The sequence below is a fragment of the Falco biarmicus genome, chromosome 4 (assembly GCF_023638135.1).
Source record: "Falco biarmicus isolate bFalBia1 chromosome 4, bFalBia1.pri, whole genome shotgun sequence".
Lineage (NCBI taxonomy): Eukaryota > Metazoa > Chordata > Aves > Falconiformes > Falconidae > Falco > Falco biarmicus.
The window spans coordinates 23,114,479-23,255,092 of record NC_079291.1 but is presented as its reverse complement, the minus strand read 5'-3'; the positions used below and the strand labels follow the sequence as shown (position 1 = coordinate 23,255,092).

The 140,614-nt window shown below is 48.5% G+C and overlaps 4 protein-coding genes and 4 gene segments (V, D, J or C); all 8 read left to right on the top strand.

Annotated features, from left to right (window-relative positions):
• The first annotated feature begins 8,630 nt into the window (after positions 1-8,630).
• Positions 8,631-11,143, top strand: LOC130149283 (uncharacterized). Its single transcript, XM_056338745.1, is given in 3 exon segments — positions 8,631-8,818; positions 10,138-10,567; positions 10,569-11,143. Coding segments are annotated over 3 exon segments (1,131 nt in total). The 3' UTR covers positions 11,082-11,143.
• Positions 11,144-15,944: 4,801 nt separating this feature from the next.
• Positions 15,945-17,473, top strand: LOC130149114 (T cell receptor alpha variable 13-1-like). The segment is given in 2 exon segments: positions 15,945-16,118; positions 16,911-17,473. Coding segments are annotated over 2 exon segments (438 nt in total).
• A 7,415-nt stretch (positions 17,474-24,888) lies between these two features.
• On the top strand, positions 24,889-26,325 carry LOC130149111 (collagen alpha-1(I) chain-like). The gene is made up of 2 exons (XM_056338417.1): positions 24,889-25,113; positions 25,651-26,325. Exons 1-2 carry the CDS (start codon positions 25,062-25,064, stop codon positions 26,241-26,243), a joined length of 645 nt encoding a protein of 214 aa, XP_056194392.1. The 5' UTR covers positions 24,889-25,061; the 3' UTR covers positions 26,244-26,325.
• Positions 26,326-31,328: 5,003 nt separating this feature from the next.
• Positions 31,329-32,842, top strand: LOC130149113 (T cell receptor alpha variable 13-1-like). The segment is given in 2 exon segments: positions 31,329-31,487; positions 32,280-32,842. Coding segments are annotated over 2 exon segments (438 nt in total).
• A 7,573-nt stretch (positions 32,843-40,415) lies between these two features.
• On the top strand, positions 40,416-136,351 carry LOC130149110 (T cell receptor alpha chain MC.7.G5-like). 4 transcript variants are annotated; one of them, XM_056338413.1, is made up of 7 exons: positions 40,416-40,482; positions 41,020-41,303; positions 119,573-119,648; positions 133,493-133,750; positions 134,195-134,242; positions 135,430-135,535; positions 136,010-136,351. In XM_056338413.1, exons 1-7 carry the CDS (start codon positions 40,431-40,433, stop codon positions 136,038-136,040), a joined length of 855 nt encoding a protein of 284 aa, XP_056194388.1. In that variant the 5' UTR covers positions 40,416-40,430; the 3' UTR covers positions 136,041-136,351. The 4 variants fall into 4 exon arrangements, with proteins under 4 accessions (XP_056194388.1, XP_056194389.1, XP_056194390.1 ...); XM_056338414.1 differs by lacking the exon at positions 119,573-119,648 and adding an exon at positions 117,545-117,620; XM_056338415.1 differs by lacking the exon at positions 119,573-119,648 and adding an exon at positions 115,902-115,968.
• Positions 52,779-56,234, top strand: LOC130149112 (Ig heavy chain V region C3-like). The segment is given in 2 exon segments: positions 52,779-52,913; positions 53,407-56,234. Coding segments are annotated over 2 exon segments (453 nt in total).
• LOC130149115 (Ig kappa chain V region K-25-like) lies at positions 60,403-62,188 on the top strand. The segment is given in 2 exon segments: positions 60,403-60,539; positions 61,780-62,188. Coding segments are annotated over 2 exon segments (375 nt in total).
• Positions 73,792-91,107, top strand: LOC130149116 (Ig heavy chain Mem5-like). Its single transcript, XM_056338419.1, has 8 exons — positions 73,792-73,873; positions 74,381-74,682; positions 75,731-75,738; positions 83,293-83,351; positions 88,388-88,669; positions 89,309-89,362; positions 89,696-89,812; positions 90,444-91,107. Exons 1-7 carry the CDS (start codon positions 73,816-73,818, stop codon positions 89,809-89,811), a joined length of 879 nt encoding a protein of 292 aa, XP_056194394.1. The 5' UTR covers positions 73,792-73,815; the 3' UTR covers position 89,812; positions 90,444-91,107.
• Positions 136,352-140,614: the final 4,263 nt, after the last annotated feature.

The following is a 140,614-nucleotide window of genomic DNA, read 5'->3' as shown; positions in this document are numbered from 1 at the left end:
CCACCACAAGCTGGACAGAAGTTGATTGCAAATCAGCAGATAGTAGCAGCTGGGACATCCTGAGTTCTCAGGGTATAAATCAAGGCAATCAGCAGGGGAGTAAGAGAGGTGTAAAGAACCATGGCAGCTCCATCAGTAGGTGGTTTAAATCACCATCAAAAAACCCCAGAACCTCTGGCAGCAGCGCCCTTAGTTTGGACTGTAAAACCTGCATGGATTCTGTACCCGTTTCCTCCATGTCCAAGATCTCCTCGGTTGGGCAGGCAAACCAGGGGGCATGCCAAGGGCCAGGAGCAGCGCTTTGGCGGTGCTGTGGCCAAATGGCTTACTCGTCTGTATGGAGAAATGCCATCCCTCCCTCTTCTACAAAGACCATTGCAGGTGCTATCCTCATTAGGAAGGAACTCCAGCTTGTTACAAGGTTTACTGTGGTTGGGTTAGGAAGTGCAGCTGTGCTGCTGCAGGTGATGGTTCCTTGTAGCACAGCTAGGGAAAAAGGATTTCAGACATGCAAGTGAAATGCCCTGATAAAACATTGCCCTTCAGTCGTGGTCCCTGGCGAGGAGCGACTCCTCTTGGGTCAGCACAGGGAGGCAGGCAGCAGAGGTCCTCCTGCCACATGAGCCGGGCATTGCTGCTGCTCAGCAGGCAGGGGCTGGGGATCTCTTCCACCCCACTAACATAGCCAGGCCCTGTTAGAACAGAAAGTCACAACTGAGACAGCCTGGGGGCAAGCCATTGCTTTGAATCCACAAGGAGAAGTGGTTTCTTGCTGGTACCTTTGTAACGTTGGCTCAGGCACACAATTACAAACTGGCTGCCCCGGCTTCACAGTCCACTTCCAGCCTGCTCCTGCTGCTGTGGGAAGGCCTCCTGCAGAGAGGTGTTTTGCCATAGACTGGGTCAGTACAACGAAAAGAGACCCCTAGTTAAAGAAGTGAGTTTACCTTTACTTACATTTTAAAAAATAGAATAGGAAGTGAAACAAGTAGTAAGTGAAAGGATACAGCAAGAATAAAACAAGGCAATGCGCCTAATCACTGCTGCCTATGACAGGCTACAGCAGTTAAGAAAGATACATCACCAATTGCCTTAATACTTTACCGTCATCCGGGTCCACAGCTGCTGGGAGCCCTGGTTACAGTGAGGATTTGGAGAGCCTGTCCCAGCATTTGGGAGGTCCTACACAGGGCATCCACTCATAGGTGAGGTCTCCAAAGTCACTGTCAGAGGGTCCAGCTCTTATAGTGTTGAATAAACAAGATCACCTGATTTCAAATGCAGAGACATCTGGTTTCACTCTCCTCCCACAGATCCCACCAAAGCCTGGCCAGGGCTACCAGGAGGAACCAAGGGAGCCTCCCTTACCTACTTGATTTTAACCACCGGTTTCCATAGAAGGCCATATATCTGGTTTCACAGCCTTGACCACCTGCCTCTAAGCAAGGAAGGATGCACTCCATCTTTGCAAATGATTATATTCTATCTAAGCTACATCTTTCACTAATGATCATGCATATTTTACCAATGATTGGATACTAAATACAGATATATATATATAAAACATTTGGCTGGCATGTTCATCTAGATGTCAAAGTTGGCTCCTGGTCCCAGCCAGTCCCCAGCGAGGCTGGTGCAGCTGCAGGAGCTGACACAGCTGTGAAAGTTCATGTGCACAGGCTTGAGAGGCAGAGGGGAAAGGTTCAGCCCTTCGTCCTGCCTCAGCTGGGGACTGTGGTGGCAGCTACAGTGCATTACCAGGAGCCCCTGGCAGGTTTGCAGACATTGGAGAGCAGAGGGCAGCCCACCGTCCTTCTGCCACGGCCTCGGCTGAGCAGCAGGACCCTGAAGGCCTTGTGGGAGCGGGGTTGTGAATGGGGGCTGCTGCGCTCGCCAGCTGTTTTCTGCAGTCCCTGCCAGCTGTGTGAGCCAAGGGCCCTGGGTGAGAAGTGGCAGAGGAGCCCTGCTCCAGGAGCAGGAGGCAGTAAAACCGAGCAGCCCTTTGGCTTGCCTGGGGATAGCGGTTCTGGGGCCCAGGGTGGGACAAGCACCTGGCGCCTGTGGCTAATGTGGGCAGGTGAAGGGACACAGGGGGACTGCCTGTACAACGGAGAGCTGTGTGGCAGTGTCCTCCCCCTGCCAGAGTGCGGGAGCGTGCCTGTCCCTGTGCGGCTGGTTTCTGCAGCAGATGCTCTTTACAGAGATGTTTCTCTTCAGGTTCCTGCTCCACGGCCAGAGGGGAAGGGAGAGTGTGCGACACCTGGGTCCGATGCCAGGAGAAGATCACCAGGGATGCCATTCCCTCTGATGGACGGTACCTACGCCACGAGGCTCTGGAGAACGTTCTGGTGGTAGAGGCTGGGGGACAGGTGCAACGAGGCCTGCCTGGAGCAGCAGGGAGAGAGTTTTGCTCCGCCCTCTGGGCTGTGGTTTGGAGGCCTCTTTGATCGGGCAGAGGCAGAGGAAGAGGTGAAGTTGCAAGCATCAGGTCCCTCCGGCTGGCAGGTGCCTGCACACCCCGTGAAGGGAGAGCGTGACATGGCCCTGATTGTGCTGGCAGCCCTGGCGGGACTGGCAGCCTTTGGTGAGATGCCACTTCCAGGCTGGGGTGAACGAGGCAAGAGTTTGCGCAGCTGGTGGTGGAAGCACGGAGGTGTCAGTCCTGACGGCCTGGGGGATCAGGGAGTGTTTCTGTAGGGAGAGCCGGGGCTGCAGGTGGGTATGGCAAATAATGTGGGAGATGTCAGGAGTAACGAGCATAAGAGGAAGGACAAGACTTTACCCTGCATTTGCAGGTACCGAGCATTCTTGAGTGTGCTGCTAATACAGTCCAAGCCTGAAAGAGGGAAGACGCTGGGGAACGGAGCTGTGTGGCATCTAGGAGCTTCTCTCCTAGGTGTGCTGGAGAAAAGGTTACCAGCCTCTGCAGGGCTGTCTCTAAACCTCGGGGGACAAACAGAGAAGGCTAACTAGAGTCAAGGAGAGCTGAAATGCTGTACAGGGACAGGGCAAGGGCAGAGGACGTGGTGTGTCATATGGAGGAGCTTCGCTAGCAAGAAGATACAGTCAGAGGTGGGAGAAGGACAGCTCATGGCTGCCGCTGCTGAAGGAGACAGCAGCAGTTAACATAGCTCAGAGGCAGATACGGAGAGAAAGAGTGGCTGGAAAGACATGTGCGCACTGCTGGAAAGCAGGATGATCTGGGCGGTGAGGAGTGGCAAGCAGCTGCAGAAAGAAGGGTGCAGGGACAAGCAGCTCAGCATCTCAGAGCCTGGGAAAAGTGAGATGGAGAGCGGGGACAGTGAGCAAGCCCAGGAAGTGACAGATGGACTGGTGCACAGGCAAGCAAGGCTGAAAAAAGTTTCTGGCTTTACAGGTCATGCCCAAAAGGACTCTGTGCTCCAGTTCCCCGCAGAAATGACCATCCAGAGAGGACACAGCACAGCTCTGCGCTGCAATTTCTCCACCAGTTCTGCCAATCCCTACATCTTCTGGTACCAGCAGCGCCAGACGCAGTCCCCTCAGATGCTGCTGCAGGGAGTGTACAAATGGAAACCGCAGGTGGATTCAGGGAGGTTCTCGTCTTCACTGTCTGTGGAGACCTCCCAGGTGGTTCTGCATGTGCGGGATGCTGAGCTCCAGGACAGCGCTGCCTATTTCTGTGCACTGAGCCCACAGTGGTGCCCACAGCACGCAGTAGCGCATAGAAACATGGGCGGTGCTATGAGGGGCACATCCCTCCCTGCCACTGCTTGCCTGGAGCTCTGAGCTCAGCCTACTCAGCAGCAGCACCTGGGGGCTGTGGTGAGGCTGGGCCTCTGCCTCCCCAGCCTGTACTGCTGTGAGGCACAGGCCTGTGTGACTTGTGCAGCTGCGTCTGGATCCAGGCTCTTTGATGATGAGAAGTGCTCAAGAAAGCACCGCAGAGTGGACGTTTTCAAGGCCCTTCCAGATATCGAGCCTGTCCACATCTCAAGCCTATGTGTGGAGGATAATGCAAAGCTGGAGAACATCCCCTTTGCTGCAGCCACCCAAAGAATTCCCATGGTACCAGGAAAAGAAAGGAAAAGAAACATTAAATCCCTCAGTGGTAGCAGCTCCCGCCTGACCTTGGTGATCTCCTCAGGGGTCTGGGACCAGCCCCTGCCCTTGCAGAGGGAGCCGTTCCACAGTGAAACACTCATAATCCCCTCTCGGTGGAGGACAGGGATGTAGGGATTTCCATCCTTCCACTTGTACACTTTTGTCAAGACGTCGGGATTTTCATGGAGGAAATAGGATATGAGACTGTGGTGGCTGCCAAGAGACACTTCTCCCCACCCGAAGGGATGAGTTTTACAGGTAAAGGGAATTCTAGGTATGTTCCCCCAGCACTGCAGCCAATTCCTGAGCAATTCCCCTCCTTGCCTTGCACCTGGGGGTTGGCTGAACCCTGAGCCTGCAATCTCACCCTGTTCAGATGCATGGATCAGCCTTTGGCAGCTTATAGAAAGCGAGGTGGAGCATGAGCCCAGTGCCAAAGCTGACAAACGGATAGATACGGCGGACACGGAGCCAGGCAATGCTGAAATACCTTTCTGGCTTGACAGATCACAGGCAGAAGGAATTTACGCTGCAGTTCCACCAGAAGCGACCATGCAGGTAGGACACACCAGAAGAGGATTGTTCTCCAAAGGCCTGAGCCATGATCGAGCACTTCCTCCGGGGAGAGGCACCTTTCAGCTTCTGGAGGGCGCTGGGACCGTGCTGTAGACACAGGTTGGAGGTCAGGCAGCTGGGGAGGCAGGGGATGCCTGGTGGCCAGTGGCTGCAGGTGAGTCAGCAGTGTGCCCTTGTGGCAAAGCACACCTACTGCGCTCTGAGATGCCAGCGAAAGCGGAGCCAGCACAGGCAGGGAAGTCATCCTTCTCCTCTCTTTGGCACTCCTGAGACCATGCCTGGGCTCCTGCGTTCAGGCTGGGGCTCCTCGGTGTGCAGGCAAGGTACAGGCGTGTTGGAGGGAGTCCAGCGGGAGGCCCCAAGGCAGGCAGGGAGCTTGAGGGCATGATGCACTCAGAGCCTGAGGGAACGAGGCCTTAGCAAAAGAAGGCTCAAAGGGAGACCTTATGGGTGTCTACAGCTACGTGCTCTGAGCACGTGGAGAAGATGAAGCCAGGCTCTTCTCCAAGTGCACGGTGCCGGTAGGCCGAGAGGCCACAGACACAGTTTGGAACCTGTGGAATTCTACTGACGTGTGAGGACCTTATTTTCCAGTTCTTTTTGACCCTGAAAAAGCTCAAGGACTGGAATGCACTGTCCATAAATGTTGTGCAGGCTCTGGCCTTGGACGTTTTCAAGACTCGTCTGGACACAGCCCTGACCGGCCCTGTCCAGCCTACATCATGCTATGGGAAGAGCAGAAACAGTTTGGCAGGTTTGTTTGATGGGACTGGAAGTAAGGGGAGGACAGCTGGAGATCCAGCTGGTTTGGAGGAAAGGGAAATTGGCAGGGTTACGGTCATCGGGAAAGGCTGTGTGGTGTTGGGTGAGCTTGGCAGAAGCTGATTTATAAGAGGGGTTGAGCAGCGGGGCACAAAGCTTCATGTGTTGCTTCCTCGAGTACCGATCTTCTTTTGGATAGAAGGAGAAAGTCCACAGTGCCTGTGGGGCTGAGTGGGACAGTTGGTGTCTGCAGGGCTTGGGGGTGTTGAAGATGATGTTTGTAAGAGCTGCAGCCTTGGGCTGTGCTGACAGGAGCTTGGCGCTAGGCACCGTGAAGGCGCTAGGACAGGCCAACCCCACCAAGGCCTTGTGCTGTGAGAGAGAGGACACAGGCATCAGGGAAGGAGAGACTCCCACGACATTGCATGGGGGGATGTGTCAGAGAGGTTGGTCCCCAGCTGCAGGCCTGTCGCCCCTCCACCCTGGCAAGGCAGAAGCTGCTGAGTGCAGGAGCAACAGGTGCCACTGCTGGAGGAGGCAGGAGCACAGCACAGGCATTTCAGGCATGCTAAGAACAAGAATTCTCTCCTCCCTTTCTCGTTCTGGGTTCCCCTGGCAGAGTCGTTTCTGGCAGCTCTGCTCTCTCAGAGCTCCCGGTGGGGACGCGGGCGGTCTTTGAGTCGCTCTCACACATGCAGGACGATCCATCTCAGCATGGTCCTTGCGTATCTCGTCATCGTTGACTTCCTGAGGCAACCGCTGGGTAAGCCTTGGCTTTGACTGACGGTACGATTCCTCGTCTGCTCTGGTACCAGCAGAAGAAAGGCTAAGCCCCACAGCACGTCTCGTAGCAGGCAGCGGGTAGTCCCAGGCAGAGCGGCCATTTCACCACGTTGCTGAACACCACAGGGAAATAGAGTGTCCTGCAGCCAGCGCAAGTCGAGGTCTCGGCCAGTGCCGTGCACCTCGCTGCTGTGCAAGACACCCTGGCACAGGGAGATGCTCCGGCTGTGCGACGAGCCAGGGGAGGGAGGGGACGTGCCTGTGCAAGGCTGAGCTTGGGGGAAGGGGCCCTCAGGTGTCCCCGGGCAGCGCTCCTTCCCCCGTCCACCCAGAGCTCTGCAGGCCAAGACCCTCTTCCAGGGAGGGCCGGTGTCAGTGGCCTGAGAGGCAGCAGAAGGCGGTGAAAGAATCTGAGGTCCCCGTGCCTTCGCTGTGGCTTACGTGAGTATTCTGCCCAATGGCTCTGCTGAGGTGACAGGCAATGCAGGAGATCAGCGCAGTTTCTGCATTGGTGCCTTGCTGCTGCTCTTTGCTTTCTGGTTTCCCTGCGGCACGTTGCTTCTTCAGGTATTCCTGCAGGCCTGTCTCTTAGAGCAGCTGCTCGAGGATGCGTCCCTCACAGGTCAGAGCTCAAGGTAAGAGGAAAGGTACATAAGTGACATGCCACGTGGCAATGCTCCTTCCTGGAACGACATGATGACAAGGATTTTGGAAAACCCTCCGGCTGCTGTGTGTTGGGAGCCTGAGGAAGTCTCTTCTCAGTGCGCTCTGTCTGTCCCTGGAGCCTTTCTTATGCCCTACCTTGTGTGCTGCCCTCAGCCCTGCCTCATCTCTTCTGCAGCGGGACCATGCTGTACAAGTCTATCCAAGAGCTGAATGGGGGAGCAGACCAGCAGGCAGAGGTGGGCAACATGTCCTCCAGGAGAAGAGCTGGCCTGGGGGAAAGCTGCTTCCTGCCTGGGGGAAGGCCAGGCAGCACAGAGCAGCTGTGGGGGCTTGGGCACTGGGTGCCGTCGTCTGTGGCCTGGCCAGGCTGATTTCAGCGTCAGCCTGTGAGTCGCCTTAGCCCTGCCCATGCGTGCAACTGCCGTGCTGTGCAGGGAACTGTTTCTGGCATAGAGGGTGTACAGGTGACCTGCCCTTGCTATCCTTGCCCTTGGGTGCAGGCCATGGCCCATCATTATGGGGACAGGTGGGAGGAGGAGGAGGAGGAGAATGTCTTGGGCTCTTGTAAATGCTTTTCCTCACTCCAGCCCCACTCCTGCTTCCTTTGGAGCCATCTTCTCACTGAGCTTCCTTTTGCAGCACTACGCTACCGAAACCATGAGGAATAGCATTCCTCATAGGCCTGAGAGCTGCTGACAGCTCAGGCACGCCAGCAGCACCAGGATCCTCACTGAGGGACAGCCGCGGTTGGGCTGCCCATCTGCAGGACATGCTCTGAGGCCAAGGGGCTGCTCCTGAGCAGAGATGCCAGGATACAGGGTCTGATTGTCACTGACTTGGGAGGAGCTGGCTGTGTCTTCCTCAGCCTGAAAGGGAAGGGGAGGCTGAATCTTTGGCTGCTTCAGAGATGTACTCAGAAGAGTCCCCTGGGATAAGGCCCTAGAGGCAACAGGGGCCCAAGAAAGCTGGGTCCTAGTCAAGAATTGCATTCTCCGGGCTCAAGAGCAGCCCATCCCAACAAGGAAGAAGTCTGGAAAGAACGCCAGGAGGCCTACATGGATGAACAAGGAGCTCCTGGTGGAATTCAAACACAAAAAGGAAGCATACGGAAGGTGGAAGCCACAACAAGTAACCTGGGAGGCGTACAGAGACAACCTCCAATGAGGTTAAGGAAGAGAAAGCCCAGCTGGAAGTCAGTCGAGGGAGGGATGTCAAAGGCAAGAAGGGCTCCTCTAAGGGCATGGGTAACAAAAGGAAGAATACGGCAAATGAAGGAGCATGCTCAATGAGATGAGGGCCCTGGTGGCACAGAATAGGGGAAAAACTGAGGTGCTGAAGGCCGCTTTTGCCTCACTCCTTACTAGCAAGACTGGCCTTCAGGAATCCCAATTGCAGACCTGGGGAAAGTCGGGAGTAAGGGAGACCTGCCCTTGGCAGAAGGAGATCAGGTCAGGGAATACTGAAGCAAACTGCACATAGAAACTGTCCGTGGGCTCTGACAGCATGCACCGCAAGAGCTGAGGGAGCTGGCTCATGTCATTGCCAGGTCACTCACGAGTATCTTCAAATGACCACGGTGACTGGAAGACGTGCCTGAGCACTGGAGGAAAGCCAATGTTGCTCCTTCATTCAAGAAAAAAGAAGGAGAATCCAAGGAACCACAGGCTTTTCAGCCTCACCTCAGTCTCTGTGAAGGGGATGGAGCAGGTAATCCCAGAAAGCCTGATTAATGCAGGCATGATAGCGATGAGAAAGCCACCATGAGTAGTCAGTATGGCTTCACCAAAGGGAACTCACGCCTGACCAAGCTGGTAAGCTTCTGCGATGAAGAGGCTGGCTTGGGAGATGATGGGAGAGCAGTGGATCTCATCTGGCTCCACTTGAGCAAGGCCTTTGATGCCGTCCTCATTAAAGAAGCCATTGACATAGAGCGCTGCATGAGCAGACAGTGAGGTGGATTGAAAACTCTCTGAATGTCCAGGCCCAGGGGGGGCCGGTCAGTGGCGCAAAACTGAGTCACAGGCCACTGAGTAGTGGGTGTTCCATGGATCAATAGTGGGCCCTGTTCAACCCCTTCTCTAATGATCTCTATGATGGAACAGAGCGTGCCCGCAGCAGGGTTGCAGAGCACCCCAACCTGGGAGGAGTGGCTGCTGTTCCAGAGGGTCTGGCCACTGGCCACAGGGACCACACCAGGCTGGAGAAATGGGCTGATGGGAACCTCATGCAGTTCAACAAGGGAAAGGGAAAAACTCCCGTCCTTGGAAGAACAGCACCACGCACCAGGGCAGCCCGGGGTCACCCATAGAAAGCAGTCCTGTGCAGAGAACAAACTAGGCTTCTGGTAGACACCAAGCTGGCCATGAGCCAGTACTGTGCCCCTGCGCCAAGGAGTTCCAAGGGAATCCTCGGCCGCCTCAGACAAAGCATTGCCAAGAGGCCAAGAGAGGCGATTGCTCCCCTTTTCTCAGCACTGCTGGGCAACAGCTGGAGCGGCATCTTCTCGCACACCTTCTCTATGACCCAAGTGGGCTGCAGAGGCAGCAGAAGGCAGGCTCTGAGGCTGCTCCCCGGCACCCGCAGGGCAGCGGGGGCTGCCGCTTCCAGCCCCGGAGCGGGGAGGCAGCTCCGGAAGCTGCTCCATCTCCCGGGCCGAGGCCCCGCTGCTGCCCCAGGCTGCGGCGAGCCCCCGAGCGGCGCCGGCGCCGGGCTCAGCCCCGGGGCGGAGCTGGCGGCGGCGCGGAGCAGAGGAGGCGGCGGAGAGGAGGCGCCGCGGCCGCCGCCCAGAGCCGGGGCTGGCGCGGGGCAGCGAGGCGCGGGCGGCGGAGCGGCGGCATGCGGCGGGGCCGGGGCGCAGGGCTGGCGGGGCTGGCCGCGCTGCTGCTGGGTGCGCGGGGCTGGCGGCGGGGGGCGGGCCGGGGCTCGGCCTGCGGGGGCCCCCGCGGGGCTGCCGTCCCCTCGGGCTTCTGCACGGAGCCCTGCCGCCGCGCCGGGCTCGCGTCCCTCCCTCCCTCTGCTGCCATCCCGCCTTCCCTGCGGAAACTCGCCGTGCTCTCGCTGTCCAGCCCTGCCCGCTGCCTCCTTCCCTCCGCCTTCTGCCGCGGAGCGCCTGCAGCCGCTCCTTCCCCGCTGCTGCTTCCCCTCGGGCTCCTTCCCCGCTGCTGCTTCCCCTCGGGCTCCTTCCCTTTGTCCCTGTTTTTCTCCAGTGACTCCACCTGTCACTCTCGCGTTCGTATGTCTGCCAGCCGTTAACGGACACCTCCGTTAATGCACCTGTAGACATCCTCTGGAAACTCTTCTCCCCCCCCCATGCCCGAACGTTCCTGGCTGGGATTTGCCATGGCGAACGGCAGGCGGGGCAGGGCACAAAGCAGGTTTTGAGGATTCCCCCTTCTTTTTCTCCTCGGCAGTGGCTGTGGGCAGAGCCCAGCTGCAGCAGGAGCCGTCGGCAGAGACCACCGAGGACACCGGCATCGCCATCAGCTGCTCACACCCCAGCATACAGAACTATGACTTCATCTACTGGTACCGCCAGCTCCCGGGCCGAGGCCCCGCACTCATCACGAGCGGTCACAAAGGGTCCAGAGAGGTGCAGGACCCTCCGGGGCGGATGTCGGTGGCGACAGACCGCCGGTCCAGCGCCCTGTGGCTCGCCCGGCCCCGGCGCAGGGACGCGGCGGTGTATTACTGCGCCGTGGGAGACACGGGGCTCGGAGCCGGGGCTGCGGCCGGGCACGAACCTCGGCGGCCGGGGCCGGGCGTGTGTGTCGGGGGCGGGGGGACAGCCCCGGCCGGGCCCGCCAGGGGGCGCTGCCGCCTCGGCCCGCCCGGCCGCGGGCGCTTCCCGCCACCGCCTGCGGCACCGGCACCGGCACCGGGATCAGCGGGTGCCCCTTGCAGTCGCTGCCCGGGCTCAGCACCTCTCCTCCTCGAGGGCTGCTGCGCATCGGTGCTCCGAGGCAGCAAACAGCCGCGCTTGGGCCGCGCTGCACGGGGAGCCTGAGAGGGTCTGTGCAAGGCAGCGGGGCGCAGCGTGTTTCCCACCACGCGCTCGTGCTTGCCCAGCACGGGGTCAGAGCCTTGCGGGTACCGTGGCGTCCCCTGGCCTGTCTGAAAAGGCCTGCCGGCATTGTCCCGCAACGCCTTCCCAGAGGGGACCGATTCCCATCCAGGCCACCTCAGGCTGCTTCTCCTCTTGCCAAGGATGCTGAGCTCTTCATGACTTTTAGGAAGGCCAAGTGACACCTCTAGGTCCTCCAAGTGCTGCCATGGCACAGGGAGTTCACGATGTCAAGAATAAAGCGAACGCAAATGCTCCAGCACGATGCTCAGCTTAGTGGGTGTCTCACCTTTGCCTGGCTGCCTTGGGCAAACACAGCAGCAGCTTCCACCCGGTAATTTTCCCCATCCCAAGGACGCACACAAAGATCTCAGCTTGGAGTTGTTATTAACACTAACAAGCTCCCTGGGCATTCAAATCAGGCAATTCCCTGCAGATCCTTGTGCATTTCTTCCTGTCAGGCTTTCCTTCCTGGAGATCTGCTGTGTCACCACCATCGTCCCCCAGATGCTGTCCCCAAGATTCCTTGCCAACAGAACAATCCTTTGTGTCTCCTGCTGTTATTTTCCTGCTTCTTCCTGGCTATGCCTGAGTTCCCGATCCTCTCAGCCATGGCCTTCAGTCATGGTGTCACCATACGCAAAGTGCTTGGCAAAAAGCACTGTCATGACAAAGAAGCTCTGCTCCCTGCCAGCGCCGGGAGTGTGGGCAGTGGGCTTTTTGGTCACCTCCTCCCAGGTGGCTCTGCTGCTGCAATGTCCCTTCTGCAAAGGGAAGTTTGTTAGCTGTAGAGGAATTATAGAGCAATGAAGTCCTGTTAATTAACATTGATAATACACAGCTGTGGGCTGCCTTCAGGGTCGGTGGGTTGGCTGATGTGGATAATGTGCAGCTGTGGCTGGTTCCTGCTAAGTAGTTAAATAGCTCTAAGGGGTATGGAAGGGGACCACTGGATGAAGAGAGACCTGGAAGAAGCAGAGGGAGGAGAAAGAGTGCACGTGTGTTCTGGATGTATAAAAAACCAAGGAGAGTGCCAGGGAGATGTGTGAAGTAGAAGGGGGGGCTGGATAAGGTAGAGGCTGGCTGCAAGAGGAGCCCTGGGTGAAGAGAGAATCCAGATGCAGCAGAGGAACGCAGCAGGGTGTACTGGCCTGAAGAGGATGAGGAAACAGCATGGACAGTAGATGACCTTGTGAAACCTTGTGAGGGATTGGCAGCTCTGCCGGGGCAAGATGCAGGAGCTACTTATTGAAGTTAAGGGGGTATGTGATGGTAAAAGCCTTGTTGCAGCTGGCTAGTTTGGATACTGCTGTGACAGTTAACTATCTCTACTGCTGTACTGGGCCAGCATGAGCATGGCGTGTTGGGGTTGGGTTGACCTTGCCTGGCTGCAACGTCTCCCCCACTCTGCTCTATCACTCCCACTACTCACCAGGATGGAAAAATAAGAAGGCTCATGGTTTGTGGCAAGGACAGGGAAATTTTGACCCAGCAGTTGGTGTCACAGGCAAACAGGCTCAGCTTGGAGAAATTAATTTCTTGCCAATCAAATCAGAGTAGGAGAATGAGAAATGAGAATAAATTTTAAAACACCTTCCCTGCAACACTTCCTTATGCCTGGGCTCACCTTCCGTCCTGACGTCCCTACTTCCTCCCCCAGAGGAACACAGGAGGATGTGCAATGGGTGCTGCAGTCAGTTCATAACTCATTCCCTCTGCCGCCTCTTCCTCCCCATGCTCTTTCCCTGCTGCGGTGTGGGGTCCCTCCCGTGGGAGACTGTCCTTCTCCAACACGAGTCCTTTCCGTGGGCTGCAGTTCTTCCCAAACTGCTACAGCATGGATCCCCCGTGGGGCCACAGATCTTGCCAGAAGCCTGCTCCATGATGGGATCTCCATGGGGTCACAGCTTCCTTCAGGGCACATCCACCTGCTGTGGCATGGGCTCCTCCATGGGCTGCAGGTGGATGTCTGCCCCACCCTTAACCTCCATGGGCTGCAGGGGGACAAGCTGCATCACCAGCTCATCAGGGACAACCTGTGTCATGAGCCACACATGAACCTGGAGCACCTCATCCCCTCCTCCTTCTTTGCTGACTTCAGTGCCTGCAGAGTTGTTTCTCTCCCATATTCTCATTCCTCTCTCCCACATGCTCTTGTGCACCACTTTTTCAACCTTCTTAAATGTATTATTGTGGAGGCGCCACCACCGTCACTGACTGGCCCAGCTTTGGTCAGTGGCAGGTCCGTCTTGTAGCCACCTGAAACTGGCTCTGAACAACATGGGGCGGCACTGACTGGCACCTTCTCACAGAAGCCACCCCTGCAGCCCCCCTGCTACCATAACCTTGCCCCATAAACCAAATACATTCCACTCCTCACCTCTGTGAATCAAGTGTTTTCAATTAACAGTCATATATGCCCTTCTCAGACAGTCCACAATGCTCACAAACTCCCCCTTACATCAGCAGGCCACAGCCAGGGCACAGGACACTGTGCAGATCGCGTCCACAGAAGGATTACTCCATTGCGGTTGGTCATGCTTTTAGAGCATTTTCTTCCATTGGAAACAGATCTGACATCATTGCTACTTTGAACCACCGCAAGCCGGACAGAAGTTGATTGCAAATCAGCAGATAGTAGCAGCTGGGACATCCTGAGTTCTCAGGGTATAAATCAAGGCAATCAGCAGGGGAGTAAGAGAGGTGTAAAGAACCATGGCAGCTCCATCAGTAGGTGTTTAAATCACCATCAAAAAACCCCAGAACCTCTGGCAGCAGCACCCTTAGTTTGGACTGTAAAACCTGCATGGATTCTGTACCCGTTTCCTCCATGTCCAAGATCTCCTCGGTTGGGCAGGCAAACCAGGGGGCATGCCAAGGGCCAGGAGCAGCGCTTTGGCGGTGCTGTGGCCAAATGGCTTACTCGTCTGTGTGGAGAAATGCCATCCCTCCCTCTTCTACAAGGACCATTGCAGGTGCTATCCTCATTAAGAAGGAACTCCAGCTTGTTACAAGGTTTACTGTGGTTGGGTTAGGAAGTGCAGCTGTGCTGCTGCAGGTGATGGTTCCTTGTAGCACAGCTAGGGAAAAAGGATTTCAGACATGCAAGTGAAATGCCCTGATAAAACATTGCCCTTCAGTCGTGGTCCCTGGCGAGGAGCTACTCCTCTTGGGTCAGCACAGGGAGGCAGGCAGCAGAGGTCCTCCTGCCACATGAGCCGGGCATTGCTGCTGCTCAGCAGGCAGGGGCTGGGGATCTCTTCCACCCCACTAACATAGCCAGGCCCTGTTAGAACAGAAAGTCACAACTGAGACAGCCTGGGGGCAAGCCATTGCTTTGAATCCACAAGGAGAAGTGGTTTCTTGCTGGTACCTTTGTAACGTTGGCTCAGGCACACAATTACAAACTGGCTGCCCCGGCTTCACAGTCCACTTCCAGCCTGCTCCTGCTGCTGTGGGAAGGCCTCCTGCAGAGAGGTGTTTTGCCATAGACCGGGTCAGTACAACGAAAAGAGACCCCTAGTTAAAGAAGTGAGTTTATCTTTACTTACATTTTAAAAAATAGAATAGGAAGTGAAGCAAGTAGTAAGTGAAAGGATACAGCAAGAATAAAACAAGGCAATGCACCTAATCACTGCTGCCTATGACAGGCTACAGCGGTTAAGAAAGATACATCACCAATTGCCTTAATACTTTACCGTCATCCGGGTCCACAGCTGCTGGGAGCCCTGGTTACAGTGAGGATTTGGAGAGCCTGTCCCGGCATTTGGGAGGTCCTACACAGGGCATCCACTCGTAGGTGAGGTCTCCAAAGTCACTGTCAGAGGGTCCAGCTCTTATAGTGTTGAATAAACAAGATCACCTAATTTCAAATGCAGAGACATCTGGTTTCACTCTCCTCTCAGATCCCACCAAAGCCTGGCCAGGGCTACCAGGAGGAACCAAGGGAGCCTCCCTTACCTACTTGATTTTAACCACCGGTTTCCATAGAAGGCCATATATCTGGTTTCACAGCCTTGACCACCTGCCTCTAAGCAAGGAAGGATGCACTCCATCTTTGCAAATGATTATATTCTATCTAAGCTACATCTTTCACTAATGATCATGCATATTTTACCAATGATTGGATACTAAATACATATATATATACATATATATATATATAAAACATTTGGTTGGCGTGTTCATCTAGATGTCAAAGTTGGCTCCTGGTCCCAGCCAGTCCCCAGCGAGGCCGGTGCGGCTGCAGGAGCTGACGCAGCTGTGAAAGTTCATGTGCACAGGCTTGAGAGGCAGAGGGGAAAGGTTCAGCCCTTCGTCCTGCCTCAGCTGGGGACTGTGGTGGCAGCTACAGTGCATTACCAGGAGCCCCTGGCAGGTTTGCAGACATTGGAGAGCAGAGGGCAGCCCACCGTCCTTCTGCCACGGCCTCGGCTGAGCAGCAGGACCCTGAAGGCCTTGTGGGAGCGGGGTTGTGAATGGGGGCTGCTGCGCTCGCCAGCTGTTTTCTGCAGTCCCTGCCAGCTGTGTGAGCCAAGGGCCCTGGGTGAGAAGTGGCAGAGGAGCCCTGCTCCAGGAGCAGGAGGCAGTAAAACCGAGCAGCCCTTTGGCTTGCCTGGGGATAGCGGTTCTGGGGCCCAGGGTGGGACAAGCACCTGGCGCCTGTGGCTAATGTGGGCAGGTGAAGGGACACAGGGGGACTGCCTGTACAACGGAGAGCTGTGTGGCAGTGTCCTCCCCCTGCCAGAGTGCGGGAGCGTGCCTGTCCCTGTGCGGCTGGTTTCTGCAGCAGATGCTCTTTACAGAGATGTTTCTCTTCAGGTTCCTGCTCCACGGCCAGAGGGGAAGGGAGAGTGTGTGCCACCTGGGTCCGATGCCAGGAGAAGATCACCAGGGATGCCATTCCCTCTGATGGACGGTACCTACACCACGAGGCTCTGGAGAACGTTCTGGTGGTAGAGGCTGGGGGACAGGTGCAACGAGGCCTGCCTGGAGCAGCAGGGAGAGAGTTTTGCTCCGCCCTCTGGGCTGTGGTTTGGAGGCCTCTTTGATCGGGCAGAGGCAGAGGAAGAGGTGAAGTTGCAAGCATCAGGTCCCTCCGGCTGGCAGGTGCCTGCACACCCCGTGAAGGGAGAGCGTGACATGGCCCTGATTGTGCTGGCAGCCCTGGCGGGACTGGCAGCCTTTGGTGAGATGCCACTTCCAGGCTGGGGTGAACGAGGCAAGAGTTTGCGCAGCTGGTGGTGGAAGCACGGAGGTGTCAGTCCTGACGGCCTGGGGGATCAGGGAGTGTTTCTGTAGGGAGAGCCGGGGCTGCAGGTGGGTATGGCAAATAATGTGGGAGATGTCAGGAGTAACGAGCATAAGAGGAAGGACAAGACTTTACCCTGCATTTGCAGGTACCGAGCATTCTTGAGTGTGCTGCTAATACAGTCCAAGCCTGAAAGAGGGAAGACGCTGGGGAACGGAGCTGTGTGGCATCTAGGAGCTTCTCTCCTAGGTGTGCTGGAGAAAAGGTTACCAGCCTCTGCAGGGCTGTCTCTAAACCTCGGGGGACAAACAGAGAAGGCTAACTAGAGTCAAGGAGAGCTGAAATGCTGTACAGGGACAGGGCAAGGGCAGAGGACGTGGTGTGTCATATGGAGGAGCTTCGCTAGCAAGAAGATACAGTCAGAGGTGGGAGAAGGACAGCTCATGGCTGCTGCTGCTGAAGGAGACAGCAGCAGTTAACATAGCTCAGAGGCAGATACGGAGAGAAAGAGTGGCTGGAAAGACATGTGCGCACTGCTGGAAAGCAGGATGATCTGGGCGGTGAGGAGTGGCAAGCAGCTGCAGAAAGAAGGGTGCAGGGACAAGCAGCTCAGCATCTCAGAGCCTGGGAAAAGTGAGATGGAGAGCGGGGACAGTGAGCAAGCCCAGGAAGTGACAGATGGACTGGTGCACAGGCAAGCAAGGCTGAAAGAAGTTTCTGGCTTTACAGGTCATGCCCAAAAGGACTCTGTGCTCCAGTTCCCCACAGAAATGACCATCCAGAGAGGACACAGCACAGCTCTGCGCTGCAATTTCTCCACCAGTTCTGCCAATCCCTACATCTTCTGGTACCAGCAGCGCCAGACGCAGTCCCCTCAGATGCTGCTGCAGGGAGTGCACAAATGGAAACCGCAGGTGGATTCAGGGAGGTTCTCGTCTTCACTGTCTGTGGAGACCTCCCAGGTGGTTCTGCATGTGCGGGATGCTGAGCTCCAGGACAGCGCTGCCTATTTCTGTGCACTGAGCCCACAGTGGTGCCCACAGCACGCAGCAGCGCATAGAAACATGGGCGGTGCTGTGAGGGGCACATCCCTCCCTGCCACTGCTTGCCTGGAGCTCTGAGCTCAGCCTACTCAGCAGCAGCACCTGGGGGCTGTGGTGAGGCTGGGCCTCTGCCTCCCCAGCCTGTACTGCTGTGAGGCACAGGCCTGTGTGACTTGTGCAGCTGCGTCTGGATCCAGGCTCTTTGATGATGAGAAGCGCTCAAGAAAGCACCGCAGAGTGGACGTTTTCAAGGCCCTTCCAGATATCGAGCCTGTCCACATCTCAAGCCTATGTGTGGAGGATAATGCAAAGCTGGAGAACATCCCCTTTGCTGCAGCCACCCAAAGAATTCCCATGGTACCAGGAAAAGAAAGGAAAAGAAACATTAAATCCCTCAGTGGTAGCAGCTCCCGCCTGACCTTGGTGATCTCCTCAGGGGTCTGGGACCAGCCCCTGCCCTTGCAGAGGGAGCAGTTCCACAGTGACACACTCATGTGGCCGCAGAAGGGGTGTGTCTGGGACAAGCCAGACTCCCCTTGGGCCGCAGCCGCTGAGGCTGGGGCATCAGAAGTGATGTAGCAGTGAGCCTGTCTCTAGGCTCACGTGAAGGCAAATACCCTCTCTTGTAAAGGCAGAGAAAGGCAGGAGCAACATTAATTTACAGAGCAGCTGAGCAAATGGTTTGGCTGCCCTGCGAATGCTCACGCATTCTTGTTATTTTTCCCCTGTTTTAATTGATGTGCTGGCCTTTGCTCTGCTGCTGTTTTGCCTGCAGGTGCGGGTGCGGTAATTGCCCGTAGCAAGAGGGAGCTGCCAGCAGCCTCCTCTGTGCGCCTTGAGCTGGCTGGCTTTATCCTGCAGACACAAAACAGGTTTTGCACATAATCACACCAGGGTAATGACAGTGCACGTGTTTCACCTAAGGCTGTGGTAGCGGACGGGCTGCAGGGATGGCTTCTGCGAGAAGCTGCCAGAAGCTGCCCCCATGTCAGAGCCATAGACAGAGCCAATGACAGCCGGCTCCAAGGCGGTCCTGCTGCTGGCCAAAGCAGAGCTAATCAGCAGCGCTGGCAGCGCCTCTCTGATAACATATGCAAGAAGGGGTAAAAGGTGCTGTGCATCACCTGCGAGAGAAGAGTCAGAAAATGTGAGAGAAACAACTTGGCAGGCACCGAGGTCTTTGAGGAAGGAGGGGGAGCCGGTGCCTGAAGTGCCAGAGCAGATACTCCCCTGCAGCCATGGAGAAGACACTGGTGACACAGCTTGTCTTGTGCCAACCCACGGAGGACTATGATGCAGCACATACCCACCCTGCAGCCCACGGAGGACCTCATGCCACAACAGGTGGAGATGCCCTGAAGGAAGCTGCAGAGCATAGAGAACCCTGTGCTGGAGGAGGCTCCTCAGAGAAACTGCGGCCCACAGAGAGGAGCCTACGGAGGAGACATTTTTCTAGCAGGACCTGTACAGCAGGGGGGACCCAGACTGGAACAATCCATTCCTGAAGGACTGCAGATCGTGGAAAGGACTTTATGAAGAATGGCAGTGCATGGGAAGGACCCATTTGGAGAACTTTGTCAAGGACTGCCTCCCAGAGGAGGGAGTAATGTAAGTCTACGAGATACTGCTTTTAATAAAAAGTTCCTCTAGCTTTCAGTGGTGAGTGAACTCACACAACTTGGTAGTTTCCACAGTCAGAGTAGATGAATATGAATTTGTTAATTTCCAACCCTCTAACACTGAGTGGAGGGTAATCTACTTAACGGTTACACAATCTTACTGGTCAACTACACATGCTCGTTGAGGAAGGGTGTCTTTGTGGGCCGAGGCATCTGGTGTAAGGGCTGTGAGTTATAGTATTATAATGAAGGCAGTTTGCTTAAGGACAAATCTCTTGCTACCTGTGCAACAAGGATGAGGTACAACTTTCCTGGATGTAATTCTTCTGCAGAGTCACCTTGTCCCAAGCAGCAATTGCCTCAGCTAATTATCCTTGATAGTTCTTTGCATGGCACATCCTGAATCAAAAGTATGTGGATGTTCTCTTTCTTCAAGAAGATGTGCAGATTATTAAACAAAACCGTATGTCCATATAGTATTGTTCATTAGCTTATACATTCTGGTTAAAACATTTTGTACCATGCCCAAAAGCCAGGGACCTACAGTCCTACACCAGGACCCAGTCGCTTGCTTTACAGGCCAGCCCGGGTTACTGAAAGGCAAATGCCCCTGCTGGATAACCCCAGGCTCTAGGAGTGTTTGGCTTGGTGGAGACCTGTCAGCAAGCCCTGAAGGCAGCCAGTCCTGCTCTGAGGCTACTGTCCTGGAGGGAGGGGGCTGCATAATGTGGGGGGCAAAGTCCTCCCCGCTGTGAGCTGGGTGGATGTGGGAGGAATATTTTCCCCCGCTGGATATGGAAAGCCTTTCCTGCTAAGGGATCGCGGCCTGTGATATGTAGCAGGGCACTCTGGAAGCCCACCCCAACTTGTAAGTAGCTCGTTTCCTCCTGGCTGCAAGGTTAGAAAGACTTTTGGAGACAACTCTTCTGCCTCTGCCCCCAACAGCCCCTTCCCAACTGTGTTACCGGTCATTGCTTTCGTCTTGGGGTGATGGTGCAGATTGCCATGAATTAGGGTTACTTCTGCCCCAGTATCCAGCAGAGCCGTAACACGGTGAGTGTTGTGCTGGCTCCGCAGTGTCACAAGCAGAACTCAAGGGCTGTGTTCATTCCCGCCCCTGGCCAGCCCTGTCCCTGCCCCAGGGCTGAAGAGGGGACACCCCTTCCCTGGGCTGGTTTGCAGGTGAGGAGGGATGCCACCCCGTGTGCCCCCTGCTCCCACACCACCATGTGCTGCCCAGATGCGTTTGAGCTACCGCGCCTGCATCTCACCTGGGGCTGCTGCTTCAGCTCCGAACATCCCCACGTCCACCTCCAGCACGGATGCCACAACCAACACAGCACAGGTTCTCCTTGCCTTTTCCTTGTGCGGGCCCACGCTGCCTGAAACAAGTTAATTGTTCAGGGGGGCTGGGACATTCCGATAATCCCTCCTCACTTCCCGCTTCACCAGGAAAACCACCTAGGCCACGTGTCCCGTAACAGCCTTCCATGGCTGTGTGCGCGGGCCCAGTCGGGCATTTGCTCTGTCTCTGCTTCACTATTGAATAATGGGCCATATACGATTTATTTAAAGAACATGTGCTCATGTTTGTCTGAGGAGACCCTTATTGTTAACTTGAGGGTGTACTAAATCCTTGAATGGGTGACACAGGGAGGGTGCTAAATTGTCCAGGCATGAGATATCTTAATATTGTTAACTTGAAGATGTACTAAATCCTTGAATGGGTGACAGAGGGAATGTTGTGCTAATTGTCCAGGTGTGAAATATGTTAATGAGTTCATGGAAAGTTAATGAATAGACATGAGTGACTTGTATAAAGAAGGGGCTGAAAGGTTCCCTTGCTGTGCATGACTTTGGTGCAGCGATCCCCCATGCACCCACCGCTGCCAAATAAAGATAACCTGCGCTTGCTCATATATTGCTAGAGTGATTCTTTAAATCACTGTCCTTCCCCTGCAAAGGCATTTCCCATGGGGACCTGCCAGCTGCACCAAACGTTTTGCACCAGGAGCTGCTGGTTTGATTCCCAGTGGAAAGGCACCCAGACTCTGTAAATGGCCATTTCTTATCCCAGAGAATGCCACTGAAGAAAGAGATGGCAGTACAGATAATCCTATGTCCTTCAGACGCTGGGAGCCCTAAGCTACGTGCTGTCAAATAGGTGGCTCCAGTCAGGGCACAGCACACCACGCTCGTCCTGCCCATGAAAAGGTCACCCCTTCTTGGTCAGTCAAACTCTAAGACGATTGTCATGAAATAAAACAGCTCTATTCAGCATTTCTGCTGCGAAACAGAAGCCATGTTCACATGAGACCTTCCTGCTGCACTTCAGATAGAGGCAAGGACACAAGGGCAGTGCAATCACTGGCACCAAGCCGAAGCTGCCTGAAAGCTCATCGGCTGCAATGGACGGGCTGAGTTTGTCCCCTGGCCAAGGGATCTGTGCAGAACAACACGGGCCTGAAGGCCAGGCTCTGCTTGTAGCAGGGCACAGCAGAGGCCAGGGCCTCCTCAGGATACCTGGATCACCAACTCCCTGACCTACGGTGATGTGGGGGTGAGGGTGATGGCACCCTGCTGGTTGTTTCCCTCATGTGAAGAAATGCCAGCTCTTGACCCTGCTCAGAGCAGCTTTCACATCCTCCTTTCTTAGGGTGTAAACCAAGGTGTTGAGCAGAAGAGGAAGAACCACGCAGAGAACAGCCGCTACTCTGCCTAGTGACCTTTTCTCGGGGGCTCCCATGTAGGTGAAGACACATGAGGCATAGAACCAGGCCACAGCATTGAAATGAGAAGCGCAGCCTGAGACAGCTCAGTGCCCGTCTTCTGCACAGAAGAGCTGCAGCATGATTTAAATCTCCATTGGAAAGGACAACCGCTGGCAGCAATGCCCTTAGTTTGAGGTCTAAAACTTGGGTGGGTCCTGTGCCCCTTTTCTATCTTTCCATGGTCTCCGTTGGGCAAGCAAGCTAGAGGTCGTGCCAAGAGCCAGTAGCAGCGCTCTGGCAGGGCTTTGGCAAAAGGCCTTACTTGCCAGGCACGCAACAGAAACGCCCTTATAATGGTGTTGGCCTTTTCACATTTTTGCTATGCTTGTATGTGCTTCATTAGCCATAATCCCCTCTCGGTGGAGGACAGGGGTGTAGGGATTTCCATCCTTCCACTTGTACATTTCTGTCAAGACATCGGGGTTTTCGTGGAGGAAATAGGATATGAGGCTGTGGTGGCTGCCAAGAGACAATTCCATCTCCCAGAAGGGATGAGATTTACAGGTAAGAGAATCCTCTTCCCCCAGCACTGCAGCCAATTCCTGAGCACAAGGTCTGTGGTGGAGAGGAAGCCTGCACGGCTCTGAACAGCACTCAGCTGTTCAGAGTCGACGTTCTTGGGCTTCTGAAGCACAGAGGAAAACCTGGTTTGTGCAGCGGCAGAGGCCCTCGCCGTGAACCGGTGGTAAAGGATCCCTTCTCCAGGCATTCTTTGCATGCGGTTCAAAGCGGCCAGCCAGCACGCTTGCCTCAGCGGTGGTGTCCTGGAGCCCAGGGCAGCACAGGCCGCCAGGGGTTCTCCAGGTGGGTACTTGGAGGGATGGATGAAGCCTGGCTGTAAAGCAGAGGGCAACATGGTGCTGTGGGTTGTGGTTAGGCTGGGCGTGTGCCTCCCCAGCCTCTGTGCCAGTGAGGAAAGCTGTGGAGATTGGTATGGGGGCGACTTTTTCAGCCAAGTCCAAGCCCAGGGGCTTGGAACACAGGAGTGAATCCTCAGCAGAAGGAACCTACTTGTCTTGCTCCTAGGCTCCCCCCAGCATCCACCGAGAGCTGCCGTTGGAGAGAATGGTTCTAGGCAGGAGGCATGATCATGCTCGTGACTTAATTCCTGGCCAAATGAGCCCAAGGAGGGAAGATCCCCTCCTTGCCTTGCACCTGGGGGTTGGCTGAACCCTGAGCCTGCAATCTCACCCTGTTCAGATGCATGGATCAGCCTTTGGCAGCTTATAGAAAGCGAGGTGGAGCATGAGCCCAGTGCCAAAGCTGACAAACGGATAGATACGGCGGACACGGAGCCAGGCAATGCTGAAATACCTTTCTGGCTTGACAGATCACAGGCAGAAGGAATTTACGCTGCAGTTCCACCAGAAGCGACCATGCAGGTAGGACACACCAGAAGAGGATTGTTCTCCAAAGGCCTGAGCCATGATCGAGCACTTCCTCCGGGGAGAGGCACCTTTCAGCTTCTGGAGGGCGCTGGGACCGTGCTGTAGACACAGGTTGGAGGTCAGGCAGCTGGGGAGGCAGGGGATGCCTGGTGGCCAGTGGCTGCAGGTGAGTCAGCAGTGTGCCCTTGTGGCAAAGCACACCTACTGCGCTCTGAGATGCCAGCGAAAGCGGAGCCAGCACAGGCAGGGAAGTCATCCTTCTCCTCTCTTTGGCACTCCTGAGACCATGCCTGGGCTCCTGCGTTCAGGCTGGGGCTCCTCGGTGTGCAGGCAAGGTACAGGCGTGTTGGAGGGAGTCCAGCGGGAGGCCCCAAGGCAGGCAGGGAGCTTGAGGGCATGATGCACTCAGAGCCTGAGGGAACGAGGCCTTAGCAAAAGAAGGCTCAAAGGGAGACCTTATGGGTGTCTACAGCTACGTGCTCTGAGCACGTGGAGAAGATGAAGCCAGGCTCTTCTCCAAGTGCACGGTGCCGGTAGGCCGAGAGGCCACAGACACAGTTTGGAACCTGTGGAATTCTACTGACGTGTGAGGACCTTATTTTCCAGTTCTTTTTGACCCTGAAAAAGCTCAAGGACTGGAATGCACTGTCCATAAATGTTGTGCAGGCTCTGGCCTTGGACGTTTTCAAGACTCGTCTGGACACAGCCCTGACCGGCCCTGTCCAGCCTACATCATGCTATGGGAAGAGCAGAAACAGTTTGGCAGGTTTGTTTGATGGGACTGGAAGTAAGGGGAGGACAGCTGGAGATCCAGCTGGTTTGGAGGAAAGGGAAATTGGCAGGGTTACGGTCATCGGGAAAGGCTGTGTGGTGTTGGGTGAGCTTGGCAGAAGCTGATTTATAAGAGGGGTTGAGCAGCGGGGCACAAAGCTTCATGTGTTGCTTCCTCGAGTACCGATCTTCTTTTGGATAGAAGGAGAAAGTCCACAGTGCCTGTGGGGCTGAGTGGGACAGTTGGTGTCTGCAGGGCTTGGGGGTGTTGAAGATGATGTTTGTAAGAGCTGCAGCCTTGGGCTGTGCTGACAGGAGCTTGGCGCTAGGCACCGTGAAGGCGCTAGGACAGGCCAACCCCACCAAGGTCTTGTGCTGTGAGAGAGAGGACACAGGCATCAGGGAAGGAGAGACTCCCACGACATTGCATGGGGGGATGTGTCAGAGAGGTTGGTCCCCAGCTGCAGGCCTGTCGCCCCTCCACCCTGGCAAGGCAGAAGCTGCTGAGTGCAGGAGCAACAGGTGCCACTGCTGGAGGAGGCAGGAGCACAGCACAGGCATTTCAGGCATGCTAAGAACAAGAATTCTCTCCTCCCTTTCTCGTTCTGGGTTCCCCTGGCAGAGTCGTTTCTGGCAGCTCTGCTCTCTCAGAGCTCCCGGTGGGGACGCGGGCGGGAAACAAGGGAAACAAGGGAAAGGGAAAAACTCTTGTCCTTGGAAGAACAGCACCACGCACCAGGGCAGCCCGGGGTCACCCATAGAAAGCAGTCCTGTGCAGAGAACAAACTAGGCTTCTGGTAGACACCAAGCTGGCCATGAGCCAGTACTGTGCCCCTGCGCCAAGGAGTTCCAAGGGAATCCTCGGCCGCCTCAGACAAAGCATTGCCAAGAGGCCAAGAGAGGCGATTGCTCCCCTTTTCTCAGCACTGCTGGGCAACAGCTGGAGCGGCATCTTCTCGCACACCTTCTCTATGACCCAAGTGGGCTGCAGAGGCAGCAGAAGGCAGGCTCTGAGGCTGCTCCCCGGCACCCGCAGGGCAGCGGGGGCTGCCGCTTCCAGCCCCGGAGCGGGGAGGCAGCTCCGGAAGCTGCTCCATCTCCCGGGCCGAGGCCCCGCTGCTGCCCCAGGCTGCGGCGAGCCCCCGAGCGGCGCCGGCGCCGGGCTCAGCCCCGGGGCGGAGCTGGCGGCGGCGCGGAGCAGAGGAGGCGGCGGAGAGGAGGCGCCGCGGCCGCCGCCCAGAGCCGGGGCTGGCGCGGGGCAGCGAGGCGCGGGCGGCGGAGCGGCGGCATGCGGCGGGGCCGGGGCGCAGGGCTGGCGGGGCTGGCCGCGCTGCTGCTGGGTGCGCGGGGCTGGCGGCGGGGGGCGGGCCGGGGCTCGGCCTGCGGGGGCCCCCGCGGGGCTGCCGTCCCCTCGGGCTTCTGCACGGAGCCCTGCCGCCGCGCCGGGCTCGCGTCCCTCCCTCCCTCTGCTGCCATCCCGCCTTCCCTGCGGAAACTCGCCGTGCTCTCGCTGTCCAGCCCTGCCCGCTGCCTCCTTCCCTCCGCCTTCTGCCGCGGAGCGCCTGCAGCCGCTCCTTCCCCGCTGCTGCTTCCCCTCGGGCTCCTTCCCCGCTGCTGCTTCCCCGCTGCTGCTTCCCCTCGGGCTCCTTCCCTTTGTCCCTGTTTTTGTCCAGTGACTCCACCTGTCACTCTCGCGTGCGTATGTCTGCCAGCCGTTAACGGACACCTCCGTTAATGCACCGCTAGACATCCTCTGGAAACACTTCTCCCCCCCCCATGCCCGAATGTTCCCGACTGGGATTTGCCATGGCGAACGGCAGGCGGGGCAGGGCACAAGGCAGGTTTTGAGGATTCCCCCTTCTTTTTCTCCTCGGCAGTGGCTGTGGGCAGAGCCCAGGTGCAGCAGGAGCCGTCGGCAGAGACCACCGAGGACACCGGCATCGCCATCAACTGCTCACACCCCAGCATAGGGACAGGAGAGTCGATAGTGTGGTACCGCCAGCTCCCGGGCCGAGGCCCCGCATTCATCACGAGCGGTCACAAAGGGTCCAGAGAGGTGCAGGACCCTCCGGGGCGGATGTCGGTGGCGGCAGACCGCCGGTCCAGCGCCCTGTGGCTCGCCCGGCCCCGGCGCAGGGACGCGGCGGTGTATTACTGCGCCGTGGGAGACACGGGGCTCGGAGCCGGGGCTGCGGCCGGGCACGAACCTCGGCGGCCGGGGCCGGGCGTGTGTGTCGGGGGCGGGGGGACAGCCCCGGCCGGGCCCGCCAGGGGGCGCTGCCGCCTCGGCCCGCCCGGCCGCGGGCGCTTCCCGCCACCGCCTGCGGCACCGGCACCGGCACCGGGATCAGCGGGTGCCCCTTGCAGTCGCTGCCCGGGCTCAGCACCTCTCCTCCTCGAGGGCTGCTGCGCATCGGTGCTCCGAGGCAGCAAACAGCCGCGCTTGGGCCGCGCTGCACGGGGAGCCTGAGAGGGTCTGTGCAAGGCAGCGGGGCGCAGCGTGTTTCCCACCACGCGCTCGTGCTTGCCCAGCACGGGGTCAGAGCCTTGCGGGTACCGTGGCGTCCCCTGGCCTGTCTGAAAAGGCCTGCCGGCATTGTCCCGCAACGCCTTCCCAGAGGGGACCGATTCCCATCCAGGCCACCTCAGGCTGCTTCTCCTCTTGCCAAGGATGCTGAGCTCTTCATGACTTTTAGGAAGGCCAAGTGACACCTCTAGGTCCTCCAAGTGCTGCCATGGCACAGGGAGTTCACGATGTCAAGAATAAAGCGAACGCAAATGCTCCAGCACGATGCTCAGCTTAGTGGGTGTCTCACCTTTGCCTGGCTGCCTTGGGCAAACACAGCAGCAGCTTCCACCCGGTAATTTTCCCCATCCCAAGGACGCACACAAAGATCTCAGCTTGGAGTTGTTATTAACACTAACAAGCTCCCTGGGCATTCAAATCAGGCAATTCCCTGCAGATCCTTGTGCATTTCTTCCTGTCAGGCTTTCCTTCCTGGAGATCTGCTGTGTCACCACCATCGTCCCCCAGATGCTGTCCCCAAGATTCCTTGCCAACAGAACAATCCTTTGTGTCTCCTGCTGTTATTTTCCTGCTTCTTCCTGGCTATGCCTGAGTTCCCGATCCTCTCAGCCATGGCCTTCAGTCATGGTGTCACCATACGCAAAGTGCTTGGCAAAAAGCACTGTCATGACAAAGAAGCTCTGCTCCCTGCCAGCGCCGGGAGTGTGGGCAGTGGGCTTTTTGGTCACCTCCTCCCAGGTGGCTCTGCTGCTGCAATGTCCCTTCTGCAAAGGGAAGTTTGTTAGCTGTAGAGGAATTATAGAGCAATGAAGTCCTGTTAATTAACATTGATAATACACAGCTGTGAGCTGCCTTCAGGGTCGGTGGGTTGGCTGATGTGGATAATGCGCAGCTGTGGCTGGTTCCTGCTAAGTAGTTAAATAGCTCTAAGGGGTATGGAAGGGGACCACTGGATGACGAGAGACCTGGAAGAAGCAGAGGGAGGAGAAAGAGTGCACGTGTGTTCTGGATGTATAAAAAACCAAGGAGAGTGCCAGGGAGATGTGTGAAGTAGAAGGGGGGGCTGGATAAGGTAGAGGCTGGCTGCAAGAGGAGCCCTGGGTGAAGAGAGAATCCAGATGCAGCAGAGGAACGCAGCAGGGTGGACTGGCCTGAAGAGGATGAGGAAACAGCATGGACAGTAGATGACCTTGTGAAACCTTGTGAGGGATTGGCAGCTCTGCCGGGGCAAGATGCAGGAGCTACTTATTGAAGTTAAGGGGGTATGTGATGGTAAAAGCCTTGTTGCAGCTGGCTAGTTTGGATACTGCTGTGACAGTTAACTATCTCTACTGCTGTACTGGGCCAGCATGAGCATGGCGTGTTGGGGTTGGGTTGACCTTGCCTGGCTGCAACGTCTCCCCCACTCTGCTCTATCACTCCCACTACTCACCAGGATGGAAAAATAAGAAGGCTCATGGTTTGTGGCAAGGACAGGGAAATTTTGACCCAGCAGTTGGTGTCACAGGCAAACAGGCTCAGCTTGGAGAAATTAATTTCTTGCCAATCAAATCAGAGTAGGAGAATGAGAAATGAGAATAAATTTTAAAACACCTTCCCTGCAACACTTCCTTATGCCTGGGCTCACCTTCCGTCCTGACGTCCCTACTTCCTCCCCCAGAGGAACACAGGAGGATGTGCAATGGGTGCTGCAGTCAGTTCATAACTCATTCCCTCTGCCGCCTCTTCCTCCCCATGCTCTTTCCCTGCTGCGGTGTGGGGTCCCTCCCGTGGGAGACTGTCCTTCTCCAACACGAGTCCTTTCCGTGGGCTGCAGTTCTTCCCAAACTGCTACAGCATGGATCCCCCGTGGGGCCACAGATCTTGCCAGAAGCCTGCTCCATGATGGGATCTCCATGGGGTCACAGCTTCCTTCAGGGCACATCCACCTGCTGTGGCATGGGCTCCTCCATGGGCTGCAGGTGGATGTCTGCCCCACCCTTAACCTCCATGGGCTGCAGGGGGACAAGCTGCATCACCAGCTCATCAGGGACAACCTGTGTCATGAGTCACACATGAACCTGGAGCACCTCATCCCCTCCTCCTTCTTTGCTGACTTCAGTGCCTGCAGAGTTGTTTCTCTCCCATATTCTCATTCCTCTCTCCCACATGCTCTTGTGCACCACTTTTTCAACCTTCTTAAATGTATTATTGTGGAGGCACCACCACCGTCACTGACTGGCCCAGCTTTGGTCAGTGGCAGGTCCGTCTTGTAGCCACCTGAAACTGGCTCTGAACAACACGGGGTGGCACTGACTGGCACCTTCTCACAGAAGCCACCCCGGCAGCCCCCCTGCTACCATAACCTTGCCCCATAAACCAAATACATTCCACTCCTCACCTCTGTGAATCAAGTGTTTTCAATTAACAGTCATATATGCCCTTCTCAGACAGTCCACAATGCTCACAAACTCCCCCTTACATCAGCAGGCCACAGCCAGGGCACAGGACACTGCGCAGATCGCGTCCACAGAAGGATTACTCCATTGCGGCTGGTCATGCTTTTAGAGCATTTTCTTCCATTGGAAACAGATCTGACATCATTGCTACTGTGAACCACCGCAAGCCGGACAGAAGTTGACTGCAAATCAGCAGATAGTAGCAGCTGGGACATCCTGAGTTCTCAGGGTATAAATCAAGGCAATCAGCAGGGGAGTAAGAGAGGTGTAAAGAACCATGGCAGCTCCATCAGTAGGTGGTTTAAATCACCATCAAAAAACCCCAGAACCTCTGGCAGCAGCGCCCTTAGTTTGGACTGTAAAACCTGCATGGATTCTGTACCCGTTTCCTCCATGTCCAAGATCTCCTCGGTTGGGCAGGCAAACCAGGGGGCATGCCAAGGGCCAGGAGCAGCGCTTTGGCGGTGCTGTGGCCAAATGGCTTACTCGTCTGTATGGAGAAATGCCATCCCTCCCTCTTCTACAAGGACCATTGCAGGTGCTATCCTCATTAAGAAGGAACTCCAGCTTGTTACAAGGTTTACTGTGGTTGGGTTAGGAAGTGCAGCTGTGCTGCTGCAGGTGATGGTTCCTTGTAGCACAGCTAGGGAAAAAGGATTTCAGACATGCAAGTGAAATGCCCTGATAAAACATTGCCCTTCAGTCGTGGTCCCTGGCGAGGAGCGACTCCTCTTGGGTCTGCACAGGGAGGCAGGCAGCAGAGGTCCTCCTGCCACATGAGCCGGGCATTGCTGCTGCTCAGCAGGCAGGGGCTGGGGATCTCTTCCACCCCACTAACATAGCCAGGCCCTGTTAGAACAGAAAGTCACAACTGAGACAGCCTGGGGGCAAGCCATTGCTTTGAATCCACAAGGAGAAGTGGTTTCTTGCTGGTACCTTTGTAACGTTGGCTCAGGCACACAATTACAAACTGGCTGCCCCGGCTTCACAGTCCACTTCCAGCCTGCTCCTGCTGCTGTGGGAAGGCCTCCTGCAGAGAGGTGTTTTGCCATAGACCGGGTCAGTACAACGAAAAGAGACCCCTAGTTAAAGAAGTGAGTTTATCTTTACTTACATTTTAAAAAATAGAATAGGAAGTGAAACAAGTAGTAAGTGAAAGGATACAGCAAGAATAAAACAAGGCAATGCACCTAATCACTGCTGCCTATGACAGGCTACAGCGGTTAAGAAAGATACATCACCAATTGCCTTAATACTTTACCGTCATCCGGGTCCACAGCTGCTGGGAGCCCTGGTTACAGTGAGGATTTGGAGAGCCTGTCCCAGCATTTGGGAGGTCCTACACAGGGCATCCACTCATAGGTGAGGTCTCCAAAGTCACTGTCAGAGGGTCCAGCTCTTATAGTGTTGAATAAACAAGATCACCTGATTTCAAATGCAGAGACATCTGGTTTCACACTCCTCCCACAGATCCCACCAAAGCCTGGCCAGGGCTACCAGGAGGAACCAAGGGAGCCTCCCTTACCTACTTGATTTTAACCACCGGTTTCCATAGAAGGCCATATATCTGGTTTCACAGCCTTGACCACCTGCCTCCAAGCAAGGAAGGATGCACTCCATCTTTGCAAATGATTATATTCTATCTAAGCTACATCTTTCACTAATGATCATGCATATTTTACCAATGATTGGATACTAAATACAGATATATATATATATATATAAAAAACATTTGGCTGGCATGTTCATCTAGATGTCAAAGTTGGCTCCTGGTCCCAGCCAGTCCCCAGCGAGGCTGGTGCGGCTGCAGGAGCTGACACAGCTGTGAAAGTTCATGTGCACAGGCTTGAGAGGCAGAGGGGAAAGGTTCAGCCCTTCGTCCTGCCTCAGCTGGGGACTGTGGTGGCAGCTACAGTGCATTACCAGGAGCCCCTGGCAGGTTTGCAGACATTGGAGAGCAGAGGGCAGCCCACCGTCCTTCTGCCACGGCCTCGGCTGAGCAGCAGGACCCTGAAGGCCTTGTGGGAGCGGGGTTGTGAATGGGGGCTGCTGCGCTCGCCAGCTGTTTTCTGCAGTCCCTGCCAGCTGTGTGAGCCAAGGGCCCTGGGTGAGAAGTGGCAGAGGAGCCCTGCTCCAGGAGCAGGAGGCAGTAAAACCGAGCAGCCCTTTGGCTTGCCTGGGGATAGCGGTTCTGGGGCCCAGGGTGGGACAAGCACCTGGCGCCTGTGGCTAATGTGGGCAGGTGAAGGGACACAGGGGGACTGCCTGTACAACGGAGAGCTGTGTGGCAGTGTCCTCCCCCTGCCAGAGTGCGGGAGCGTGCCTGTCCCTGTACGGCTGGTTTCTGCAGCAGATGCTCTTTACAGAGATGTTTCTCTTCAGGTTCCTGCTCCACGGCCAGAGGGGAAGGGAGAGTGTGCGACACCTGGGTCCGATGCCAGGAGAAGATCACCAGGGATGCCATTCCCTCTGATGGACGGTACCTACACCACGAGGCTCTGGAGAACGTTCTGGTGGTAGAGGCTGGGGGACAGGTGCAACGAGGCCTGCCTGGAGCAGCAGGGAGAGAGTTTTGCTCCGCCCTCTGGGCTGTGGTTTGGAGGCCTCTTTGATCGGGCAGAGGCAGAGGAAGAGGTGAAGTTGCAAGCATCAGGTCCCTCCGGCTGGCAGGTGCCTGCACACCCCGTGAAGGGAGAGCGTGACATGGCCCTGATTGTGCTGGCAGCCCTGGCGGGACTGGCAGCCTTTGGTGAGATGCCACTTCCAGGCTGGGGTGAACGAGGCAAGAGTTTGCGCAGCTGGTGGTGGAAGCACGGAGGTGTCAGTCCTGACGGCCTGGGGGATCAGGGAGTGTTTCTGTAGGGAGAGCCGGGGCTGCAGGTGGGTATGGCAAATAATGTGGGAGATGTCAGGAGTAACGAGCATAAGAGGAAGGACAAGACTTTACCCTGCATTTGCAGGTACCGAGCATTCTTGAGTGTGCTGCTAATACAGTCCAAGCCTGAAAGAGGGAAGACGCTGGGGAACAGAGCTGTGTGGCATCTAGGAGCTTCTCTCCTAGGTGTGCTGGAGAAAAGGTTACCAGCCTCTGCAGGGCTGTCTCTAAACCTCGGGGGACAAACAGAGAAGGCTAACTAGAGTCAAGGAGAGCTGAAATGCTGTACAGGGACAGGGCAAGGGCAGAGGACGTGCTGTGTCATATGGAGGAGCTTCGCTAGCAAGAAGATACAGTCAGAGGTGGGAGAAGGACAGCTCATGGCTGCCGCTGCTGAAGGAGACAGCAGCAGTTAACATAGCTCAGAGGCAGATACGGAGAGAAAGAGTGGCTGGAAAGACATGTGCGCACTGCTGGAAAGCAGGATGATCTGGGCGGTGAGGAGTGGCAAGCAGCTGCAGAAAGAAGGGTGCAGGGACAAGCAGCTCAGCATCTCAGAGCCTGGGAAAAGTGAGATGGAGAGCGGGGACAGTGAGCAAGCCCAGGAAGTGACAGATGGACTGGTGCACAGGCAAGCAAGGCTGAAAGAAGTTTCTGGCTTTACAGGTCATGCCCAAAAGGACTCTGTGCTCCAGTTCCCCGCAGAAATGACCATCCAGAGAGGACACAGCACAGCTCTGCGCTGCAATTTCTCCACCAGTTCTGCCAATCCCTACATCTTCTGGTACCAGCAGCGCCAGACGCAGTCCCCTCAGATGCTGCTGCAGGAAGTGTACAAATGGAAACCGCAGGTGGATTCAGGGAGGTTCTCGTCTTCACTGTCTGTGGAGACCTCCCAGGTGGTTCTGCATGTGCGGGATGCTGAGCTCCAGGACAGCGCTGCCTATTTCTGTGCACTGAGCCCACAGTGGTGCCCACAGCACGCAGCAGCGCATAGAAACATGGGCGGTGCTGTGAGGGGCACATCCCTCCCTGCCACTGCTTGCCTGGAGCTCTGAGCTCAGCCTACTCAGCAGCAGCACCTGGGGGCTGTGGTGAGGCTGGGCCTCTGCCTCCCCAGCCTGTACTGCTGTGAGGCACAGGCCTGTGTGACTTGTGCAGCTGCGTCTGGATCCAGGCTCTTTGATGATGAGAAGCGCTCAAGAAAGCACCGCAGAGTGGACGTTTTCAAGGCCCTTCCAGATATCGAGCCTGTCCACATCTCAAGCCTATGTGTGGAGGATAATGCAAAGCTGGAGAACATCCCCTTTGCTGCAGCCACCCAAAGAATTCCCATGGTACCAGGAAAAGAAAGGAAAAGAAACATTAAATCCCTCAGTGGTAGCAGCTCCCGCCTGACCTTGGTGATCTCCTCAGGGGTCTGGGACCAGGCCCTGCCCTTGCAGAGGGAGCAGTTCCACAGTGACACACTCATGTGGCCGCAGAAGGGGTGTGTCTGGGACAAGCCAGACTCCCCTTGGGCCGCAGCCGCTGAGGCTGGGGCATCAGAAGTGATGTAGCAGTGAGCCTGTCTCTAGGCTCACGTGAAGGCAAATACCCTCTCTTGTAAAGGCAGAGAAAGGCAGGAGCAACATTAATTTACAGAGCAGCTGAGCAAATGGTTTGGCTGCCCTGCGAATGCTCACGCATTCTTGTTATTTTTCCCCTGTTTTAATTGATGTGCTGGCCTTTGCTCTGCTGCTGTTTTGCCTGCAGGTGCGGGTGCGGTAATTGCCCGTAGCAAGAGGGAGCTGCCAGCAGCCTCCTCTGTGCGCCTTGAGCTGGCTGGCTTTATCCTGCAGACACAAAACAGGTTTTGCACATAATCACACCAGGGTAATGACAGTGCACGTGTTTCACCTAAGGCTGTGGTAGCGGACGGGCTGCAGGGATGGCTTCTGCGAGAAGCTGCCAGAAGCTGCCCCCATGTCAGAGCCATAGACAGAGCCAATGACAGCCGGCTCCAAGGCGGTCCTGCTGCTGGCCAAAGCAGAGCTAATCAGCAGCGCTGGCAGCGCCTCTCTGATAACATATGCAAGAAGGGGTAAAAGGTGCTGTGCATCACCTGCGAGAGAAGAGTCAGAAAATGTGAGAGAAACAACTTGGCAGGCACCGAGGTCTTTGAGGAAGGAGGGGGAGCCGGTGCCTGAAGTGCCAGAGCAGATACTCCCCTGCAGCCATGGAGAAGACACTGGTGACACAGCTTGTCTTGTGCCAACCCACGGAGGACTATGATGCAGCACATACCCACCCTGCAGCCCACGGAGGACCTCATGCCACAACAGGTGGAGATGCCCTGAAGGAAGCTGCAGAGCATAGAGAACCCTGTGCTGGAGGAGGCTCCTCAGAGAAACTGCGGCCCACAGAGAGGAGCCTACGGAGGAGACATTTTTCTAGCAGGACCTGTACAGCAGGGGGGACCCAGACTGGAACAATCCATTCCTGAAGGACTGCAGATCGTGGAAAGGACTTTATGAAGAATGGCAGTGCATGGGAAGGACCCATTTGGAGAACTTTGTCAAGGACTGCCTCCCAGAGGAGGGAGTAATGTAAGTCTACGAGATACTGCTTTTAATAAAAAGTTCCTCTAGCTTTCAGTGGTGAGTGAACTCACACAACTTGGTAGTTTCCACAGTCAGAGTAGATGAATATGAATTTGTTAATTTCCAACCCTCTAACACTGAGTGGAGGGTAATCTACTTAACGGTTACACAATCTTACTGGTCAACTACACATGCTCGTTGAGGAAGGGTGTCTTTGTGGGCCGAGGCATCTGGTGTAAGGGCTGTGAGTTATAGTATTATAATGAAGGCAGTTTGCTTAAGGACAAATCTCTTGCTACCTGTGCAACAAGGATGAGGTACAACTTTCCTGGATGTAATTCTTCTGCAGAGTCACCTTGTCCCAAGCAGCAATTGCCTCAGCTAATTATCCTTGATAGTTCTTTGCATGGCACATCCTGAATCAAAAGTATGTGGATGTTCTCTTTCTTCAAGAAGATGTGCAGATTATTAAACAAAACCGTATGTCCATATAGTATTGTTCATTAGCTTATACATTCTGGTTAAAACATTTTGTACCATGCCCAAAAGCCAGGGACCTACAGTCCTACACCAGGACCCAGTCGCTTGCTTTACAGGCCAGCCCGGGTTACTGAAAGGCAAATGCCCCTGCTGGATAACCCCAGGCTCTAGGAGTGTTTGGCTTGGTGGAGACCTGTCAGCAAGCCCTGAAGGCAGCCAGTCCTGCTCTGAGGCTACTGTCCTGGAGGGAGGGGGCTGCATAATGTGGGGGGCAAAGTCCTCCCCGCTGTGAGCTGGGTGGATGTGGGAGGAATATTTTCCCCCGCTGGATATGGAAAGCCTTTCCTGCTAAGGGATCGCGGCCTGTGATATGTAGCAGGGCACTCTGGAAGCCCACCCCAACTTGTAAGTAGCTCGTTTCCTCCTGGCTGCAAGGTTAGAAAGACTTTTGGAGACAACTCTTCTGCCTCTGCCCCCAACAGCCCCTTCCCAACTGTGTTACCGGTCATTGCTTTCGTCTTGGGGTGATGGTGCAGATTGCCATGAATTAGGGTTACTTCTGCCCCAGTATCCAGCAGAGCCGTAACACGGTGAGTGTTGTGCTGGCTCCGCAGTGTCACAAGCAGAACTCAAGGGCTGTGTTCATTCCCGCCCCTGGCCAGCCCTGTCCCTGCCCCAGGGCTGAAGAGGGGACACCCCTTCCCTGGGCTGGTTTGCAGGTGAGGAGGGATGCCACCCCGTGTGCCCCCTGCTCCCACACCACCATGTGCTGCCCAGATGCGTTTGAGCTACCGCGCCTGCATCTCACCTGGGGCTGCTGCTTCAGCTCCGAACATCCCCACGTCCACCTCCAGCACGGATGCCACAACCAACACAGCACAGGTTCTCCTTGCCTTTTCCTTGTGCGGGCCCACGCTGCCTGAAACAAGTTAATTGTTCAGGGGGGCTGGGACATTCCGATAATCCCTCCTCACTTCCCGCTTCACCAGGAAAACCACCTAGGCCACGTGTCCCGTAACAGCCTTCCATGGCTGTGTGCGCGGGCCCAGTCGGGCATTTGCTCTGTCTCTGCTTCACTATTGAATAATGGGCCATATACGATTTATTTAAAGAACATGTGCTCATGTTTGTCTGAGGAGACCCTTATTGTTAACTTGAGGGTGTACTAAATCCTTGAATGGGTGACACAGGGAGGGTGCTAAATTGTCCAGGCATGAGATATCTTAATATTGTTAACTTGAAGATGTACTAAATCCTTGAATGGGTGACAGAGGGAATGTTGTGCTAATTGTCCAGGTGTGAAATATGTTAATGAGTTCATGGAAAGTTAATGAATAGACATGAGTGACTTGTATAAAGAAGGGGCTGAAAGGTTCCCTTGCTGTGCATGACTTTGGTGCAGCGATCCCCCATGCACCCACCGCTGCCAAATAAAGATAACCTGCGCTTGCTCATATATTGCTAGAGTGATTCTTTAAATCACTGTCCTTCCCCTGCAAAGGCATTTCCCATGGGGACCTGCCAGCTGCACCAAACGTTTTGCACCAGGAGCTGCTGGTTTGATTCCCAGTGGAAAGGCACCCAGACTCTGTAAATGGCCATTTCTTATCCCAGAGAATGCCACTGAAGAAAGAGATGGCAGTACAGATAATCCTATGTCCTTCAGACGCTGGGAGCCCTAAGCTACGTGCTGTCAAATAGGTGGCTCCAGTCAGGGCACAGCACACCACGCTCGTCCTGCCCATGAAAAGGTCACCCCTTCTTGGTCAGTCAAACTCTAAGACGATTGTCATGAAATAAAACAGCTCTATTCAGCATTTCTGCTGCGAAACAGAAGCCATGTTCACATGAGACCTTCCTGCTGCACTTCAGATAGAGGCAAGGACACAAGGGCAGTGCAATCACTGGCACCAAGCCGAAGCTGCCTGAAAGCTCATCGGCTGCAATGGACGGGCTGAGTTTGTCCCCTGGCCAAGGGATCTGTGCAGAACAACACGGGCCTGAAGGCCAGGCTCTGCTTGTAGCAGGGCACAGCAGAGGCCAGGGCCTCCTCAGGATACCTGGATCACCAACTCCCTGACCTACGGTGATGTGGGGGTGAGGGTGATGGCACCCTGCTGGTTGTTTCCCTCATGTGAAGAAATGCCAGCTCTTGACCCTGCTCAGAGCAGCTTTCACATCCTCCTTTCTTAGGGTGTAAACCAAGGTGTTGAGCAGAAGAGGAAGAACCACGCAGAGAACAGCCGCTACTCTGCCTAGTGACCTTTTCTCGGGGGCTCCCGTGTAGGTGAAGACACATGAGGCATAGAACCAGGCCACAGCATTGAAATGAGAAGCGCAGCCTGAGACAGCTCAGTGCCCGTCTTCTGCACAGAAGAGCTGCAGCATGATTTAAATCTCCATTGGAAAGGACAACCGCTGGCAGCAATGCCCTTAGTTTGAGGTCTAAAACTTGGGTGGGTCCTGTGCCCCTTTTCTATCTTTCCATGGTCTCCGTTGGGCAAGCAAGCTAGAGGTCGTGCCAAGAGCCAGTAGCAGCGCTCTGGCAGGGCTTTGGCAAAAGGCCTTACTTGCCAGGCACGCAACAGAAACGCCCTTATAATGGTGTTGGCCTTTTCACATTTTTGCTATGCTTGTATGTGCTTCATTAGCCATAATCCCCTCTCGGTGGAGGACAGGGGTGTAGGGATTTCCATCCTTCCACTTGTACATTTCTGTCAAGACATCGGGGTTTTCGTGGAGGAAATAGGATATGAGGCTGTGGTGGCTGCCAAGAGACAATTCCATCTCCCAGAAGGGATGAGATTTACAGGTAAGAGAATCCTCTTCCCCCAGCACTGCAGCCAATTCCTGAGCACAAGGTCTGTGGTGGAGAGGAAGCCTGCACGGCTCTGAACAGCACTCAGCTGTTCAGAGTCGACGTTCTTGGGCTTCTGAAGCACAGAGGAAAACCTGGTTTGTGCAGCGGCAGAGGCCCTCGCCGTGAACCGGTGGTAAAGGATCCCTTCTCCAGGCATTCTTTGCATGCGGTTCAAAGCGGCCAGCCAGCACGCTTGCCTCAGCGGTGGTGTCCTGGAGCCCAGGGCAGCACAGGCCGCCAGGGGTTCTCCAGGTGGGTACTTGGAGGGATGGATGAAGCCTGGCTGTAAAGCAGAGGGCAACATGGTGCTGTGGGTTGTGGTTAGGCTGGGCGTGTGCCTCCCCAGCCTCTGTGCCAGTGAGGAAAGCTGTGGAGATTGGTATGGGGGCGACTTTTTCAGCCAAGTCCAAGCCCAGGGGCTTGGAACACAGGAGTGAATCCTCAGCAGAAGGAACCTACTTGTCTTGCTCCTAGGCTCCCCCCAGCATCCACCGAGAGCTGCCGTTGGAGAGAATGGTTCTAGGCAGGAGGCATGATCATGCTCGTGACTTAATTCCTGGCCAAATGAGCCCAAGGAGGGAAGATCCCCTCCTTGCCTTGCACCTGGGGGTTGGCTGAACCCTGAGCCTGCAATCTCACCCTGTTCAGATGCATGGATCAGCCTTTGGCAGCTTATAGAAAGCGAGGTGGAGCATGAGCCCAGTGCCAAAGCTGACAAACGGATAGATACGGCGGACACGGAGCCAGGCAATGCTGAAATACCTTTCTGGCTTGACAGATCACAGGCAGAAGGAATTTACGCTGCAGTTCCACCAGAAGCGACCATGCAGGTAGGACACACCAGAAGAGGATTGTTCTCCAAAGGCCTGAGCCATGATCGAGCACTTCCTCCGGGGAGAGGCACCTTTCAGCTTCTGGAGGGCCCTGGGACCGTGCTGTAGACACAGGTTGGAGGTCAGGCAGCTGGGGAGGCAGGGGATGCCTGGTGGCCAGTGGCTGCAGGTGAGTCAGCAGTGTGCCCTTGTGGCAAAGCACACCTACTGCGCTCTGAGATGCCAGCGAAAGCGGAGCCAGCACAGGCAGGGAAGTCATCCTTCTCCTCTCTTTGGCACTCCTGAGACCATGCCTGGGCTCCTGCGTTCAGGCTGGGGCTCCTCGGTGTGCAGGCAAGGTACAGGCGTGTTGGAGGGAGTCCAGCGGGAGGCCCCAAGGCAGGCAGGGAGCTTGAGGGCATGATGCACTCAGAGCCTGAGGGAACGAGGCCTTAGCAAAAGAAGGCTCAAAGGGAGACCTTATGGGTGTCTACAGCTACGTGCTCTGAGCACGTGGAGAAGATGAAGCCAGGCTCTTCTCCAAGTGCACGGTGCCGGTAGGCCGAGAGGCCACAGACACAGTTTGGAACCTGCGGAATTCTACTGACGTGTGAGGACCTTATTTTCCAGTTCTTTTTGACCCTGAAAAAGCTCAAGGACTGGAATGCACTGTCCATAAATGTTGTGCAGGCTCTGGCCTTGGACGTTTTCAAGACTCGTCTGGACACAGCCCTGACCGGCCCTGTCCAACCTACATCATGCTATGGGAAGAGCAGAAACAGTTTGGCAGGTTTGTTTGATGGGACTGGAAGTAAGGGCAGGACAGCTGGAGATCCAGCTGGTTTGGAGGAAAGGGAAATTGGCAGGGTTACGGCCATCGGGAAAGGCTGCGTGGTGTTGGGTGAGCTTGGCAGAAGCTGATTTATAAGAGGGGTTGAGCAGCGGGGCACAAAGCTTCCTGTGTTGCTTCCTCGAGTACCGATCTTCTTTTGGATAGAAGGAGAAAGTCCACAGTGCCTGTGGGGCTGAGTGGGACAGTTGGTGTCTGCAGGGCTTGGGGGTGTTGAAGATGATGTTTGTAAGAGCTGCAGCCTTGGGCTGTGCTGACAGGAGCTTGGCGCTAGGCACCGTGAAGGCGCTAGGACAGGCCAACCCCACCAAGGCCTTGTGCTGTGAGAGAGAGGACACAGGCATCAGGGAAGGAGAGACTCCCACGACATTGCATGGGAGGATGTGTCAGAGAGGTTGGTCCCCAGCTGCAGGCCTGTCGCCCCTCCACCCTGGCAAGGCAGAAGCTGCTGAGTGCAGGAGCAACAGGTGCCACTGCTGGAGGAGGCAGGAGCACAGCACAGGCATTTCAGGCATGCTAAGAACAAGAATTCTCTCCTCCCTTTCTCGTTCTGGGTTCCCCTGGCAGAGTCGTTTCTGGCAGCTCTGCTCTCTCAGAGCTCCCGGTGGGGATGCGGGCGGGAAACAAGGGAAACAAGGGAAAGGGAAAAACTCCTGTCCTTGGAAGAACAGCACCACACACCAGGGCAGCCCGGGGTCACCCATAGAAAGCAGTCCTGTGCAGAGAACAAACTAGGCTTCTGGTAGACACCAAGCTGGCCATGAGCCAGTACTGTGCCCCTGCGCCAAGGAGTTCCAAGGGAATCCTCGGCCGCCTCAGACAAAGCATTGCCAAGAGGCCAAGAGAGGCGATTGCTCCCCTTTTCTCAGCACTGCTGGGCAACAGCTGGAGCGGCATCTTCTCGCACACCTTCTCTATGACCCAAGTGGGCTGCAGAGGCAGCAGAAGGCAGGCTCTGAGGCTGCTCCCCGGCACCCGCAGGGCAGCGGGGGCTGCCGCTTCCAGCCCCGGAGCGGGGAGGCAGCTCCGGAAGCTGCTCCATCTCCCGGGCCGAGGCCCCGCTGCTGCCCCAGGCTGCGGCGAGCCCCCGAGCGGCGCCGGCGCCGGGCTCAGCCCCGGGGCGGAGCTGGCGGCGGCGCGGAGCAGAGGAGGCGGCGGAGAGGAGGCGCCGCGGCCGCCGCCCAGAGCCGGGGCTGGCGCGGGGCAGCGAGGCGCGGGCGGCGGAGCGGCGGCATGCGGCGGGGCCGGGGCGCAGGGCTGGCGGGGCTGGCCGCGCTGCTGCTGGGTGCGCGGGGCTGGCGGCGGGGGGCGGGCCGGGGCTCGGCCTGCGGGGGCCCCCGCGGGGCTGCCGTCCCCTCGGGCTTCTGCACGGAGCCCTGCCGCCGCGCCGGGCTCGCGTCCCTCCCTCCCTCTGCTGCCATCCCGCCTTCCCTGCGGAAACTCGCCGTGCTCTCGCTGTCCAGCCCTGCCCGCTGCCTCCTTCCCTCCGCCTTCTGCCGCGGAGCGCCTGCAGCCGCTCCTTCCCCGCTGCTGCTTCCCCTCGGGCTCCTTCCCCGCTGCTGCTTCCCCGCTGCTGCTTCCCCTCGGGCTCCTTCCCTTTGTCCCTGTTTTTCTCCAGTGACTCCACCTGTCACTCTCGCGTTCGTATGTCTGCCAGCCGTTAACGGACACCTCCGTTAATGCACCTGTAGACATCCTCTGGAAACACTTCTCCCCCCGCCATGCCCGAACGTTCCTGGCTGGGATTTGCCATGGCGAACGGCAGGCGGGGCAGGGCACAAAGCAGGTTTTGAGGATTCCCCCTTCTTTTTCTCCTCGGCAGTGGCTGTGGGCAGAGCCCAGGTGCAGCAGGAGCCGTCGGCAGAGACCACCGAGGACACCGGCATCGCCATCAGCTGCTCACACCCCAGCATAGGGACAGGAGACTTCATACAGTGGTACCGCCAGCTCCCGGGCCGAAGCCCCGCATTCATCACGAGCGGTCACAAAGGGTCCAGAGAGGTGCAGGACCCTCCGGGGCGGATGTCGGTGGCGGCAGACCGCCGGTCCAGCGCCCTGTGGCTCGCCCGGCCCCGGCGCAGGGACGCGGCGGTGTATTACTGCGCCGTGGGAGACACGGGGCTCGGAGCCGGGGCTGCGGCCGGGCACGAACCTCGGCGGCCGGGGCCGGGCGTGTGTGTCGGGGGCGGGGGGACAGCCCCGGCCGGGCCCGCCAGGGGGCGCTGCCGCCTCGGCCCGCCCGGCCGCGGGCGCTTCCCGCCACCGCCTGCGGCACCGGCATCGGGTCCGTTGAGTCTCTGCCTCTCCCGCATAGCCTTGATCCTTCCTTTTCCTTGTCTCTGCTACTTCCCCTAAACCTCTCATGTCTTGCAGAATCCCCAAATATTTTTTTTTACTGCATCCATAAGGAGTCTGCTCCTCATGGAGGCAGGATCACTTCTGAGTTTATAAGATGATCACCTAACCCTTGTAGGAGATGTTATCCCCAGAGCAGAAGTCATAATACCCTCAGGGTTGGTGAGAATATTTTGGTAAACAGGTTGTGCTGAATGTCTTCCTGCCGGAGAGTAGCAGTGGGAAAAGGGAGTCACACTCCTGCCCAACAGAAAACGGCTGGTGGCTGCATTTCGAGGATGTGCATTTCTGGGATCAGTTTTGTCCCTCTGTGCACTCATCTCTTCTTACACAAAGTCGGTTTTGGAAAGCAATGACTGGCCTTGGAGGTGGGAGTCTGTGGGGAAAGCTGAAAAAAGCAACTACGGTAGCAGGCCAACAGGGTCTAATTACTGGAGTGAGTCAGCTCATCAGGCCATGACAGTGGCTGTTTATATGGTGCCTTCCGAGGTGACAAAGTAAGCTCATTCTCTGCTCCCGGAGGAAAATATGTTTATGGAATATCTTTACTGGAAGGCATATGAGAAGCCTGAGAAGCCCCATTGCCACCTGAATGGGGTAGGAATAATAGGATTTGGATGTCACCCTGGGGTAGAATTCAGGTCTGTGTTCATGCTCAGCTGTACACACAAACGTCTGTTAGGGTGTATTCAGGATCTTGGAAGAAATGCAGGACATCTTGGAAGGCAAACTGTAAATATGTTGTGATATGGTGATGCTAACTAACTCTCTCCAGACTGACATTTCACATGACCTGAGTGCATTTTTACACCCACGTTACATTTGGAACTGATTGCTTATTTGGCCAATCTTCCTATTTTTCTTCATGTTTGGAACATCTCAGGCTTCCTGGAAAGTGAGTGCTGTGGCTTAGCACTGCTGCAGGTGTTGCAGGGCGACACTTTAAGAACTGAGCTCAACATGATGTTTGCCCCCAGAGCCTTGGCTCAAAAGATCCAGTTTTCTCAGGAGACAGAAGCCTTTCAGCATCCTGAGGGACAAGCATGCCTGAGCATTTTCATCAGAGGCCACTGTAAGGGCATGTGGAAGGTGGGAGGGGCTGATTCACTAAAGCTGTCTAATCAAGTCCCTTTTCCTTTCAAAGGGAAGAACAGGTAAAAGGGAAAGTGATAAAGCACACAGTGACACAGGTCTCTAAGGGAGTGATAAGGGAGACAAAGGGGGAGACCAGAGCTCTTCAGCTGCTGATTGATGGGCCATTAGGAAAGTAAGGGTGTGGGTTTGAAGTGCATCAGTCTGAGCTTTATAAGTGACAAGTGACAGGAGGAACATCATTATGGATGTTTGAGGGTTCCTGGGGGACTAGGGAACAATTATTGAGGAGTACTTAGGGGAGGGATCAAAGGCGGGGGGGTGGGGGGGAAGGGGGACTGCGAAGGAACAAGGGGAGGCAACAGAGGGGAGGAAGGAAAAAAGGAGGCACCTGCACATAAGCAAAGGCTGGTGAATGCACTTGATGGCATGAGCCCTGTGCTTGATCACCACAGTCCCCTCTGCCTTCTCAGAAAATCATTTCTTAACCATCCTTCTGTGTATCTTCCCTCCCTTTCCTATGTGCGAGTGCTGCAAGATCTGTGTGCCAGCAACTGGAGAGACTGTTGTGAAAGAGATCTGAGTGCCAGTAACTGGGCAACCAACTAATAACTATAGGAATTTCAGGCCTGGGTGCCAGCAACTGGATGGGCTGGAGTGTATGCTGCAAGGTCGAAGTGCCAGCAACTGAGGAAGGGGTCACTGGTTACAGGACCTGTCAGTCTCTGTGCCAGATGCTGGAGGGGCTGGAGTGTAAGCAAACTCTGGGTACAAGCAACTGGAAAAGGAAGAATGTGGCAAAGGGGTCATATATCTTGCTGTCAGCAACTGGAGGGACTATGATGCATGTATAACGATTGACAAGTCTAAGAACTTAGTGAATTGAACCTGATGTGCATGGGAGTGTATGTGGAATTTTTTGGCATATTTCAAGCTGGTCTAGGTCAGTTGAGTGGGAGGAAAATCTCTATCTGAAGTCTGACACAGAGGTGGGTAAGGGAGCCCAGGGCCCACTCGTGAGCATTAAGCAGGCTGATATCATCAGCCCATGGTAGTGTTTCAGGGTCCAAGAGTGTGGGGGTGATTGTGAGAGGAATGGGTGAATTCACACAACTGTTTGCTAGTGAACATCAGACTGGCCTGGCTAGAGAGGAGGAGATCCAAGTACCAGGTAAGAGAGCCCAGGCTCCAGGCAGGGCTATTAGATGGGCTGAGGGCTCATGCTGATTTTTGAGGGATTCGGAATTGCGAGTGTGCTTGTGATTGCTGAGGGTGAGGGTGTGCATATTTTGACTAGGGTACTGTATGCTACAGGCATACTGGAGACACTCAGGTGAGGAATCATTTAGGCGATGAAGAGTCTGGAGCGTGCCTCTTATGGTTATCCCAGCTGAGAGCACTGGGACTGTTCAGTACAAAGAAGAGACCTCTCGGGGCAAATCTCATCAATGTGTAAAGGTATCAGAAGCAAGGGTGTGAAGAAGGTGGAGCCAGGCTCTTCTCCATGGTGCCCAGTGACAGAACAAAAGGCATTTGGGACATTGTGACATAGGGGGCCTTGTCTAAACATCAGGAAACTATGTTTGGCAGTGAGGATGAGGAAGCATTGGCACAGGATGTCCAGAGAGGCTGTGGAGTCTCCATCCTTGGAGGCATTTATAAGCCATCTGGACATGGTCTAGGCAAGCCAGCTGTAGGTGAGCCTTCATGAGCAGGGGGAGGGACCAAGTAACCCCCAGAGGTGCCTTCTAAATTTAGCAATTATTTCTTTCATGTTTCTGTAACATGAGAGATGAGGAGAGGCTGAGAAAGATGAGCTTCTTCAGCCTTCAAATGAAAAGCTAAAGGGACATTTTTTTAAACTTCTAAAGCTTGACTGGAGCATGAAGAGGATGGAGTCTCTGGAGCCAAACTTGGAGGATGACCAGAGGAAGCCAGAGGGAGATAAACTCTTCTTGCACACAGTGATAGAAAGGCAGGCAATGGACACAGTCTAGAACAGGGAAAATTTGTACTGGAAGTTAGGAATTTATTTTGTTTTTACCCATGAGGTTGGAGCATGGCTGTACATGGATCCCAGTAAGAATGGTACTCCAGCTCCATAAGATGCCAGTTAAAATACTGTTAATTGGAGATAACACAAGAAGGAAAAGAGGGATAGCACAGGTAACCTTATGCCCCTTCAGATCCTGGCAAATCCTAGTTATAGATCACAAAATGGACCTCGACTCACAGTTTGTCACATGGTGCAAATCCTGCTCATTCTGAGATCCATTGACATTTTCAGATATTTCATGGGATTTTCTTAGAAATAGACAACTCTATTCATCACTTCTACTGTTAAGCAAATTAACATTTGTATGAATACATGGTGTTTCACTCCTAGATAAAGACAAGGACATGCTTATGGCAGCATTGCCAGGTGCCAAGTGATATATTCAGCACAGTACACATCTGTGCCTACTCAAGCCAGCTGCCATGAGGATCCCTAACATCTCCATGGACATTCATCTTCTGGATACTATGGGCCACTACAGGCAGGCAGGTGGATACACTGATTCCTGAAGTAGTTTTATTTAGCTAGAAGGAGAATGCTGATACTGCCTGGAGGGTTTGAAAGAGACAGAGTCTGCAGGACTCGGAGTGTCACTGCTCAGGTACCTGAGAGCTATATCCCAGAGGTGTGGGGGCAGATACTGTGATGAAGCCAGGTGCAGCCAAGCCAAAGTATTAGGGATGTTGAGAGAGGAGACACAAGCACCGAGAGACTCTCAGTGATGTGGTCCTGGGGTCAGCAAGGATCTTTGCAGGTTGAAAGCTTTGGCTTAATTTCTCTTCTCGGTAGAAATGCAGAATCCTCAACTTCATGTACATGTCTTATGTCTGCTGTGAAGCCTAGGAAAGCAGATCCATCTCAGGAGCCTGATAAAGGGTAAGCTTCAGCCTGCTATTACACCTGGGAAAGCCCATGTTGGCCTCAGAACACTCCACTTTTCTAGAAACTTCCTTTTACAGCATAAGGAGGTGGAGCACTTCCATAAGAATCTTATTATTGCCATTATCATTACCTGGATCATTATTCATCTGCTTATGGAGGTTTTCTGGAGCAACACCCATATGAGGCAACCAAAATGAACTGTGTTCTCTTTGCTGTAAGTCATTCTGGAGTTGATCTGGAAAGGGAATAGGGGTCTCCACCTGTCAACCCCCATCCCTTCACATGTTTTTTCAGCTCTGGGATGAAGGGCTAGTCCAGCCCCACCTCTCACAGTGCAGCACTCCAATGGGTGCCCTAAGCATTCCTTGGGTGTATGTGTGGGTGACCCACTGATCCCTCATCCTGTTCCTTGCTGACCCCTCCCCCCTTCTCTTGTTGAATAAGTTGTCCTCATCACCTCTGGGTTTGCAGCATCCAACAGCCTCACTGGAGGCAGGTTCCTCCATTAGACTATAGCTTACATCACCAGAGCAGGACACAGAGACAGAGGACACAGCAGGGTTCAGCTCCTGTTTCTGGAGACATGAGGAAGAGGTTGTGTTCCCAGGAAGCTGAGGAAAGAAATGGCAGAAACAGAAGAGACTTCTGTCCCCAAAGAAATAGTAACATCTCTAGAGAGGCAAGGACCCCAGCAGAGATGTGAAATGCCTGGCCTAACCCAGCAATCGGTGTGCAGAAAGGCAGCCAATTCCAGCTGGGGAGGTGAGGGCTCCACTGCAAGCTGACTGGGAACAGCCCCTTCCCACAACTGGCGCACCCAGAGCCGCCAGGGACCCTCATTGTGGAATGAGAGGAGTGCAGAGGAGAGCAGGTCCTCCAGATGCTAAGACACAGCCGTGCAGCAGCTTGTAGTTTTCTGACAAGTTCATTTTGAATGCAAAACATCCCAGCTAATGCTGTGGGCTGTGGTTTGGCTTCCTGAATTGCTGCCTTTTCATTTCCTGGGCACATTCCCCAGTTAAGGCAGCTTTTGCATGACAGGATGACAGGCCCAAGCAAAACATATCAGCATGGGCAGAGAACTCCACTCATATGCTGGAGTCATCAAATAACTGCCGCATACCAGTCCAAGACTAGAGCGAGGTTCTGCTTGTATTCTCAGGACTCAAAACAGAGTCAAGGAACTTTATTTGCCTGAGAACAGGTTTGCAAATGTGAAGGAGAGAGTGAGAGATAGAGAAAAGAAGGAAAGAAAGAGGGAAAGAATGAAAAAGTTCACAGCAATAGTTACTACACTGGAGCTGCAGCATCCCAACAGTTCGATTTGTTTCCAAGTCCAGTGGGGGAACGTTTCATCTGATGTTGGTTGCTTCCATTCTTTTATAGTGTTGTCATGAGCTGTTAACTACACCTTCCACCCAGCGGTGGTGTGTGGGCCCAATACGACCAAGTGGTCCCTAGGGGTCTCCAGGCCCCTTGATATCCCAACCCCGGGTCTGGGTGCATGCACAGGGGTTTGGTTAAGTTTCCCAGGATTAGGTCCCCTCATTGCTCCATGGTGTCAGTCAGTGGGTTTCCTGCCTTAACAATGTTGAAATAAACCTTTGCTGTGGTGATGGTGTGAGTTTCCTGCCATAGCAATGCTGAGACAAACATCTGCTGTGGCGATGGTGGTTCTCACTGATGCAGTCTCTTCTAATATCTGATGTCAGTCTGGGTTACACTTTTGGGTCTTTTTGTGGTCCTGTTGCCAAGAAGTGGCCTGGCTCCTGGGTTTGACCATATCCTACCTAACACTACTCCTGGGAAAAGTCTGCTGGTCTGTTTTATCTCCTCCTGTTCTGTACCAGGGAGGAAGGTATCGGTCAAGATGTGGTGCAAGCTCTTTTCCATATCTCAGAAAGAAAGGGCTGACAAGAAATGGTATAATAAAATGTCTGATTTAGAAAGATAGAATAAAAAGAGGAACAGATACTGATAAACTTTACATTCCTTCAAATGCAGAGAACCCTGGCTTCATGCAGCATTGTACAGACCCAGGTGGATTTTCCCAAGACATGCCGTACAGATCCCATCTAGAAAGAGATTCTAGTTTGCTCCCATGTTGTGTGCCTTTAAAAAGAAAAGGAAAAAAAGCCACAACTTCTCTTGACACACTGGAAGGTTATTTCTGCCATAACACACACCAGCGTGCAGCACAGGCTGGCAGAGGGCACTCCAGCAGATTCCCTTGCGGCAGCTACTCATGCTAACATACGGGCTTCTCAAGCCTGTAGTGCAAGGCCCCATAGAGCAGATATGTCTTGCCCAAGAATACTGGCTCCTTGAATGCAATGTTTTCTTCAGAGCTTCCAATACAATGCCCCTCTGTGCCGTCTCCCTGGGTACTCAAGCAACATCATTAGCACGTGTAGAGTCTTGTCCTTCCTCAGAATGCTCCCCAGAATCCCTGCTGGGGCTGTCCCCAGGATGTCCCCAGCCGAGTGCAAAGTTGCTCATGTTTATGCATGTGTTCTCTTGTCTACACTTATCTGCACGCTGGATTTGTGCAAGTGTTTTTGTGAGTGCAAATTTTTGCATGATTCTATACTGGTGTGCATGAGCATGTGCGTGTTTATGTGTCATTGGGTGTCACTCATCACGAGGGCATCTGCCAGTCATAGCAGAGGCAGTCTCCACTACTCTGATCATGAGGTCCACAGAACAGCCAGAGCCAGAAGGATCCTGAGTGCAGCTGAACAGCAACAGAACCAACCTGGCAAAGAACTGTCCATAGCACAGGCACTGAAATGCAACCTTTGGCATGTTCAGCCCTCCTTTTTCTGCCTGCCCCTGCAAAGCTCACACTCCACCACTGCTACTTCAGGCCCCAGCAAGGATGGTTTGACACTAGTTTGGATTCTTATTTTAATTCAATATGGAGATATTTGGAGTGCCTCAGCATAGCTGGAAATCACCTCTCTCACCAGTTCCCTGCCAGCCCAAGACACAGTGGTTGTCCCAGGTACTAGAGTACAAAAGAATGGGGTTTGCTTTATGAGAATCTTGTTTGAGACCAGGAAACATTGCTGACTCATTGTCAAGTTGGTGTCCAGTAGGACCACCCAGGTCATTTTCTGCAAGGTTGTTTTACAACTGGGTGGTCCTCAGCACATACTGATGCATGGGGTTGCTCCTCCCCAGATGCAGAACTTTGCACTTTTGTCCAAAGAGGGAAGCACGGATACCTTGTTACCCTCCCATAGGCACTGCACCAAACCAGATCCTTCCCATTGCACTTCTCAAGTTGCTCACATCAGCTGGGTAGTTTGTCACAGTCACCTGCACCACCACCTCCTTGGACTGAAATCCCTCCTTCTTCTGGTACTGGTCATCAGGAGCAGTAAGCCCAGATACCTTCTGGGCTCTGCTGGGTCCTCCAAGAACAGTGACTGCTTTGTCCAGGTGATGTTCACCACCTGGGAAGATTTCAGCTGAAGGTCTGTGATTTACAGGGCCATCCTCACCTTGCAGCCTTGACTGACAGAGGAGTGCCTTACTGCAGAATTAGATGCACAGCAGTGAAAGTTCCCCTCTCCATTGTATGCAGAGTACCCATCAAAATGAGAAACGCAGCAAAGGCTGCAGATCTGACAGGAAGCTGGAAAGAGGGAAAGGTGCTGCCCAGAAGCAGTTGTTCCCAGTGCCAGGGCTGCTCCTATTACTTCTCTGCTCACCGGCTCCAAACACCAGAACTTTGCCTCCCACCCCTGTCCCAGTCTTGGTCCCTTTCCTTTTCAGTGTGCCAGCAGCTGCTGGGGGGGGGCCAAGTCCTGCCCTTATGCCTTGTGCAGGTGTAGAGCTGCACTGGGGTTGGGGCTGCAGATCCTCAGACTCCACCACCCCACCAACCTGCCCTGCCCCAGCAAGCATTGACCCAACCCATCGGAATCAGGACTTCATCTGCCTATTCTAGGAATTTATATGTTCATCCATTAAAATATGGGGGTTTTTCCCCTTTATCACCCCTTCCCCCCCCCCTTTCTTTTTATATACCTTTTTTCCCCTGTCTCTGAGTCCTCATGTGTGGAGAAATACTGAACATCTGCTTCCAAAATAACAGAGGTTAAACTAAGAGAAATCTGAAACTTTTTGAAAAAAACACTACACCTGTGTTTCCCAGAGCCCTGAACGTTATGAGGAGCAGCTGTGCTTTCAAAAGCCCTCCCACCAACAAAAAGCACACAAAACCAGATACACTCTACGGCAAGGAAGAAATGTTCCCATGCAGCATAAATCTTACAGAGGGAGAGGGAAACCCAGGGAAAAGTTCAGGAAGCCACTGTGACTGTCCAGTCTGCTGTGAAGACAAGCAAAGGCAAAAGGTGAATGGACCTCATTCTTGCCCTCCTCAGCCTAGAGGTGTGACTATGTCATACACGCTCTGGCATACTCTGCAGGATGCAGCCATTTCATTGTGCTGCTAAGAGTGCCTTGTTCTGTAGTGTGCTGAGAGTCTCCGGAGGTACAGGGATACTGCAGCCAGGAAAAATGATCTTCACCGTGGCTGTGCCAGCTTGTGTCCTGCTAATCCAGTCAGGTGGGTGTATTCATGTACTTCTTATTGTCTCCAACAGTTTTTAGTACATTACATGGAGGTCTGTGCCGGCAAGATGATGAGGTCAGGGAGAAATGCAGAGGGGCAATGGAAGTAGATCTCTGAACTTTCCTTTTCTTTGCAAAGACAGAAGGGTTTGGTGCAAACACAGCCTTAAACCTAGGGCAAATGAGAGAAGGAAGCAAGCTGCCCCACAGACACATTTCTGCCTGTGTTGCAGGTCTTGTTGGAGGTGACCCCCAGAAGCAATTCTTCTCCGAGGTGTCAGTCGCAGTTGGGCAGCGAGTGGTTCTGCCCTGCCAGTCCACCATAGAGGACAGTGACAGCAATTTGAATTTCTTCTGGTACCGCCATCTCCCAGGGGAAACCTTGACATTTCTCCTCCAAGCATTTAAAGCTTCAGGGAATGACAAGTTCCGCAATGGCCGATTCTCTGTGGTGGTCTACGAAAACAAAACAGCCCCCTTAGAAATAGCAACTGTCTCTTTCCAGGACACTGCAATTTATTACTGTGCTGTGAAACACCACGTAAAGCTAAGCCTCATTTCCGCTCGTGCAAAATCTGCATCACCAAGAACAGCACAGGAGTGGCGAGGCTTTCTCTGCATCTTCCAATCTTGGTAATGCTTTTGCCCTTGAAATGATTCTTTCCTCTTACATCAACCTTTACATCTCTCATCCCCAGCTTCTCCCTACCTTTCTCAAAGACCCCATCTATGCAGAGGTATTCAGATCAGGGACTTAGAAACGCAGGACCATGCGACTGTTTGCAGATGAGCTGAGACACTCAGCTTTCCTTGCTTTCTCACACAGAAACCAACACTGCTCGAGGAAATGATCAACAATCCCAGACATAACCTCCAGATGCAGCATCAATTTCTACCTGCTCTTGGTTCCTCCAGAAGCTGCCAGAAGAACCCAGTGGTGCTGGGGTTACAGCATCCTGCCTGAGGTCTTGACCCAGCTGTAGGCAGAGCCAGGGGATTCATGTCTCTGCTTTGCTCTTGGCCAGCCCTAGCCCTCAACACAGCTGCCTGATGGACCACAGACCCTCATCTTGCTCCTCTTTGCCGAGCCACCAAGGAGCAGGAAAGCAGCTTTTACCTTAATACTGCAGCACTGGGCAGGGTAATCCTTCTTTTGCTGCATATGGTTAAATGATGAGATCTCCCCACACCCCAGGCAGCATAAAGTCACATTCTGTGGAAAATACTAATAAAAAGAAAAGCTAAAGAAAGTGTAGTAAAACTAAGAAACACCTAAGCAACAAATACCATTGCAGCTTATGAGGCAAGAGGCTCTACGTATTAATAAAAGGTACTCCCTAACACTTCCCTGAGATAATCAAATAATAACTGATGAAGATGATCATGCGATGATGATGGGGTTCCCTAGGGTGTGCTCTGCTCACTGCTTGGTAGCACTAGGGACCCAAAGGCAATTTGGTTTGAGCAGCCCAGAGCCCAGGCAGGATTCGGCTTGGTATGTTCTCCCCACAGAACAGGCCAGGGAGCCTCCTACAACAGGTTTTCCAAACAGAACAATCATGACTGCAGTACACTGGATGTCACCACACTGGATCTGAAGGACACCGTCTTGTGTCCTGACAGGAATGACAGGAAAATACACCCAAAAGTGTCCTGGCAGTTCCTACTTTACCACTGTGCAGCTTCTAAGTTGCTTCTGGCACAGGCCAGACCAGCACCAAGGCAGTTACAGGGCTCTGACTGAAGCATAGAGTGGGGTGAAGGTGGGGCAGGCAGGGGGGAAAAGGGCACAGGCAGGGCAAATATGGTGAAAGATGAGGGTTGCTAAGGTGGAGCAGTTCTGACTATGCAGTCTCCCATGTCCCCAGGATTGTTTCCCAGGGAAGGATGACATAAAGACTTGGATCCTGAGGACCTGAGCAGGTCCCTGCAGCCCCAGAGTCCCCCACAGCCAGCTTCTGCTTTTTCCTGAAGATGGTAGGCAAGGCACACAAAGCCTGATGTCACTGCTAACCCACAGGACAGCGGTACAGCCCAGCAGAAAACAAGGGCAAAAACAGGTTGAAAAAGGTGGGATTAACGGTCCAGCTCCGGCAGGGCTGCAGTGGCGGTGAGGAATGGGGAACAACGCGGTGTGGAAAGGAAGAGCGCGGGACAAGGCGAAGGAGTGCGGGGATCACCTCGCACCGTATGCCTTGGTCCCCGCGGGCAGGGGAAGGCCGTGTGGGCGGGGCGGGCTGGGGGTGCGGGGCACGGGGAGGGCGCTGCGAGGGGCCGCTGCGGGCCGGCGTGCCGTCCCTGGGGCTGGGGCGGGGGCTGAGGAGGGGTCTGGGTCCGGCCCCAGGCGCGGGCTGCCGAGGCGCCGACCCCGTTCGGCAGGGCCCGGAGGGCGCCGAGCCGGGAGGGCGCCGTGAGCCGCGGGCCGGGAGCGTTCGTGTGCCGGGGCCCCGCGCCCCTGCTGCTGTGCCCGGGGCCCTGCCCCGCAGCCCTCCCCGCGCCCCCCTTCTCCTGGGCGGCAGGGGCCGCGGGCGCGGGGGGGCCGGGCCGGGCCGGGCCTGGCGGGGGCGGGCGGGGGCGGCGGCGCTGCGCGGGCGGGGGGGGCCTCGGCGTCGGGGCGGGCAGGGCCGGGCCCGCGCGTGGCTCCGCTGGGCTCCGCTGGGCTCCGCCGGCCCCGGCGCGGCAGGGCGGGATGGCGGTCGGGCTGGGGCCGTGGCTGCTGGCCTTGGCCTGGGCCGCGGGGCCGGCAGGTGAGAGCCGGGCGGGGAGGGCAGCGAGCCCCGGGCCGGGGAAGGGGAGGAGGGGGAGAGGGGGGTGATTGGGAGAAGGAGAGGGAGGGCAGGGAGAGTGATGGGGAGAGGCAGAGGGGGAGGGAGGGGGAGGGGAGTGGGAGCGAAGGTAGAGGAGGGAGAAGGAGAGGGAGGGAGAAGGAGAAAAGGGAAGGCAGGAGAGGAGGGGAGGGGAGACAGAGTGGAGAGGGAGAGGGAAAGACAGGAGAGGGAGGGGGAGAGAGAGAGGCAGAGGGTGAGGAGGCAGAGGGATGCTTTCGGGCAGCGGCCGTGCCGGAGCGCGGGGAGCAGGCGCGGCTCAGCGCCGGGCAGCGCAGGCGGGGCATTGCCCCGGGCCTGGGGCTTTGCCGGGCCCGGGAGGGGCAGCGGCCGCCGTGGCGGGGCGAGGGGCGGCGGGCGGCGGGGAGCGTCCTGGGGCCGTGGTTGCCCGGCTGCCTGTGCTCTCTGTCCGCAGGGGTGTGGGCGCAGCCGAGGCTGGTGGAGGCCGGTGGGGGGCTGCGACCGTCCGGGGGCTCCGTGCAGCTCTCCTGCCGCGGATCCGGATTCCAGTTCAAGGGTCTTGATGTTTGGTGGTACCGACAGACACCTGGTGGCGGACTCGAGTGGGTGTCCGTTATCTGGAAGGATTCCTCAGTCACTAAATTCGGGCCAGGAGTGGAGGGTCGAGCCGCCGTGTCCCGGAACAATTCCCAGTCTGTGTTATATCTCGCTCTGCGTGCCCTGCGCCCCCAGGACTCTGCCCGCTACTTCTGCTCAGTCGACACGGTGGCAGGGAATCCAGCAGAGCTCTCACAGAAACCTGCTGGAGTCTGGCCCAGACGGTGGGACTGTTGGGGAGTGGAGTGCTAGGGCAGCTCTGGAGTGTTCCCAGGGAGAGAGAGGGCATCACTGTACATGGCACGTGGTCCTGGCTTTTTAGCAAGAGTTTCATTCCCTGCAATGCCCTTTTCCTTCTGCTGAGTCCCAAAAGCAGTGCTTTATTTTGCAGAGAACACCCAGTATATTCCTTGTCACTTGCCAACATAAATAATTTTATGCTTTCTTGGGACACCCAAAGCACTTGGGCTTTGGCAGCATCATTCCCTGCTTTCTTCAATCTCCATGGGCATTAATGTGTGCCAGTGAGAGCAAAGCAGTAGTTCACTCCTGTATCATATGTGTTTCAGTGTGATCTAAGTGACGAGGTTTTCAGCATGGTGGTGAGCTGAGATACTTGGGGACCTTGCAAGGCACTTGCAGATCCAACGCTTCCTGTATTTATGTGGCCTGGTATCGGCAGCGTCCTGGTGGACCCCTGCAGTACTTGCTGCAGAGCAAGGGCCGCGGAGGCTCCTACAGCCACACAGCCCCTTTTGCCCGCAAGAGGTTTTCCTGCCAGGCTGACAAGAACTCCGGCACCCTGATCATCTCCGAGCTGGAGGTGGGGGACAGCGCGCTCTATTACTGCACCCTTCAGGAACCACAGTGAGGGACGCTTGGGGCATGCCTGAACAACAATGCTTCCTCCCCCTCCTGCTCTCTCTTCCTGCATGTTCATGGGGGTCACAGCCCACCTCAGGGGTGAGTCGATGAATGGGCTGTGCCTGGGGTCAGAGGGTGGGGGGTCTGATCGTGGCTAGGTGCTGTCAGTGGTCAGCACCTCCTATAAGGAAACAGAACAGAACAGGATAGGATAGAATAGAATAGGACAGAGCAGAACAGGACAGGATAGGATAGAATAGAATAGGACAGAGCAGGACAGGATAGGATAGGAGAGACTCTTTCAATTGGAAGTCATCTTCTAGTCCAGCTGCCTGACCAGTTCAGCATGTTATTAAGGGCGTTGCCCGAGTGCCTCTTAAACACCGAGAGACTTGGGGCATTGACCAGCTCTCTAGGAAGCCTGTTGCAGTGTTTGGCCACCCTAGCAATAAAGAAATGCTTCCTAATGTCCAGTCTAAACCTCCCCTGGCGCAGCTTTGAACGATTCCCACGCGTTCTATCGCTGGATACCAGGGAGAAGAGATCAGAACCTCCTTCTCTCCTTCCCCACCTCAGGAAGCTGTAGAGAGCAATGAGGTTGCCCTTCAGCCTTCTTTTCCCCAAACTAGACAAACGCAAAGTTCTTAGCTGCTCCTTATATGACATTACTTTCATCCCTTAGGGTGGGAACCCTGATGTGGGAAACGTGAGCAGAGCAGACATGTGGTTCACCATTGTCTTCTCCATAGGCTGCAAAAGAATGTCTTCTCTGGCCCCGGGACCACCTCCTCCCCCTCCTTGTTCACTGACCTTGGTGTCTGCAGGGGGGTTTATCTCACAGTTTTTGTTCCTTTTTTTACCTTGTTGTAAATATGTTACCACAGAGGCACCAGCAGCTTAGCGGGTTGGCTTTGTCTTGGCCACCAGTGGGTCATTTTGGAGCTGGCTGGAATCAGCCATGTCTGACATGGGGGCAGCCCTGGTCTCCTAGCACAGAGGCTGCCCATGCAGCCCGCCCTGCTTCCAAAATATTGCTGCATAAACCCTGTAGCGCCACAAGGTCACGCTGCTGGACGCGTTCAACTCGGTGTCCTGAAGGAGCCTGATGGCTTTTGGGCCTTTCCAGTTGGACAACCCCCAGCACACACTGGTATATGGGTTTGTTCTTCCCCGGGTGCAGGACTTTGCGCTTTCCCTTGTGTTGTGGTTTAACCCCCATAGGTAGCTAAGTATCACACAGCCGCTCACTCTCTGCCTCCTCAGCAGGAGGGGGGACAGAATTGGAAGTATAAAAGAGAGCAAACTCATAGGTTAAGATCAAGGCAGTTCAGCAGGTGGAAAAAAAAGCTGGGTGCACAAGCCAAGCCAAGTGAAGAATGAATTCCCTACTTGCATTGGCAGGCAGGTGTTTAGCCGTTTCCAGGAAAGCAGGCCTCCCTCACGCACAGGGATTGCTTGGGAAGGGAAATGCCATGACTCCAGATGTCCCAATTTCTCTCCTTCCTTCCTGGAGTTTTATTGCTGAGCCCGATGTCATATGGTATTGAATAGTCCTTTGTCAGTTGGCGTGAGCGTTCCTGGATGTGTCCCATCCCAGCTTATCGCCCACCATTAGCTTGCTCGCTTGGGGCAGCAAGCAAATCAGAAAAGGCCTTGATGCTGTGTGAGCACTGGCCAGCAAGAGGTTAACCACCCCTGTGTCATCAATACTGTTTTGTTCATAAATACGATACATAGGACCGTACGAGCTCATTTGAAGAAAACTAACTGTATCTGAGCCAGAGCGAGCACACCTTGTTGGACTGCCTGAGGTTCCTCTCAGCCTGTCAAGGTCCCTCCGCATGGCAGCACAAGCCTGTGGAGTAGCAGCCCCTCCTCCCAGTTTTGTTTCACCAAGTCATGTGTTGGGGGTGCTCTTTATTCCATCCTCCAGACCACGGCTGAAGATGAAGTGGGTCTGGGCGACCCCCAGTATCAATACAGACTGGGCAGAAAATGGATTGAGAGCAGCCCAGAGGAGAAGGACTTGGAGGTGCCGGTGGACGGAAAGCTCAGCATGCCCCGCCAGTGTGCACTTGCAGCCCAGAAAGCCAGCTGAATCTGGGGCTGCATTAAAAGAAGCGTGTCCACCAAGTCGAGGGAGGTGATTCTCCCCCATCTGCCCTCGTGAGATGCCCCGTGGAGTACTGTACTCAGGTCTGGAGCCCCCAACATAAAAAGGACATGGACCCGTTGGAATGGGTCCAGAGGAGGGCCACAAAGATGATCAGAGGGCTGGAGCGCCTCTCCTATGAGGAAAGGTTGTGTTGGCGTTGTTTAGCCTGGAGAAGAGAACGCACCGGGGAGACTTGAGTATGAAGGCACGGACTCTGGTTGTGGTGCAACCAGAGACACTGTATTGTGCAGAGAAGCTCATATTTACATCTCTGAGCCTGGATACAAATTCCAGCTGTATGTACCACCAGGCGCTCAGGACAGCAACCATTCCTGCAGTTACATAGCTATATATCACTAACAAGCATGGAGACACCTTTTTGCTACTAGATAACCGTGTTTATCTTTCTTACTTCACAATACCCAGCTGTTCTCTCATCTCCTGCCAGGTCACACATTCTTCATCCCCCTCTCATATATCTCTCTTCAGACGTTCTCTATCCTCCGCTCTCACATCTCCCCCTTTTTCGCTTGTTAATTGTGACAAGACAAGGGTTGTGTGTAGCTGGGCGAACATGACCTGATGTATGTTATGGTTAACTAAAGCTGAATACAGGAAGAGGCATGGGAGAGATAAGGAAAATATCAATAAGGTGGTTAAGGCAATTATGATAAATCCTGCAATAGTTTTGATCCAAAGCCCAAAGTTTCCCAGCCATGAGAAGAGATCAAAGGCATCCCACCCCTAGCTCTGCTGCAGATCTTTAAGGCTTTTAAATTTTTTATGCTTTTGTGAATTGATTCAGAGCAGTCACAGATTCATGCAACACATCCCATCAAAGTCTTCACACCCATGTCCTTGTGCTAACAATAAAATATTAATAGCACCTCGGTTCTGTAGTGACACATGATGGACAGAATCAACATCTTCTAATAAGCCAAAAACCCCAGTGTTTTTAGTATCACTTTCTTTAGCAAGCTAGCAGCCTAATCTATTAAGCAATTTAAGAGCGTGTACTATTCCTACAGAAGAAATCAGAGAATCAAAAATGCATTGTGCTGCATTCCAGAACTCAACCTGAGAGTTACAGTCTGCTGTGAGGACTGTGTTATAAACGTTTGACGCCTGGTGGGGTTGCGATTTTGCCAAGGCTGCAATGCCCTCTTGCAATCATCTTTGGCATTATTGTAGCTAGTTGTTTTAAAAGCAACCCTCAAGTTTCCTCATTCTTGAATTGTCGTTGTAAAATATTCTGAAACCGATCAGTAAAGGTAGTATATGACTCTCTAGGACCCTGCAAGACTATAGCGAACGACTCACTAGAGGCTCGCCCAGACTCGGTATCTTTCTGGACTGCCTTAATAGCCATCTCCTTCATTTGCAAGTGGTCGTCCCTGGGATACCTTGTCTGAGTCATGGAAGCAGCAGAATTATTTTCCCCAGGCAACTGCTCATAGTTAACAGCAATTCCCTGATTAAGGTTTTTAATTGAGGCCAGTACACATAGCTCATGAAAATCAGGTAACCATACTATATACTGTGTCGGAGTTAGTACCATGCGAAGCAATGACTTCCAATCATGCCATGCGAGTGTATAAGGCTCTGCCATTGCTTCAAGAAGGCACATAGCAAATGTGCTATGAATCTCCCCTTCCCACACTGTTTTTCTTCACTCTTTAACAGCCTCATATTGCACAGGCTGCCACTCTGGAGGCTGGTTTGGCCAATACAGTACTGGACATGCCATAGCGACTCTCAAATCCCCTTGACTAAGTGCTTCCCGCTTGCATTCCTGCCACTGATCCCCTGGGCCCCCTTTCACCCTCCCCGAAAACACAGTCAAGTCATTGGGGGGGGAAGGAAAAAAGTCTGGTTCCTTTTCTGGATCTACAGGGCTTGGATCAAAAGGTTTCTCAGTGTCAATGGAATCATTGTCTGAGTTGTCCTCTTCCCGCACTTGGTCCTGTGCTGTGAGGGTCACTGCAACTGGTGACAGGAGCTTTGAGGGCAGAGGAGGTACAGACAGAGTCATCATCGTTGATGGTGTGTTGAGAATGGTTGCGCTGTCAGTGGAATTTACAGACTGCCCTGGTTTAGTGCTCATGCTGTTGGTGCAATTTAAAGCCTGCCCTGGTTTAGCACTGTTAGTAGAATTAGTCAACACTTGGCGAAGGGTATTCAGAATTTGCTACGAAGGTGCTAAATGCATTCCCGCCCTGGAGTCCCTCTCCTCGGCAGCATCATACAATTGTCTGCCAATCCCTCAGCAGGCAGGAATTTACAAAGAGCCATTAGGTGGAAAGTCCGGCACTTTGTCATGGATCCATTCTAACTAGCTGCGGAGCTGTCACAGCTCGTTGCTGAGCTGCAAGCAGCTGTCGCAATAAGTCCAGGCTGCGCTGTTGATTTCCAGATAATTTCTCTTCCATCATTCCTGATTGCTCGGCTTTTTTTGTAGGTGATGGGTGCACAAAATTTTCTATGAAGCCTAGTTCACTCAGGCTATGCCACCAGTTTGGGCTCTGTGAGTCTCCTACTTAAGTCCCACGTTGGGTGCCATTCTGTGGCGTATGAAGGCATGGGCTCCGGTTGTGGTACAGTCAGAGAGACACTATTCTGCAGAGAAGCTCATATTCACATCTCTGAGCCTGGATACAAATTCCAGCTGTATGTACCACCAGGCGCTCAGGACAGCAACCATTCCTGCAGTTACATAGCTATATATCACTAACAAGCATGGAGACACCTTTTTGCTACTAGATAACCGTGTTTATCTTTCTTACTTCACAATACCCAGCTGTTCTCTCATCTCCTGCCAGGTCACACATTCTTCATCCTCCTCTCCCACACTGCATTCTTTCAAAATACAAAGAGATCTTCTAAGAAATATGTGGATGATTTTTAAATAGGGTCTGTAGCAACAGGACAAGGGGTGATGGTTTTAAGCTAAGAGAGGGTAGATCTAGATTGGATACTAGGAAGAAGCTCTGTACTATGAAGGTGGTGAGACACTGGAACAAAATGCAAATGCCCCGTCCCTGGAAGCGTTCAAGGCCGGGTTGCATGGGGCTTTGATCAACCTGGTCTAGTGGAAGGGGCGTTTGGAGTTAGGTGGTCTTTAAGGTCACTTCCAACCCAAAGCATTCGATGATTCTGAGTTAAACAGGACTGTACCCAGCACTGACCTCTGTGGTACACTGCTAGATACTGGTGTCCAGCTAGACTTCACGCTACTGGTCATCACACTTGGGAACTGGCTATGTGTCCAGTGCTCGGTGTGGAAGAAAAAGAAGGCACCAAGAAACAGCAGGGATGACGAGGGACTTGCGAGGGTGCAGTGACGGTGGAGAGGACGGAGCTCTGCGATGCGTGAAGTAGGAGTACGGGGCAAGGGGGAAGGCGCAGGGAGTCTTTTCTCCACGTGTATCTTGGTGGTCCCCGCGGGCAGGGGAAGGCCGTGTGGGCGGGGCGGGCTGGGGGTGCGGGGCACGGGGAGGGCGCTGCGAGGGGCCGCTGCGGGCCGGCGTGCCGTCCCTGGGGCTGGGGCGGGGGCTGAGGAGGGGTCTGGGTCCGGCCCCAGGCGCGGGCTGCCGAGGCGCCGACCCCGTTCGGCAGGGCCCGGAGGGCGCCGAGCCGGGAGGGCGCCGTGAGCCGCGGGCCGGGAGCGTTCGTGTGCCGGGGCCCCGCGCCCCTGCTGCTGTGCCCGGGGCCCTGCCCCGCAGCCCTCCCCGCGCCCCCCTTCTCCTGGGCGGCAGGGGCCGCGGGCGCGGGGGGCCGGGCCGGGCCGGGCCTGGCGGGGGCGGGCGGGGGCGGCGGCGCTGCGCCGGCGGGGGGGCCTCGGCGTCGGGGCGGGCAGGGCCGGGCCCGCGCGTGGCTCCGCTGGGCTCCGCCGGCCCCGGCGCGGCAGGGCGGGATGGCGGTCGGGCTGGGGCCGTGGCTGCTGGCCTTGGCCTGGGCCGCGGGGCCGGCAGGTGAGAGCCGGGCGGGGAGGGCAGCGAGCCCCGGGCCGGGGAAGGGGAGGAGGGGGAGAGGGGGTGATTGGGAGAAGGAGAGGGAGGGCAGGGAGAGTGATGGGGAGAGGCAGAGGGGGAGGGAGGGGGAGGGGAGTGGGAGCGAAGGTAGAGGAGGGAGAAGGAGAGGGAGGGAGAAGGAGAAAAGGGAAGGCAGGAGAGGAGGGGAGGGGAGACAGAGTGGAGAGGGAGAGGGAAAGACAGGAGAGGGAGGGGGAGAGAGAGAGGCAGAGGGTGAGGAGGCAGAGGGTGAGGAGGCAGAGGGATGCTTTCGGGCAGCGGCCGTGCCGGAGCGCGGGGAGCAGGCGCGGCTCAGCGCCGGGCAGCGCAGGCGGGGCATTGCCCCGGGCCTGGGGCTTTGCCGGGCCCGGGAGGGGCAGCGGCCGCCGTGGCGGGGCGAGGGGCGGCGGGCGGCGGGGAGCGTCCTGGGGCCGTGGTTGCCCGGCTGCCTGTGCTCTCTGTCCGCAGGGGTGTGGGCGCAGCCGAGGCTGGTGGAGGCCGGTGGGGGGCTGCGACCGTCCGGGGGCTCCGTGCAGCTCTCCTGCCGAGCATCTGGCTTCCCATTCAGGAATTTAAACCTTTGCTACTACCAGCAGGCATCCGGTGGTAGACCCAAAACTGTTGCTTGGATCACCATGTCAAATATGACACTGAATTGCAGGATCAAGCCACAGTGTCCTGGGACATTTCCCAGTCTGAGGCACCTGTCTCCTTGCGTGGCCTTAACGCTGGGGCACAGCCTGCTGTTCCTCAGCTTTTTGCAGAGAGACAAGAAATCAAGCCAAGCTTTAACGCAAACCTGCTGTGGCCCGGTCATGGGTGCACAAGGTTTGGAGCTGGCAAGTGCGTAGATGTCTCAGGAGTGTTCCCAGGGAGGGAGGGGCCATCAGTGCACACTGCATGTGGTCCTGACCTTTCTGCAGGACTTCTTTCCTGGCACTACCAGTTTTCAGCTCCTGAGTTCGGAATGCAGTGGTTTATCTGTGGAGGTGATTCAGTGTGTTTCAGTCAGCTAGCCAGGCTTGCCACTCCGCATGCCTGTAGCCCCTCTCTGCCTTCCCTTGTTCCCCTTTTTCCTAGGGCCACACAAAGCACTTAGGCATTAGCGACACCTTTGCCTGCTTCCATTGCCCCCTTGTGAGCCATCTGCTTGCATCAGCAAGAGCAAAGCAGTGCGGGAATCTCTCTCGTTTTGTTTCAGCTGCTTATCAGGGTGATGAGATCAAACCAGCAACATCTGCAGTGTGGTGGCGAGAAGGAGGCTCGGGTACTTTGCGATGCACTTACAGCTCCAATGCCTCCTATATTTATGTGGCCTGGTATCGGCAGCGTCCTGGTGGACCCCTGCAGTACTTGCTGCAGAGCAAGGGCCGCGGAGGCTCCTACAGCCACACAGCCCCTTTTGCCCGCAAGAGGTTTTCCTGCCAGGCTGACAAGAACTCCGGCACCCTGATCATCTCCGAGCTGGAGGTGGGGGACAGCGCGCTCTATTACTGCACCCTTCAGGAACCACAGTGAGGGACGCTTGGGGCATGCCTGAACAACAATGCTTCCTCCCCCTCCTGCTCTCTCTTCCTGCATGTTCATGGGGGTCACAGCCCACCTCAGGGGTGAGTCGATGAATGGGCTGTGCCTGGGGTCAGAGGGTGGGGGGTCTGATCGTGGCTAGGTGCTGTCAGTGGTCAGCACCTCCTATAAGGAAACAGAACAGGATAGGACAGAGCAGAACAGGACAGGATAGGATAGAATAGAATAGAATAGGACAGAGCAGGACAGGATAGGATAGGAGAGACTCTTTCAATTGGAAGTCATCCTCTAGTCCAGCTGCCTGACCAGTTCAGCATGTTATTAAGGGCGTTGCCCGAGTGCCTCTTAAACACCGAGAGACTTGGGGCATTGACCAGCTCTCTAGGAAGCCTGTTGCAGTGTTTGGCCACCCTAGCAATAAAGAAATGCTTCCTAATGTCCAGTCTAAACCTCCCCTGGCGCAGCTTTGAATGATTCCCACGCGTTCTATCGCTGGATACCAGGGAGAAGAGATCAGAACCTCCTTCTCTCCTTCCCCACCTCAGGAAGCTGTAGAGAGCAATGAGGTTGCCCTTCAGCCTTCTTTTCCCCAAACTAGACAAACGCAAAGTTCTTAGCTGCTCCTTATATGACATTACTTTCATCCCTTAGGGTGGGAACCCTGATGTGGGAAACGTGAGCAGAGCAGACATGTGGTTCACCATTGTCTTCTCCATAGGCTGCAAAAGAATCTCTGCTCTGGCCCCGGGACCACCTCCTCCTCCTCCTTGTTCACTGACCTTGGTGTCTGCAGGGGGGTTTATCTCACAGTTTTTGTTCCTTTTTTTACCTTGTTGTAAATATGTTACCACAGAGGCACCAGCAGCTTAGCGGGTTGGCTTTGTCTTGGCCACCAGTGGGTCATTTTGGAGCTGGCTGGAATCAGCCATGTCTGACATGGGGGCAGCCCTGGTCTCCTAGCACAGAGGCTGCCCATGCAGCCCGCCCTGCTTCCAAAATATTGCTGCATAAACCCTGTAGCGCCACAAGGTCACGCTGCTGGACGCGTTCAACTCGGTGTCCTGAAGGAGCCTGACGGCTTTTGGGCCTTTCCAGTTGGACAACCCCCAGCACACACTGGTATATGGGTTTGTTCTTCCCCGGGTGCAGGACTTTGCGCTTTCCCTTGTGTTATGGTTTAACCCCCATAGGTAGCTAAGTATCACACAGCCGCTCACTCTCTGCCTCCTCAGCAGGAGGGGGGACAGAATTGGAAGTATAAAAGAGAGCAAACTCGTAGGTTAAGATCAAGGCAGTTCAGCAGGTGGAAAAAAAAAGCCGGGTGCACAAGCCAAGCCAAGTGAAGAATGAATTCCCTACTTGCATTGGCAGGCAGGTGTTTAGCCGTTTCCAGGAAAGCAGGCCTCCCTCACGCACAGGGATTGCTTGGGAAGGGAAATGCCATGACTCCAGATGTCCCAATTTCTCTCCTTCTTTCCTGGAGTTTTATTGCTGAGCCCGATGTCATATGGTATTGAATAGTCCATTGTCAGTTGGCGTGAGCGTTCCTGGCTGTGTCCCATCCCAGCTTATCGCCCACCATTAGCTTGCTCGCTTGGGGCAGCAAGCAAATCAGTAGAGGCCTTGATGCTGTGTGAGCACTGGCCAGCAAGAGGTTAACCACCCCTGTGTCATCAATACTGTTTTGTTCATAAATACGATACATAGGACCGTACGAGCTCATTTGAAGAAAACTAACTGTATCCGAGCCAGAGCGAGCACACCTTGTTGGACTGCCTGAGGTTCCTCTCAGCCCGTTCCTCTCAGCCTGTCAAGGTCCCTCCGCATGGTAGCACAAGCCTGTGGAGTAGCAGCCCCTCCTCCCAGTTTTGTTTCACCAAGTCATGTGTTGGGGGTGCTCTTTATTCCATCCTCCAGACCACGGCTGAAGATGAAGTGGGTCTGGGCGACCCCCGGTATCAATACAGACTGGGCAGAAAATGGATTGAGAGCAGCCCAGAGGAGAAGGACTTGGAGGTGCCGGTGGACGGAAAGCTCAGCATGCCCCGCCAGTGTGCACTTGCAGCCCAGAAAGCCAGCTGAATCTGGGGCTGCATTAAAAGAAGCGTGTCCACCAAGTCGAGGGAGGTGATTCTCCCCCATCTGCCCTCGTGAGATGCCCCGTGGAGTACCGTACTCAGGTCTGGAGCCCCCAACATAAAAAGGACATGGACCCGTTGGAGTGGGTCCAGAGGAGGGCCACAAAGATGATCAGAGGGCTGGAGCGCCTCTCCTATGAGGAAAGGTTGTGTTGGCGTTGTTTAGCCTGGAGAAGAGAACGCACCGGGAAGACTTGAGTATGAAGGCACGGACTCTGGTTGTGGTGCAACCAGAGACACTGTATTGTGCAGAGAAGCTCATATTTACATCTCTGAGCCTGGATACAAATTCCAGCTGTATGTACCACCAGGCGCTCAGGACAGCAACCATTCCTGCAGTTACATAGCTATATATCACTAACAAGCATGGAGACACCTTTTTGCTACTAGATAACCGTGTTTATCTTTCTTACTTCACAATACCCAGCTGTTCTCTCATCTCCTGCCAGGTCACACATTCTTCATCCTCCTCTCCCACACTGCATTCTTTCAAAATACAAAGAGATCTTCTAAGAAATATGTGGATGATTTTTAAATAGGGTCTGTAGCAACAGGACAAGGGGTGATGGTTTTAAGCTAAGAGAGGGTAGATCTAGATTGGATACTAGGAAGAAGCTCTGTACTATGAAGGTGGTGAGACACTGGAACAAAATGCAAATGCCCCGTCCCTGGAAGCGTTCAAGGCCAGGTTGCATGGGGCTTTGATCAACCTGGTCTAGTGGAAGGGGCGTTTGGAGTTAGGTGGTCTTTAAGGTCACTTCCAACCCAAAGCATTCGATGATTCTGAGTTAAACAGGACTGTACCCAGCACTGACCTCTGTGGTACACTGCTAGATACTGGTGTCCAGCTAGACTTCATGCTACTGGTCATCACACTTGGGAACTGGCTATGTGTCCAGTGCTCGGTGTGGAAGAAAAAGAAGGCACCAAGAAACAGCAGGGATGACGAGGGACTTGCGAGGGTGCAGTGACGGTGGAGAGGACGGAGCTCTGCGATGCGTGAAGTAGGAGTACGGGGCAAGGGGGAAGGCGCAGGGAGTCTTTTCTCCACGTGTATCTTGGTGGTCCCCGCGGGCAGGGGAAGGCCGTGTGGGCGGGGCGGGCTGGGGGTGCGGGGCACGGGGAGGGCGCTGCGAGGGGCCGCTGCGGGCCGGCGTGCCGTCCCTGGGGCTGGGGCGGGGGCTGAGGGGGGGTCTGGGTCCGGCCCCAGGCGCGGGCGGCCGAGGCGCCGACCCCGTTCGGCAGGGCCCGGAGGGCGCCGAGCCGGGAGGGCGCCGTGAGCCGCGGGCCGGGAGCGTTCGTGTGCCGGGGCCCCGCGCCCCTGCTGCTGTGCCCGGGGCCCTGCCCCGCAGCCCTCCCCGCGCCCCCCTTCTCCTGGGCGGCAGGGGCCGCGGGCGCGGGGGGCCGGGCCGGGCCGGGCCTGGCGGGGGCGGGCGGGGGCGGCGGCGCTGCGCCGGCGGGGGGGCCTCGGCGTCGGGGCGGGCAGGGCCGGGCCCGCGCGTGGCTCCGCTGGGCTCCGCTGGGCTCCGCCGGCCCCGGCGCGGCAGGGCGGGATGGCGGTCGGGCTGGGGCCGTGGCTGCTGGCCTTGGCCTGGGCCGCGGGGCCGGCAGGTGAGAGCCGGGCGGGGAGGGCAGCGAGCCCCGGGCCGGGGAAGGGGAGGAGGGGGAGAGGGGGTGATTGGGAGAAGGAGAGGGAGGGCAGGGAGAGTGATGGGGAGAGGCAGAGGGGGAGGGAGGGGGAGGGGAGTGGGAGCGAAGGTAGAGGAGGGAGAAGGAGAGGGAGGGAGAAGGAGAAAAGGGAAGGCAGGAGAGGAGGGGAGGGGAGACAGAGTGGAGAGGGAGAGGGAAAGACAGGAGAGGGAGGGGGAGAGAGAGAGGCAGAGGGTGGGGAGGCAGAGGGTGAGGAGGCAGAGGGATGCTTTCGGGCAGCGGCCGTGCCGGAGCGCGGGGAGCAGGCGCGGCTCAGCGCCGGGCAGCGCAGGCGGGGCATTGCCCCGGGCCTGGGGCTTTGCCGGGCCCGGGAGGGGCAGCGGCCGCCGTGGCGGGGCGAGGGGCGGCGGGCGGCGGGGAGCGTCCTGGGGCCGTGGTTGCCCGGCTGCCTGTGCTCTCTGTCCGCAGGGGTGTGGGCGCAGCCGAGGCTGGTGGAGGCCGGTGGGGGGCTGCGACCGTCCGGGGGCTCCGTGCAGCTCTCCTGCCGCGGATCCGGATTCCACTTCGGGCATTTCGGAATTTGGTGGTACCGTCAGGGCCCCAGTGGCGGACTGGAGTGGGTGTCCTGGATAAGCCATAGTTCATTAGTGATTCACATTGGGCCAGGAGTGGAGGGTCGAGCCGCCGTGTCCCGGGACAACTCCCAGTCTGAGACATATCTCAGCCTGCACCTTCTTCATCATGGGGACTCTGCGCGCTACTTCTGTGCAGTGTTCACACAGAGACAGGAAATCCAGCTTAGCTTTAACACAAACTACCCACCAGGATCCCGGCTGCACTCCTTGGAGCTTGAGGGGAGGTGTGTAACATTGATGTTCACGGTTGTTCCTGGAGAGTTGTGTAGTTACAGCATACAGTCTTCAAACGTTGGATTATGAAAGGGACATGCTACCTTTTGCTGTCCCCAAATGAGACTTTGGATGAATGCATCCACTCCTGGGCTCCCCAGCACAGGAAAGACAAGGACATACCAAAGTAAATGTAATGAAGGGCCACAAAGATGAGGAGGGAGCATCTGACATACAGGGAGAGACTAAGAGAACTGTTATGATGTAGTGTAGAGAAGAAAATTCTAGAGGGGAATTCATCACTGTATGTAAATACTTGAGGTTGTGTAGTCTCCATTCTTAGAGATATTCAAAACTGAACTGGACAAAATTGTGGACAGCCTACTATCCCTAACCCCAGTAGGCAGCTAAGCACCACCCAGCTGCTAGCTCAGTCACCGGCAGTTGGGTGGGTGGGAGAAATGGAAGAGAAAAAGTCAGAAAACCTGTGTGTTGAGATAAAGGTAGTTTAAGAAGTAATGCAAAAGCTGCACACAAATCAGTCACAATAACGAATTCTTTCCCTGATTCCCACTGGCAGACAGATATTCAGCCATTTCCCAGAAAGCAGGCCTTTATCATGCATAACAGTTACTTGGGAAAGATAAATGCCATAACTCCAAATATTACCGTTTCTTCCTCCTTTCCCCCCAGATTTTTTGCTTCACATAACATCATGCTATACACATTATCCCTTTGGCTGGTTCTGGTCAGCTGTACAATTGGTGGGCAACATGAGAAATGGAGAAGGCCCTGATGCTGTGTAAGCACTATTAAGCAATAGCTAAAACATCGGTGCATTATCAACATGGTTTTGGTCACAAATTATCACAGCTGCCCACGCAAGCTGCTATGAAGAAAATTAACTCCATCACAGCCTCATGCAGTATACCCACTCGACACCAGTTGACCTGCTTTAAGCAGGAGAGTTAAACTAGACCTTTTCCAGAGGTCCATGGTAGCCTCAACTCTTCTAACCATCCTGTGACCAAAACTGGCTTCTCTTCTGCTCCTGTTTTCTTGTTTTCTGGGAACTTGAATAGACAGCATCAGGCCTGATGGCCAGCCAGAGCTTTTAAGAGAGCTTTGGGGTCTGGAAATACTTTGGGAGTACTCTTGCATCCTTGGGTTTCTGACTGGGAGGACAACCTCTAATGTCTCCTCCTCATGTGCCGCCAACTTGCTGCCTGTACCCCCTGCAGTCCTCCACCAGTGGCCTTCAGGTGGCTGTGAGTGGAAAAGGGAGAGCCTCTACCAATCATTTCCTGATCTAATTGTCTCCACTCTCTCCATGAACCCTGCCTCCAGCAACACACTGTGGCCAGCAGTAGGCCTCTCAGGCTCTGGAAAGCAGCCAGTCAACCAGTCAAATACACGTGGATCCATGTTATTCCCCTTCATGGTGGGCTGGTCTTGGCTGGACACCAGGTGCCCACCAAGCTGCTCTATCACTCCCCTCCTCAGCAGAACAGGGGAGGGAGAAAATAAGATGAAAAAAACCCTTGTGGGTCAAGATAAAAGCAGTTTAATGAAACAGTAGCAGAAGTTGCTTGTGCAGAAGCAAAGGGAAACAAAAGATGTTATTTTCTACTTCCCATCAGCAGGCGATGTTTGGCCACTTCCCAGAAAGCAGCATTTCCATACACATAGAGGTTGCTCTAGAAGACAAACTCTGTAAAAACCCAGTGCCCCCTCCCCCTTCCTCCTCCATTCTTGTAGCTTTTATATCTGAGCAGATGTCATATAGTATGGAATATCCTGTAGGGTCAGTTTGGGTCAGCTGTCCTGGCTATGTTCCCCCCCAAGATCTTGCCCACCCCCAGCCTACTAGTGGGGAGGACGGGGTGCTGGAGAGACAGCCTTGCTGCTGTGCAAACACTGCTCAGCAGTAGCCATAACATGGGTGTGTTATCACCACTCTTCTAGCTACCGATACAAAGGACAGCACGATGAGGGCTGCTATGGGGCTCAGCCAGACCCAATCCACCGTTCTTCACCAAAACTGTGTCATACAGGCAGGATATGGTAAATAGCAACAGGGACTGAAATCCTTCCAATAAGCGGGCTCTGGAAAATCCATCATTTCATGAAGAGTCCACTCCTCCACTAACTGAATCACGCTGACTGGAAGGCCATTAGCTGCAAATGTTTCTTTGTGCTCTTTTTTTTTTTTTTTTTTCTTGTGCTCTTTCTGGGGAACCTGAAAGGACAGCATTAGGCCTGATGGCTCACCAGAGCTTTTAAGAGACAGCTTTGAGGTCTGGGAATTCTTTGGGAGTACTCTTGCATCTTTGGGTTTCTGACTGGGGGAAAGACCTCTAGTCTTTCCTCCTGACCTCGTGTGCTGCCAACATGACGCCATGTACCCACTTTATTCTCTCCATGAACCCTACCTCCAGCAACACACTGTGGCCAGCAGTAGGCCTCTCAGGCTCTGGGAAGCAGCCATTCAACCAGTCAAATACACGTGGATCCATGTTATTACCCATCCTTTCAAAGCTAGGCTCTGTGTTGTGTACCTAGTTTGTACAACCTCATCACATGCGTTTGTATCTGTCTCTGCAACTTCACAAAAGAACAACACACCACTATCTAACAGAAGACCACACACCATAAAAAATAGACATCAGAAACACAGCTAACATAAGCATACTGAATAGCTCCTCTGTATGCTACTTTTTTACCCACCCATATTACTTTGTATCACTTGCATATTTATCTCTGGAGTGCCATATTTGAAACTTGAAGCCAAAAGAGGAAAGCAAATTTTCCTAAACACCCCTATAAAAAGCTATTTCCAGAAGTCATCAGGGGAGTAGCTGTGAAAGGCAAGATGCTAATTGCAATACCACTTGCTTAGAAGAATGGAAACTATCTGAGACTATGAGCTTTTACCTCAAGGTCAATGTGACCTGAAGATCCAACCAAAGCCAGCCAGCTCTTCCTGACTCAGAATACCCCATACTGATGACAAAACAATAGAAGATTAACCCTTTAATGAAATCAGGCATATAAGCATGGCCAGAAGTGCAATCAGCCAGAATTCAGGATAACCACCACCTGCACTGGACATGGGTTTAGAGGAGTGAAGATTCATACAGCAGTTGCCATACATCTGTACCACCTATGCAGGACAAGTGTGTACTCATCCAGTGTAGGACAAGTACATTCTGATTATGCAAACAATAGTCACTAATCAGCCACATATAAAGACTCTGCTTTCCTCTATATCAGGCAAAGGCACAGCAATGAGCATAGCTAAAATACAAAAGAATAAGTTCCTTTGATAATTCTATGATAAGCACCCTTGCGCCTCTCCTCAAATGGCAAAGAACTGACTTTACATAGCAGTTAGACTTTCAGTTTTCCCCTTTTCCCTGGCACATATCACCTGCAAGGATGTGAATGAGCCTGTGAGTCTTTCACAGAATCACAGGAAGGTTGAATTTGGGAGGCACCTCAGGGTGTCATCTGGTCCAAGCCCCCCTACTCAAGCAGGGCCACCTACAGCCAATTGCCCAGGACTGTCTCCAGACAGCTTGTGAATACCTCCAAGCACGGAGACCCAGCAACCTCTTTGGGCAACCTGTGCTTGGTCACCTTGACAGTGAGAAAGTGTTTCCTGAAGTTCAGAAGGAGCGCTCTTTTTTTCAGTTTGTGCACACTGCCTCTTGACCTGTCACTGAGCTCTACTGAAAAGGCCCTGGCCCTGTCTTCTTTGAACCTTCCTTCAGATGTCACAACTGGAGGCAGCCTGGGCTGTAGTGATCATCCTGGTGGAATTTGCAGTCCTGAGGGATATGGGACAGGTAAAAAATATAGTTGGGATCCTGAATTTTAGGAAAGCAAAATTCCAGCTGTTCAAGGAGTTAGTCAATGGGACCTCTTGGGAAAAATCCCTCAGGGATAAGGGAGCAGAACAGAGCTGGCAGATCTTTAAGGTTGCTTTCCATAGAGCACAAGAACTCTTGATCCCTAGATGTAAGAAATCAGGAAAGGAAAGCAAGAGACTCGCATGGCTCAGTCAAGACATCCTGGTCAAACTAAAGGGCATGAAGGAAAAGCACATGCAGTGGAAGCAGGGACAAGTATCTTGGGAAGACTATAGGGATGCTGCCCAGTTGTGTAAGGATGGGGTCAGGAAGGCCAAGGGGCAGCTGGAGCTGAACTCGGCAAGGGACATGAAGAATAATTAGAAGGAGTTCTATAGGTACATCAGCAAAAAAAGGAAGGTCAAAGAGAGTGCACACGCCCCCGTACACCTCCCAATGAACTCGACTGGAAAACTGGTAACAATGGCTGAGGAGAAGGCTGAGATACTCAAACAAATCTTGCCTCACTCTTCACTAGCAATCTCTCTTCCTACACCTCTCAAGTGGATGGACCACAAGACAGGGACTAGGGGAGCAAAATCCCTTCCCCTGTAAGAGATGATCTGGTTTGAGACCACCTGAGGAATGAACCTGAACATACATAAGTCTCTGTACCTGACAGGATGCATCCCAGATTCTGAGGGAATTGGCTGATGTAGTTTCCAAGCCACTCTCCATGATACTTGAAAAGTCATGGTAGTCAGGTGAAGTCCCCAGTGACTGGGAAAAAGGAAAGCATTGCACTCATTTTTAAAAAGGGTAGAAAAGATGACCCTGGGAACTACTGACCTCAGCCTCACTTCTGTGCCTGAGAAGATCATGGAAGAGATCCTCCTAGAAGCTATGGTCAGGTACACGGAGGACAGGGAGGTGATCCAGGACAGCCAGCACGGCTTCCCAAGGGCAAATCTTGCCTGACCAACTGAATGGCCTTCTATGATTGAGTGGCTGCATCAGTGGACAAGGCAAGAGCTACGGATGTCATCTGTCTGGACTTCTGTAAGGACTTTGATGTGGTCCTTCACAATATCCTTCTCTCTAAGTTGGAGATAGGTGAATTTGTTGGATGGACTATTTGGTGGATAAGGAATAGGTTGGATGGTCACATCCAGAGAGCAGTGGTCAACAGCTCAATGTCTGGATGGAGATCAGTGGCAAAAGGTGTCCCACAGAGGTCTGTATTGGGACCACTACTGATTAATAGCTTCATCAATGGCATAGACAGTGGGATTGAGTGCACCCTCAGCAAATTTGCAGACAACACGAAGCTGAGTAGGGCAGCTGACATACCTGAGGGACAGGATGCCATTCAGAGGGACTTAAACAAGCTTGAGAAGTGGGCTCCTGTGAACCTCATGAGGTTCAACAAGGCCAAACCCAAGGTCCTGCACCTGGGTCAGGGCAACCCCCATATCAATACAGGATTGAGAGAAGCCCTATCTGAGAGATAAGGACTTGGGGGTACTGGTGGATGAAAAACTGGACATGAGCCAGCAATGTGTGCTTGCAGCCCAGAAAGCCAACCACATCCTGGGGTACATCAAAAGAAGCATGGCCAGCAGGTCAAGAGAGGTAACTCTGCCCTTCCACTCCATGCTGGTGAGACCCCAACTGGAGTACTGCATCCAGCTTTGGAGTCCTCAGCACAGGAAAGACATGGACCTGTTTGAATGGGAGAGGAGGGCCACAAAGATGATCAGAGAGCTGGAACACCTCTCCTATGAGTAAAACTTAAGAGAGTTGGTGGTGTTTAGCCTGGAGAAAAGAAAGCTCTAGGGAGACATTGCTGCAGCTTTTCAAAGTATAAAGGGAGCTTTATATATGTACATATTTATTTATATACATAAAAAAAGATGGGGATGACTTTTTTATAGGGCCTAAAGCGATAGGAAAAGGGGTAAATGGTTTTAAACTAAAAAAGGGTCGATTCATACTAGATATAAAGATGACATTGTTTACAGTGAGGGCAATGAAACAACAGTTTGCCCAGAGATAATGTAGACTCTCCATCCCTGGACACATTTAAGGTCAGATTGGATGGGGCTCTGAGTGACCTGATCTAGCTGAAGATATCCCTGCTCATTGCAGGAGGGTTGGACAAGGTGATCTTTAAAGGTAATTTCTAACCCAAATGATTCCATGATTCTGAAGTTCTATATGTTTCTATGCGTTGATAAGACACTACCCCCAAGCCTTCTCTTTTCCATAGTAAACAGTCACAGGTCTTTCAGCCTTTCCTCAGGTAAGAGGCAGTTCAGTCCCACAACCGTCATCGTGGTCCTTCACTGGCCACTCTCCAGTATATCCAACTCTCTGTTGTACTGGGAAGCCAAGAAGTGGATGTAATACTCCAGGTATGACCTCATCTATGCTTGAGTAGAGAGAAAGGATCCCATCCTTGACTTGCTGGAAGCACTCCTCCCCGTGCACGCCAGGGTACTATTCGCCCTCCTTGCGGCAACGGCATTTTGCTGTTTCATGGTCAGCTTGTCCCGCAGAAGCCTTGGGTCCTTTTCAGAGAATGTTATTTCAAGTAGAACAGCCCCAGCCTGCCCTGAGCATGGCGTTGTTCCTCCCCAAGTAGAGGACTTCACTGGTTCCCCGTGTTGAGCTGCAAGAGGCTCCCATCACCCCATTTCTCCAGCCTGTTGAGGCTCCTGTATCACAGCGCTCTGTGCAGTTTGGTCCCCGCGGGCAGGGGAAGGCCGTGTGGGCGGGGCGGGCTGGGGGTGCGGGGCACGGGGAGGGCGCTGCGAGGGGCCGCTGCGGGCCGGCGTGCCGTCCCTGGGGCTGGGGCGGGGGCTGAGGAGGGGTCTGGGTCCGGCCCCAGGCGCGGGCGGCCGAGGCGCCGACCCCGTTCGGCAGGGCCCGGAGGGCGCCGAGCCGGGAGGGCGCCGTGAGCCGCGGGCCGGGAGCGTTCGTGTGCCGGGGCCCCGCGCCCCTGCTGCTGTGCCCGGGGCCCTGCCCCGCAGCCCTCCCCGCGCCCCCCTTCTCCTGGGCGGCAGGGGCCGCGGGCGCGGGGGGCCGGGCCGGGCCGGGCCTGGCGGGGGCGGGCGGGGGCGGCGGCGCTGCGCCGGCGGGGGGGCCTCGGCGTCGGGGCGGGCAGGGCCGGGCCCGCGCGTGGCTCCGCTGGGCTCCGCCGGCCCCGGCGCGGCAGGGCGGGATGGCGGTCGGGCTGGGGCCGTGGCTGCTGGCCTTGGCCTGGGCCGCGGGGCCGGCAGGTGAGAGCCGGGCGGGGAGGGCAGCGAGCCCCGGGCCGGGGAAGGGGAGGAGGGGGAGAGGGGGTGATTGGGAGAAGGAGAGGGAGGGCAGGGAGAGTGATGGGGAGAGGCAGAGGGGGAGGGAGGGGGAGGGGAGTGGGAGCGAAGGTAGAGGAGGGAGAAGGAGAGGGAGGGAGAAGGAGAAAAGGGAAGGCAGGAGAGGAGGGGAGGGGAGACAGAGTGGAGAGGGAGAGGGAAAGACAGGAGAGGGAGGGGGAGAGAGAGAGGCAGAGGGTGAGGAGGCAGAGGGTGAGGAGGCAGAGGGATGCTTTCGGGCAGCGGCCGTGCCGGAGCGCGGGGAGCAGGCGCGGCTCAGCGCCGGGCAGCGCAGGCGGGGCATTGCCCCGGGCCTGGGGCTTTGCCGGGCCCGGGAGGGGCAGCGGCCGCCGTGGCGGGGCGAGGGGCGGCGGGCGGCGGGGAGCGTCCTGGGGCCGTGGTTGCCCGGCTGCCTGTGCTCTCTGTCCGCAGGGGTGTGGGCGCAGCCGAGGCTGGTGGAGGCCGGTGGGGGGCTGCGACCGTCCGGGGGCTCCGTGCAGCTCTCCTGCCGCGGATCCGGATTCCAGTTCAAGGGTCTTGATGTTTGGTGGTACCGACAGACACCTGGTGGCGGACTCGAGTGGGTGTCCGTTATCTGGAAGGATTCCTCAGTCACTAAATTCGGGCCAGGAGTGGAGGGTCGAGCCGCCGTGTCCCGGAACAATTCCCAGTCTGTGTTATATCTCGCTCTGCGTGCCCTGCGCCCCCAGGACTCTGCCCGCTACTTCTGCTCAGTCGACACGGTGGCAGGGAATCCAGCAGAGCTCTCACAGAAACCTGCTGGAGTCTGGCCCAGACGGTGGGACTGTTGGGGAGTGGAGTGCTAGGGCAGCTCTGGAGTGTTCCCAGGGAGGGAGAGAGCATCGCTGTGCATGGTGGGTGGTCCAGCTTTTCAGCAAGAGCTGCTTTCCCTGCACTGTCCCTTTCCTTCTGCTGAGTCCCAAAAGCAGCGTTCTATTTTGCAGAGGATGTCCAGTATATTCCTTGTCACACAGCCAGCCTGGCTACTTTAGCTGTCTGCAGCACCTCTCTGCCTTGCCTTGATCCCCATCCTGGGTGCTCATAGCGTGGATGGGCATACTCTCTTCTGAGTTAAAAACTGAGTGGATGGCCAGACCCAAAGAGTGCTCTCCTGCCGCGGATCCGGATTCCAGTTCAAGGGTCTTGATGTTTGGTGGTACCGTCAAGCATTCGGTGGCGGACTCGAGTGGGTGTCCGCCTGCTGGTCATTTGGTGCTATAAATTGTGGAGCATCAGTGGAGGGTCGAGCCACGGCGTTCCGGGACAGTTCCCTTTCTGAGTCATCTCTGTCTCTCTGTGCCCTGCACCCCCAAGACTCTGCTCGCTACTTCTGTGTTGTTTCCACGGGGCAGGAATCCTGTCTGAGCTTTCACACATATTTCCTGCCAGGTTTCCCTCTCTAGGCGTCCTGTTCCCACAGTTGTTCAGTGCTGCTCCCTGAGAGTTGTAGAGTTACAGCATACAGTTTTCAAATGTTTGATTCTGACCAAGATGTTGTAATTGGTTGTGTCCCCTTCTGTTATACCCTTTTTGCCTGCCGTCTTCCCACATCTCTTGTCAGTCTTCACTCCTCTCACTCCAAAACCTCTTCACCTTTGAAAACAAGTGTTCCTGTTTCTGTCAGTTCCCAGTAGTACAGGTACCCCGTCGTGGCTTAGCTGGTGAGATGTGTGAATAGCCCTGCTCTAGTTTTGGGCTCAGGTCGACTTAGTGTGGCCATGAGTGTTTCTTCCTGAGGAACGAGCAGAGGAAATGGTAAAGTACGGAGGGTCATTTAACAGCACCGTGGAGAAAGAGGAAGTCCGTGCTTCTCTCCCAGAACTGAGACTATAACAGGAGCAAGAACTTGTGAGCATGTGTATTTGGAGCTACTAGTTCCTAGACATGACAAGCAGAAGCCTAGGGAAGTGGTAGAGTAGATGAAGCAGTTGATTGAGCTGTTCCTGCCTGTTCATCCTTTTCTCCCAAAGTTGCAGGTGCCCTTTCTGAGGTCCAAATAGGGACCTCTGGCCCCATGGTAGGGAATGTCTCAGGGTCTGTCACACTTATGTGCCACATCTGTGGTGTACCCATCACTGACAGCAGCTACGCTTGGGACTGGATCTGGCAGACTGCTGGCAGGGACCTGCAGCATATAGCGCTGAAATTGCTTTTTATGGGACTCCAGCACATGGCATCATGCTTCCAGACCCGAGTCACCAGATCTGCAAACCCCTCCAGGAACCAGCTGTCACTGGAAGTGCTCTTGCCATCAGCTGCAGACAACAGCCACCTATTCCTGCCACACCAGAGAGCTGGAAAAGGGCACAGTGCTTGAAACACAGTCAGGGCTGGGGCAGAACTGGAAGAAGGGCTTTAAATCCAGCCAGGCCTCTTGTGGTTGCTTCGGGGCAAGGTTGTTCCTAGATTTTTGAGACTAGTCTGGGCTGACTTTCCTGGAAAGGGGCAGAGAGGCGCTGCAGCAGCAGCAGACTCTTTCTTGAGCACACATGAAAACCATGAACATGCTGTTACCTTCTTGCTTCCCTCTCAGTCTCTCCCATAGGCAGAAAGAGACAGGAAAAGATGGTTTGAGGTTCTTTTGGGAAGAATGTGCTGGTTTTGGCTAGGGTAGAGTTAATTTTCTTCATCGTGACTAATATGGGTCACTGTTTGAATTAGTGAGCAAAACAGTGTTGATAATTCAAGGCTTTTTTTGTTATCGCTGAGCCATGCTTACACAGCCTCAAGGCCTTTTTTGCTTCTCCTACCACCTTGCCAGTGAGTTGACTGGTGGTGCACAAAAAGCTGGGAAAAGACACAGCCAGGACAGCTGACCCCAACTGATCAAAGGGATATTCCATACCATATGACATCATTCTCAGTATAGAAAGTAGGGGAAAGAAGAAGGATGGGGGGAGAATAATGGCATTTGTCTTTCCATGCGATGAAGCCTTGCTTTCCTGGAGATGGCTGAATACCTGCCTCCCAATGGGGAGTAGTGAATAACTTCCTTATTTTGCTTTGCTTGTGCACATGGCTTGTGCTTAGCGTATTAAAATCTCTTTATCTCAACTCATGAGTTCTCACTTTTACCCTTCTGATTCTTTCCCTGATCTCACCAAGGGCAATAAGCAAGTGGCTGTGTGGGTCTTAAGTGCTGGCTGGGGTTAAACCATGACAAAGAAACACGATGAGCATTGAAGGAATTAAAATTTTAACATGGAAATGCAGAACTCATTTGTATATCTCATATTGTTTAGGGAGTCTCAGGGTAATGTGCAGGAATATAATGATAGTCAACTATATCTGAGAAGAGAGTGGCACTGTACCAGGAACTGCACTGCCAAGATGATTTTTCCCAGGATATAATGCAAAATTTCATCTCTGCACTCCTAGCTTTGTCTCCATGTAAATAAACACACATGTTCTTATTCTGAGTACTGACCATTCGTTTCTTTATTTGGAAGTGTAGAATTTCATGGAAGACATACAGAGACGTATGCAGATGCATCCATATGCTTGTGTGCATGGACTCATTACCCTATACAAGAGTTAAAGATACATGGGAGGTCAGTTATCCCCAAACTATCCTGATTACTCTGTTTGGCTCTATGGAAGCATTGCTGCAGTGGATTAGGTTAAGAGTCATGCAACACAGTAGACTGCCTGTCAGGCCAGTGTCAGATGTCTTGCAATGGCTATAAATACAAAGCAAATGCTACTTTATTTCTTCTGTTAACCACTCTCCTTTGTTGTAGGTTTCAGCAGCTTAGGGACTTCCCCAAGCAGGTATTATAGATATGTTTTTAAATCACTACTTCTAGCTGTCCTCTCCAGAGTGAAGTTTGTGAACTACTGTTGGGTCTTAAATATCTAGTTTCCTAAGCTCATCGATAGTGTCTCCAAGGAATTAATGGCCAGTAATATTTCTGTCTTGGAAGAAACGTTGAATGGGGTAACTGAATCCCATGAAACAGAAGAACATAATGCCCACTGCATCCTTTAAGAGAAAAGTCACCTTCTTGAGAGATGTCTTCCAGAAGCAGCTCTCCTTACCAGTAAAAGTCATGGACACAGTCTCCTATAAACATGTGATGAAATCAGCTAGCCATGCTGGGAGCTAGGCTCAGGGTGAGGTGTTCTCAAAAAAAGGAAATTGTGTTAAAATACAAATGGAGGTTTTGAGGGGGGATCAAGAAGAATTATGCTGGAAGGGCTGGGGTAGTTTCTTCTGGAAAGAAGCAGGGTAGGCCTTTCAGCAAGAGCTGAAGGAATACAACCAAGCATGTGTGCCCAAACTACCTGCTAGTTCCCCTCCAAAGCCTATCTTCATCTGCCTAGGACAGCTTTCTGCAGGGAAGGGGGACTCCCTCTGTTCTCATTTCCTCTGAAGCAGAACTCCAGAAGGTCTTCAGTATCACCTCATGGAACACAGCCTAAACATGCTCTCTAACATGTCACTGGCACTATTGGAGCATGTCCTGCAATTTTTTTGAGGGCATGCACCAGGACAGAGAAAGGAAAAACAAAGGCAGAACTCAACTTTTAAACCAAACAGATCCAAGCATGTGGCTTGCAGGAGGCTGTTGAAGGCAGGTGTTTCTGTGGCCACCCAAATGGAAAAGACTGTTTAACTGCATCTGAGATCTTGGTGACAGTGACAAGCAGGGTGTGGTCTCACTGCTCTGAGAAGATTTGGCAGCAAGCAAAGGGTGTAGGGGGGCACCTGTATGTACCCAGGCCTGTTGCAGGAGGTATTTAGAGCTTGTTCTCTTTGTCCTGCCAATGGTTTGGGAGACTGAAAGTATCATGCCAGCCAACTGGACAGCTTTCCTGGAGAAGGGAGGGAGTAAGGTGGAGAATACATATAATAAATACATCAGAAAATATAGCAGCACTGCTGTTAAAACAGTGATTAAAAATGAGAAATAGGCCTTTGCACTTGGTAACAATAATGCAAATAAATATTGAGTACTACAGTATGGAACCATGCAGATTTGTGAACAGGATGAAATAACACTATTTCCTTTTGTGTCTTAGAACTGGATTTGAGGATTCAGAAACTGCCTTACAATGCCAGGTAACCATTAATCAAATCATTAACATAAGATAAAAATAAAATTAAAAGCCAACTTTAGTCAGCCATAACTAGATGTTCCCCACTTTCAAACTCAGCTAAAGGCACATATAAATAAATCAAAAGTCCAAAGCATGGCCAAGTCAGTGGTCAAATAATCTACCTCACAAGATCAAAGAAACTGGGAAAAAAATTGGTGCATATAATCAGGAAAAAAACTCCCAAGCCCCTTATAAAAATGGCACTCTAACAATAAATATTAAAAATCAAATACCTGAGTAAATAAGCAACTTTAGCACATCAAACCACTATCAGCTAAACCAGAATAACTTTTGAACAATTCATAAACATGTTCTATTTTTTTATTTGCATGAAAACAGGCCTTGAGAACATAACTACTTGAAGGTCCAGCAAGACTTATAAAATGTAGAAAGAAACTCAACTGAAAATTCATAAGACTGGGGCAGGTGGTCCCCAGATAGTCTTTAAAATATTTCACCCAAACTGTCTTGATGTTTCTCAAAAGACCAAATGGTGATCAAGTCATTTAAGTGAGAACAGCTCTAACAACTCAAAAGGAACAATATCCCTTTTTGACAAGTATGGGCAATATTTTAGTGAGAATATTAATACTACCCTATCTGCTAAAAAAGGCAATGCTGATAATAGTTTTAGTGTATAGCAACTTCTGGAATAGTATTAGATTGTTCAGAAGTAGAAAAGTGTAGAGGAAGAGGAAAATAAAATCTAGCTCTTCAAAGGACATGAAAGAGAACACATCACCTGGCACTGAAAAAAGCAGTTGTTTTTGTACAACTGTCTACCACTGTGTGAACTACGTACCACAGTGATTGAAAAAGACTGAACATCTACACATAAATTATCTCACTCACTGACTGCTTTTGAAGGTGGGAACATGGTGCCCTATATAGTCTCTTTTTCCTCACACCACTGTATGCACATACACAAATTTGATTTCCAGAATTACTTAGACAGCAGAAAGACCTTTCTATGCAAGAACAGTTTCCTCAACGTTCAGCATCAGATCTTGAGTCTTGCAAGCATGTCATTTTAGACATCTGATAGTCAGCTCAAGTTGAGCAAGTGGGCATTAACCTACTGTACTTAGATGTTTCCATTTAAGCTTAGCATTATGTTCTATTTTTACCAGAGCACAGAGTAGGTAAGACTTGTTCACACTTTTTGGAAAGAACAAAGATCCCTTCAACTTCATATCCAACAGTGTCCAGAAGCAGATGCATGAAAAACAAGAACAGGAGACCAGAAGCAATCTCCCAGCTACTAGACATCAGAAGAAGGACTTGAATCATGTATGGTTCCTTTGTATTAAATATTTATGAGTTTATTCAGGAGCCTCTTGTTCATAATTCTGGCCTTCTGTCACCTTTGTCTGACATTGCTTTGTCAAGATGAATGATTCTTGAGCCTGAAGGAGCTAATCTCTGAAAATCAAGCAGCTGTCCTAAACCTCTTCTCTGTCCAGAACCATAAGCCATGGCACTCTTCCAGGAAGATCACTGAAGAGCTCAAATTCTGCTCTCCTGAAGTCCAGGGCTGCAGTCCTGTTTCATGCATGGCTTCCTGTTCTCTGGATCCTGAGCTCAAAACACTGCATGATCATTGCAGCCAAGGCTGCCCCTCACCTTCACATCTACCACCAATTCTTCCTTGTTTGCAAGTAGGAGGTCAGGCTCATCAGTCACTTGTGTCAGGAAATTTTCATCGCTCTGCTCCAGAAAACTACTTGATTGAGCCCTGCTGTGCTGTCCTGCCAACAGATGTTTGGAATGGTTCAAGTACTCCATGAGGACCAGGGCCAGTGAATGTGAAGCTTCTTTCAGTGGTCTGAAGGAGGCCTTGTCTACTTCTTCCTGATCATGTGATCTCTAGTAGTCATCCATCACAGTGTCACCTGTGCCGATCTGCCCTCTAATTCTGACATATATGCTATCAGCTGGCTCATTGTACATCCCAAATGTATATGCATCCTAGCTGCTTCCTCACAGACAGGGCATTTCCTCCTCCTCACCTTCCCAGCCTGTCTTTCCTGTTCAGCCTGGCTCCATTCACTACAGTAAGCTCTCCCACTACACCTCCCTGATCCCATAGCTCTGCAACCAGGCTGCGGAGGAAAAACTGGGTCATGCTGGAGAGGAACCCAGGCAATGTACGCTAACCTGCACTTCGCCATGCATTTCAGTTCTTGGGTCGTGTGAGCTCTCCCACCACATCTCTATGTTATCAATGAGATCATAGCCCTGCAACTACTAGCAGAGCTCTAATTTCTCTTGTTTGCTCCCCATACTGCATGTGTTTCTACACAGGCTCTTTAAAGAGGCACCCAGCCATGCTAATTTCCCAGAAACAGTATGAGGCCTTTTTTTCCCCATATATACTTATTTATGTACACACACTTGAAGTGCATCCCTTTCAGCTCTTTTGTTAAAAATTTTTATTATGAAGTCTGTCTTGTTCATATCACTCCTCATATGTTTTGTACCAATCCTTCCCACCACTTTCTCACTTGATTATTGATCATTCTTCTCCTCCCCTGTTGTTCCTAGTTACCCTTCTTACCAGGCTGGCAAAGACGATTTTGTCTCATTTAGTCAGGATCCAGCAGGATCCATCCACTCCTTCTCACTACCCTCCACCTCACCAGTAGGATCAAAGAGAAAACCCACCTGGGTCCACATGCCCTTGACCATCACCCCCAGAGCCTGCTTGCTACTTTCCAGGACTCCCCTAGCAGTATCATACCCACATGGAAGAGCAGCAGGAGGTAATAGCAGGTAGGTGTAGTAAGTTTTGCAAGACTTTTAACAATGTCCCGAATCCAAGTCCATGGCAAGGAGTAAACCTCCCTAGATGACAGGCCCAGTTGTCAGAGGGGGGTTCTGTTCCGTGCAGCAGGGAGCCTTCATTGCTAACACTCACCACTTTTTTTGGTGCTCCTGTGTGGCTCATGGGCTCAGACTCCTCATTTGACAGAGCTCCCAGCTCCTCATTTGCTATGTTCTGTTGCTGCAAAACTTAAGGTGAAGCAAGACCATTCCTCTTGGTGTCAGAAGTCATAAGCTCCCAGCCTTTATCATAATGGGAATCTCCATTCCCCATCCTGATGGGCACAGACTCAATATGCCTCTCCTTTGCTAGAAGAGGAAGGAGTGGACTCTTGAAGCCACAGTGTCTCTGAGATTGAGTCCATTTCTTGCTATCAAGGTCTAGACAGTGCTAACAATGCAGAAACTGATATTCAGGAAGGATTTGATAAATATGCAAAAACTCCTTTACTCTTTAGTAGATACTTCCATGAGTACAGTGCCCCTACCTAACAAAGAACAATCATTTTGCCTACTTTCTCATCTTAAAAAGGCATGAAGACTTTCTAAGGCACCAAATAACCCCCAAACACCAATTCTAAAAGCCCAGATGAGGCACATTCCTCATACTCCTGAGCACTGAAACAAAATTCAAGGTAAAAAAACAGCTTCCGGCAGCCCAGAAGAATTTTCATAAAATGCTCTGAAAAATGCTCTGAGATAGCACTAAAATTACTGATTTTTTTTTTCCTGCTTTCTATCCAGCTTAACTCCATGAGACTTTTCAGAGGTGTCATGTAATCCCCAAGTTTCCACTTACAATTCTACTTTTCTGGTATTATTTTAGACCCTTCTTTGAAAACTTCTTTGAAAGTTTCTTCATGTGGTATTTTGTGTTAAAAACCACTCGAGAAGTCATGTGACTGCCTGTGTAATCCAAAAGTCTGTATAGTGAAAAAGAAGGAAGAGAGAGTTTTTGTAATGAAATGTATCACTGTGTCTAGGGGCTGGAGTTCCACAATGATATAAACAACGTAGGGCCCTGTACAAAAACCTAAAGAAGGAAAAAGGCAATATATTTTCAGGAAGAAAGAAGATGGGTGACTGAAATGATTAAGGAGATAAATATAGCATTCTTTTCATGTTTCTATTTGTCCTGGAAATACAGACCTCACAGGGTTTCTAAAAGCTGGAGGAAAGGGAGAACTTGGAAATTCTGTACTCAATCAAGTTATTTGCAATTATTGAACTATTCAAGTACTGTTTTTCCCTTTCTGGTTTTGGAAGAAAGTGTGGCTCTGGGTACCCTCATGGAGTTGCATATGTTGATAGTTAGGACAAATATCTGGCTTTTCATCTCCTGTTTTTACAACACTTTTGAAAACCATGAAGAAAGAGCTGTTTATTGGAGTAAGTATTAGCAGTGTGAGTGCAGAAAAGCTTTTATTTGGAAGTGGGACCACTCTCACAGTTGAACCAAGTAAGTACCATTACTTTATTTTTTGAAATGATGTTAAAATTAAGGAGGGGGATGACAAAGGAATCTAATGGTTTGAGTTCACTGTAAGAATTTTCTGCTGCAGTAATCCCTAGAATGTATTCTCTTTGGCTAGGGTTTCAAGCTGAATCCTCAGCTTGTATCTGCTTAAGAAAGCTTAACAGGAACAACTGAGCTAACTCTATATATCACCGTTACTCCATGATCCCCAACCTGGTGTGTACTGCTTAAGTTTAACATGTCATAATTATTTCCAGTCTGGATAGGACTGTGGCACAAATTTACTGTGAAGTGCCCTATCCTCCAGGGTTCACTGCCTCATTTTGAGCAGGAATGCACAGTTCAGTGAAGAGCTGACAGTGGAGAGAAGTTTTGAGACAGATCTTTGGCTCTTGGTGTGAGAAGTTAGGTTTTGACACTGCCAGTACACTCATAGTATCACCAGGTAAGTAATTCCACTGTCATGGAGACAGAGGAAGAAGGAGGTTAACTATCCTTGGGCTTGAATTTTCACAACTGCCTCATATCCAAGACCACTTAGAATTAATGAAAGTTGGCTACCAAGTTGCCTAGATTTTGAAAATGCAGATGTGGTTAGCAGGGATTATGAAAAGCCTTAGTTATTTCTGTCTTTATTTGGAATTTCACAATGTACAAAAAGGGTGGACGTGACCCCAAGATTTTCTGTGGGAGTGTGAATGTTGGGGCAGCAGGGGAGTTTGTTAGGTTGATTTGTATTATATTAAGCATCCAGGTGCATACCTTAAGACTTGTTGCAATGTTTTCAGAGGTCTGCATGTCTTTACAGTACTGCAAAAATGTCCCATGTAATTTTACATAGCTAAAACATCCTGCTCTCATTCCAGAAGGGCACGTGGCTCCCTTAGGTAATGCCTAATATCTGTCCAGGTCTGTAGGTTATTTTGTGTGGGAATAAATGTCTATTTTGGAACAATTTAAGTCCACTTCCAATTCCAAAGGGACAAAGGAATACAAAGTTATAATTCTGAAGAAAGATCTGTTCTTTCCAACCAGCAGGTCCTGTTGTAAATGTAGGACCATAAGAAACTGCCAGATGCAATTATTTTAACATCGGTCTACATTGGTTTGAATATGACATAGAGAATAGTAGAATTTGGCAAGAAAAAAACCAAACAACAAGATTGAGGAATGGTATTGCCATGTTAGACATCTACAGAAATGCTGACATGATACTCCTTTCTCACATTAAGGGTCTTATACGTCTTTTTAAAAAAAGTTTAGTGTGTTGGTTCTGCTGACAAGAAAATATTTGTTCCTTATCAGCTGAAGGTAGCATGTGGCTCACACATGTTGTGAGTGCAACAGGTATTCTTGGTGTAAGGAAAAATTTTCAGTACATTATTCAAAATTCTAAACCATCTTCATTAAGTTTCCCAAAACTTGGGTTAGAGAACAATTCATTTCACAAAAGAAAGGTATTAGCCTTGTCTCCTCCTGTGCCTGAATGCTTTAAATTATTCTTTCTCTGCTTTTCCTGCTTATCTATCCTCTCTGACATCCTAATGCAAAATTATATGACACTTCAGTTGAGTGAAGTTTCCATGCTGTTAAATGATTTCTCTTTTCTAGCTAAGGATAGGATGACATTTTCAAATCTGCACAAAGACATTATGATTATATTTGACATTAAGAGATAAAAGGCCTTAAGCCTCTAAGTCACTTAGTCTCTGTTGAAATAATTAACAAGTTGAAAACAAAATTTTCAGAATTTGAGCAACCTGACCCTTTTGTTGTTAAGTCTGGATTTCTTTGGGAGATACTAATATGCATTTTAAGATGCTAAGAACAGACATACTTTATTACCCAAATCTTCTGAGAATCCCCAAAACCAAAATGACATAGGAAAATGTGCATTAGCAGTCACTATAAGATATTCAAGACACATTCTCTTGAGGACTCGGTTGTTTATTCTAGATAAAACTTTTATTAAGAATACTAAGGGCTACAACATTTGGAATATATAGTTCTTCCATGACCTTGTATGACTGAAGGGAAAAAGAAGTACAACTTTTTGTACTAATGAAATGCCACTGACAGAATGTAAAACACAAATCCCTAATCCCTCCCAAAAATAAGCAGTGGTAGGAATTCATGGGTCTCTTTTCAGGTAATGCAAAACAACGGGACTCAGTTGAGGCTTCAGGGGTCTGATAAAGAAGTAATTCTGTTTTATTAACTACATTGCACTGAGTGAGTTATGCCAGAGAAGCAGCTTGCTGGTATACTGGTTATTTGGAAATACTGGAGATCAGAAAACTAGAAAAGCCTTTAAATATCTCAGGTAACAAAGAATGCACAGGACTAACAGGTTCTGACAAAACCATGCAACAGTACCGGGAAAGGAAATGTATGTAGGAGGAACAGCGAAATAAGCCTTTTTTGATTTACGCTTTTCAACTGTGTGTAAATGCTGCTCTTGTTTTTGGGAATGGGACTCAACTGAGTGTGGAGCCAAGTAGGTATTATTTATACATTAATCTTTTCTGAGTTGTTGTTATTTGGATTTTCACTTTTTTCCTTTTCTTCCTCCTAAAATTCAGGCTGTATAGTAAGGCAGTCCCCCATGCCTTGAAGTTACTGGTTAGACTTTACGTTTTCTATGTATAGCATTTTTATATATAATTAGACAATTTAAGTATAAAAAACACGCTGAACCCAATTCTGAGGACTCGCCAAAGAATCTGGGGTCCACAAGAGCAAGTCCTGTCTGCTGTCTTGCTGAATTTCTTTGGTACCTAATGTCTGTCGACTTACTCAGGCATCTTAATAAGCTTTTTGTAGTAATTGTTAGGTTTTAAAATCACACTTGGGCAGTCTAAAGAGATATAAAGTTTCTGTGGAGGTTGACATTTGAGTTCCTAAGACTCTATTCTGTCAGAGTTTGAAGGACAGCACTGAGAAAAGGGAAGAATAATGTACAAAAGCATTAAATGGAATCTTATCCAAGATCTCTGTACTGGTTTAATTTCACTAAATTGTTCAGAGTTTGGGTTAAATTGAATAGGTCAAATGAAGTCAAGGAATGTTTAATTCCTGTTTGGCATCTGTTTGCTGTAGGTGTTGACAAGCATGGAGTTGTGCCTGGTTTATTAGTAGAGCCAACCCATGAAGTTATGGCAGGGTATGGGTGGTGGGGAAAGAGAGTAAAATCAGAGCCCTTTGATCAAACCTTGAAAAAACATCCTGTGATGAACAAAATTTTAGACCTGAGGGATCTCTTGACCAGACTGCAAGGCAGATGCCATGCAAAATTCAAAGCCTAATGCACCTCTCTAGCAGAGATCCATCAGGATGTCAAATTGGACATGTAAATCTTTTTTGATATGCCTCATAGCCTTTTATAAGATGAGCCCTTTTTGACAAGGAAGCATGCTAGATGATTCCTTTCAGTTTCATTTTTTTATTATAATTCATGTTGCTAATATTGTCCTGGCATTGTATGTGGAATCACCCTAGTTTCTCCACCTATGACCTGAGGGCAAAGATATTATTTTTTTTTTAAAAAAATCATGATATCATAATGATTTTCTGGCTAGTAAACTATTTTGAGACCAACTCTTTCTTTAAAAGACATCTTCTTCAAGTTTAAGCAATCTTTTTTCATTACTTGTATGTCTTATAAGAAATTCCCGGAAAAGACTACTGCTATATAGTTTCAATTCAGGCTTTTGCAGTTGTCAAGCCTTTTTCATTCATTTATATTGCTTGGAATTGGGAATTCAACTCTAGAATTCTTTCCAAAATGAAAAAAATACATCTGCAAGTTTCATAGTAACTCTCCTAAAAGATGCGTGAGAGAGCAGAGATCCCAGATCCCACAAAAATTTGTCAGCATCTTTTAGATTCTTTCAGAACTCCAGTTATAGGGCACGTTTTTCATCCCTTGATGTTTATGGGTATCTTAATGCTAAAGGACTGTTGCTGAAGGTTATTACACTAAACTAAGGCAGATTGTAAGATTTGTCCATGGACATCGAGTTCATAGGCCTCAAGGTGTCTTTCCCTTCAAATCAGTTTATTATACAAATTCTGCAAATTCTAACTGCCCCTGGTGCTGTGGGACTAACAATATGGCACAGCATATGAATGAGAAAGGTCATGGTTTTTGGAACAGGCACAAGACCTTTTGTTGAACCAAGTACCAATCCTATTCTCTTTTCATTGTCTCCAGACTGCACTGGAATCTCTTACATCTTGTGCAATGTCTAGTGGGGAAAACCTCTCCCACAATTGAAAGTTCTTGACCTCATCAGAAACTCCTGGAGGAGTGGAGAGATGGAATTCACAAACTTCTGGTTGCTTCTCTCCTACTTTCCCATCTTCAAGACAAAAATCCTTCTTTCATTTGAGCATGTTATTGAAAAGATCAACCTTGTACCCCACTCCAGCAGCAGTACTTCATTTCTGCAAGTAATGCCATTCAATGGAGTAACCTTGTACCACAGTGAAGCAACAAACTGACTTCTCTTTGCCCTACTGCTCTTGCTATGGTTAGACCTTTTAACCACATCAGAAGAAGATTCGAGGGAGGGAAGGGAGAGCAAAGAAAGAAGTTATTCCTTCATGTCTCACCAATATACAAGACAGTCCTTGATAGAAGTGTTATTTTTAGGAATTAAATTGTTGAGAAAGCAGAATAATTTGACTCTTGGAGTGGCATGCATAAAAGTTCTCTCCTCATTTGCAGGTCCCTTATAAAATAAAGAATTCACATATAGGCACAATCTTTGGCAACAGGAAGTTTAGAATCCTGTGGAATTAAAGCTGCTATAAAAAACCTACTTTCACACACGCTTTCTGTCTTTGGTGTGATCTTTGGAAGCAGCAGCAAGAAATAATGACAAAAAAAGGAAGTTAGTCATTGATAATGTTAGAAATCAGTCATGGCTGGAGTATATATGAGCTTTAAGTGACTCAGCACTCAAGCAAACTTGCAATAAGATTAAATCATGACAATACAATGCTTGTTTTTACAGATGATGAAAAAAGTTCTGTCCCACAAGTCATTGTGATGAAATCGAAGAAAGTAGAAGATGACAGCATTGGGAAAGCAGCTTGTTTGGCAAGGAATTTCTATCCAAAGAACATCAGCTTGGAGATGACCTCTAATGAGGTTGTATATGAACAGAGTACATCCATTTTGACATCAGAAGGGTTGTATGATACTATTAAGGTGGTCAACGTGGCAAAAGACACAGGGGTGACCTGCATGGCCAAATTCAACAGCAGCACTATTACAGCCAATGCAACATTGCCAGGTACAATTTTGTGGTACAGCTGCAACTTATTTCTGGAGGCAGTGTCTTCTAGCACTTGCTATTTCTCCTGCTAGTAAGCATTGCCCTGGGTAACCAGCAGAAAAGGGAAAGACATCTGGTACTCAAGTAGATAGAGCTGAAAGATATTTAAAAGCATCTAAGATAAATGATCTTAACTGTAACAACTAGAAGCTACTTCTTTTTTTGGGAAAAAAGACACAATCTTTTTTTAAAATGTACATTTACTTATGACTAAATACTTCACCACATATCAGCAAACCTGCTAGAGCACAACCTGAAATAGCCTTTCTAAAAACAACAAAATGTTGAAGTAGTGGTGTGTCGGGTTTTTTTCCTAAACCACTTTTGATACTTTGGGGGAATGTTTTTGTCATCATGAAGCTCATTCAAATAGTAAATCCAAAACAATTCAGGAATTCTTTTGTTTCCTGCAGTTGCATGAAGAAATTTTCTCCTCAAATTAATGTTAGAATTAGTGACTAGTCATCTAAGCCTCAGACTGTACTGCCCACATGTTCCTAAGGAAAGGAGATACATATATATATATACACACATTTTGTTTAATCCTTTTTAAAATTTGGATATAGTTTATAATGCCTTTTCTTTATCATGCTACAGAAAAGGAGACTGAAGAACCAGTAACAGGGAACGTTTGCAACACCTCTGCTCAAGGTTAGTTACCTAAATAGATTGTGAAGTTACATCACTATGTTGGGGATATCTTCATGGAAATGTACTTTCTCAGGGGTAGAGGAATCAGAATACAGTGTATCATCAAACACAATCTGCCTTTCCAAGGTAGCTAGTTTAGCAACAGGCAAGCAACAGAAAGCAAAAATCCAGTCTAGACAGACATCATCTCCCCTGTTGTTGCCATGTTTATCATCTTTTCCTTTGCTGCTGTTTCTTTTCCTGAAACTATTACCTGTGGGTTTTTTTCTGCCAATATCACAATATCCAAATCTAGACCATGATCTGTCCCATCTTTTCTCTATCACTACACAGATACCAAAGTGGAGAAAGCGAACATGCTGTCTATGGCTGTGTTGGGTTTGAGAGTCCTGTTGGCAAAAAGTATTGCCTTCAATACACTCATGAGTATCAAGTTGTTTCTTTTCTGAGGTAAGGAAGCACGTAGCTTGATCTGTAGAAATACTGGAAGCACATGCCAGGAATGACCACCTGTCTTTGTATAATTCTCTAACCCCACAAGCAGTGATACCTGTTCATCTGACTCTGTTTCCTTTAAATAACTCTTGCAGGTTTCTGGGGAAAAAAACAATGATGACCAACAAAACCCCCAACAAACACCAAAAAACAACTAATAAACCTCCCACCCTCTCTCCCAAATCACAAAGAAAACAGCCCCTTTCTGTATCAAAACCTCAGTTCTTGGTGGCTGTTTCCCAAATTTCTTTTGCAGCAAACTTGCTTTGCCAGAGCAACTCAGGTATTACCAGAAGTGCCCAAGAGATATCTCATTGACTATTTGAAGTGGCAGAGCACAAAGGCTGGAGAAAAATCAAGACAAATAAGGATTCAAAAAGCAAGGCTGCCAAAACACAAACGTGAAGTAGTGGGAGGAAAGAGAGGAGGGGGGAGGATTTTTAAATTAAGGTATCCAAAGAGGCACAACAGATAGCGCAACCTAAGTTTTGTGAGCCTACCTCTGTCTTGATCTGACAGCTATTGAACAGTGGCACATAGACCAAATTGCATTACATGTAGTTTAAAACACACTTTGCTCTTCCAGACAGTGGGGAAGAAAGGCAACAGCAATCTGAAGAACAGCAGGAGAGAGCATGTACCAGCAGTACAACAGGCTGAACAGCTAACATCAAATCTGCTGACGATAACCATCCAGAAAACAAGGCACCTTCCTTTTAAGCCATTTTATACTGCTGAATCCTGCATAGCTAGTTTATATAGTTTTAAGAGTTGTAACTGCTTTTGCTATTTCTTTTTCTCTGTGAACTGAGGAGAGTGTATTCTTCCTCATCCCCCTGCTAAACAGAAATAGATCTCCCCGCTTTTCTAGCCTTTGCAGATAATTATCCAACCTACTTCAACAGTTTTGAAAAATCCAATCCTCACTGCAGATATGTGACCCTTTTAAAACACCTTTTGAAGGCATGTTGCATTGCTATCTGTAGAATTGATGTATTACTGATTGGAGAATTAAGGCACAGTAGATGCTAATTATAGCTTTAATGTTTTTTAGATAGCTTTAATAACAATAAGTTTCTAGTGTAGATGAGAAGACCTGTATTGGATCTGAAGTGATTCAATTCAACCAGACAATGTTCAACCATAGAAGCATTTCTTTATTAAACCTGTATTTCTTTTGCAAAGCGTACAGCACATGAGTTTTGGGTTACTGTAGTAATAAGCAAAATAAAGTTTTACTTGAGCCAAAATACTGTGGTTTGTTCCATGCTTTTACTTCTGAATTTGAGATGGACATTGCTGAAATCCAACTGTTCTAATGACCACTGGGATTAGAAATGCAGCTTTGATAACCTAAATTTCCTGTTGGCTGAATTTGTCTTTTCTAGACTTTGTACAGGGAAGTGGAGATTCTTTTCGGCACATTAAAAAGCTTCAGTAGGGCCATGAATTCTAGACTTAGGGGATTTGAATGAGGTCTGATCCTTCAGATCACTTTGAAGAGACCCCAGCAAGATATTTTGCATCATGGCAAAAAGACACACATGTCCAAGGAGAAATCAGTCAAGAGCTCAATATGAGCAGGAGGAAGGAAACTACACATATCAGAAGAGAAGAAAACATGGTTTTTTCCACTCACTGATACTAGGAAGAGGCCAACAGGAAATTGTGTTTGATGGAGTGATAGTTTCCACAGCAGCTTGGTTATTAGCTAAAAAGACCCCAACACACACATTCCCCAGCTCATCTTTCTCTCACAAGCAACAAGCAGGATGCTGTGGTCAACATTCATGACTAAGTTACACCATGTAAGATTAACTCCTTGTTTTGAGAAACAAGTTAACCACATCCTGAAGGGGAAATAAGGTTTTTCACATGCTGACTGAGTTACTGCTGGCTTTAAGACAGCATCTACAGAATGCATAGTAAGGTCTGTTTAATTAAGCTTTGTCAGGTTAGTCCCTCAGACCCTGCAGACACCTAGAGGAAGACCCTCACCCTATGCAGAAGATAAGTGAATTTTGCATGACAAATCTAAAAACAGTAAAATGCTTATTTAGTGCATTCTACCACCATAATCTAAATCAGAGGGAGGGGTTCACTAGTATTTTTATCCTGATTTTCTGATGACACCCTGAACCCTTTTGTCTTGCACTCCACACATTTTCCCAGTCTCTCAGACAAAATGCAGATTTCAAGTACCATTTCTGTGTCTTTATGCAATCAAGGAGTGACATCTTCCTAAGCAGTCCTTTGTTATGCCTGAGAGCTTTGGCAGAATTAAAATCTGCAACACTGCACAAGCAAAAAGAGGGATCTACAAATGTGTGACTATTGAGGTGTAGCATTGACTCATATAGAAATTTATTAGCCAGGTAACGACTTCAGTCTCTATTGTTCCTAAGCACAGGGCACCAGAGCCCTCATTTCCATCACAAAAATATTCATGATCTAAGTGATACCTCCATGGTCAGGTTTTTCAGACCTCTCTGTGTATCACTGGGAAAACTATCAGTGTGGCAACATCTGTGTCCTCACTAACTCCCTAAAATGTCAGTCACCCAAGTCTGTTATCTAGGTCTCAGTCAAAAAAAGAGAATCTGGTGCCTTTGAGAAGGTGGTTCGAAGCCTTCAGCTCTGTGGATCATGAGAAGCAGGGAATACCCATCGATCAGTCTCTTACCACAGTCCATCACCCACCAACAGTGATCAAAGTTAGTCCTCACTGGAGTGGGATAGCCTGATGGTCAGGCCTGTGGCTCCCCTAAGACTTTATTTCAGGTCAGAGTATATGAAAGAAGAGGGCTGTGTCACAGCTGGCCAAAATAATGTTTCTGAGACATGATGTCAAGGTTGGATACTGAAGACAGTCCAGGCATCCTCATACTGTAGCCAAAGCTGACACAGCCTGTTTTTCTCACTTTACCTGGAGAAAATAATTTAGTTGGCTGTGTCTGGCCTTATTCTGGAAGGAAAGGATTAGTTTCCCAGGGCAAGAAACAACCTATGCTAGCTTAGACTAACTGGAGATGAGAGAGGAAGAGGGAACAAAGTGCATAAGTACGCCCTTGGGGAGAAGAGAGGTATTTGTACCCAGTGAGGAATCCTGGCACCTCTAGGCTGCTCATGTCTAGAGAAGGGATGTCAATGGGACAGGCAGTATGGTACTAGGCCACAAGATCCAGCTAAAAGAAGCAGATACCTGTGCAGACACACAATCCCTTTCCAGCTCTTAAACTTCTAGGCCGAGTCTGCTGGATTTTTTATTTGAACCATTCCCCCTGTTAGGAAGGATCTGTCTAGATCTAATTATTCCAGTTTGAGTTAAGAAAGAGCCTCTTTCCTACTTTCTGTCACTATGACTTCCTGGTTGCCTCCCACTAGCAGTGACTTTTCACTTTACAGTTGCCAATCTGTAATTTTGAGCCAATGCAGAACATGCAGCTTAAGAAAACAGGAGAAAATCTTTGTTTGCAGAAGAAAATCCATAACAGGGAGCTTTTGTACAGCCCAATAGCTAGGCTGTGTTGGTGTGACTAATTCCACAGAAGACGGTAGACTCTGTAGGTTTCCCAGCTGATATGAGCTAAGAGAAAGTTTTTGTAGAGATATTCTGCTCCACAGTAAAATATCCTCTGTTAAAATCAGCACCTTGGAATTTAGAATTATCCCTAAACAGGAAAAAACATATTGTCCTGTAAGAGATCCAATGATATTGGAATAAATTAAGATGATGATAAGAAGAACTCCTGAGTAAAAAACATTTTAATAGTACTATTCATATTATCCTACAGATTTAATTGTGTCCATATTTGATTATGTTCAGATAGCCTTTGAATATCTCCAGAGGCGGAGTCACTACCCCTGGAGATATTCAAAAGCTTTCTGTACATGGTCCTCGGCAAACAGCTCTAGGCAGTCCTACTTGAGCAGGGAAGACCAGATGACCTCCAGAGGTCCCTTCCATCCTCAAGCATTCTGGATTTCTGTAATAATTTTGTCATACACAGAACATTTGCCTAGAAATTTCAAATAAGAAAGCCCAGGTTAAGAGTGTAGTTGTTTGGACAGGAAAAACAAATTGCACATTTACAGTGCAATTCATTACAGAAAAAAAAATGCAGCTTATCTTCCTTTATACTGTAGAGTGATCAGGAGCACTAACGCAGCCAAATAATGCTCAAGAAGGTAACTCATGAGATATTTAACAAAAGACAAAAATGCAGTATGGGACTTGAGAAAACAGTGATAGCAGTGATACTTAGCATCAGGGCTTGAATGCTTTTCTTTGCCATGTCTCACAATGAGAGATGGAGGAAAACTGAGCCTCACACTGTTTCAATATTGCCTGGTGGGAGCTGAGGCCCCCAGGTCATGAATAAAGTGTGTTCTGAGCAAGCCCAGGGGAGACATGGCAGACAAGCCATCAGAAATTCAGCTAATGCAGCAACTTAAGGTTACTGAGCCTGAACATAATCTGAAATTTCTCAAAGACAACGTCAGGTGAGCAATGTCTTATGAGAAAGACAAACAGGTGTGGTACCTTTGAAGCGTACAAAAATATTCAGGCTTTAAGGTCTCTTGACATGGTTACAAAAAGCAGTACCACTACTACTACACCAAGGGCACTGTTATTATACCATATCACCTCTGTTATCCAACAACTTCATTTTCTCATGGTTGTGCATACATGGAAATAAGATCTGTCCAGTTTAGGTCTAATAGTTATTCAAAGGTATAAATGAGCATTTTTACAGCTCAGAAAATTATTTAAAAATCACTAGTAATGACTGTAGTTTGACCTTTCCCCCTGTCCTTTTGACTACACTGTTTTTGTGTAAGGGAGTAGTTTTCAAACTGAAGTCCAGCCTAGGGTTAAGAAACTGCTCCCAACAATGTTGCTGTTTTCAGAATGAGAACAACCTCCAAAGATCCATTCACCCAAAGTAGAAGCTTCTTCTTAAAGTTCTCCAAACAGTACTCTCCCTCCACCCAGTGTTAGAGCCTGGAAACAGCTGATGTGAACATCTGTCTCCATATGCAAGCATGCACATCCAAGATGCAATTTGTGGACTTCTATCTTTCTTTCCTTGATGTTAATAATGCTCATGGTTTGTGACAATGATGCATTCCTCTCTGTTCTCACCTCTGGTCTTAAGGATCTATCAAGCAGCCTGGGTCACACAAAGTCACACAACAAATGTACCTGCCTCAGGGGGCTAGAAAATTTTCATCTTTGTAGGTAAAGGTCACGAGTGTGTCTCAGACTAGAGTTCTGAGTGCCTTGAAGTGGTTCATTGTGAGTATCTCCTCATCTCTCCTGTGCAGTTGCTGTTGCGTGGTGCAGTTTTATTTGTTTTCAGTTTCTGATTCACACTCTTTCCCCTTTTAACGCAGGCCTAAGAAACTCACGTCATATGCCCTGCTTTCAGCTGGGATAGAGGTAATTTTCTTCTTAGTATCTGGTGCAGTGCTGTGTTTTGGATTTGGTGTGAGAACAATGTTGATAGCACACATGTTTTTAGTTGTTGCTGGGCAATGTTTACAATAAATCAAGAACTTTTCTGTTCCTTGGGCCCTGCCAGTGAGAGGGCTGGAGGGGCACAGGAAACTGGGAGGGGACACAGCCAGGACAGATGACCCAAACTAGCCAAAAGGGTATTCCATACCATGGTGTTGCAGCACTATCAAAACTAACTATCTGCAACAAGGCTTTTACCATCCCATACCAGGTTGACTTCAATAAGTAGGTCCCGTGCCTTGCCCTGGCATGGACATCTATCCCCCACAAGGTTTCACAAGTTCATTGACTGACTGTGCTGTTGCTTCATTTTCTTCAGGCCAGACCATCCTGCTTCTTGCCTCTGCTACATCTGGATTCTTCCTCTTCCAAGGTTCTCTTCCAGCCAGCCTCTCTCCCTCTGCTTCTTCCAAGTCTCTCTTCATCCAGAGTCTCTCTTCCTTCAGTCCTCCCCTTCCATACCCCTTAGAGCTATTTAACTACTTAGCGGGAACCAGCCACAGCTGCACATTATCCATGTCAGCCAACCCAACACCCCTGAAGCCAGCCCACAGCTGTATATTATCAATATTAATTAACCTGCCTCCATCCCTCTATAACTGCTTTACACCATGGGATGTCATGCTGAGTATATAAACTGGGGGAAGAAGAAGGAAGGGGATGGACATTCAGCATTATGGCATTTGTCTTTCCAAGTAACTGTTATGTATGATGGGGCCCTGCTTTCCTAGAGATGGCCAAATACGTGCATGCCAAGGGGAAGTAGTGAATGAATTCCTTGTTTTGCTTTGCTTGCATGTGTGGCTTTTGCTTTACCTATTAAATTGTTCTTATCTCAATGTTTGAGATCTACATTCTTTTCTGATTCTCCTCCCCATCCGTCTTGGTGAGGGGGAGTGAGCAAGTGGCTGTGTGGTGCTTGCTTGCTCATAGGGGTTAAACCACAACTTTATAAAAGATGTTCATTTGGTACATACTAGTCAAGAGCAAACCCATAACCCCTAAAGCTATACTTGAAATCTACTAGAAGTTATAGACATCTATTGCAGTGAAAATGACAAAATGCATGGCTTCCTAGGTAAATTTAAAAGTACTTGGGAAGGATCCCATTACTATATCATCAAAGGTGATCACCCAAGCAATAAGAATTAACAAGGCAGGTCCTTTGCTAGTGAAATTCTGCACTATTTGCTCAGAATGACTGCTCAGTCTGCCACTGAAAGGAATGTCTTCCCTCCTCTGCTGTGTATCAGCAAGAGATTTTTGCTTCCTGTTCCTGTTGCATTGCTTTATGAAACCTCTGTTCCCATCTGCAGAAAAAGTTGCAGCTTTTATCTCTAGCAAAATTTAGAAAAAAATCTGATGTTCATGTGCTTATTGTTCTTATCTAAAGCAAGCTGGTTGCCTGCTCTTCTCCCTCTGCCTCCTACTTTCCAATACTGAGACAGGACAACACTTTTAGAAAACAGCCAAAATTTCAACGTAGAAAGTCCCCAGGAGTGCAAAACAGATGCAAAGAGAAGATATAACAGATGAGTCACAGCATTTCTGGGGGACTGTGCCCTTCTAGCATTGCAGCTGGTGCTGTAGGATTGCTGCAGATGTCGAGAGTAATACAGAAGACATACAGTGTCTGTATATAGTTTGGCATCTTGGAAGAGGCATTACCTGAAGAGTTTTCTTCCTTCTGCATACCTTGTTGATCCTAGATGTTAATCTGTAAGATATCAAAAAGAGTGAAGAGCTTAAAATGCCCTTGAGGTCTAGTGTAATGGGGCAGCTAAAGTTCTTGGTAGGATTTAAGTTTGTTTGTATCCCCATGAAGTCCAGTATCAAAATCAGCGCAAAAAATTTTGGGAATGCTTTATTTTGGGAATAATTCAGCTCTTTTCTTTAAAGGATCCCAGCAAGTAAGTCAGGTGGTTCAGGGTGGGGAGAGCATATAATGCACCCTTCCCTTTACTAAGTATAGAAGTATGTGGAAGAAAATGTGGCTTTTTTTACTAACACAATTTTATTGCTTTAGTTTTCCTGAGTATTTCTAAGTCTTACTGCACCTACTGCAATACAATCCTATTTTGAATGAAGAGCTTAAGGAACCAATTTCACCAGCAGAACTTCTATTTACACAGAATGGCAATATTTACAATGCTAAATCAAATTATGTCATGAGACAACTTTCTGTAAATTTAAGCCAACTAGTTGCAGGTTTCAAATGGTTGTATAGGCTTGTATTGTATTTTTTATTATATTTCAAGGACTTTCATTTTTGTCTAGGCATCATCACAGTCATTTCTATGTAAGATTTATTTTGACTGTAGAATAACTACTACTAGAAAGCTACTTTGTTTTTCTGTGGAAGAGTTCATTAAAATGATGATGATGTCTAGATTTCAAATGAAAATCTAAACTACTCTGCTAACTCCTGATACTCTCTTCCTCTGGATACTACTTAAAGAGAATATAATGTTTTAGATAAGATGAGCTGGTTTACATTCCTTTCCCAATAGTTCTTACAGTACTGTTCAATTTTGTTGATATTAGGAAATTTTAGAATTCTATTTCTGCTCCATATACGGCTGTTTTTCTCTGAATTATTTTCTTTTTTGTTTTTCCTTATTTTAACTTAATAAGGTACAGATGCTATGCTGCCATTGTTTTACCTGTTGGCAGTCCTTAGCTCACACCTGGGTCAGGGAACCATCAGGTGTTTTTTAACTGTATGAAGCATTAAATCCTTATTGCTAACAATGTCTTATCCCAGTTTAAGCATGCAATTCTTTTCTGGCTGCTACTGAGCCTCATGGGTATTCTCTAGCAAAAGTTTACAGCTCAGTGCGTGCAAAATTTGCCTCTTCACTTTTCTGTTGGGAATCTGCTGCTTGTCATAGCTTCTCCTCTAAGTTGCAAACGCTTCTAAGCAGCCAGTTCAACTTCATGCTATAGGCATGATGGAAATGCAGAGAAGTTCACAGAGCCCCATATGACTCAGAAGATGCACCATCTGCATTTCTACTAACTAGTGATACCTGCAATCATTAAAATACAATTAAAAAATAAAACCTTATAAATAAAAAAATAAACTCATCACTGTAATAGAAAGCAGATTTCTGCCTGATAAAAGTAAGGTGTTGCATGCCATGCATTTTTGCAGGCTCTTCTAGTTTTAAAAGGGGTGAAACTACTGTAGCAACCAGGAGCTTTGAGACTTGACTGTCAAAAGATTCAACCTCCAAACAGCTTCTTAGATCTTTTGCTGCCAGCAAGTCAGAGCATGGTATGTTTTGTGGCTTCTCATTATAAAAGGGCACATGCTATCCACAATATGAACACATAAATAAAACCTTTTAAGTACTTTCAGGCACTTGTTCACCTCCAGCACATGAAATTTAATCTTACTTTCCCTTGGTGGGCCTGACAGAAATAACATGCTAACACCTGTGTGTGGCTTCTTGATGAGCAAGTCAAAACGATGATAGCTCTCTCCTGTGGCAGAGAACATTAAAAGCACCCAAAGTGAATAAACACCTTTCCAAAAGGTTAAATGGAAAAGTGACATGAAGGACAAGGAAAACTGAATAGCAGGAAGAATATTTTGCATTTTCTTTCATGTTTTTATTTATATATGGGGAGAGGAGTGTTTGTGCTTCCAGCCTAAACTTTCTTGCTTCTGCAGAAATATATGGCAATTCCCCAAGCAAGATTAAATATCTCTAAGGTTTCAGTGCCCAGCCTCCAAGCCAGAAAGGATGGTAAGCTATAGCCAGAAAGGCTCTGGCAGCACAAGGCAGGACTCCCAGTTTCATTCCCGTAGTGTCTTGGCTTTCTTAGAACCAGTAAGTATGTCACAGAAAGTAAGAAGTTCAGGGACAGTATTAATGTCTCTGTATGTAGACTGCCAGAGAAAAGTGCTTATACCAACCTAAAATGATACACAAGATTTTGTATCCTCTGGCAAATTGTTTCAACACAAATAAATATTTACTCCAACCATATGCAAAAAAGAAAAGAAACACCTATCTGAACTTCTTTCCAACTCAATTCCATGAATATGCACATATCGAAGCCTCAACCTGACCCTTGTAGAAAAGCTTTTTTCTTACTTTTCTTCATGTGATGCCCCAGGGTCTTCTAGGGCTAGAATACTTCCTCACCCTCGAAGGTTTAAGCTGCTTACTTGCACAGCATATTAACCAGACTTGGGGTTTATTTAGTACTTTCTTGCCAAAGGAGAGTAAGGAGGTTTTCTTAAGTTGCTCTTAAAATAAGTCTGAATGCAACATGGCTAACAATGCTTGTTTATTACTACTGGAAAACCCAGCTGGGTGTAAGAGCTATGTCTGTCTGTGATTATAATTGCATGTGCTTTTATCCTCTTGTGCAAGGGTTGCATTTGGAATGAAGAGCATACATATACTTGAAAGGATACTCAAAGCAAAACACAAAATTTCTAGGATTTTTAACTTGTTAAAAGTAATTAAAATACATGAAATGAGGTAAAAAAAAAAATCCTTTTTTTTGGTCAACTCCCATCAGTATATTCTTTCCAATTTAAACTTTGTAGTTGAGATGATAAACCAGGCTTTATTTTATTTTCTTGCCATATAACCTTTTATAGATATTTTTAAGAAGATAAACTGATTGTTTTCATGTTATTACTTCAAACAATACCAAACTTCATGAGAATGGTAAATATTAAATAGCTTTTTGTACAGCTGAATGCTTCTGTTGTCTTATATAGCATTAAAAATACATAATAATAAAGATAGTACTTCACTCTGGTGGTGCATAATCTGACTTGTCCTGTTTCCCCAAAATAATAAAAAAATACTGATAAAATTAAATATATTAATTTAAACTGAATTTCTTTCCTTGACCTCTCCTGCTACCTGCTGGTCAAAGTTTATTGTTCTCACATTTTCAGTTTGATGAAATCCAGTAAATAGGTCAAATGGAAAAAAACCCAAACCCCATAATATGTTTCTCTGCACATGGCACAAATTAAACTCCTTTGCTCTTTGCATTCTTGCCTTGCCAGCAGGTGCAAATGAAAACCCTTCCTATGTGATACAGAAGCTTTAGAAAGTCCACAGTCAGAAATGCACAGGTGAAAGAAGATGAATAGCTGAACTGAGATTCAAAGAAGGTTTGTTTGAAGATCCATGCTAAAAGTTGTACAGTTGTAAGTGATTTGTAACAGAAGAAACACAGTAACCATGGGAAACGTAGCACTGTTTTTGAAATTATTGGTACTTCCAAGGGAGGTTAAACTGTAAGTTGTTCAAGAAACTCATTGGTCTAATGTCCTAGGCTGGAGGAAAGATGTCTTGCTGGGATTAAGGGATGTGTTTGTGCCCTGAAAAGCTGTTTTGTCTAAAGCAGGCCAGGAGGCTAGTGTCTTCCAATGGCATGGATGTCTTTCTAAACAAGGAGGAAGTCTGAAACAGCAGGGAATGCAGTACAAACTTTCTGGCTTCCAGCAATGAAGAGGCTGATAAAAAGATGGATGAATACAAGTGCCAAAGCGTCTGGTGCCCTGTGTTAAAGAAAAGGGCAAGTTGTTGCATCTAGGAAGGCTACAGATGAGATACGCTCAGGAGCTGTGTTCTGGTAAGGCTCTCTGCTCTTTTGAACTGAAGTTTTCTGCAGGGGGGTTTCTCACTATAGAAGGACCAAGCCACATCAGTTCTATCAACTTCTGCCAATTGGATCTGGCTGTTTCTGGAAACAGGTAAGTCTGCTGTTGGCCAGGAATTCTGCATGCCACAAACATGTGTATATAATACTTCTTTAATTTTATTGAACTTTGGATTCAGGGTACCATACATTGGAATCCTTCTCTTCATTAGATGTCCTACAGTCACAACAATGAGGATACTGAGGGATGTGGTCTTGAACAGACATGAATAGGCTTAGTGGTGCAGTCAGTCAAGGGGAGGGTGGGTGTCAAAGGACTGGCCTTGGAGATGATCACTTGCTATAGGACTCTGGTAAAATGACTTATCTTTTGGTGTCTACTATGTGTGAAAAAGGAGAGAGAAACTAAATTACTTAATACTTCTTATGCACCTAAATGCTGCAGGGACCTGGAGGAAGATGGAATTACTTAAACAGAAAGACAAAATTGCTCTGTTCTTGCTTTTAATTCTGTTCCATTTATATATTCTATAGTAACATCATTGGGAGAGTTTCCATTTGTTGAATAGATTTGTGTATTTGGGACTCTGTGTGAGATGTTCAAAACTGTTGAGTGATTTGATCTGCTGCTTTTCATCCTTTAATGAAAATCACAGTTTTGCTTCCCCACATCTCAGCCAACTCTTAGTTAAAAAACCTTGACTTTAGTAACAATTGCACGTACAGAGCAGCCTGGAAAGCCAACAGTCTTATATAGAAATAATTTTTGCATGGGCAGACAGAGAGGTTTCCCACCACTAAACGTAGAATTTGAACAATAGTAATTCCTCCCTCCGTCCCTCCCTTTGTCCCTTCTTTACTTCCTATGTTGTACAGTACTTTTGGAAACTGGGAATAGCACTCAATTTAGAATTCCAAATCCAAATTGTGCTATGGTTGACTTACAAATGAAAATTGATCTGGACCTCTTAAGAAAGGATTTTTTTTGTGAAGTGGTGTTATACTGTGCTGCTAGGAGTTGGAACCACAGATACTCTTCAATTCAGCCACTACAACTCTGAGTCAAAACATAATCCCTTCTGTGCTTGCTACCCAAGAAAATATCTGATCAGCTTCTGGTCCTACCTACTTTCTGCTTTTATTCACTGCAAGTAAATGTACTTGAGACTGCTTGACTGGAGCAGCACTGATTGGCAAAGCTATTCTGGAAGAGATGCCCAAATTTTTTTTCAGTTGTTCCTGAATATGCATTCAGAATGCTTTTCTTCTGCATGGAGTGTGACAGACAGAAAGATCGCAGTCATGAGTAAAGTAAAGGTTATAGAATAAATGCTCTTTTTGCTCTAAAGAAAATCTGCACATATTCAGTTATTTTAGAAGAGTTACTGCAGAATTATTTACTTCATCACAATTATGCCAGTTACCTTCTCCCAGCAGATGAAGTTATGGCTGGATTTTGAGATGTTCATTTTAGTGGATTTTTCATGGTTTTGAATATTTAATCTCTGCATATAATTGTCAAGTTGCTTTAAAATAAAAATTACCAATACTTCTATGTGATAAGGGATAGTTAAAATTAATAATGTAGAATGAAAACATCCTAAATTTCAGGAGAGGATGGATGTAAAGTTTTTGTAAAGGGCGGAGCTGGTGTGGGCGTAATCATTGAGACATTCATATTTGTGTGTGGAATACGGCTAACGGTGCATTCAGGTAAGCTGCTGATTTTTTGTTAGAGGAACATGAGGATGCTATTTCCAAGGGCTTTGCTCCCATTTAAAATTTGCAAACATGAAAAAAATTGACAGGAGCACAAATTACTTCCCTGCTGCCAATGATAGCAGCCAGTTTTGTAAAAGGAAGATAAGCAGTAAAATCCTGTTTACAGTAGATTCATTCAAAGGTGTTGTCTAATATAGTGATAAAGCAGCTTCCCAAAGTGAACGTTCAGAACACAAAGTGCAGCCAGGTAAGAAAGACTGGAAAAGAAGACTGCACATAGATGGATATAAGCAAAATAGATCATATTATTTCCCATGCATTTAAATAAACTTAAATTTAAATTAAATTAAATTAGCCAGCTGTGTGTATCAACAGAGATCTTTGCCATTAAATCATTTTTTTTCAGTTCAAAGTCATTCTGTAAATTCAGGCCTGCTTTCTGACTAGACTGAGTGCCATTGTCTGTTCAGTCTTACATTAGAAAGGGCTTGAAAGCTACTACTGCCTGTTTGTAGACAGAAATACAATGTAGGATGGTTTGTCCTCTGGGGAAGGATTTTAAGTTATATTTGAGGAAGAAAAAATTGGGATTAAAAATCTTACAATGCTTCTTTCCTGTACATCAGCAATTTGAAAAAAAGCCAAACCTCGTGCATGAGATTAAAAAATAATTAGATGTTTCAGTCTGCTGCCTTTTTTGGTTTTTTTAATTCAAATGAGTTTTTGCAGAGCTTTCTATAGTAGCAAAGGCACTTGTGACACAACTTTTGTCGAGGGGGTATCTGATACTATATCCCACTGGGTGTAAGAATTTCTGAATTCTTTTTTCCTGGGTTTTTTTTTGTTTGTTTGTTTGGTTGGTTCTGTTTTTTTTTATTATTATTATTTTTATTTTTTTCTTCCTAAAGGATAGGTTATTTCTACTGGAATATGAGAAATACTTATAACTCTATAGGCTCAAATATGTAAATCCATCTTTTCTGGCATACTCATCTTAAACTGCATCTTGAAGATAACTATACAGATACCTATATTTTGTAGTCTAGAAACACTAATGTATTTCTTATGTACTGGGTTTTTGTCCTTATTTATTATATCTGACATTATCATATGCTTCTTGGATATCTTATAAAATAAACTTCTCAAAACCTGAGCTTGATGATGCTGTGATGAGCTTTGGCATGTAGGGACTTAAAGATAATTTCTTCCCTTAATTTGAAACTTGCCACTATCTGTGTTTCCACAAGCAGTGGATGTGTCACATTTCAGAAAAAGAAGTGAATACTCATCTTGAAATTGTCAGACTTGTGAGTCCAGATTTACTCCCTTTAATAAACAGCATTCAAGGTCAAATCTGCTAGCCCAAGATGATTTTGCTTCTATCTCCATCACCAGTTTTTGAGGTGTTTTTTTAGGGTTAATATCTTCAAGAGGAGAACTGTGCTTGAAAAATGCCTGAATTTTTCCAGTCATTGTAGAGAGACATTAGGACACCTGTACTAAGTTTAGTTAACTCACATGTGTAGGATGTCTCTCTGGTCTGTCTCAAGACATCTAACATGTAGTCCAGAGTGTCAGTATCCTTGCACCATGTGAAGACTTAAAAAAACCCACCCTGACTTTTCAAATGAAGATTTTTACTAGTTTCACAGTTAGAAATGGAAAGACCATTAATAAGTAGGGGGAAAGCCTGCCATGGATCAAAACCTTCCATGTCCAGGATTTTGTAAAGCTCTGCTGTGATGCGACTTTGGAGAGTGCAAACAAGAGCTTAAATGCCAAAGAAAAATGCACCTACAAGTAAAGCTAGGTAAGCCTGAAAAAATGTGCAAGGCTTTAGAAAATAAGTACCTGTGTTCCTGAGGATTGCATGCATACAGATTTGGGCCACAGCTATCCAATACTGGTTCCCCATAGAGTTTAACTGATGGTTTGGGTTGTTGTTTTATTCTAAGTTTCCAGAATGGAAATGGAGAATGACACATGGGTCGTTACATTTCAATATTCCAAGAGATTTACCTTTCAATTTATATATAATTTAGGATTTAACAGCACTGGAATATCACATGTTGTTAAGAATTTATGAATGTCATTGCTGTCTCTGATCACTGAAATCTATGGATGAAAAATATTTTTGGGTGTCTTTAGCTTCCAACAATTATTTCTTTCAGTGTTTTGGCAACCAGCAATTTTAGTGTTCAGAAAATATCAGCATGCATAGATTTTTGTCCCAAGGCAGACAATCAGAATTTTAATAGGAGTAGGTAAGAAGTTAGTGTTTTCTAGAAGTATGTACTTTCATTTATTTCTACACATTTCCAACAAGTCAGGCAAAAAGTAGGTTTCATCTCACACATAGTAGCTCAATACATTGGATGAGACCAGGCTGCTCGTGTGATTGGATATGACACAATCCTTAAACAGAAGCAGAAACAATAGGCTGCAGCATTCTTTGGCAATGTTCACAGGGAGCAACTACCTCTGGAATTGAAGCCAGAGCTGATCATATGTTTACCAGCAAACAAGGTACTATTAGAAATTAATTTCATTAAAGCTTTTGTTACTGCATATATCATTGTTCTGAATTCTCCCTGCAACTGGTAATTCACCTTCAGGAATGGAATTAAACTGTAAAAACAGGTATTTTTTCCTAATGGAGAATTGCCTTGTAAATGGTTTTATGGTTGAAAAGCAGATGTATAGATAAGATGGAGTGATAATTACTTTTTGGTGGAAGAAACCAGTTTCCAATTTGAAGTGGAAATATAAGAAAGGGACACATACGTATGTTACAGGATGACGGTAATGTTAAGCCATGAGTCTTATTCAGTAATAAGCTTATGGATATCATAATTTAATACATCCAGTTGCATTTATTTAACTTCTATTCTAGGAAAGGAGGAGTTAAGAAGGCAAATATATTTCTCTGGATGTTTTTTGTAAAGCATTTGCTGGCTGTGTGAATACAGGAAGCTTTGGGAAAATAACATTTGGACAAGGGACAAGAATTTTTGTAATACCAAGTAAGTGAGAAGTGAAGAATTTGATATATAAACACTAACAACCAAACTTCCATTTCCAAGGTTCAGCTTTTCATATCAACCCAATTTCACGAATTAAACTTCCATGTGCTTTTTTTTAAAGCATTTGATTTATTTGTAGATTTAGGAACTCTTGTCTCTGTTGCGCTGACTATCCATGAGACTGAAAAATAATGAGTTTTCTTATGCCAATCCCTTGGCTTTCTCAAATGTACTGTGCCACAAGGGCAGCGGTGTGGAATGATTCAGAAAAATCTCCTATATTCTTTTAAAATTAATATATTGGCACAATAATGGCTGCAGAGAAATCTTGCAATGCTAAATACTGTCCTCTTTTTGTATTCATGCTTCATCTGAAATATCTTAAATAGAAAAAAACAGTGAAATGTAAAACGACTTTGCTTTTACAGACCCAGAATATGTACTGAAGTGGACAGTGAAGAATTAAATTGATGCCATTTGTAATAAGATTTGGTTTAGCAAAATTTTAACCAACAAAAGTAAATTTCTGTGGATACAGTCATCAGTACAGCAAGATATTTTGCTTCTAAAGATTTTGGAAAGGCAATATTTAACTCTGTCATTCAGTGGTGATTTGGAATCTGTTAAATTCTTGCTGTAATGGTTTATATAAAGTGCCTTGTCACAGTGTGACTGGTGGTTATGGAAAGTTCACTTTTGGTGGAGGAACTCATCTGTTTGTGTTTCCAAGTAAGTCTTTCAGTAAAAACAGTGATCTTAGATCATAGTGTTTCAGAACATCCCAGATCCAGTGACAGTACATTCAGTGCAACTTCTGTGTCCTCAGCAGAGCTGAATGAAGAAATGTGCTTGTGCTTTGGTCATAGATATCTTCTCCCAGAGGTTCAGGTGGAGTGATGAATTGACATTCATCCTAGAAGTGTGCAGCAGTATAAATCAGACAGGATAACTTCCAGTTTCTGTTTAATTCTGTTCTGGCCTTACGATTTCAGTGAAGTACCTTTATAAAGGAGTTTGTATTCAAGGTCTTCAGCATCAGGTTTTCATTTCCAAGCTAATATCTGATAAAATACATAGATGTTCTCAGGGGCTACGGGACAAGTAGCTACTAATTTCCTACCTAATTCGAGACTTCAGCAATGCTAATTCAAAACTGTGGCATTGTCCTTGAAAGCTAAGCGATTAAGAAGTAATTGGAAGTTTAATGGGCCTCCCTTTTATCTTAGATATTTAAGCTACTTAAAATGTTATCTTGTTCTACTAGGTTGATTGACTTAATTGTGTATTGAATGCTGGTGATAAAACGGTCACTTGTGCTGTTGCTGAGAGGCATATACCAGAGAAACAGAAATCAGTAAAGTAAAATGAACTTTCTTTTCACTTCATAGAAAGAAATAAGAACAAACTCATTAATAGGAAACAAATTTCCAGTTTGCACTTTTAGTTTAAAAAAAATGCCTGAGGAAGAAAAATAGTCTAGATAGCACTTCCCATAAAATATTTATATGTATGTGACAGGTTTATTTTTTCATTTTGTTTTGTGAAAGACACCACTTTTTCTCTATATTCAGGTCCTAGGACTCGCTAGGATGCTTTTAGCCAAGAAATTCTTAATTTCAAATTTCAGAATTTATTTTTGTAGAAGACTCTCATGCAGTGCAACTGTAGAAGGAAGAAAGAGATATTTGAACAGAGGGTATGGTGTTATGACACCAAGTAAGTGTAGTCTAGTTAAAAAAACTCAGCATTTTTACCCATTTCTCTCTCCATACTCTTCAAGGCATGGAGATCTATCTGGCTTTGAAGTTAAAAGAAAAGCTAAGGGGGAAGAGAAATTGAAATCCAAATGTAAACCATAAGACAAGTACTCAGTGGTATCAAGCAGTTTATTCTAGCAAGCGTATGTTTTCACACAAGAAATAAAAATTCTGGATGCTGGTCAAAGGCCAGGGGGCCTAAATTCAGTAAGGTAAGGTGATCACATTTACTGCAGGATGCAAAAATACAGTTTGAAGGGCCAGTTTCACTTTCTCTGCATGAAAGCAAAACATACCTATCTGAAGTTTTCCAAAGCTATTTTGGAAATGCACCCAGCTCCAGTTATTGGTCCATAATGCTAGTAGAGTGGCAGTAGAGTATCACTATACTTCTGTTGTGACAACCCTGAATACTGTAGGAATCTTACACTTGGTTCTCCTGCTTGTGATATGTAGATGTCAGGCTAAATAATCTTAGTAAGTCCTGATTCTTGATCTGTGATCAGAATGTTATTTCTGTTAGATTCTGCCTTAGATTCATAGATGAGAAATTGTGGTTCTGCTGAATCCTGTGATAAGCATTCCTTATTTCCATATTTTCCAATTATGCGTATCTATCACAGAAATTTCTTAGGGGTATGGTTAATTATTTGACCGCAAGGACAGGTTCTCTTTCTTTCTCTCCCTTATGTTTCAGTCTGCATATAAGATCTGAATTTTTAGTGAGGAACAAAGAACAAAGGTTTGTAGTCAGAGTGCAAGCATTTTCCTGTCCAGTTAGCTTACAGAATGGAAATGTGTTAATGGGTTTTCAAATATATGCCTAGATTTTCTTGACCAAGTTGAGTTAAGTCTGGGCTGGGATCATTTTGATTCGTTCCTGTCCAGATATCATCACAGATGAGGCGTTTCCCTGTTTTGTGTACAACTGCAGAGCAGGAAAGGTTTTTTCAAAGCAGTTAAATGATGTGTGAATTCAGGAGCAAATTACAAGTTGCAGTTTGGCAAAGGAACAAGACTCATCATTAAGCCGAGTAAGTGCATGAACAAAAGTATCTTGGGAAGTATTGGAGACTCATGCTGGGAATTGATCCTGGGAAGGGAATCTCCTTCCATATCTACTGCTTCTAGGGCTGAAATAACACGGTGGGTGGAATATTCAATATAAGGATAGCAGCAAGAAAAAGTCTGGATTTTTTGTAAGGTCTAATAGTAATAGCTTATGGAGAGTTCTTCCTACAGTAATTACAGTGCTATGTTTCCAGTCAGACAAAGGAAGCAAGGCCTAGATTCCCAGCAAAATGAAAACAGTGTAAATCAGCATAGAGTGCCAGAGAGCTGTGACAAATCTTTCCCCAAACTACAAAATTGTCTCATTTCTCAAGCTGCTTAAGCTTCATGGTATTCCTTGGTAGAAAGAGACATTGCAGACAGTATAAAAGAATGGACTTTCATTGTGCTTTTCACATCCCTTCTGAAGAGAACCTCAAGGGCTATCCGTGTGTGGAATCACTTGAGCAAGAAACAGAGAGAGGAGAAGGTGGCAGAAAATTGAGGAGTCTCTGCCCTACAAAAAAAAAAAAAAAAAAAAAAAAAAGAGTGATTTAATATGCATTAACAGAGATAGAAGAGCCTGCAGAAGTTCTGCTCCTGTGAAATACTGGACCAGCTGTCCCAGCCAGATATTCTGACTGCTCAGTTACATCTTTCTCTGCAAAACTGTTCAGGACCAGGGAGGGAAGTGCTTCTAGTAATGTTTCTCTCTCCTTTACCAAGGCACAGATTTGAAAATAAGTGTTAACTAGGATTTCTGTAGAGATGTTCTTAGTTTATTCCTGGCTATGTCAAAGCATACCATGCTCTGGGCACTTAATCTTTCTTGATCTGTAAAAAGCATTGACATGAAACCTGCTAGGAAATAGAGAAGCTAGCCTTCATTTTGTGGGAATATCTAACAGGTATTTTGCAGACATAGTTTTATTTTGATGACTGGAGTTTCCTGCTGTGGAACCTGAAATGTGCAGAAGAGCATGGGTTTTCTTGTAAAGGAGCTTTTGACAGTGTGTATTCAGGAAATGCAGACAGACTAATCTTTGGAAGAGGAACCAGGCTGCTGATAAAGGCCTGTAGGTATCTCTTCACCAATATGGTTAGGAAAGACCGAGTACTTTAGGTCTTTTGTCAGATCTTCCTTAAAATACAGAGGGAAGAGCTTCTTTAAAATATGAAGTAAAGGGCACGGGGAAGAAGAGCACACACTGAACGGTTTGCTTTTGACTTCTCTGCCATGTTGATGTGAGTGGAACAGGTCAGGAATCACTGTTGTTCTAAAATCAGCGAAAGACCTTTGTGTTTTACAAATGCCATGTTAGTCAGAAAAACCCTGCACGGGAATATGTTTGAGATTAGTGTTCATGCACAAATCTTGCTTGCTCAAAAGATTAGGTGAAACCGGCTTCTGGGACTTAGGTTTGGATCCCTTATTTGGTTCATTGCCAACTGAACAAACAAGAAAAATTAGGCCCTTGAATTGGTGTTGTCTGGGAATTTACTTCTATTTATTTTTTTCTTGGCTTCTTTTGCTTATGGGTCTGGTCCCTGGCTTAGCTTCTGAGATTGACTAGCTGGCTGATCTGTCTAAACTCTTTCTGTAGACCATGAGAAGTTTTAGAAACATCTATGTTAGTTGTTTTAAAAAATGGTGGAAATTTCATCTCACTTTGCTTAACAGTGTGTTCTGGATTTTAAAGGCTGAGGCTTCTTTCCTTTATAGTTTTTCTATAGAAACTTATTACTGTGGAACAATTAAGTTTTCCAGGAAATGACCTTTGGGAAAGGCACAAAACTAATTATGAAATCAGGTAATCTTGAAACAAATAGTTGTTTCACATTATAAATGTGAGGCTGAGATTCTAACCATGGCAAAAATGGTTGTACTTAAAAACTGTCCAAGGAGGTTTAACTGCATTATGCTGACAGGGCAATGGGCTTGATTTTCTACTTCACGTATTTCAGAGTTGTTTCTGTCTTCATTTATATGGAAAAATCAGAGGCATACAACTAGAAAGACATCTTAATTTGCGGTCAAAGCTATGTGACAAGGATGACATCTGTTTTCCCCTTTGATCTATTTTGAAAAACGCATATACTTGTCTGGGCCAAAAGTTGTGTGCGGTTTTTGTTAGTTGATGTGTCACTGTGTGAATTCAGCATCCAACTGGAAAGTCACCTTTGGAAGTGGGACGCTACTGGTGGTGAAACCTGGTAGGTAGAAACCCTGAAGGAGTAAGGATAGGAAAGCCTATTTCCCTTTTCTATGAAACAGCCATTAAAATTCCGTTGTTCTTCTGTGGGCAATCAAAGGACAAGGTTGATCTTGCATGAGGGGAAAAAAAAAATTGTTATAAAGCTAAATACCTATTTGGAGAACTGGTCTCTCCTGTATATGTCATTAAGAGATACAACATTTGTGAATGTTCAAAATGAGTTTAATTCAGGTTCTGGAGCAATTACTACAATAATAATTTTCTGGGCAGCTTCTATTGATGTCAGTTGTCCTTCTGAGAGACAGAGAGAGATCATCCATCCCAGTGGACTGTATGCTGCATGTTTCTTTTACTCCAAAAAGAGTATGCAAATCTCTCAGTTATAGCTTTCTACACCTGGAGAGAGGAGTCCTACCACAAATACTCCTTTTCTTCACTACTGTGTGTTCCCAGAAATCTCCCAGACCTGCAGGGACACTCACTGTCCTTTCATTTCAGTTGCCCAGAACCTTTTCCTCATTTATGCTCATAAGCTGGAGTTCTTGTCTCTGCTGGAAAAACTGTCTTACCTTTTGCTCTGATGTTCCTGGTAGGTTTCCATCCAGGTTTTTACTTCTTTACAAAAAAAGTTTGCCTGTCTTGGAAAGCGATCTGAATAAGCAAGGTGTTGTTTGTTTGGGGAATCAGGAAAGGTATTTTTAAGATTTGCACTATGTGCACAAAGGTCCAGGGGGGGAGATCTCTGCTTCTAATGCTGATCTAATTCTGCCAGAGGAATTTTGCTGTTAATCCTTGTAGCATTTTTTCGTATGAATGAAGGATAAAACTTGCAGTCAATGGCCATCTCTGTAAAAACTGAAAAAGATCACCAACTAGGAAAATCTTTAAAGGAAATCTAAGTTTAAGTTCCCAATGAATTTACTTGAGCAGACTAAAAGAAATAACAAGCAGGAAATAGTGAGCTACTGAAGGAGAAAAAAGGCTTTTCATTTTGAAGACAAATACTGTGTGAATAGCATCATGCTCCTAATATATTGTCTGAGTTGAAGAAAGGTGTACTAAGGTACGCCCTCAATAATTCAACTCTGTCAGTAACCTACTTCCTTCCAGAGAAGCAGAGTGAGGTCCTAAAAACATTTGCTGAGGGACAGACATTTTGTGCCATGGCCATGTGAGTATGGGTTGACTTTCTCTCTAAGATTGTGGATGAGCTTGTGTTCCTGTTGAGCTGAAAACCCCTGAGTGAATGATGGCAAGGTCACACTTGGCAAAGGGACAAGACTTCAGGTATTGCCTAGTAGAGGCTGCCACCTTCTTGTAGCATCCTTTCATATGGGTAAAGCTAACACTATCCAGCAGGATTTCCAGCATCTCTCTTCACGGGCTTGTGGCTCATTGGCTTTGGGGTTACACGCTGCCTGGTCTCCATCAGGGCAGGCTTTGTCTCAGGGTAGAAGCAGCAGTCCTCACAAATGCGGTTTGTAGCCATAGGTCCAATAGAGCTCTTAGTCCCACAGACAGACTGGGGTGGGGGTTCTTCACTGCAGGATGTACCTGACAGTGAGTGAAATTCAGTACTGTTTAGTTAATCTGATAGTGCCCAGCTTTGCCAAGTTGTTGGGAAGGTTTTTGTTGAGAGAGGAAATGCTGTGTGACCACAGGAGCTGGTGCATATAAACTTGTCTTTGGATCCGGAACGAGAGTCACTGTTAGGCCGTGTAAGTCCAACACTGCTCCTCTGCTTTCTGCCTTCTTTGAGACCTTTCTTGGGGTGGCTGAGAGCAGCAGTGTGGCTGGGTGCTTGGTCAGTTATGTGTGACCATATTTAGTGACAGGTTTTGTTTGAAGGGAATGTGCCGGATTGGCCCAAACCCACCCTTCTTGCTCTCAGTTTGGCTGGGACAGTCAAAGTGGCCACACGCCTGTTCCCAAAAGTCCCTGCTGTCCCGTGGGGAGGTTATGCTACGCCACTGCTTCCAGCGGGGTTTGTGTTGAGGTGGGAAGCACAGACACCCTGCTGCTGCCCCTCTGAGCATTGGCAGGGTGTGCAAAGGCTTGTGGAGAGGTGCTGCTTCTCAAATGGCTTGCTGGGCTTTTTGTTATGGAAGGAAATGCTGTGTGACTATAGCTCTGGCTCTGACAAGCTGACCTTTGGCTCGGGGACCAGGCTGTCCATCCAACCCAGTGAGTGTGCAGCTTTCTTGTGTGTCCTTTGTCAAAAGTGCTTGAGTGTCCACTGGAGCACCCTGTAGATATGCTTGCTGTATCTGGGTCAGCTTTCACAGGGGAAGGAGAACACAGGTGCTATTTCAAGGTGCTCTCATGCTAGAAAGTGTTTCCAGGTGGAGGATTTCTGATATTTGGGGAAATGTGTCCTGAGCATGGTGCTCCAGGCTGCTTTCAGCCTAGGTGAGGTGTGGACAGTGAAAGAAGGAACCTCATGTGGCTGAGCAGATAGCCAGAAGGAGGAGGACCCTGAAAAAAGCCAAGAAAGTGCAATTACACTGCATTGAACAACTCTGCAGAAATGTAGCAGGTTTTCACTTTAGTGAGTGTCCTACTTGCCCAGGGTATAAGTGAAACTGCTGCCAGTACCGGTCAACTAGTGGAGGTGTCACCAGCTGGGAAGTAACCCTCTGGGAATCTGTAAAGTGCTCTGCTGTCCTGTCAATGGCTTCAGATTCACTTTTGGCTCAGGTACTAAAGTCACCGTCTTGGCAAGTAAGTGAGTTAATGCCTACATATTGCCATCTCACCCAAATATTCTGTCTTAAGGCTGTGCTCCAGCAACAGCACAGGGCAAGCATATAGGAAAGGAAAGGTAAACTGAACTCTCTGGGGAAGCTTAGGTTATTGATAAACCAGAAAGCCAAGAGCAAGAGTGTCCTTTTCCTCCTTTGCACAACAAACCAAGACCAAGCTGTTTTGGCAGTCTGTCCAGAAAAGTCACTGTGCCAGTGAATGACTGGTATTGCCCAAGCGGCCTAAGAAAGTCATCCCTCGGTTTTTATCTTTCCCTCCTCTCTGTGTTGTGGTTCCCAAAGCCAATGCTGTCTCCCATCCAAAGAGTTTGTCCCACCCCTTGCAAAAGGAAATTGCGGGATGGTAGAAGAGTAGGCCGAGCCTTGGGTTCTTGTTAGGTTGTGTAGCACTGTGTGACCAGCAATGTAGGAAAACTGCAGTTTGGGCCAGGGACGAAGCTACACGTTCTGCCAAGTATGTTTTCTTCTCCTGCTTCTCCGCTTTATGCTGTCTCCTCTTCCTGCATTCCTACTTTTAGCCAGCTCAAGGCCAAAAAGAGAATTCAAAGGCATAAGGGAAAGAAGACACAGAGGATTTGTTTTTCCTAGCCTTGGCATGGCTGGGCAAAGGCTTGTGGAGAGGTGCTGCTTCTGCAGCGGCTTGCTGAACTTTTTGTTATGGAAGGAAATGCTGTGTGATTATGGTTCTGGCACTGGCAAGCTGACCTTTGGCTGAGGGACCAGGCTGTCCATCCAGACCAGTGAGTGTGCAGCTTGCCATTGTTCTTCCATATGCCTCTCTTGCAAACAGGGTGTTTTTATATTCTTCCTTTTGTGTTAACTTTGCACACCTGAAATGCCTTCTCTCCCATCACAGGCTCTGAGAATGCTTTCAGATGTAGTCTTTAATGAGGTTGTGGCTGGACAGAGAAAATCTCAGCCTGAGGTCTTCACAATTTTTGGAGAAGTGTCAGCTGTGCCTTTCTGGAAAGGTCCTTGTCAGCCAGACTAATGGCTTCCTTGCTATGGGAGATGTGAGCGTTTGTGTAATGACTTTTGTTGCTGCATCAGTGGGAACAGGTATCACCTTTGGAGATGGGACAAAGCTAAGTGTGAAGCCTTGCGAGTACTGTCAAAGCTGCTTTTTAGCCTGCAGGGCAATGCAGAAGTGTATGCAGGGCATAAATTTTGGGAGGCACTCCTGTGAGGTCACATAACCCTGTGCCCTCTCTGTGGGAGTGTAAAAGCTATGAGCTGCTGTGAGATGAGTGGGAGGCAGGACAGGAGGTTTGTCTTTGGGGAGTGTAGAATGCTCTTAACAAAGGCACCTAAGGGCCATGAGATTGAGAAACGAGATTGAGAGAAACTTGTGTGTTTTAACAGTTGCTGTTGTTGTTGCTGGGTAGCGCTGGCTGCTGCTAAAGAGGATCAAAGGCAGTGCTGCAGCCCCTATGGGCAAGGGGAGTGTTGGAGGAAGAGCAGCTGTGTGTTAGCCTTGGATGTGTGTATGATGCTGCTGTAGCTGAGGAATTTGTGATTTCCCTTGTCTTTCACCATTTTTCCATGCTCTGCCAGGAAAGGCAAATGTCCACCTCTTCTACAGGTGATGTTGTTTCCTTTCTGCTAGCTGTGGGGTTCTTGTAAAGCTGGCTGTGGCTGTGGCAATTTGCAGGGTCAGGTCTTGGCAAGCTCACCTTTGGGCATGGAACCAGACTTTCTGTCCAACCCAGTAAGTAGCTATGTGTTAGCTGTCTTTCATTGTACCCCAAAGGAGCTTCTTGTTCCCACCCCGCCCTCGATCTCTATGGGGAATCTTCTCTTATTTACTGGAACAAAAGCTCTGTGTGGGTTTTGGTAGTGGGTGTGTGACTGTGTGATTTCAGCACCCACTTGGAAAGCTGCTTTGGGGAATGGGACACAACTGATGGTCAAACCTGGTAGGTAGAAACCCAGCCTGAAGGAGTGAGGATAGGAAAGTCACATGCCTTACTTGGAAAAAAACCCCAGCTGAGCTCTGCTGGAAACTGCTCCGCACGGGGATGCAGTGTGTGTGTGTGTGTGTGTGTAAGTGTTTGTGTGTGAGATAGAGCAGCCAGAACCAAGGAAGAGTTTTTGAAGGTGTGCAAGTGAGTCCAGGGGCAGATCTGTGCTTTCAGGGTCAATTTTTTAAGGGCTGAGAGGGAAGTTGTGATTATAATCCTGCATCTTTCCTCTAGATGGAATAAGGATGCACTCAGGGGTCATCTTTGTCAAAGCTGGAAGGGGTGACCGGCTGTGACTGGTGTTAAAGAAATGCCCAGTCAGCAATGCACAGCTGGGGAGGAACAAGCTAGTGCAGGGCAGACGTGATTTACAGGGTTTTTGTTGTGAAGACAAGCACTGTGTGACTAATTACGGCAACCAAGTCACCTTTGGAGGTGGAACTCAGCTAAGGATAAATGCCAGTAAGTTCCAAAGCCTTTTCCTGCTCCACTTGGTGGAACAGTTTTCTGGTCATGAGTTAGCAACTAAAGTGGAGGGAGACTGGTTCAATCTGTGGGACTCTTTGCTTCGCTTTCTTTGGTAGCAGCAGAGACCTTGATTCAACAAGGCTGTGAATTTACCCCTTCCACTTACTCCTGCCAGCTCCTGTGCTCTGCCTGTCACATAAGCAGACTGGGGTCCTGAATCCTCTTGTTAATACAGACAAGTATTTTGCACCATGGCCATCTGTACTTGTGAAAATTGGGGTGGGTTGCTGATGGTTCTGTCGAGCACAGCCCTGGGTGCTGTTTTTTTTTTTTTTGCTCTTTCCAAAGCAAAGGTTTTCCTTTGCTCTGCTGAAGAAAGATCAAATTAATAACCCTCTTGTTTGCACCAGAATCCCATTTGTGATCTCTCCTGTAGATGAGATTCTCATGAGATTACTGGTGGTAGTGCTTCAACTGCTGTTGCATTACTGTGGTGGTAAGAGTTGGGAGTGTGCGGACTGTAACTGTTACAGCTGCAGTGAGCGATGGCTTTCCTGCCACTCGTACAGCAGATCCAGACTTTCTGCTGCTTGAAGTTTAGGCAGCATCATTGATTCAAACACGAACTTGTGGTGGTAACCTAAAGTGTAGTTTGAGTCCAGGTCAGCAGATTCCTCTTGTCCAGAAAATTTACTAGCTCAGGAGACACAAACAAGAATTCCTTGGTGCTGGGAACAGCTTAGGTTGTTTGGGTGACCAGGGAACAGGTGTCCAGCTGTGACATGCTTCTCCATAGGGCACCTGTCAGACCTGCACACGGTGCAAACCCAGGTATTCCTTGATGTCTTTCTGATCGCTCCTTGCCAAGGCTGCAGTTGCTCTTGGATTCAAATGCCTGGTGTTGATGGGAAGGAGCTGATCTCACAGAGATTAGTGGTAGAGTTACTGGCATGAGAGATGATTATTTTTGCTGGGGTGTGAAGGACTTTTTTGAATGCAGGGAACTTGAACCTGCTGCTGGGGATATGGACATGCTTGGTTGTGAAGCACAGTGAGTAGACCTGCTGCCCAGCTGCTGGTATGTCTTGCTCTTTGTTATCCCAGTCCACCCTTTCCAGCTCCCTGAGCACTTACCTTTACCTGAATGGAACGTGCTTGTTCCTGGCGCAGTGGGCAGCAGGCTTTCCAGCATCTCTCTTCTTGAGGTTGTGGCTCTTCAGCTATGGGCTTACATGCCACCTGCTTTCCTCCAGGACAGCTTTGGCTTAGGGCAGAAGCAGAAGGCCTTCACAAATGGTGTTTGTACCCATAGGTCCAATGGTGATCATGTCAGGCTGGTCAGAATTGCCATTGCTCTCAGTATGCCCGGGATGGACAAAGTGGCCATACACCTGCTCCCACGTGTGCCGTGGTGAGGCTGTCCTACACCACTGAGCCTCAGCAGGGTTTGTGTAGCAGTGGGAAGCACAGCCACCCTTCTGCTGCCCCTCCGAGCCTTGGCAGGATTGGGCAAAGGCTTGGGGAGAGGTGCTGCTTCTCAAATGGCTTGCTGGGCTTTTTGTTATGGAAGGAAATGCTGTGTGATGTTGGCTACGGCAACAGCAGGCTGACTTTTGGCTTAGGGACCAGCCTGTGCATCTATCCCAGTGAGTGTGCATCTTTCCTGTGCGTTCTTTGTCAAAAGTCCTTGCCGGGTGTGTCCTCATTTCAGGACGTAGCTGACTGTCAGTGACAATCAGTAGAATTTAATTGGGACATGGGGAACCAGCTTTGCCAAGTTGTTGGGAAGGTTTTTGTTGAGAGAGGAAATGCTGTGTGACCACAGGAGCTGGTGCATATAAACTTGTCTTTGGATCCGGAACGAGAGTCACTGTTAGGCCGTGTAAGTCCAACACTGCTCCTCTGCTTTCTGCCTTCTTTGAGACCTTTCTTGGGGTGGCTGAGAGCAGCAGTGTGGCTGGGTGCTTGGTCAGTTATGTGTGACCATATTTAGTGACAGGTTTTGTTTGAAGGGAATGTGCCGGATTGGCCCAAACCCACCCTTCTTGCTCTCAGTTTGGCTGGGACAGTCAAAGTGGCCACACGCCTGTTCCCAGAAGTCCCTGCTGTCCCATGGGGAGGTTATCCTACGCCACTGCTTCCAGCGGGGTTTGTGTTGAGGTGGGAAGCACAGTCGCCCTGCTGCTGCCCCTCTGAGCATTGGCAGGGTGTACAAAGGCTTGTGGAGAGGTGCTGCTTCTCAAATGGCTTGCTGGGCTTTTTGTTATGGAAGGAAATGCTGTGTGACTATAGCTCTGGCTCTGACAAGCTGACCTTTGGCTCGGGGACCAGGCTGTCCATCCAACCCAGTGAGTGTGCAGCTTTCTTGTGTGTCCTTTGTCAAAAGTGCTTGAGTGTCCACTGGAGCACCCTGTTGATATCCTTGTTGTATCTGGGTCACCTTTCACAGGGGAAGGAGAACACAGGTGCTATTTCAAGGTGCTCTCATGCTAGAAAGTGTTTCCAGGTGGAGGATTTCTGATATTTGGGGAAATGTGTCCTGAGCATGGTGCTCCAGGCTGCTTTCAGCCTAGGTGAGGTGTGGACAGTGAAAGAAGGGACCTCATGTGGCTGAGCAGATAGCCAGAAGGAGGAGGACCCTGAAAAAAGCCAAGAAAGTGCAATTACACTGCATTGAACAACTCTGCAGAAATGTAGCAGGTTTTCAGGTTTTCACTTTAGTGAGTGTCCTACTTGCCCAGGGTATAAGTGAAACTGCTGCCAGTACCGGTCAACTAGTGGAGGTGTCACCAGCTGGGAAGTAACCCTCTGGGAATCTGTAAAGTGCTCTGCTGTCCTGTCAATGGCTTCAGATTCACTTTTGGCTCAGGTACTAAAGTCACCGTCTTGGCAAGTAAGTGAGTTAATGCCTACATATTGCCATCTCACCCAAATATTCTGTCTTAAGGCTGTGCTCCAGCAACAGCACAGGGCAAGCATATAGGAAAGGAAAGGTAAACTGAACTCTCTGGGGAAGCTTAGGTTATTGATAAACCAGAAAGCCAAGAGCAAGAGTGTCCTTTTCCTCCTTTGCACAACAAACCAAGACCAAGCTGTTTTGGCAGTCTGTCCAGAAAAGTCACTGTGCCAGTGAATGACTGGTATTGCCCAAGCGGCCTAAGAAAGTCATCCCTCGGTTTTTATCTTTCCCTCCTCTCTGTGTTGTGGTTCCCAAAGCCAATGCTGTCTCCCATCCAAGGAGTTTGTCCCACCCCTTGCAAAAGGAAATTGCGGGATGGTAGAAGAGTAGGCCGAGCCTTGGGTTCTTGTTAGGTTGTGTAGCACTGTGTGACCAGCAACGTAGAAAAACTGCAGTTTGGGCCAGGGACGAAGCTACACGTTCTGCCAAGTATGTTTTCTTCTCCTGCTTCTCCGCTTTATGCTGTCTCCTCTTCCTGCATTCCTACTTTTAGCCAGCTCAAGGCCAAAAAGAGAATTCAAAGGCATAAGGGAAAGAAGACACAGAGGATTTGTTTTTCCTAGCCTTGGCATGGCTGGGCAAAGGCTTGTGGAGAGGTGCTGCTTCTGCAGCGGCTTGCTGAACTTTTTGTTATGGAAGGAAATGCTGTGTGATTATGGTTCTGGCACTGGCAAGCTGACCTTTGGCTCAGGGACCAGGCTGTCCATCCAGACCAGTGAGTGTGCAGCTTGCCATTGTTCTTCCATATGCCTCTCTTGCAAACAGGGTGTTTTTATATTCTTCCTTTTGTGTTAACTTTGCACACCTGAAATGCCTTCTCTCCCATCACAGGCTCTGAGAATGCTTTCAGATGTAGTCTTTAATGAGGTTGTGGCTGGACAGAGGAAATCTCAGCCTGAGGTCTTCACAATTTTTGGAGAAGTGTCAGCTGTGCCTTTCTGGAAAGGTCCTTGTCAGCCAGACTAATGGCTGTAGCAATGTAGCAGAAATTTAGTGAAAACCTCTTACTTGCCTAGGGTGTAAGCGAAACTGGTGCCAGTACAGCTAGTGGAGGTGTCACCAGCTGGGAAGTAACCCTCTGGGAATCTGTAAAGTGCTCTGCTGTCCTGTCAATGGCTTCAGATTCACTTTTGGCTCAGGTACTAAAGTCACCGTCTTGGCAAGTAAGTGGGTTAATGTCTGCATATTGCAATCTCATCCGAATGCTATGTTCTAAGGCTGTGCTGTGTCTTGGTGATAAAAAGAAAAGGCTAGTTGAAATGTGTAGTACTGATTGAAATACTCTTGTAGTTCTTGCACTGGAGAAAAAACCTACCTGTATATAGAAATCTGGACTGATAGGAAGGTGGGCTTCATCAGTTACTCACACCCTAGAATGTGTTCCTGTTTTTATTCCCATTTCTTTTTGCCATTCCAGTACAACAGTGGCTTGGGGCAGGGATCATAAAGGAGTAAGTTCTTCTCATCTTTGATACATGACATGACTATAATCCTGCTAGTTATTCCCATGTATTTGAACATGGGAAAAAGTATTTGGCAAAAAGAGGCTAGAGGAGATCTGTGGAAACCTATATGAGTATTTAAAGCTTCTTGCAGAGCCGGATCCATGACTGACTTTATCCAAGCCCTCCAACACACACTGAGGTTGCTGGATGAAAAGGACCATTTTGTAATGTCCTGTCACATAGTGCTATTACTGGAGGACAAAGAAAACTCACATGGGGAATTGGAACCAAATTTCATGTTACTCCAGGTGAGCTGTCTCTTCTCTGAATCAAGCTGGACTTAGTATAGATGGTATTGTACTCTAGCTTCAAAAGTAAGTGTAGTGGCTTTGTGGAGCAATTTGGGATTTTTTTAGTATTCCCTGGAAAGAAGTGGTAGATTTCCTATTTGACCAATGTGTACCAGCAAAGTGTCCATCCTGCAGAAAGGAAGGAATTGGAAAGTGAAAAAAAAGTGAAATACAAGAACAGAGATGTGTGTGTATGGGGAAAATATCTAGCGGTCTTTAGTGAATGGTGCCAGTTTGGATTTGTCAAGGATGGAGGTGGAAAGGGAATTGCCTTGTGACCCTTCCTTGTGGTATTACTGAGACTGATGTGCAGAGAGGAAAAAGAATAAGCAATGGATGTGGAGGTTAGACGTAGTGCATTGCAAGCCTGTGCATGCAGAATTGTGGGATTTCCTTGAGGAATGTTATTCAGGTGCATTGGGGTGGATAGGAGTGTACAAAGGTTTTTGCTATGGCAAACAACACAGTGTCTATGAATGTCTACCAACTTACGTTTGGACGTGGAACGAGGCTCACAGTAAAACCAAGTAAGATTTCTGAGATTTGGGACAATGAGCTGTTCAGTGGAAAAATTCAATCCACCCAAAGTCAATATTTGCTGGGAGAGTAGCAAAATGCAGTTCAGAAGCAGGCTGTTACTAAAAAATGGCAACAGTGATCTCTTGGTTACTATAGTATCTGCTGGGTATTGTAGAACAGGAGAGAGGGTCTACAGAGCAATGATGGAAATTAAACATGCTGTGGAGAGAAGACATAAAAATTGATAACTTCAGTAGGTGCATGCAACTGGTTTTCCTATTATGAGTAGCTTCATGCTTGCAGCATTGTCTATGCAAGCTCAGTGTTCTCTTTTCCTTCCACAAGTTTTAATAAACTTGTTTGGAGTAGGAACTAATCTTATTTCTCCAGACCTGTGAATTTTGCAAGTTAGGTAAAGGCCTAACTATTGGTTAGATACACTCAGGCTTGAAAAATAGTCACAGAAAACTCTGTAGTTTATATCTTCCTTTCATCTGGAATAAAATTATGAATAAGAAAATCGGTCCCTAACTTTAAAGGGGGGGGCGGTTCTGATAGCTGCTTGGATTTGGAGATAAACAATCCAACAACTGAAGGAAAGAAAATAAAATCCTTTGAAAATTGTGAGTATAATCTTTCCTAAGAAAGATTATTCCTAAGAATTCCTAAGAAACTTTCATGAGAATTTGAATCAGAAACCTCAAGCAAAAATTTTCACTACTTCAGTAATAAAATTTTCAGCCAGAATTGTAGATTCTTCAGAAGATTTTTTGCTTTCAAAAAACCCAATAGTTAAGAAAATAAAAGACTCTTAGAAGACTGCCAGAATAATTTTTTCCCCCATTGGAAGAGAGTGAAAGGAATTGTAAATGCTTCCCCTGTGGCTTAGATGTTGTGTCTGCTTTCCCAGAAATTAAATCCCATTTTCTTTTTGTGACGGACAGCAAACTGAATTGTGGTCTAGGTTTTGCAGAAGAATGGGAGAGAGGTGTCACTGGTGCTTGGATATTTTTTGCTCATTAACTAATGAATTAACTATGGTCTTGTCTTCCTTTTAATTTACAAACTCTTCAGGGACAGCAGTCTTTTATGGTAGACTTAAAGGAAGGATGCTGGGCTTTACAGTAACCAGTGGGTGAGGTTTTGATGCACTGTGCCCAAATCTCTGTTTTTCTATAAATGCATTTTCCCATTATGTATGACGTGCTTTACAGAACATTCCACAGGCTAAGCTAGTTTTTATCATGCAAAACTAGCTACTGCAGACTGGGACATTTGTACACTCCTGGCTCAATTAACCAAGTTTGGCTACAACTGGTTTCTCTTTGTGGTTTGGTGGTGTGGGTTTTTTGGTGGGATTTTTCTTCTTGTTTTTCCATTTACTAGCTCAGATGCAAAATTCTTTGAATGCATGGCCTCAATTCAGGTTCTGATATTTGATATTTCTTCATTATTTTTTTCAGCCTTTCTCACAATAACCATACTATTCAGGTCCTTCTGGTATCTAAGGCAACTCAGGTTCTCTGTGGCTCTGGATAATCAAAAACGGACTATATAGTGCACTTACAGAGTCCTTGCTTTTGTGTGTGTAACTGTATAAACATTAGTGATGAACTTGTGTTGCTGTAGAAGACCTAGTTCTGGAGAAAGATGGAAGGGAGATTTCTGTTGTGTTCTAAAGCACTGTGCAGACTTTGGAGCATGTGACAAGCTCATGTTTGGTAGTGGCATCCCTCCACAAAGTGGACCTAGCAAGAATTAATGCAGCATGAAGTGCAGCCTGCAAAGGAGGGTGGACATTCCAAGAGAATAGAGCAGAAAGGTAACACAGACTGGTGAGATGCAACAGCAGCAGTCAGAAAGCTTCTAAACACTGTCTTGTGTATGTTGTGTATGTGCACACTGATTGACAGATGCTGCTATTGTGTGGAGACAGAGGAAAGAATCAACAGAGTACTAACTAGGTGGTGGACAATAGCTAGACTAGTGAGTATCAGGAATTATGAAGCAAGCAATGGAATGTGGCTGAAGGAAGTGGTTTTTTTCACTATATGTGCTGTGGAGGTAGCCAAAAATGTTGGTTAGATTATTCCAATAAGAATCTTGCATTGCCATGTTCTCAAGTCTTAATCCAGTACATGGGCACACCAGTGCACCATTTTGCAAAGCATAGTGTCACAGTGTAAAACTGTGGGTTATGGCAAGCTTACATTTGGAGCTGGAACCAAACTCACGGTTTCTCCAGGTATGTCTGACTTCTTAAATGAGATTCCTCTTGGAACTGTTTCTTTCACTTTGCAAGTTATTTTGCCTATTTCACCACTCCACAATATGTTAGGGATAGGACTATAAATTTTCAACTAATATAAGAGCAAGTGATTTCCATGGCTGCATATGTATTTTCCCCTCCCTGTTTCTGATGATGAACTAGCCATAGCAGAAGTGTTACATCTGCAAGAGGATTTTTCTTGGAAGGTTCACAGGAATTGGGCTCCTAAATCAGAAACCTTCATGTAGAGGAGAAGGAAAGGGAAATCGGGAAAGCCAGCATGGGCCAGCAAAATGCAGAGTGATGAGACTAGTCTCATAAAGCTGTAGCAGGTAAAAAGGACTTTTCGTGAATCTTACGTGACTGCTAATATTTTAATATAAAAAGACTCTTAATTGTATGCAGATGCAAAATATAAGCTTGTATTGGGTCTTTGGACTCCTCAGTAAAGTTATAATGATGGGGGGGGGGTGGTGGTGTTCCGTTGTATTATGAGGCATTATATACATACTGGAATCTCAGGAAGCAAGCTTATCCTTGAGAATGATCACAGAATCACAAGTTTGTGAACACAGCCAGCTAGTGCTGAGGAGTGTGAAATTATCTTCCCTTCAACATCTATGTGAAGCTTGGAGCACATTAGAAGCGAAGCTCTGAAATTGTTGGAGAACAGTGTGACAAGTCTTAAAATCTAGGGGTGGAATAAATACCCAGACAGAGGGGAAAGAGGTAGAGAAGTAAAGTTCATTACTGAAGGACTTCTGTGGAAAGATGGAAAGGTGACCCTGACCACAAAATAATTTTCTTTGAATGAAAAAGCATGAAAAAAATGTGTGATTTGACAGTTACTGCCACAAGTGTTTGAAAAAAAAAAATCCCCCCAAACCCCCATGACTCTTCCCCTTGGAAAAGGGAAAGAAAGTAAGGCAGATCCTGAAATACCGATGTTTTTTTGTAAATATATCAATTTTTCTGAATTTCTTAAGAATAATTTCAGAAGCATTAATACCTAAATGCTTTGGGTTTACTTTTGAAAAATAATGTTTCCATTTCTTAAAATGGCAATGATTGTTAAAATAATTTCAAAATAATTGCATACTGAAAGTTAAAAACCACAGCAATATAAAGAAACTATTCATTCTGAATACCTCTGAGGAAATTCCTCATATTTCAAATGAGCCTCCTGGCCCTGTTCAAAAGCATCTGAGAAAAAGAAGAATCTCAGATTTATAAGAAGCTGTCAACAAGCCAAAGGAGCTATAAATCAAGGCTCTGCCTAAGTTCATTTACATGTCCCTAAATTTACTATTATGGTCATGTCTGTATTCGGCAGCTCCAGATCTCACTTTGGCCACACTGTAGAACCTAAGAGCTTCCTGAATGTATACGGAAAACTTACTGTTTAATGGCAGAACAAGCAATGGTCTTCCTCCCTCAAAGAAATTGCATACCAAAAAGTGTGCTTTCTACTTAAAAGCAGAACGGCAAATTTGTTCTGGAATCACTCTTGACTAATTCAGATGGCAAATCCAAGACAGTGGGACGATGGAGTTTGTATTATGCTATTGATCACTAGGTGAGCTGTGAAGTTATAGTAAATAAACTGATTTTTGAGAGAGGAAACTGACTGGCAGGCTAAATAAACAAGGAATGAGGTGAAGAATAGAACTTGTGATGTGGCTTTCTGGAAGCAATGGGATAAATATGATGGAGGAGAATATTAAGGAACAGTTGTTTGGAAGTTTGAAAGATGCAAAAAAACACATGAAAAGAAAGTTAGTTGGAAGAAAAATCCTAGATAGATGGATCTGTCTAATCTAGAGATAAATAGGATTTCTTTTGGTGGAGTTTTTCACTGTTGAAGGCTCCATTCAATAACACTCTGGAAATTGTAGAGGCCTGTGTTATTGTGTGGCTTTGGAGGTAGTTACAAACTCACATTTGGATCTGGGACGAGACTTCTGGTTTCTCCAGGTACATTTATCCTGATTTTTTGCCTAATTTGCGAGATTGGTGTGGATACACACCAAGATATGGGAAATGGCAGCTGTCAAAGTCATAGTAGCCTGACATCTCATCTTAACCAATGGAATTTTTTCCATGGCAGCTGTCCAAGCAGTCTTCCTTGAGGTAGCTGCTGGTAAGCATGTGCTTTCAGTGCTTTTCCATCAACTGCATTCCTGTGATAAACTAAGACAAAGCCTGGTTTTGCTTTTCTGTCAAGTAAGTAATGTGGAATTGTTTTCTCCTAGGGGTAAATGCATGCCACTTCCATTGGACTCAAGCAAAGAAATGCATGATATAAATGAAAATGCATTGAAATACCAGAATGGCTATGCCCTGGTTTCAGCTGGGATAGAGTTAATTTTCTACTTAGTAGCTGGTACACTGCTGTTTTGGATATAAGATGAGAACGATGTTGATAACACACTGATGTTTTAGTTGTTGATAAGCAGTGCTTGCTCTGAATCAAGGACTTTTCAAGTTTCCCATGCTCTGCCAGTGAGCAGGTGGACAAGAAGGTCGAAGGGAGCACAGCCAGGACAGCTGACTCAAGCTAGCCGAAGGGATATCCGTAACACAGAACATCATGCTCAGCATCTAAACTGGGTGGGGTGGGGTGGGGGGTGTGTTGGTTAGGAGCCGCTGATTGCTGCTCAGGGACTAGCTGGGCATTGGTCAGCAGATGGTGAGATATTATACTATGCATCACTTGTGTTTCTTCAGTTTTCTTCTCTTTTTGTTATCTCCCTTTTCATCAGAAGGAGGAGCAGGAGTAGTAGTATGTTTAACTTTTTCAGTTATTAAGCTGTTTTTATCTCAGCTCATGGGTTTTACCTTTTTCTGATTCTTTTCCCGATGACATCAGGATGGGAAGTGAGTGAGTGGCTGCATGGTACTTTGCTGGCTGGAGTAAAACCATTACAGGCTATATATAATATGTTGCTGGACATGAGCCATCAATGTGCACTCACAGCCCAGAAAGCCAACTGTATCCTGGGCTGCATCAAAAGAAGCATGGCCAGCAGGTTGAAGGAGGCATTTCTGCCCCTCCACTCAGTTCAGGTGAGGTGTACAGCTCTGGAGTCCTCAGCACAGAAAAGACATGGACCTGTTCAAACAAGTCCAAAGGAGGTCCAGGAAGATAATCAGAGGGATGGAACACCTCTCCTATGAGGAAAGACTGAGGGAGTTGTTGCTGTTTAGCCTGGAGAAGAGAAGGCTCTGGGGAGACATTACTGCAGCGTTTCCATACTCAAAGGGAGCTTGTAAGAAAAATGGGGACAGACTTTTCTGTCTGTTGCAATAGGACAAGGAGTAATGGTTTTAAAATAAAAGAGGATAGATTCAGATTAGATATTAGAAAGATTTTTTTTATGATGAGGGTGGCGATGCACTGGAACAGGTTGCCCAGAGAGGCGGTAGAAACCCCATCCCTGGAAACATTCAAAGTCAGGTTGGACAGGGCTGTGAGCAACCTGATCTAGTTGAAGTTGTCCCTGCTTATTACATGGGGATTGGAATAAATGACCTTTAAAGGCCTTTTCCAACCTAAATCATTCTATGATTTTGAAAATACCCACTTATGGTGATTATCACCATTTTAGCTGGTTTTTTGCTTGTAGCAGAATCCCACCAAGGAACAGTATGCTTCGTTTTGGTATTAGTGTTGGAATGGGCGTTGGCTGCCTTTTATCTGGCTTGTCTGATGTACAGATACTATATTATCCACAATATTGCAAGTGGATTCTGTTCACGACTGGGACTTGAATCCAGAGTTACTGCGCTGTCGTAGCTGCAAGGCCATACTTAATGCTTACTTCTGCTACTGCATATCTACGTAAGTGAGGGTATAGGAATCCTGACAGAGTTAGAAGGCTCAGATTGTCTTTACAACTGCCTGAGAAGCTCTAAGATCTAGAGAGGATTACAATGTGCCAGTGAAACCTGTAAGGAGATAACTGTAACCAAGATCAAAGGGGTTCTTGCAAAGTTTTCCTGGGTCATGTGAATTATGGGGGTGGAAAAGGATACAAGCTGGCATTAGGAACAGGAACCTTACTGGTGGTCAAGCCAGGTGAGTAGTAAATGGTGAAACATTGAGGAGGAAACTTGCACTGGAAGGCAGCGGCCCTAACTACACAGTACAGTGAACAAGAATTTTAGGTGATGTTGCAGATGGAAAAGCAGATTGTTCCTAGGACTGCCCTGCAAGGTGTAATACACAGTTGTAACCAGTGAATGAATGAACATTCTGTTCCTGATAATTTTCTAGTAGAGTTCTTTGGTACTTTGATGGTGACTTAAATCAATGTGTTTTGTCAATGCTGCCTTAAGTTATTCCCTGCTCTGGAATGTCTGTTGACCTGGTTGTCATGCATCGCAATAACCTGTCTACATTTTTGTAGAGACTGACACCAGTGTGTCAGTCAGGGTTATACGAAACTCACATTTGGAACCGGGACGCAACTTCTTGTTACTCCAAGTACGTTTGAGCTTTCTGTTTGGTATTAAGACTAGGACTTGCAAATAATTTTTTCCTTGGGTAGATGGACTAGGGATTTTTGTGGAAGGATGTTTCAACTTCTTTTCAGCTTCCTTTAACAAAAACCAGTTGGAATAGAGATGCTGTCTTGTAATCCAAGTAGTGCTTGGCTATGGTGTGGCAGTGACGCATTGCAGGAAAGAACTGCTAGAAAAAATGGTAATGTTCACACAGGCTTAACAGTCATGGCATGGTGCAGTCACACATAGAATGCTGCAAACAGTTCACACATGGTTGAATGCTACACAAACAGTTTAGCACTTTCATAGAGTTTCTGTCTTTTAAAGTTTTCGGACTTGATTTTTGCATGTTTAAATGCCATAGAGAGTGGATTTTTAAACTCAGCCTAAGAGCATATGCCATGATATTTTGGTTCATAAATCCAGAAATGAAGTCCCCTACTATATCTATAAAAACTGATGTTACAGGGTGAGCAGTCAGGAACTAGAAAAATTGTATTTGGAAGGGGAGCTACAATTGTGATGTATGGTAACTCCTTTCCTTTCCTCAGTTATATTTTAAAATACTTTAGAAACTTGAAAAGATGAAATGAAATTTCAAATATCTTTGTGTGTCATCCTCTGGTAGACAGCTTTCTCACATATTTTGGATGAGGAGCCATTGGAATATGCAGCTGGTAGGCAGGAATTTATTGCAATGGCTTCTTGTTGAGCGGGAAGCCGAAAGATACAGTACATCTGTGTTTGGAAGAGGGACTAGATTTAACGTCAACCCAGGTGAATAAGATTTGGAGCAGGATGGGCTATGAAGGTATGAGAGCAGGAAGAGTGTCCACTGGTTAGTCTTTCTGAATAGGTCTACCTTTAGGGAGAATGAACATAAACACTAGATGATGAGTGGAGGAGTTAAGGCTGAAAGAAAATGAACCCAGGATTATTTATCAGCAGAGTGCTTGTGAAGATGGAGCAAGGAGATTTGGAATAGTGGGAAATGAGACAGCATCATTGACACTTAGGTTCATGATGCTGGCATATCAACTTCTGAGTCTTGGTGGACAGTAGTAGTGTTTTGCCTTAAATTGAGGGGGGGGGGGGGGGGCGAAATTCAGAGATACCTCTGGTTCATGGTTAAGTCTTAGTTTCACACTGCATTGTGAAGAAATTTTCCAGGTGGCTTAGACTAAAGTATTTGCATGATTCAGACTGAGGTGAGTGGGAATCTGGAGCTAGGAGAGTAATTTTTGGAAATGGCACAAATCCCAAATAAGTAATCTAATTAAATATACCCATTAAATAGACTGATCAGGAAAGAATATGATTTTGCTGTGAAACAGACATCTACATCTGAGGCAATTCCTCAACTGTAAGATCAAAAGTTCTTCTGCCTTTTTGCTATCAACATAAAAATTACCTTCCACTTTTTTTTTTTAGACTAGGATTTTAGATTGATTCTTTTGAATGCTTTTTTTCTTACTCATTAAACAAATGTGGCTGGTGTGGGGTTTTTTTTGTTTGTTTGTTTGTTTTTTTGGCTGGTGCTACATGAATAGCTAATCTCTAATTCAGAAAGTTTCTTCTTTTTTAGTTCACATTGTTTGAATTGAGGGTTGGACTAAATGACTTTTAAAGTCCCTTCCAACTCAAACCATTCTAAGAGTTTATAAATTTTTTCCTAGAAACTAAAACTGTGGCATATAAAATTGAAAACTTGTTCTGGAAATGTAAAACCCACTCTGATTCTCGAAGAAAAAGCATGCAAAGGTATTTTGTGAAAGTGACAGGTTCTCAGGAGGTTCATGAGCAACCATTTCAAGTCTTTTTGTTTCCAGACAATGGTTAGATAAATGGATTAAGCCATCTCATTCACCTGTGAGCTTTAAAGGGTGGATTAGATAAGCAGAATTGTTCATTCTGATCCCCCAAAATCTTTCTTTAACATTGTTGACAGGAGCAGCAAAGGAAATCATAGTAAATCTTTCCTGCAGTTTAGGTGATGCATGAGTAAATCTCTACATGAACACAAATAAGGCATTGTTTCCCACTATGAAATGTAAGGAAACTTAATCTCAACTTTTCCTTAATGTGGACACATGCTATAAGCTCAGAATTTATCTTGTTTTGATACTAGAGAACTATTTAGTCCATTGAACACTTAATTTCTCCTTATATACTGGGTATTTTCCTCTACTAATTCAGCTTTAGTCTTGGTTCAGCTAGAAATCTTCCTCTTTAAAGGTTTGTGAGAAAGGCCTTGGATGGTTTTTGTGGTTTGACTTCCTCAAGTGTAATTACAGAGGCAACAACAAACATATTTTTGGGATGGAGACCAGAATGATGCTTGAACCCTGTAAGTGAAGCAATATACTCACATTTGCAAATATTGAATCTCTGTGCAGTCTTTGTACTTCAGATGACTTAGCTGATGCTGCACTAGGATCTGGCGTCTTTTATCTGAATGCCTCCAGACACAAGCACTGGAAGTCTTGAGAAAGGTTCAGATACCAAATGTGGACATCTAGCCTTGCGGCTGACATCCTATCATCCATGCAGGGCCAGCAGATTTCACAAAAGACCTCTGGTAGAGCTTTTGGAACCTCCATTGGAGGACAGCTGGAAGACATCACTAAAGTGCTTGTTAAGTCATTAGAGTTGCTCCTTTATGGTCAGGATTAGCCTGTATGAGTATGTGAGGGGGCATATATTTCCTCTGAGTTGGGCCATAGCTCCAGATTTACTCTAGCCATGGAATACTGTGTCTCAGGTTGAGGAATGGTAAAAGGATCAAAGACCCCTATCACACCAATTCCAGTCTGACCAGAGATTCAGAGTTTGCTTTGGCAGGAATGGAGAATGAGAGAAATCTCTGTGTAATACAAGCTGTTAAACCACTTCAGGATTACTACTGCAGCTTGTTTGGAAAAAAAGCCGTATGTCTCAGTCTGATGTTGGAACAGACTTCTACTGCTGTCTCCCTGAAATCAGACTCTGGAATTGGCTTCCTCTGTAGACTGGTCAGGAATAGCATTTCAACAGCTCCTGTTCTTCATCTGGAAGATATCCTTCAGTAAAGATGAAATTAGGCAGGGTGGACAGCTAGGAGTATCATGATTTACTTCTCAGTCTTTCCTGCAAATACCTATCTTTTTTTTTTCTTTCTTTCCTGCAAATACATAGTCATAAATATCTATACAGTATCTCCAACACATCCGCCAACTCATTGAGACAGAATAATAGGAAACATAGGTCACAGTGCTGTGGTCGTAATAGCTGATATTTACCAAGACTATCTGCAGACTTTCAAAACAGTGTGCAAATATGCAAAGGAATTTACCAGAAAAAGACTCTAGTACCAGAACAAAGCCAGCAGCCACTCTGAGCAAGAATGAGAAATGAGTATTTTGCAAAACAGATGGTGCTGAAGCTGCCTGAAAAACACAGAACTTGTATTTTTATCTGCTCAAGATACAAGCACTGCACAGATTGAAAGGGAGAAAAACACCTTAATTTGGAGAAAGGTAGATAGGTAGCTTCTCAGAAAGCATCATACTCATTATGAGAGAGAAGCAGAACAGCTCTATCAGTTCCTCCTCTTCTGTTTCATATCCATGTACTCCACGACAACGATGTACCCTGGTTTATCTGTACTTTATACAGGGATCTACCATCAAGCTTTTAATCTGCTCCTATCTTCCTCTCTCTAACAGACAATCACTGAAATCTATTTCTAAAACAGTAACTGGGAGTATGGGACGTGAGGAGTGGGGTTGAGGGAGTCAGAACGTACATTAGGCCATATCCTGTGTAGTTTAGAAAAAGACAATCTCATCAGGTTTTTCAAAGCCAGGACAAAGCTGGGATAGGTGAACTGCAATTCAGAAGGGCCAGAGAATGAACCATTAGGCTTTGTGGATTAGTTTTTTTCTGAGATCGTACTAATAAAGAAGTATGGCTATTTCTCTGAGGTGCTGACAACTGGCAACTGAGCAGATGAAAAGCACTTACCTCAGTAATAGAACTAGGATCTTCACTTGTATAAGATATTGAGACACTTTCTAAAAGCCAAGATTTAGTCCAAACTGTCTGCATAGGAAGAAATTCAAATTTCTTCTTCTGAGAGATATGCGGTCTTTAGTATTTCTAAAATATAATAATTTCTACAAAATAATAAAATACAATTTTAGTATTTCTACAAGACCCTATACAATACGCTACAATACACTACTTCTCAGTGCGGTGTGTGAACAGGGACAAAGCAAATATTAATCTAAACTCTCAATCCTACATGATAACACTTTGTTAGTTTATAAATGTGAACTGAAGCTCCGGTTCAAACCTGTGATTGTGAAGTCAAATGGAAAATGCAGCCAGAGGGGTGCTGAGAGCCCCAAATCTGCATCTTGACTACAGTATGTTTTTAATGATATTTCATCTGTTCGTTGTTAGAGCACTGCAATGCACATGCCATTTTACTATTACACATGAACAAAGATTTAGGAAAGCACCTTTTCAAAGAATAAGACTTCAAGAGCTGGACAAGATGAAATGTATGCTTAAAGTATAAGTTTACAAAGCTAAATGCGCATAAAAGAATTTAACCACAGGTAGCGTTTTGATATGTGTGGAAAATCCTAGTCTGACTTGCTAGCAGATTTGAAGCAAGAAAACAGAAATAGATGCCAGGTGTCATATCTGCAGCCTTTAGTTCCCCAAACACCTCTTTTACAAGGTAAAATCTAGTAAAAAAAAATCTTGCACCACTGTCAGATGGTGAAACATAATGAAACATTAATCTGTTTTGTCTTTCTTTCCCTAAATACAACCATGTGTTCTTTGCAGTGGCTTTCCTAGCTTTCTCCCATAGGAACAAAATTAGCTAAACTGCTGGTAAATGTGGACATCCTTAAGACTTAGTAGTTTATCCACAGTCCCGCAGGACAGGCAAAAGAAGTGGAAATTTGAATGTCAGTGGTGGATTTGACTACACATTTGCAGAAAAGGCAGAATGTCCCTGAGCTGCTCAGTTCTTTCCAGACACATTACATGTCATTGTAGCAGTGAAGCAAGAGTGCTCTCTGCCCATTACACACAAGTCCTGGATGCACCCCAGACAAGATCCAAAAGGAAGCCAAGGCTGCAGAGCAAAGTGGACTGAGCTGTTACAGAGAGGGATGACTAGGTTAGATATGGACATCTAGAGTGTGGGTGCCCACGTGAGTATCATTTGAGATGTTCTAGGGATCTTGCCTGATGACTTTCTCTGTCTCACAATATAAATCAACATAAGTCTCATGTAGCTCTTGCATCATCTGCTGTGGATGCCTTGGTTCTCTAAAGGTGTCCTAGTACAAGATCCCTATGACCAGGCAACTTCCCACCGGAATCATGCAAAAACCTCACATAAGTGTCTGTATATTAAATTGAAGTAACTATGACTGTGTACTCTCATCTAATGCCTCTTCTCCATTTTCAGATGTTACACCATCTCCTTCGGTATACAAGCTGATCTCTAAAGATGATGAGGATTTGGAAATGTGCCTTATCACAGATTACTCCCCTGGAAAGCTTAAAGGGACTGATAAGCAGACAAGTGCTGTTGTGGAGGTGACAACATCTGAGAGCAAACCAGAAGCGAGCTACCTGTCAACGTACTGGGCCAAGAAAGATAAAATGTGGTGTGGTGCAAATCATGAGGGCTTTGGAGAACTGGAGGCTGAGGATCCTGAAAGTGGTAATGGCATTGTTGGATGTGTGTACATGGCTAAAGTACTCTGGTGTCTGTGCTATTAGTATGAGCATGACTTGTTCACGTCTCCCAATCCTGCAAGCAATGCTGAATTATGCTTCCACACTCCAGAGGAATCTTGCCTTGTTGCTCTCTTTTGCCTTCCTCCTTGATGGAAACAAGATTAAGGGTCAAGTAGACTGTCACAGCAGAGAGATCTTAAAATCACACTATGGGGATTAAAAAGCTTGAAATTCCTTTGTCTGATGAGACACCAAAGTTTAATTAGAACATATGTTATGCTTGTCCTGAAAACAGCAGAAATGGGTGTTTATGGGAGGGTTTACTGGCCAGAAACTCTAATCCAGCCCTTCTAAGTAGAGGTAGCTCTATGAACTTATGAAGAAGTACCTTTCTGTTATTAATTAAATTTATTGTTACTATCTGCAGGTGCCAGCACTGTCTGCGTTACAGGGATATCTCTACACTTCAGGACAGGTATGTACACAGCATTTTAGGAGTAAACTTGACCTGATTAGAGGAAATGTCTCCCCAGGTTTTTGCTAATGTTCCTTGTTTGCAGAATTCCTGTTGGAGCAAAAAAATCAGACTGGAAATTTCCAAAAGGGCCCAACAGGCTTTAAACATCAAGGCTGAAAGTCATTGGGTTAATGTAGTCTTCTGGATCTGAGCTGGTAGTTTTATGTGACCAGTGTAAGCCAGTGCCTACCTGCTTATGCTAGGACCAGCCAAACAACTACACCCCATCACATAATGATTTAAGGTACTGATATGAGTCAGCCTTGCTGGATGTTTGTCTGCATTTCACACTTCAAAAGCATTGTTTTTATTTTTGGTTGTACAAGCACCTAATAAACAAGGTGGTTTCTCCAGTGTGTGCTCAGAAGCAGGGTTGCAGTAAAGATACTGTGCACCTCAGCAAGCTTTGCTGCAGCTCATGGCTGTGGGAGTATACTAGCCAGTGCTGGAGCCTAAGCAATTGCGGTTCCTGCTAGTTCAAAGGAGCTGAGCCTGCCTTTGCACTTGCCCTGTTTGCATAATAGCTGTACTTTTGCAAACATGCAGCCTTGCTGAGAAGGAAACAGCCAAATGTTCACAAAATACCACTTCAGAAAAATACTCATCAGTAATTTGGCTGATTTGATCAGTCATTTCAGACAATTTGTCAAAAAGAAACATAAAGTGACTTTTTGATGACATCTCCCTTCTTCCCCAACATAGATAAATGTATTTTCAAATGAAAATGGCTTTGCAATTTAAGATTAATAGAAAAACCAAATAGACTTCGTGTTCTTTGAATAAAATGTTGAATAACTTGTTTTCTCCTTGCCCATCTTAAAAAATTTTAGGGAGACGGAGGAGGGATGCCTCTAGCATCCTGGGTTCATAATACTCTGTAATTAGATCAGCTAGATGTTGGCAGACTTGCATATTGGATAATTAAGTGGCTATTGAATGAAAACCTGGCCCTTGAAACATGAGCTGGAAGAAATTAAAGTCTATCAGTCAGAGAGTCCTGCTCACTGTCTCATTAGCCTTCCCACTAGCTGACTCAATCATGCAAAATGGAACAGCTTCATTAAGAAGTGCTTTTAAATCTGTCTGGAAGTGAGGATATCTCAGTGAGGCTGTCCTGTGACTTTCATTCTTTATTACTTTTACAGATGAAAATCTGAACATGTTGTCCTTATCACATCTGAGCCTGAAAATAATTTTAATGAAAGTAATAATTTTTAATGTGCTGATGACGATGCTTATGCGGAAAAAAAAGTGAGTATGCACGGGGATGGTAAGACCTCTGACAGAAAACATCTCAATCAGTTCATTAGCTATGATGTTTCTTCTCTCTGTAGTAACTGTTTGTGCAGTCTATCCATATACCTTATGTCTACCAACAGTAAGATGCCTCTGCTCCTTTGGCCATATCACTGGTTTTGCACACCCCTCAAGTCTGTATACTTTTCCTTATCCACCTGCAAATTTAACTTTTTTCTTCTTTCTAGACATCTCTTTCATCTATTTCTACATCCACCTCTTCCCTTGTCTGCATTCATCCATCAGGTTCATCCCCTGACATCAGGGAGTTTGATGTTTATTGACTTTAAGACCTCAGACCTAATATATTAGTTTTAGTGCAGTGTCTCTTTCTCCTCTTTCTATTGTGTAGACACTTCAGGTCCACAACTGTGTAGCTGCGACTGTATCCCAAATAATGACTTTAAAATACTTTTATTTTTTTAACAGGAATGAAAGTAACCAGATGGTGCAGTCCTGAGGTACCAAAAATACCTGCTAAAAAATCCTTACCAGAGCATCGTGTACAAGAGGGAACACAGGCATTCCTGTTGCAAGGGATATCACTTGCTTTTTCTGTGTATCTTGCCAGCCATTGTAGTCTAAATCACTTTATTTGCTTTGTTATAAAACTACTCAAAAATAAGCTTTAAATGTTCAGCATTCTGCTCCCCTAGATGCCTGACTGGTTTAGCATGACAATACCTCTTTTTGCATGAAGCATAGTTTGCTGTAACTATAAATTGCCAAACATTATTACTTGCATTAAAATTACACATGATTTCTGCTCGGGACGGTGTTGTTTATTGAAAACTGCAAGCTAAATATCACTTGAATGTGAATTTTTCAACTCTTGGTAGCTTGCAGGTATGCAGGTATTAGTGTAGCCCCACAGACACCATTTCAGTTGCAAATGAAACACTCTGAAAAGCAAAGGGAGGCTTGAGGGGCTAGGAACCATGTCCTGCTATCTTTTGCTAGATCGGAGCAAGGTATCCTCCCGCAACCCCCACCCGGCAAGATATGCTACTAGGTCTCCAGAAGTCCTGAATTTCCTGAATTCAGTGAAATTCTCATTTCATTATCACCAAACAAAATAACGTTTTAAAGTATTTTTTAAAGTTTATCTGGCCTTAAGATTTTCTGAATTTAAACCAGCTTAAGATTTGGCTTTGGTTTAGTAAAAACGCAAACTACTTTTATTCTTTTTGTTTAACAACCTTAGATTTCCCAATTTCTTTTCATACTCATTGCATAAAACTATACTGAAATATCTACCTGTTCATGCGTACACATCTTGGAAATAGTGCATGCATATGAAATTTGTACATTGTTAATTCTTGAATTGTACTAGCAACCACACTGATGTCTTGGCATTTCTTTAGGCCTTTGGCTGTGATCAAACAATTCTTATAAAAAATAAGAAACTTATTTGTCTTTTCCATCTGTAGTTTGAGGAACTTGTTTTACCCTTCAGATGAGCTTTAGGAATGAGACTGGCTTTTGGGGTGAAGGAGGGAAGGGGCATCCAGACACTGCTCTTCAGCATGACTTGGACCCCAGCACTGGATCCACTGCTGGGACAGGGACAAAGTCCCTTTCCATGACATCCTTGCTGTGTCTGGGTGATAATAGCACGGCTGGCTTGGAGAGAGGTGAATGGAGCAGAGAACTTCTCCAAGAGTAGACTCTGTGCTATGTGAAGATAATGGTAAAATATGGCTTCCCCACAGTAGGAGAACTAGTAAGTGGTCCAGGTTCTTGAAGGCAGATGTCTACTGCTATGAAGAACACAGGAGCTTGAAGCTCCCTGCCTGTATATGTCCCCCACTCCCAAGCACTGCTAGAGAACAAGGTACCTGCTTTGCATTAACGACACCAACTGACCGGATTGTGTCTCCAGGTTCTGTCTCACTGGCAAGACTGATAATCAAATTTTCTCCTTTTGGGACATCGATTGGCCATCGATTTCTCTGTCTTCTTCTGAAGCACCAGAGATTGCTCTGGAAAGAAACACATCCTCCCTGCAAAGCTTGAACCTTGCTTGTACCTCACACCAGTGCCCAAACTGAGTGGCAGGGAAAGCCTTACCAGACTGATGGGGGTGATTCCCCCTCATGGGATATTTCTCACCCTGCTAGATTCACAGCCGTTGCAAGGAACTCTGATTTTGGAAAGGCTTACGCTTCAGATACTTTTAGTCAAAAGCCCTGGTGCTTCATGGGGGAGAGGGTTTCTATCTGAAGACCATGCCAGCATCCCTGCCACAGGATCTGACTGAGCAGCAACACAAAAAAGTCTCCCTGGTCTCTGCTATGGTGCTGCCACCTGATCATTTAGCAGATGGTCTGTCACAGGGTGGCAAGTTACTGACCCCCTCCTGCCAAGGAACAACTTCAAACTGTCTGGGTCTATTACCCTGATTATTTGATAGTACAGATGTTCAGGGATTCATTCTCTTGCCTTTCCCTTGACACATCAATCTCTAATTTCTCTCTAGCTGTAGAAAGCCCACAGCCCTTTAAACGCTAAATTCCAGGCAGATTTTGAAGCTTACAGTTTCATTCATGATGAGGTCTACCAGTCACAAGACAGCTTGATGAAGCTGCCTAAACCATATTTGAATTACAAAACAAGTCATTGCATTTGACAGATTTCCAACTGATTAACCTCATTCCAGAAACCTTCAGAGATGTGGAAGAAAAGTTCCCACACTCATTTACCTTTAGCATCACTTTTTAAAATTAATATCCATGTTAAATTTTTTGTGTTGCATTTCAAACACATTCTCAGCCATATATATGGTCAAAGAGGAAGGACAGTGTGCTGCTTTTGTTTCCACATCTCAGTCTTTTCTCCTCCAGGTTGAACCACCTAAGTGATAAGATCTGCCAAGTGGCAAGCTGAGTGTACAGGTAAAGACTTTTTACTAAAGTAACTCTTCGCATGTGATCGGCAAAACACTGAATTTGTAGGTCTAGTTCAAAGATACTTTCAGATATTAGGTTTTCAATCTCCCACCACTGCAATGTGCTCTCCCCCCTTGTCCCCCACCCCCCTGACCCAACTTTGTGCTTTCTTGTTTATTTCAAGAAAGAAAAACCACAGTGCAAAGCAAAGGCAGGAAATAACACAGTAGGACAGGACGTGGAAGGGGTCTCATGGCCCAGGTGGGGCAGGAAGGGGATGCACCACCAGTTCCATGACGCCACAGTCGAGATCTGGGTCACCTTTTGATTCTACTCTACGCCCTACCGCAGAAACCACTTCCTCTGGAAAGTGGAGCACAAACAAGGGGTGGGGGGAGCAGGGCTGGTGTGACATGTGGCACGGAGGAGGAAAAGCATGTGGAAAAGAACAGCAGCCGTTAGACCACAAGCCACAGTCAAATGAGATTAAGGTACCCTCCCTTTCTGTCCCCTCACCGCAGCCTACGCTTTGGTCTGGGAGGAGTTGTTTTGGGTACAGCAGAAAAGATTGAGCTATGTATAGCATAGGCAGAAGAAAGAAGGAGAGAAAATACATTATAAAGTGTGGTGGGGAGAGACCTTAGAAGTGTGTATGATTTCTGAATTTGCTGATAGGCTTCTGCACCCTGTGATACAGGCTGTTAATCTGTGCAGAAAAATCTTTTCGCTTCTCCTTACCCAAAACAGAAAGGAGGAAGGTGGAGCAGGTCAGAGAGTCCTCTCACATTTACAGGAAAAGAGATGTTGCCATAGTCCATCTCTATCACCCTTTCCCCTATGACAGCTCCTGCCCCTGATACCCACCCACCTGTGAGTGAGAGATGAATTTGCATCTTTTCTGAGGGTTTTATTGAAGGAAGAACCCTCCTTGACATTTTTCATCTCTCAAACATAGCTCTGTACATGAAACAGCCGCTCTTCTTGCCCTCTTCCATAGTGTGAGTAGGGACCCAAGCACGGTTGTTATAAGCAAGGCACAGCGTTTGAAGGTATCTATAGAACTGTTGAAGCTTATTCAGATATGGGAGTAGCTCTAATAGGACCTGAACTCTAGTGCTGAGTTTATGGCAACTAAAGGCTTTGCAAGCCGGTAAAAAACAGGTGGGGTGGGGACAGCCCCCCCCCCCCCCCCCCGCAAACCCCACGTTTGTTCCTTTTCTGCAGACTCCCGTGCAGTTCTTAGACGTGGCCACAGGAGGGTCCCAGCCTGGAGCTCTCTCTAAAGCCAAACCGTGGGGAGACCGAGTCGCACAAACCTGCAGGGAGGCACTCGCAGCTTGCAACAGCAGCAAAGGGGACAGCCTGAGCTGCTCCTCTTCCTGCAAACATACTGGGTGCCTGCCATGGGTCTGCCTCGGAGAGGGCCCTTCTTATGGGAAAGAAGGTCTCGGTGGGTCATTTACAATCTCTACATGCTGTCGAGTCCCCTGCCTGCTCCCCAGCGGTACAACGCTGGTACCATTATAAACAAACCCAGCTTAATGTCTGGGGCTGGAGGAAGGTGACGAGGTCAGAGCTGACCTTAATTCTGTTCCTACCACAGACCCAGACAGCATCCTTTAAGACAGTAAAGACCCTGCTCCCTCATACCTCGCTCTTCAGAGCCTGTATTAGGCTAAGAGACTTAGGAGTCCCAGGTTTCACACTTTAAACCAGGGGTCCTCAAACTTTTTAACCAGGGGGCCGGCATCTGTGGCTGCTTGGTCTCCCCCCCCAACCCCCGGCGGGGGGGTCTGTAAATACCGGGGGCCGGATTGAGGACCCTGGGGGGCCATATCCGGCCTGTGGGCCGTAGTTTGAGGACCCCTGATTTAAAGGGTTTATTGTCAGCGGCACAGCTGAAAATGCTAAAAGGAAAATGGTGTAAACAGAAGCCATATCCAATGCTGGGAGGGTGAAGCTATCAGACCCCATGTTTTACCTCCTGAGTGCCAGCAGACAAGCATTTCTTTGTCACATAGCCTTAATGCACAATTTACCTATCCAGTGTTTCAGCTGCAGGGCAAACCAAACAAGCCCGAGGCAGGATCAGCGTCAAGGATGGAGCCTCTTGCACGAAGGTAACCCCAGTAAATTCTACAGCCAA

Bases quoted from the DNA above. Each gene is read 5' to 3' on its own strand.
- LOC130149111 (XM_056338417.1), top strand. From the start codon at position 25,062: ATGCGGCGGGGCCGGGGCGCAGGGCTGGCGGGGCTGGCCGCGCTGCTG. The intron at 25,114-25,650 runs GTGCGCGGGGCT...TCTCCTCGGCAG, and splicing joins GCTGGCCGCGCTGCTGCTGG to TGGCTGTGGGCAGAGCCCAG.
- LOC130149110 (XM_056338413.1), top strand. From the start codon at position 40,431: ATGCGGCGGGGCCGGGGCGCAGGGCTGGCGGGGCTGGCCGCGCTGCTG. The intron at 133,751-134,194 runs GTAATGGCATTG...TACTATCTGCAG, and splicing joins GGCTGAGGATCCTGAAAGTG to GTGCCAGCACTGTCTGCGTT. The intron at 134,243-135,429 runs GTATGTACACAG...TTACTTTTACAG, and splicing joins ATCTCTACACTTCAGGACAG to ATGAAAATCTGAACATGTTG.
- LOC130149116 (XM_056338419.1), top strand. From the start codon at position 73,816: ATGGCGGTCGGGCTGGGGCCGTGGCTGCTGGCCTTGGCCTGGGCCGCG. The intron at 83,352-88,387 runs GTAAGTACCATT...TTGTTTTTACAG, and splicing joins CACTCTCACAGTTGAACCAA to ATGATGAAAAAAGTTCTGTC. The intron at 88,670-89,308 runs GTACAATTTTGT...ATCATGCTACAG, and splicing joins AGCCAATGCAACATTGCCAG to AAAAGGAGACTGAAGAACCA.